The sequence below is a fragment of the Rhinopithecus roxellana genome, chromosome 9 (genome assembly GCF_007565055.1).
Source record: "Rhinopithecus roxellana isolate Shanxi Qingling chromosome 9, ASM756505v1, whole genome shotgun sequence".
NCBI lineage: Eukaryota > Metazoa > Chordata > Mammalia > Primates > Cercopithecidae > Rhinopithecus > Rhinopithecus roxellana.
The window spans coordinates 67,170,683-67,314,861 of NC_044557.1; the positions used below are offsets into that span (position 1 = coordinate 67,170,683).

At 42.3% G+C, this 144,179-nt stretch overlaps 1 protein-coding gene and 2 long non-coding RNA genes across 4 annotated transcripts; 1 reads left to right on the plus strand and 2 right to left on the minus strand.

The window, feature by feature from the left end:
* Positions 1-2,558: 2,558 nt before the first annotated feature.
* Positions 2,559-10,656, minus strand: LOC115899654. Its single transcript, XR_004059266.1, has 4 exons — positions 10,540-10,656; positions 9,558-9,668; positions 5,463-5,588; positions 2,559-2,680 (listed from the first exon to the last, which is right to left on the minus strand). It is a non-coding gene; the product is annotated as an uncharacterized LOC115899654 (long non-coding RNA).
* Positions 9,913-92,631, plus strand: BAALC (BAALC binder of MAP3K1 and KLF4). 2 transcript variants are annotated; one of them, XM_030937760.1, is made up of 3 exons: positions 9,913-10,342; positions 75,964-76,130; positions 90,316-92,631. In XM_030937760.1, the coding sequence occupies exons 1-3, from the start codon at positions 10,183-10,185 to the stop codon at positions 90,424-90,426; spliced, it is 438 nt and encodes a 145-aa protein (XP_030793620.1). In that variant the 5' UTR covers positions 9,913-10,182; the 3' UTR covers positions 90,427-92,631. The 2 variants fall into 2 exon arrangements, with proteins under 2 accessions (XP_030793620.1, XP_030793622.1); XM_030937762.1 differs by lacking the exon at positions 75,964-76,130.
* Positions 26,294-43,913, minus strand: LOC104655140. Its single transcript, XR_746929.1, has 3 exons — positions 43,708-43,913; positions 36,709-37,180; positions 26,294-26,341 (listed from the first exon to the last, which is right to left on the minus strand). It is a non-coding gene; the product is annotated as an uncharacterized LOC104655140 (long non-coding RNA).
* Positions 92,632-144,179: the final 51,548 nt, after the last annotated feature.

Sequence of the window (144,179 nt, forward strand, 5' to 3'; positions counted from 1 at the left end):
AATTTATTCCTCATTAAGTCTTCCTCACCTACCCAGATATACAAGCAGAAACTGGAAAGTCATCCTTGTTTTCTCCCTCTTCCTTACTTCTGACATTTAAAATATCAGCAAGCCTGCTTACCCTACCTCTGGAATGTGTCTTGAATCTATCCATTTTCTCCAACGTCACTGCCACTGTCTTAGTGTATAAATCACTATTATCTCTTTCCTTGACTATTATAACAATCTCCAAACTGATTTCCCTGCCTTTTCTCTGGGCTCCCCAAATAAGTTCTCCATACGAGTGATCTTTTTTTTTTTTTGAGACAGTCTCACTCTGTCGCCCAGGCTGCAGTGCAGTGGCATGATCTCAGCTCTCTGCAGCTTCCGCCTCCTGGGTTCAAGCAATTCTCCTGCCTCAGCCTCCCAGGTAACTGGGATTACAGGTGCGTGTCACCACACCTGATTTTATATTTATTTATTTATTTATTTATTTATTTTGTATTTTTAGTAGAGACAGGGTTTCACCATGTTAGCCAGACTGGTCTTGAACTCCTGACCTCAAGTGATCCACCCACCTCAGTCTCCCAAAGTGCTGGGTTTACAGGCATGAGTCACCACTCCCGGCCACAAGTGATCTTTCAAAAACAAAATATCAAATTATTCTCTCTGTTAATAAAAGTACTTTTCATTGCCCCTAAAACAAAATCCAAACTTGTTACCATGGTTTCGGCACCAGACTTGCTTTTCTCACTGGGGCGCCTTAATTCCTTGGGTGCTACCACTTCTGGGTACTAGTGTCCTACTAGGACGTGGAGCTATAGAGGTGCCAAAGCACATTTCTCTCCCACTTTTGTACATGTTGCATCTGGTAGAAGAGTGCCAAATGAGTGGAATCTATCCCTGAACATCAAAGAGCTTTGAGTGAAATTATTTTCCAAGTTTCACTTACAGCCTCCTCCTTTCTATAGGATTTGGCCACAGGTTCATGGAGGAAGGGAATTTGGGGAGCTGATGAATGCGCGGGGCAGAAAGCACATACGAACGTCCTGCACCAGGCTGCACTAAGAAGCTTCCCTCTGTTTGATGGCTAAGGCTTTGCTTTGTGAGCAAGCTTGCTGTCCCAAAACCTTCCCCCCGAAGGATTCTCAGTCTGTCAAGCAAATAGAGGCCACCCAAGCCTTTGTCCAGATATGTTTAGAAATATTTGAATAATTTAGCTTTAACCTGTTCCCCACGACTATCACCTACTTTTCTTTAATTCTGTAATCACCACTATCCCCCCCACCCCGCCCCTGGAATATCTGCATGCATTCCCGAGGTACATTGTTCTTTCTAATGTAGGGCTTTTTCAGCAGGGTGTGTGTATATATATATATTTAAAATCCTAAAATTCTGTTCTTTTTTTGAGATGCTTTGATAAGAGTGAAACTACTTGCTTTCTGGCCTCTGTGACAGCAGCAGTTCTCTGAGATTCATTAAGTTGCCTGTGGTAGCTGAGAACTTGAAATGCACATCAGTTAATTCAACCTTATGAAAGAATGTATCAGGAGACAAAATCAACAATGCAGATAATTCAAACATTCTACCAGCCCACACATCATTTTTACTAACTTATTTGTCCTCAGAGCTGTCAGGCTGAAACCCTGTGCAACATAGGTAATAAACAAATTTAAATCATCATTCTTATATTCATGGCCCGTTCCTGGATTTGGTCATATGACTGTTTATGAGGGAGTTCTCAACTGTGGAGGGAGTATTTTTTTACCCTATTTTCAGTAACTGTTCTATTTTTCTCGATTCTGAATAGGATTACTCACAGCATAGATGCTTCTTGGAATTGGAAAATTTTCCTCAAGGCCTTTAATCATTTCTGATTTTCCTCCCATGAACTGTAGGACAGCACGTGTGGCTTTCCTGCAATGGGATCATCCTTCAAGAGGACCTCAGAGGCTCTCCACCTGGATTGTGACATAAGCAGCTGCAGCAGCCTTGGATGTTTCTGGATAGCCAGCCCCATGAGAGCAGCTTTAAAATAGGAGACTGGCTTTGTGATCAAGAGTGTGGACTTTGCTGCCATGTAGACCTGGATTTAAATCCTGGCTTCAGTGTTTATGGATGACGTTGGACAAGTCATTTAACCTCCTTAAGTCTCAGAGTTCTCATTATGGAAATGGAGCTCTTAATAGTACCTACCCCCTAGTGTGGTTGCGAGGGTTAAGTGAGATCACCTATGTTCAAAGTGCTTATTATACGGAGACTGGGACATGTAAATGCTACATAAACGTTAGCTTTTATTAGTCGCTGGAGTGGAGGAGAGAGGACTGCTGCCTCCCTCTCAATGTCCCCAGCCTGGGAAGCCTGCCTATGTGCACCAAGGCCCATCTGACCCGCTGGATCAGAAAGGGTGCCCTTCTGGGGAGGGACGCCCACCCCCGCAAGCCCCTCAGTCAGTGTCCACACTTTTCTCTAGGTTCAAAATGCAGCTGCATCTGTTCAGAAACCAGGTGTTGCCTGTGAGTTCTGCCTCGTTGGCCAGAGGTGGAAGGAAGAAAGGGGTGGAAGGAAGGAGGAAAGGAGAGGGGTCTTCACACTTCCAGAGCCCCACTGGGGGTTACCTTTGCTCGCCCCCATTCTTTTTGTCTTGCTCTGAGGATGCCAGGACTTTAAGGACATTGTCGGTGAGCACGTAAGTTCACCCCTGCAAGGTCAAAGGCAGGACAGAAAGAAGACCCAAATGTCCCAGTTAGTCAAGGAAAAACAATCACAAGAATAAAACATTTTTAAAGATTAAAATAATAGCTGCCATCTGTTGGGCAGTTGCTATGTGTTAGGACTTGTGTGAAACATGTTCACACAGTGTCTCTGCTTCCTCACAATACTGTGAAGTAGGTATTATGCTTAATTGAACACAGGTTCAATGAAAATATCATTCTAATCCTTGATTTAATTACCCCAAATTCAGGCAGAAGATCAGCCCACCCTAATGGACAGTGTACCAGGAGCTTCTGCGTAGGGACAATTTTCACCTTCAAAATGCCCTGTGGGCTGCCTCAGCTTCCTTTCCACCAGCCCCTGGGCTCCCAGTTCTCTCAGGAGGCAGTGTTTTGCTGGGTAATTACAGTGAAAGACCGGATTGTCCTGCTCATGTTACCCCCTTCTCCGTATTTACTATAATCAGGAAGTCGTGTTTTTCATTTAGGATAAGGCAATTACTCCTTTGTTGACTGAAGTCCAGCAAAAAGCAAACTGAATCTCATTTCCACATTAATGTAATGGGAGCAGGATGGAGAGGCAGCCTGATTTCCTGGTGTCTCAGCTTCTCTCTTCTATATCTGTATCTCCTCTGACGGAAGCATCAGTCATAATAGCAACAACCAAGATGGCATTGAGAGAGTAAAGTATTATAGTCCCTTTCCCTCATCTTGGGAAATGATAAGTAAAAGTCACCATCTGCTCCCCTGAGCCTTGCTGCGGTGTGACCTAACTTTACATGCAAGTACAACGAACAACCTGCCCCATCCTAAGAAGCAGTAGAATAATATGAAAAGGACTTTTCTTTTTTTTTTCTGCTCTGCCTGGGTAGACAAGCAACTCTTTGCAAAGGGAAGGGAATAAGATGTATCACATCTCTTTAATTATTGAAGATCCAGGTTAACTGTGGTAGAATTAAGCAAAGAGCAAACAAAATGTTCTGAATATGTTTTCTTTTCTCTCAGAGAAAGAAACTCAGTCATCTGGACTGCTTTGTGCCATATAAAAATCTCTGAGAACCTTCAAGAGCCCAAGAAACAGTTCTCCATGCTCTATGCCATGATCAGCGGTTAAAGAGAACATTCTGTTCCATTCCTCCAGCTCTGCCTTAGAAACCCAAGTCATGCACTCCTAGGCTCCTGGCATTGTATACCAGCACCAGCAATTTTCTGCCAAAAGCCTCAGGCAAAATCTACTCTATCTATTTCAGTTCCTCTCTTTTCATCGGATTGTATTTTTACAGGTGACTTCTGATTCTCACACTGCTCTTCAGATTCATATACTGCTGTGGTCTGAATGTGTGTTTTCTCAAAATTCAAATTTAAAACTTAATCTTGAATGTGATAGTATCAAGAGCCAAGGCCTTTTGGAAAGTGAAGGTGGAGCCCTCGTGAGTGGGATTAGAGTTCTTATAAAAAAGATTGAAGGCAGCTACCTAGCCCTTCCATCTCTTCTGCCTTGTGAGGACACAGTGTTAATCCCTTTTGTCTTCCCACCATTTGCAGATGCAGAAAGAAGGTGCCATCTTGGAAACAAAGAGCAGCCCTCATCAGACACCAAGTCTGCTGGCACCTTGATCTTGGACTTCCCAGCCTCCAGGACTGTGAGAAATGAATTTCTGTTGCTTATAAATTACCCACTCTAAGGTATGCTGTTATAGTAGCAGGAATGGACTAAGACTCATGTTGTCAAAATCTTCTTGAGTTAAAGGTGAAGGTACAATCAGAACTGGTACATGGAATTGGAACCATAGGTCTTAGTAAACACTGTAAAAATGCGCTGTTCGAATCTATAGAAAATGCTCTCTCTCCAAGTTCAGAAAGAAGTTACAATCTGCTTTTCCTTTTTTTTCTGAAGGGAAGTAAAATTCCATGTTTCTGGACTAAGAGATCTATACCCCAATCTTTCTCTTTCTGACATTTATAGTAACCTTTGGCAAATTACTCAAGCTTTCTTTGTTCTGGTGAAAAGAAAGTGCACAGGACAGTATTACTAAGTGGCCTAAGCAACATTAGAGGTAGATAACCATGATTCCAAAGGCCTTTAAGAAGGTATAATGCTATGTGGATGTTTTTATCGAAACCTTCTCTGGGTTTTCAGAATTCTCTTTGGAATTAGTCCTGTGGGAATATGCCTTTTGGGATCTATTCTTACTTCTTATTCAGTCCCCTTTTCTTGTATTAAAATCTACAACTTGAAGTTATTCTGTCATTTAAAAATCAGGTCCATGACCTCATCATCACCGGGTTTTCCTCTCTAGGCCATTTCCAGTAGAATGTTGGTCATATTCCCATGTGAGAGAACAAGTCAGTCATTCATTACATCTGATCAATGAGCTAGTGCTATACCATAAGGAAGTGTGGTAAAACCAGAAACTGAGAAACACCAGAAAAAAATTTGCTTTGTCCTGTGTTTTAATTTGGGGTATGATGAAGTGCCACAGGACATTAATCCAGGGACTGAGATAGACTCTTAAGTTTGGCAATCAGTGAAAGAACTTGCTGAATCTCTCTAGAATTAACCTAAAGGAGCCAGCCTCTCTTCTCATGAGAATGATTTATTTTAAGGGTTAGTTGAGAATTAATTCTACAGTGTTTAATTCCACAAATAACTTCATTTTTATGTAAATGTTTTGTTGTAACATATTCAATTACTTCCTTTGGTTGTTTTTCTGCGACATTCCCTTTTTCACCTTTTCTAACTTCTTAAACCAAATAAAAAAAACTCACTTATCTTCTTGCTGTTGTAGTATTTGCTTTCATTTCTTATTTACACTCTGTGATGATGTTTACCCGATCTGCCCACATCACGTGGATTCCAGGTGTACCATTCATTCCCTGGGGAAAGCAGTCATCCTTCAAGGCAAGAGATGCAAGAATGAGCTCATGTCAAATGATATTTTCTGATTTTTTTTCTCCAGATGTGGGGAACCAAATCAGATCTTGTGCTTTTGGGTGCTAACTTTGAGTCCTCTTCCTTTACATCTAAATGACAATTTGTGGATCAAGGAGGATGTGTCAACTAGCAAGACTGAGGACCTAGAGGGATGCTCTGTGGAAACTGCTTTAAAATCCTTCAGAGGGAGGACACAGAGCTCTGGTTCTGGTATGTTCACTGAATCTGGAGCAGTGGGGAAACTTGCTGAGATTTGGCATTCAAGACCAAAGAGATTTACCTAGGGTCTGTGCCCCGTAGGCCAGAATTATTGCTACTGTTGTTCCTCATTTATGCTACTTTTTCACTTGGAAAAAGATGAAAACTTGTAAGGCAGTGAATCTATCTTTACTCCTTTTCAGATGACTGATTCTAAAGGCAGGGTGAGGTTCCTGCTGACCCTTCTGTTCCATCCTGATTGTCCGCCTTACTGAAGGTCTCTTTTCTACAGCTCACAATAGTCGGGTAGAGCCCAGTGATGCCGAGCCACAGAAATGAGGCCTTGGAGGGAGAAGCACTACAGGCCTCTGCTCCAGTTTCCATAGAAATGAGCCAGAGGTGGTACCAGTCACAGGGGTTCTTAAAGCCAAAGAGAATTTATTCTGAGAATTCCATCACCTAACAAATACCACTCTGCAGTAGTTTTTACAGGTATAATTTATTTCATTGCTCTGGATAGCTTTGGCTCAGGCTTTCCAATGCCCTGTTGCAGCCTTTCTTCTTAGAATTCTCTGTTTGTTGCTTTCAAACTTGATGGAAAAAGATAACCAATTCATGCCAGTCAAGCTACAGATTCTGAACAGAGGGTTTAAGATAATTTATTACATTTTACATATTTACATTTAATTTATAACATTTATTCCTAAAGGTTTAGGAGAAAATTCAATCCCAGCTAAAGACCTGTAATTAAAAGAGCACAGAACCAGCAGCCAGAGGCCCCGAGCTCTGGCTGAAACTTCAGCTCTGCCAGAGATGACATTTCCTGTGTGACCTTGGGCAATTCTGCAACTTTCTGAGCTATGATTTCCTAGTTGGTAAAATAGAAGGACTGGATTGGCTGCTCTTTAACTTTTTCTGGCTCCTGAATTTCTCTGAATCAATGGTGTTATGTAACGGCAAGAAAGAGATTTCATGAAAAAATACCACTGCTCTGTGGTAAAAATGGTGGTAAAAAAATTTATTTGTAGGAAGGTTGTTAGCAGTAACATCATAAGGGAAGGAAAAAGAAAGGAAAGAAAAGAAAAAACCTGCCTATTTACCAAACTTCTGCAGTGTGCTAAGCAAATTCACAAAAATTATCTCATGTGGAAAGACATAATAATTTCAGGGATTTCCCTCCTAAGGGAGAGAGATGACATTGTTGCTTGTTGCCCCAAAAGTGCTGTGATAGCAACATTCATGGAGTGTTTCTATGTGCCAGGCACTGTTTGAGGCCCTTTACACATACTGACACAATTCATTATTCCCATTTACAGATGCTGCAACCGAGGCTTAAAGAGGTTAAGTATCTTGCCCAAGACCATCCATTTAAGTAGCAGAGCCAAACTTTAAACTCAGAAAGTCAGACTCTTGAACTTGCACTTTTAACTGTATTCCCACCTTGCCTCTTGCCATTCATTCATTAAGCAAATATTTGGTGAGCACTGACTCTATGAAGGCATTAAATTAATCCCTTTTGAAGATTCCAAGCATGTCACCATGTCTTTGTCTTTAAGAAGCTTAAACTATACACAATAGATGATCAGGTATGTGTGTGAAATGAGTGACCACACTCAACCTTAGTCAGGCGGTACTTGATAACCATCTCTGTATTCTGCAAATGTTCATAATTCCATTCAAATAAGTAGACAGGGCCTGGCAAGAGGGGTCCCTGCTCTGAGCACCTGCTCCAGATGTCCCACTCTGGTTCTCCAGCCCTGGTCCTCTCTATGGCCAAGGAATCCCGGGGGCACAGAATGCACCTACCTGGAGCCTGAGTCTCAGTCCCTTCTAACCTCCCTGTTGGGTAGTTGAGTCCTTGCAACAGTCTTCTCCAAACCCCCTGAGTCTACTTCAAGGGCTTGTACTGGAAGCAAACCCCATGACGGCGGACCACGTCCCCTAGGCACATGCTCCTCAGCCAGGGGGATGGCCAAGGGCAGCTATTTGTGGGAGGGGAGTATGGACAGATCTTAAACCCATGGGCCCACAAGGACCTGTGTGTAGCAGGACTGAACTGAGAATAGAAAGAGGAGTGGGTGGGTCAATTCCACCCACAATCCCACTGCCATGTTCGGTGCAGAACTCCAGAGATTAAGAGAACGCTACATTAGAACCTGGTCTTTTAGGTTGTTATGAAGATAACTTGTCAAGGTAGGAGGATAGCACATGTTTCAATTAAACTTGCTCACTTGGTTTATAGCTTTTACAATGTAGACATATGGGCATACGGTTTCCATTTGGCCCCAGCATACCCCTCCACTTCATATCATGTTTACTCTGTTTCCTGTGCTCACCACGCTCCAGCTCTTTCAGTTTCTTTCATTTTCTAGAACTCTCCCAGGACAGTCTAACTTAGACACTGTTTCTGGCCTGTCTGCTCTTTGAGTGGTAACATCACGAAGTAGCTGGTTATGAAAGGAGCACTGTGCCATAGAACTGAGGAAAGCACAGGCTCTGCTAGAGATGTTAAGTATTCTCTCTCCTTGAAAGCTGGTTCTTCTGAAATCAAAATATTCAGGGGGGAAGCAAAAGGGGCACAGGGCATCTGAATTCCAAAAGGCTAGGGAAGCCACCACTTCCCGGATAACTGCACTCCCTCCACCTTACACCTAAAACAAGGTTGAAGAGGCCTGCCAGGGCCGTCTCAAAAGGAGAAGCAAAGCCTGCAGAGGAGGCCAGCCTGAGCCCTGGGGTGGGAATGGGTGCTGGACTCAGCATGAGGAGGAGGAGACCCTGGGGTCATTTCTATGAATCTTTGCTCCCTTCTGCATTATAGATTCTGGTTAGTGCCTGCCGGAGGGATGTCTGATGGCTCCACCCTCAACTGGATCACCTTTAGCCCAAATTGCAATAATTTAAGTGAATCAAATTACTATAAAAAGATACTTTATTATTCATTCACTGGACATTTACTGAGGGCCTACTATGTGCCAGGCAATGCTCTGAACTTGCCCTACCTACTGGATGTTACGTACTAAATGTTATAGACAATGTACTCTAGTATATTCTATAAATTATATAGTATATAATGAGTACTATATCTATATTCTCTATGCTTGACATGCTGTATTAAATATCACACCCTGTAGTCTACATACAGTGGATAATATACACAATATATTATATATGTATTATGTCTACTAGAACAGTCTTTTGCCACAATAGGAATATAGTAAATATACATTCATTGAATGAATGAATGAATATGATACTTACTTAATACCATATTCTAGCAGAGCTTGATCATTAAAGAGTTATTCTTCAAACCCTTCCCTTTCCTACCCGCTTCTTGAAGGCTAAGAAGATTTTCATCTTTCACCACCTGTTCTGGATTCTTGAAACAGGTAAATTCATTGGCCTACCCAAGTCTGAGCTCTAGGTCTCAACCCGCATGGACCTGAGGGTGCATCGGGAAAAGAAAGGCTGACAACTGGACCCCAGAAATGTCAAGGCCACCCTGGGCTTGGAGGGAGGAGCCATGCCTCCAAGCTCCACTCAGAGAGGAGGTTCAGGATGCTGGGTGGTTCCAGGTGATCTATTGCTTTCTGGAGTTTAAAGTTCAGAGGATAATGAAGTCCCACAGCTGGAAGGGGTGTTAGTGACACTGCCTAGCCCAACTCTCTTAAAAATCGTAGCCCTACTCCTGCCTCCCCAAATCAGATAAGACAGGCATAGGCTCTGACTGTTACCTTGAGTCTTAGCGGCAGTACTCTGGCCAGGTTTGCGGGGTTGCCTCCAGTTCCACTGCTTTTGTAACAGGTGGCCAGAAAGCTTGGGGTCCCATGATAAGCTTTTCAGTTCTTTCCAGGATGGATCGAAAGAAGGAAGGAAGGATGGATGAATGAATGAGTGGGTGAGGGGATGGATGGATGGATGGATGGATGGATGGATGGATGGGCCAGAGACTGGGAACGGTAATCGCGGCCTGACGGGTCCGAGCCCCTCGGGAGCCCCAGCCCTCCTCCGGCTGCGGGGCCGCGGCTCCTGCTCCCGGGCCGGCTCGGAGTCCTCAGGGAGGGGGCGGGCGAGCGGGGGCCCTGGGGTGGCCAGGGCGAGGAGAGGGAGGACTGGGCGGTGGGGACCGGAGGGGAGGGAGGGCCTTGGAGACGGAGAGGAGGGACGGGCGGGGAGAGGGCCCGGTGGAGGGGCGGCGGGCACCTCGGGAGCTCCGCGCGGCTGCAGCGCGGGCGGGAGCGGGGACGCAATGTCGCCGCCGCCGCCGCCTCCTCGCGGGCCGGAGCTGCGCCGCCGGGACTGAGCCGCCGCCAGAGCCTACAGCCGAGCAGCCGCCGGGCGCGCCCGCGGCGCAAGAGGATGGGCTGCGGCGGGAGCCGGGCGGATGCCATCGAGCCCCGCTACTACGAGAGCTGGACCCGGGAGACAGAATCCACCTGGCTCACCTACACCGACTCGGACGCGCCGCCCAGCGCCGCCGCCCCGGACAGCGGCCCCGAAGCGGGCGGCCTGCACGCGGGTAAGTGGCCCGGTGCCTGCAGACCCTCGCCCGCCCGCTTCCCAGGGCGTCTTGGCCCCGGGCACTGAGAGAGGAGCCGATTCCCCGAGGAATTGATGGCTCGGTGGGGGTGACTGGGAGGAAGCAGAGGCAGGACCTGCCCGCTGATCAGTGGACAGACGCAAGCCCAGGGAGCGGGGTCGACCAGATCCCCTTACCGAAGGCTGCGCCGACCCTCCAGCTTCGGGAAGCCCAACGCTGCTTGGCCTTGTTCAAGGCTTGCTCGCGGGTCGGGGGACCGGTGGGTGGGAAGACAGCCCACCTCCCCCGCACACCTATCCCTCAGCCACACACCCCGATCCGCCCAGGGCCGCCTCCGCCCCGTTTTGGCCCATCTGCCACCCCCGGCCACCTGCGTACCCAGCTGGGTGACTTCTCATCCATTGGCCACCTGGCGCCCCTCTCCCTGGATTTATACACAAGGCGCCTGCCTGGGTTCGCCTGGGTGGAGTCTTCCTTGTCGCTTCCCCTTTTCTCCCTCTAGGAAATGAACCCAGTCGTGGTCTTCAAAGACCAGAATCCTAGTTTAGGTCAAAATAAATGCATGCCCGCCCCATCGCTAGTTCTGCACTTTAGGTTACTTTGGAGCACTTGTTCCATAGCAAAGGACTTCTCTCTCTACCCCATGGTGTCCCAATGCTTTGTAGGAGGCAGGGCATGCACGTGGATTTTGACTATAAATTAAATACTCTTGCCTAGGTCTTTCCTCATCCAGCAGAAATCTGATAAAAGGAGATGCAAAGAACTGTCTGGTCAGGTTATAAGTCAAGATTTTTTTTCTTTTTCTTTTTCTTTCCCTTTCCTTTCTTTTTTTTTTCTTTTTTTTTTTTTTTTAGCAGAACAATTACAGTGCAGAGATGCAAACTGCTGCCACAGACTGACCTTTAACCATACACGTATTGGTGACATTAAAAGGAAAAAAATCTCACTACTTATTACATGGTTGTTGTCCAAAGCTATATCAATATCTGGATAAAAATGTTTTAAGTGTTTCTTCGCCCAGTGATGTTTTTGGCATTTTTGAATAATGAAATCTAAAATGGAAAATAGGGTTAATTTGAAGCATAATGTATATCATAGGAGGAGGAAGGAAATGCGAATTACTTTTAAAAGGTTAAGAATCTTAAATCCATGCCTACTAAATAAGAGCTGTCACTTTAATCGAGAATAGGTTTCTCCATTTTTAAGGACCAAAGCTGGCTCCTTTTCCACATTAACTTTGTGACTTGCTTGTATTTTAAAATTGAGGACTGTCTGTGAAAGCTGTACAATACAATACACACTATATTTGTCTCTAGTTTTTCTGACTCACAGTGGCAATCATAATGGTTATTTTGTATTGCCAGTGCTTTTAGCAAGTTACCAAATGGTGTGTTGGCTGAATTCAGTGTCAGCATGAGGATATGAGCCTTCTAGAGGGACCTGGCAAATGTTAGATGTGACAGAGTTTCCCAAGGAGGTGTGGTACTTCTCAGCAGAGTCAAAGGCCAGAGATGTACTCCAAAGAAATAAGGGTGAAAAGATCTAGCATGAAAAAAAATATAATAAACAACCAAAACCCCGTTAAGTACTGCTTTAAGAAATGGTTACCATGGTGACTGGGAGTCTACGGGGTGTGTGTGTCTCTGTGCGTATATGCATGTGTATGGGTATGAAAGTTATTATGGGCTGGCTCTATATGTACATGCATGTTCCTCACAACTTTTCTGACACTCCTTGATTTATTACTCTGCCATACTAATTCACATCCCATCCATCATGAGATCTGGTCCCTGCAACAGGTGGGACCTGGGACAGACACACTCATTCATGGTACCCTGCCAAACATGGGCCAGCCCTGCCAGACAGGTGGTCCTGAAGGCCTGCATCCTCCAGAGGAGGAGCTCCACTTCAGCCCCAGGACAGCACCCTGAAATTGGCAAGATGCTTGTATGGGCAGGGTCATTTTAATTCCCTAGGAATTTCTGTTAGCCTCAGGGGAGAAGGAAATTTCTGAAGACTAAGATTAAATCAAGGCCTTCCTTGGGGGTGTGCTGGCATTCCCTAGGGCCTTTGGAAATGACTTGACTCCTGCGGGCTTTTCAGACTGGGAGCTGGTCATCTTTAGTCAGAATGGGTCATCTGTGAAAGCTACAGATCTCCTGGGTTTCAGCCACCCTGGGAGATGGGCCAGGACTCTGTATTACTTTCATCCTCTTTGCCTCCTCACTCCCGCCTCACCCACCCCCTGCCAGCGCTTTACTCATGAATTTACCGCCAAGCTGCTGGGGGACACCTAATAGCCTCCAGTGGCTGTGTTGTGATAGGAGGCCAGAATGCCACTTTTTCCTGTTTACAGCATTTGTTTTCTGATGGGAGAGGTGGGTAGGAATGAATGAAAGAGTTAGATTCAGGAGAGTCCAGAGAATGAAAGAGTTAGATTCAGGAGAGTCCAGATTGTAAAATCAACAAAAATGGCTTCACTACTAGGGTTCTGCAGCTGGAGAAGGTCTCTGGAAGTCAGCCATGTGAGGCAAATGAGACTCTCAGGGGAACCATCCCCTGGCTGAACACTCCTTCAACCACTCACAGACTTTACCCTCAGTTCCCAAGAATCCTTTCTGGGACCTTAGTGATTCTCCTTTGGTGTCAAACTGAAGTCACCTTTTCTCCTGGCTACTTCAGGACTTTTGAGGGTTAGGGGTGAAGCTAATTCATCTTTGCATCTTCTGTACTGAGCACATCTGGGACTTTGTAAAAGTTTTCAGAATGAACGGATGCTCTGTGTAAACCTGTCCTCCATCCTGTCAGCTCTTCCTAGATCCCCTTCTGCCTCTTCTTTGCAGTCCTTGCTACTGAGGTTTTCCTACTCGAATCAGTTTAGCCTAAATTCTCCCAAGGGCCTTTCTGATCTCAACTTCTCTTTAAAAAGTTCTCCCCAACTTTACCCTACTCCTTTCAAACACCTGACCCAACCCAAAGATTCCATTTCTTCCGTAGCCTCCCTGAACCCACAACCTCAACTCCACAAACACATCTGTCCAAGAAAAGTCCCATTTCATCACATCTGCTTTTACATCTCACTTGTATTTCTCTTAGCCCAATCCAGATTGAGGGTGTGTCGCATGACAGGTGTCCAGCAAATATTTGTTGAATGAATTCTGAATTTCACTGCAGATAGGGAAGGGGCATGTTTTTCTGCCAGTTCCACAAAGAAGAGGGTTTCTTGCATCTTCTTCTTACGCAAAAAGTGATCCTGAGCCTGTGGTTCCTGTTTTTGGAGATCATCTCCACTACTCAGTGGAACTGAGTTAATTTTTTAGATTTGACTGTTAAGTAGGCTAGAATTTAAGACCTAGCTGAAGCCATGGCATGTGATATCCATTGCTTTCCTGTGTCACCAAAGTCTGTCCCTCTGTTACAGAAGAAAATCAAATTGGTCTGACATAATTTAAGCCTCATCAAATTAGTCTGCTGGATTGATTTTTAATTCCGTTGCCTGGTGGGGGTCTCCAAGGAGAAAGGAAGTCTCTGAGGTTGCCATGACCCAACCTAGCTCAGTCATTCCATACATTAATGACTTCCTAGCTTCACCTCAGTGTAATCACAAGCCCCATAAATTGCATCCTTAAGCACTCTTTTTTCTAATTTCTGCAGAGAAAACATTTCAAAACTTTCTAAAGAACTTCTCCTTTACATTTTTAAATTGCTAAATAATTATTTTAGTATAATAGAGGTTTGCAGAATTACAGACAGCAAAATGATTTACCTAAATAAACTGAAAGTCAAATAAAATGGAGAGTATTTAATATTATGATTACCCATCATTTATTAATGACTTACCAAGGGCCTGGTGCTTTATTGGGCACTTTGAATTTTCTCATTGAATCCTCACTGCAGAAATGAGGCAGGAACTATAACCACCCTCCTTTTACAAGTGAGGAAATGAGGCTTGAAGTCTGCAAGTAACTTTTCCCAGTACCAGCCTGGAATCTAGCTCTATCCAATTCCAAAGCCTGTACTCCTAAATACTGCCTTCCTGATTAATAAGGGATATGCTATGAAATTCTTGATTTTACAGTTCACGAAACTCAAAGTCAAGTCTGATCTTTTGATATTCTACTCTGATCTCAGACAGCACAACTGTCTTTTGCATCATCTCTAAAGGTTGGAATATCTTTTCCCTAAGGAAGGAGGCCTTCCCATACCTTTGTGGAGCAGTTCTCTTGTGAGACTCTTGCTGCTTCCTTGTAATTTCTACCCGGTGAGCTCCAGACCCGTGTGATCAAGTCTGGCACAGACAGCTCTTTCAATATTTGAAGATGGCTGTCACATCTCTTACCATGGATCTTCCAGGCCAAATACATGCAGTTCCTTCAATCACTTCTCACACCTCATGTAGGCCTGACCACATTCATAAATACACTACTCGGTTTGTCAAAGTCCCTCTTGGTACAAGGGACCTATGGCTAACTCCAAGCTACTGATGTCAGCTGAACGGCATAGGGCAATACGAGGTGTGTTACGATATGCTCATTGAACAGACCTCTCTTGGTTTGTTCAGGTTAGGATTTGTTTGTTTTTCTGCTGTTGTTTTTGCCATATTACCTTGATGACTCACATTAAGCTTATGATTAGTTAAAACCCTTAGATCTTTCTTTATACTCAAATTTAAGTTTTTTGACATCAAGGACATTGTCTGTATTTTCTCTGCTGTGTACCCAGCACCTGGTACAGTGACTAAAACATAGGTGGCGCTCAATAAATGTTTGTTGAATGAATGAATTTCTTTCCTTATGAATCCTGAATTGGTATGATGATTTCAGCACCCCAAATAAGGAATTTTTGCATTTATTTCTGTTAAATTTCATCTTATTGGTTTCAGTTTAGTGTTTAAATTTGCTGACCTTGATTCATTTTGATAGAGCTATGAAGACAATATTCTAGGTCTTTGTTTCCCTGTGTTGATAGAATATCATAAAAGACATGTCTTTTTTAGCTCTTTTGTTCACTGAATAGACATTTGCACAAAGATGACCTGAAGAAGTTACTATTATAGGGAAGACAGACATAAAACTGGACACCGTTCAGGTCAGCGTGGTCCATGGTCCATACTAGAAGGGCATGGAGAAAAGCATTAGAGGCATTCAGGAACTAAGCAGTTTGTTCTGCCTGGGGAGGGGTCAGTGTGTATACAGACCCCTGCAGGAGCCCAGCAGAGGAAGGGGACTGTCCCAGCCAACCTCCCACCCTGGAGAGGAACAGGAGGGCAGCCCAGCTGGCCTGACTACATCCCTGAGAGTGAGAGCACCTGTGGAGAGGACAGCCTGGGCTTCCTGGTGGATAAATCCCCTATCCCCACACCCCAGCTGCCTCGACTTACCTGTTACCACTTGTTCTATCTTTGAATAATTAGTGACTAACGTCTGCTCCCCTCAAGGATGACTGTTAGGTTTGGTAAGGCAAGGGGTCTGTTGGGTTAGATAAGGGGTCATTTCATGCACAGTCCTATCCCTGTGCCTAACGCTGTTCTGGTTACATTAGGACCCTGAGTAATTTCTCATAAATGAGTAAATCTAAAACTTCTGTTTGTCAATTTCTTCTTGTAGACCCCAGATATGGTGTTCTCTTTCCTTATCAGTTCCTCTGCTCAACTTTTTGTTGTTTGTCTGATGGACTGCATAGTAAGAAAACATCCCCACCTTCCTTACACCCCTTTTGCCAAACACAAGCCTCTTTGTTATAAGTTGTTTCTTAAAATCACTGCAAGAGACAGGTGGTAACAAACCTAGGCAGTTTGTAAAGATTTAGGAAGCCTCATTTTCCCATGGCCCTTGTCTCCTGGGCAGAGTGTCATGTTGTGCCATTGGCTCTCCAGACACTTTGAGAGTCTAGTGACGGTACCTGTCACACTGCATTGCCAGGGCTTGGTTATTCCTCTGTCTCTCTAGTTAGTCTGTGAGCTCTTCCAGGTTGGGGACCACATGATTGACATTTGCATGCCTGGCATCTTCCACACGCTTGTCGAATAACTGTGAAAATGAATAAATGAATGAATGATCTAGCTGTGCAAATGAAGCTTGGTCTGTCATTCTTATAACCTCTTTCCTGAGTCTCATCTTAGATGCTTTTGTCTTAGATATCAGTCCATTGAACCTTGCCTTTGTTGGACGTTAGATAAAACAATTCCAACCCTAACCAAAGATGAATTTAAGGTGACTCCACTGCAGGGTGTAGTAGCATCCTAAATGCATTCCAGAATTTCCTCCAGAATATGTAGAAAGAATGAGTAAGACCTACTATTTGATAGCACAATAGGATGACAATAGTCAATAATAACTGTATATTTTAAAATAATTTAAAGAGTGTAATTGGATTGTTTGTAACTCAAAGGATAAACGCAGATTTTTTTTTCTGCAAAAAACATTGCAGATTTTTTTTTTCTTCGATTTATAGACCCTGGTGGGAAGGGCCTTCTTCTTTGAGTCAGCAAGGGGTCTTTTCCTGGCTCATTCTGCACTCAGCAATCCCTCACGTTTGGACTCCTGGAGGTCCCACCTTCACCCTGGGATCTGTGCACCTGTGATCCACAACATCTTCTTGCTGATAAAGCCATTCTGCCCTTGTGAAGTTGGATGTCTGAACCTCTTCTTAGAAAATGATGCTGGGCCATTCATCCCAGGAGTCCTCCCATGTCAGGCCCACAGCCTTGAGACACTCTCAGCAGACCTTTGGCCTCTGCTGCAAAATCCTATCCCTGTGAAGACTCCTTCAGAGCCTCTCTGGCCAGTCTATATGCCACATTTACTCTCCTCTGCAGAGCAGAGGGGTTTACACTGAGCCCAATTGTGATATAGCTCCAGCTAGCTTGGCTAACGAACACTTGCTTCCTCACACGCCTAACTCCCATTCTGTCTCATGCCCAACCACAGCCAACTCTCTTGAGAATGTTGTTCTTTTAGAATGTTGTTATGGGCTGATTTGTGTCTCCTCCAATTTACATGTTGAAGCCCTAACTCCCCTCTATCCCAGTACCTCAGAATGTGACCTTATTTGGAAAGAGAATCTTTAAAGAGGTAATCAAGTTGAAATGAGTTCATTAGGGTGGGCCCTAATCCAGAATGACTAGTGTCCTTATGAAAAGGGGAAATTTGGAGACAGAGACAGACACACAGGGAGAACTCCATGTGGAGATGAAGGCAGAGACTGGTGATGCTGCCACCAGCCAAGGAGCACCAAAGTCCGCTGAAAACCACTGGAAGCTCAGAGAGAGGCAGGGGACAGATTTCTCCCTCAGGGCCTCCAGAAGGAACCAACCCTGCTGATAATGTTTTTTATTTTGTAATTTCTGTGGGTACATAGTAGGTGTACATATGTATGGAGCACATGAGATGTTCTGATACAGGCATGCAGTGTGAAATAAGCACCTCATGGAGAATGGGGTGTCCATCTCCTCAAACATTTATCTTCTGAGTTACAAACAATCCAGTTACACTTTGTTATTTTAAAATGTACAATTAAGTTATTATTGACTATAGTCACCTTATTGTGCTATCAAATAGTAGGTCTTATTCATTCTTTCTGCCTTTTTTTTTTTTTTTTTTTTTTTTTTTTGTAACTGGCCTGCTGATATCTTGGTCCTGGACTTCTGGCCTCCAGAACTGGGAAACAGCAGGTTTCTGTTGTTTAAGCCGTGTGGTGTGTGGCACTTTGTTGCGGCAGCACTAGCAAACCAATGCAAGTGTGTTTATGAGCACTAACACTGTGAACATTTGGAAATAATAAGTCGATGAATTTCCAGTGTTACTTCCTCATACTTTTTTCTGAGATTGGACTTGTTTCCTGGCTGTTTAGATTCAAATAGCATTTATTTGAATCTACTATTTGCATTTACTATATGTGATAATTTTTCTTTTTGACAGTAGTTTATATCACCCTCTGAAATAACCTCATAAACCATTGTTCTCGTCACTTGCCGGATGAGGAGCTGGGATTCAGTGAGATGAAGAGACTGAGCCAGGGCACCAGCTTGGAAGTGGGAGAGCTGGGATCAGAATTCAGGTCTCTTGTTTCTGAATCCAGGGCAGGGTACCTTGTGCTGTGCTGCTAAGCATGAATGTAGTACCCTCCCCCACCCCATCTGCCTAGGGTTTTTCTGAAAATATTAACCATTTAACGTGGGAGCCTCCTGGCAGCATTTACAAGGCTGAGTCCCACAGCTCTGCAGTGCTTACACTGTCCTCTCCCTGTGCTGAGTGCCCGTGCTGCTCCAGTCTCCATCTCCATAGAAAGGGTTGCAGGAGGTGCCCCAGGTATCCCAGTCACCTGATAGGCCCAGTCACCTGATAGGCCCATTAAACCAGAACAGTCTTTAGGCAGAATTGTATATTTTTTCTGGTTTCAAATGCAATCCATGCTCCTAATTAAACATTTAGAAAGTATAGAAAAAGCACGCAGAGGAAAATAATGCCTCTCTTAGCATTGAGGTTTCATCCGTCAGGTCCCATGAAGAGGATGCTGTATTTACATCTTACATGAAGGTGATGTTTAAAGTTCGGGATGGGGGGATGGGAAAAATTCCTCAAACTACTAGGAAGCTCAAAAACCAAGAAAAAATATTTTTTGTTCATTTTTGTATTTAGGAAACCATATAGAGGTAGTGGGAGCCCAAGTCTAGTTTGAATGGAGGAAGAGAAAGGGGGCAAGGTCATGGAGAAGTAAAGGGATTTTTCTTTTTTTCTTTCAATACTGAGCAAATATACTTGAATTCAGGCAAATTATATACCAGGGAAATGTACATGTGACTCCACTGTACGTAATTCCTCCATGTTTCCCTCTTACCACCCCCTCAAGCCCCCACAATAGGCTCAGGCTGAGTATGCTGTTCTATGTTGTTCCTCGCTGTTTTCTGGGATTTAGTCTTTTTATAGGTTGTATTAGTCCATTTTCATGTTGCTGATAAAGACATACCTGAGACTGGATAATTTATAAGGAAAAAGAGGTTTAATGGGCTCACAGTTCCATGTGGCTGGGGAGGCCTCACAATCATGGTGGAAGGTGAAAGGCACATCTCACATGGTGGCAGACAAGAGAAGAGAGCTTGTGCAGGGAAATTCCCCCTTATAAAGCCATCAGATCTCATGAGACTTATTCAGTATGTCGAGAACAGCATGGAAAAGACCCACCCCCACGATTCAATTACCTCCCACCAGGTCTCTCCCACAACATGTGGGAATTGTGGGAGCTACAATTCAAGATGAGATTTGGGTGGGGACACAGTCAAACCATATCATGTATATAGAAACATGGTTGTGTGTGTGTGTGTGTGTGTGTGTGTGTGTGTGTGTGTGTGTGTGTATGGCTGGGTGTGTCTGTGTGTGTGTGTGCAGGGACCAGCTTTCTGAGTCTCAAATGCCCATGAGGTCAGACGGGTTGGCTGCTCAGAGCTGTGACTGGTACCATTCCATGTGCTTCCAGCTCCAGGTCTTTGCATCAGATGGGATAGGCACCTAATGTCTGCCTACATCTCACCATGTGGCTTCTGTGTAATAAAGCAAAGCCAAAAGCCTGGGTAGGTTTTTCTTAATCTAACACAATCTGCTTTACAAATGATGCCAACTTCTCCTAGATTCTGGGATTAGGTTGTCTACCAGTCTTCACTTGTGGTGATGTTGTGAGTTTTGGTCTTTTTCTATGTCTTCATGGGCATTTTAGTGGGCAGTTAGGCAAAGCTGATGCCCTTTGGCCTGGAAATCCAACCCAGGGATTCTTGACCTTCTTCTCTAAGCCATCCTGAATTCTGATACAGCCACACCCACAGCATCACCTGGCTAGATCTGGTCTCTGTTTACAATTTCGTACACTACCTCCCCAACTAGTGAGCCAGCTTTTCGCGAGCATCATGACTTCAGGTCCCTGGACCTCAACCTGCTCTCTGCATCCTTCACTCTCCCTGTTACTTTGTTTGGAATAATATAATAGTTCAGTTCTTAAGGAATTTGATTTCTTTTTTTTTGAGATGGAGTCTCGCTCTGTTGCCCAGGCTGGAGTGCAGTGGCTTGATCTTAGCTCACTGCAACCTCCACCTCCCAGCTTCAAGCGATTCTCCTCCCTCAGCCTCCCGAGTAGCTGGGACTACATGCACATGCCACCACACCCGGTTAATTTTTTGTATTTTTAGTAGAGACGGGTTTCACCGTGCTAGCCAGGATGGTCTTAATCTCCTGATTCGTGATCCGCCTGCTTCGGCCTCCCAAAATGCTGGGATTACAGGCGTGAGCCATCTCTCATGGCCTAGGAATTTGATTTTAACAACAGGCATTTATCAGCTGTGTGACCCTGAGCAAGTTTCTTAGCCTCTCCGGGTTTCAGTTTCCACACTGTAGGACAGGACTTATTGAAGAATTATGCATTCACAAGTATGAAGGACCTAGTGTTTCAGTATTGTGCATTCTAGCAGCCAGGATCCCCTCACATCCTCAAGCTTGCACCAGGCTTGTCATGCCAATCTCAAACCTTGGGTCACCTTTCCCCTCTGTTCCTTACACACTTGTTTTGGAGCTGCCCAGCATTTCTGGAAAAAGTCATGAATGTTGTGATTGCCCCTATGAGCAATTCATGCTCTAAAACAATGATCTCACCACCCAGCAATTCTACTCATTCCTCATTAATATGTGGTAACAGACCCCATACAGTAGCCCCCGATGCTATCCTATACTTTCCCTCTGAATACCAAAAAAAATCACAGACTTTCTGTGAATTCTCCCATTTTTCCTTCCAGTGACCCAGCATACATCCTTCTTGCCATCTGAGGGTTTCTAAACATCTTTAGCCATCCTTTCCTCTTAGTCTGTCCATTTGAATTCTAAGTGCACTGACAAGGTTGCTCCTTGTTGTAATCATATACAGGAACCTCACAGGCAGCTCCATTTGTATGAAGGTCTACTCTGCATCTCCACGGGCCCTCCCCAAGCCAAGCCACATCTGTCTTCCACTTGAACATCTGCCATAGCCTGCTTCCATTCATACCCTTGACAATTCATTCTTCATGTCTTAGGCAGAACGATCTTTTAAAAACATATGTCAGGTCCTGTCACTCTCTTGTTTAATGCCTTCTGATAGCTTCCTGTTCTACTATGTGTAGAATAAAATCCCAGTCCCTTCCTTGGCCTCCAGGGGCCTGCATGACGAGGTCCCTGCTGCTTTTCCAGCATGATTTCATTGTTTACTCTGCTCTGTCTTTTGCTCAGCATGTTCCGGCCACGCTTGATTCCCCTCTGTTCTCTGAAAATACGGAGCCCCTTCCTGTCACAGGCCTTCACACTTGCTGGAATGTGCTTCCTCCCCACACCCGCCCCCCTCTGTGTGGTTAACTCCTCTTCGCCCTTTGGTTCTCAGTTCAGATGTCACCTCCTCAGAGAGACCAGCCTTCCCCAGTGGCCAGCTGGCCATTTCCTTCCTAACACCACAGCCTGTCATGGTCTTGTTCATTTACTGTTTAGTTTTTGACTCTCTTGCTCTGTGAGGTCAAGGGTCTGACAGACTCATCCACTGTTACAGTCCAAGCGCTTAGTGCAGTACCCAGCACAGAGCAGGCCCTTGGTGGATGTTTGCTGAATGAAGGGAACCCTCCTCACCTGTTGGACCAGTTAGGGAGTGCATCTGGCTGCCTGAACAGAAACCAACTCCAGGAATGGGATTTAGCCCATGGAAGGTCTGCACAGAGGTCTGGAGGTCAGCGGGCACACCCAGTCACGGACACTGTTGAGGAGCTGGGCTCCTTTGGGTTTGTTGTTCTGCCATCCTTAGTGTATGGATTTCATCCTCATGGCTTCAAGATGCTGCACCATCTTATTTCAAATGGGAAGAAGGAGAAGGGCAGAAAGGGGCATTCTGCCTGATCTATTTCTTATCTGTAAAATGACAGTTTTCCTAGAATCCAGTAAACTTTGCTTGGGTCTCATTGGTCAGAACTGTATGACGTAGGTATTCTGGGCTGCAGGATGTCTAGGAACTCAAGACTTTTATCTTTTTACCCTGTATTGACCAGGCATTGGATGTGGGCTTCCCCAGCAAGCGGACGTGATATTGTGTGAGGTCATTTCCTTCTACACAGGGAACTTTCAAGCTACCCTAGAAGTATCAGGGTCCTCCTGGCAAAGGAAAAATGGGAGAACAGATACTGGGCAGGCTGCCAGCAAAGTGGTCACATCTTTTATCCTAAAGCTGTGGTCAGAGAGGAGAGAAGATTTGCAAGAACAAGAGAGAAGGGGAAAAGGAATTAGGTAAGTGAGGAGGGAGAGAAGTTCTGCCAGAAACCAAGGTGACATGATTGCTAGTATTACAATTTTGCCATAACAACAATAATAATATATTATTTTTAGTTTCATGTTTCAAGTAAGTTCATAAGGTGAACATTTTCTGGAAAAACTACATGTGCTAATATTGAAATAATTTTTAAAAGAATGCTGAAATACCTTAAACTTATATCTTTTAGAATGGTCTTTTAACTTCAGACTGTGCTGTGTACATGAAATGCATGGTGGACATTCCCTTGTCTTCTTGCCTCATTTTCCTGCAAGATTAATGCCAGCCAGAAACTGATGTGCCAGCTAATATTCCACTGAACCAATTTCCAGTTAGTGAGAACATTTGTGGAAGTCTGTTGTACAGTGTCACACTGCTGCTCAGGCCGGGAGTTTCTGTTGGAGAAGCAGCTCACAGCCAACTGGCAAATTTAAAGAGATGACAGTGTTTTCTGTGGAAGTTCAAAAAACCCACCCTGCTGCTGTCTCTAGGGTTTGTGGACTTTAGGGCATGAAGAAACTGGAAAGGCTTGCAGAAAATAGCAGGGCAGTTTGGGAAACCGGTCGCCATAACAACAGCGCCAGGCAGCGGTTACAATGGAAGCAGAGATCTCCTGTGCACCCTTCCTAAGAGGAATGATTCAGGTTTAAGCACCTCAATAAACAACTGGCATGTTTGAAACCGAGGCCTTATTAAAAGATTACCTCCAAGAATCACTTTTCAAGGGCAGTCTTCATAGCAGTCAGGCTCATACTTTCTTGCTGGGGTGATAAGTGACGATGTACAAGCACAAACGAACACAGCTACGACCTCATGGTGTGGCTTCCATTAACTGGGTGCTCAGCATGTGCCAGGCTTTGCAGATTTATTACCTAACTATTATTTCCGTTTTACAGAAGGGGGTAGTCAGAGTGGTGGGATGGCTGTTCTAAGCGTACATGGGCTGTGAGCAGCGGGGTGGGGTTTGGAACTCAGGTCTGTCTCACTCTGAGCCCTGCGGTCTTTCCTGTACACCAGCCCCTTCACAGATTGCTAGCTTCTGTCCTCACCGCCTTTCACCTAGCATTTGCAACAACTTTTGGACTAGTCTCCCCACCCTCAGTCACTCCCACTCCAATCCCCTTTACATTACTGCCAGGTGAATACTCCTCAAGCACAGCTGGGATCATTATTGTGTTATTCTTCTACTCAAAGCCTTTCATGATTTCCCACTATCTACTGAATGCAAATGTCTTAGTGTGGAATTCAAGGCTTTCTCTCCAGCCTCTTCATACAGCCTTTGGGGTGACGGGTGGCGCAATGGGATCAGGTGCCTCAAAGGGCATCCTATCTGATCCCACAGCCTCACCCATCACCCCAAAGGCCTACTGCTCCTGCCCTTCTGCTTCAGTTGTGTGTTCCCTGATAGCACATGCCATTTAGGACACTTACTCCATTTTGAGTTTTCTTATTTATCATTGTGACTTATTTCTGCTATTATACTGTATACTCTTAAAGACAGAGCCCAGAAACAGACTCTGAGATAAACCCTTACTGGAGAGAGCTCTATATCTATCTCAAGATATATATATATATATTTTTATCTTGGATATATATATATATATATATATATATGGAGAACAGTATAATAAACCTCCATGTACCCATCATCAGCTTCAAAAATTATCAACATATTGCAAATCTTGTTTCATCTCTGCCTCTATTCCCCTTCACCAATTAGACATTTTTGAAGCAAATTCCACAAGTCATGTAACTTCATCCATGAATACTTCGGTATGAATCTCTGAGAAACTAGGACTCTTTAAAAAAGATATTAGATTGGACCATAAGAAACTGTTATTTTTGTAGGTTGAAATAGTATAATATCAGCAATTTCATATACTTCAAACTAATATATAACCACAATACCATCATCACACCTAAAAATTAATGAAAATTTCTTAATTCTGTAATGTAATAATAATTCAGTCAGCATCCCAGTTTCTCCAACAGGGTGAGGGGCACAGGCCAGGGCAGAGGGAGGAGTGGAATGGCTGTTGCAATAGGGGTTTCAGTCGATGCCCTGGGGAGCTCTGGAGCTAGGATGACCATTCAGCAATTGAGAAGACAGGGCCTTTTTACCCTGTATTGGCCAGGTGTTGGATGCAGGCTTCCCCCAGCAAGGAGATGTGACCTTGGGTAAGGTCATTTCCTTCCACAGGAGCAGTGCCTGGAGAGGCACTCAGCTGTGATCCTTTAGCAGCGAACTCTCCCAGCAGCTGGAGAATCTGGCGCAGCAGTCCCACAGGAAGACCTGGCAGGGGTGGGGGTGTAATCACCTTACTCATTTTTCTGCTTCCCTAGTGACTGCATATCAGATTCACCTGGGGAATCTCAAACAAAGGTCCCACCCCGGCACTTCTGATTTAGTAGTGCGGGTGAGGCTAGAAAACCTGCAGTGTCTCCATGTTCTCTAGGTTCCTGGAGAGTGGAGTTTTGTAGGTCTGGGGTGGACCTGAGATTCTGCGTGTTTGACAGGCTTCCAAGTGATGCTGATGTTGCTGGTCCAGAGGTCGTAGATCAGAGGTTGGCAAACTTTTTCTGTAAAGGGACAGAGGGTAAATATTTTAGGCTTTGTGGGCTATGTGATTTTTTTTGCAACTACTCAACTTCTCTGTTTTTAATGCCAAAGCAGCTATAGACAATACATAAATGAATGAGCGTGTCTGCGTTCCAATGCCCACTCCTGTCCTAGGTGATTCTGAAGCACAGCCAGATTTAAGAGCCGCTGTCTTTGATCCCCAAGGCAGTGTGGAAGAGAGAAAAAAAGTATAGGATTTGCAGTTACTAGTCCTAACCCTCAAATACACCTCTAAATAGCTCAGCACACGCTGAATACTCAAACAATGTTTCTAGAATGATGAACAGACAACGAATTAATGGAATCAAGCTCATTTCTTACCTTGGAAGCAGTTTTTAAAGTATCTCAGATAACATTTGCTTATCAAGGTATTAGAGATTTTATTATGCAAATCATGCTCTTGAGTTGGGTGGGATTCAGGAAGAATGTGGCATCATGCAGAGTAAGGTGGAGGGTGCTTGAAGATCAATTTCATCTTCTCAAGGAGTTCTCCTAGCCTTGGGCTCTGAGGAATGTTGGGACGCCTTTGTCCCTTCAGCACAGGTCACTGTTGATTTAGAGAGTTGGGTGCAGCTACCATGGCCTGAGTTGTTTTCTCAGCTGAATCGGATTCAGAAAGTGCTTCTTCTGAGAGGGTGGAATGCTCTTCTAAGAGGCGTGAGGAATAATCATCTCCCTGTGTCTCTCTGAGTTTCACTTTCCTTAACTCTCAGTTATTGCCGCAGGCTGTAATGCCAGAAATGAGGGTTTTTGGAAAGTCGCTGCATGTCTGCTTGGTTGTGAGTCTGGGCAGCTGATGAATGGGTTGCTGTTATGGTGTTTACTTTTCTGAATCAGGTGTTCCTCTGCAGAGGCGGGGGGCTTCCACCCATTATGTAAGCTTTCAGAAAATACCCAATGATCTTCTTAGAGAAAAAGCACCATTTAAATAGAAGCTACTAAAAATGTTAACACGGAGACCCAGAGAGAGTGTGCCCATGCCCTTTAGCCATGTTTGTCTCTTTTGAACATAAATTCAAAATTCAAACACTGACTATTCTTGGGATTCCAAAATCCTGTAGCAGTAAGCAAAAAATTAGTGTGGAATGTATATGATACACAAAAAAGTTATATGAAAAGGTGATTTGAATATGTGTATAGGTACACACACACACACACACCACAATAAATGGAGATTATTTCTTCAGTTGAGCATCAAACACCATCTGGTTGCAATTGCTCAAAACAATTATAGAACCCCTTAATTGTAGCCTTGGCATTTTTTAATATAACATTTCAAACATATATGAAAATTTGAAACTTTAAAACTATACACACATATTTCAAACTATATATATATATATTTGGAGAATAGTATAATAAACCCCCAAGTATCCATCACAGCTTCAACACATTGCAAATCTTGTTTCATCTCTGCCTCCGTTCCCCTTCATCAATTGGGTAATTTTGAAGCAAATTCTGGAAGTCATGTAACTTCATCTATAAATATTTTAGTATGAATCTTTAAGAAATTAGGACTCTTGGCCGGGCGCGGTGGCTCAAGCCTGTAATCCCAGCACTTTGGGAGGCCGAGACGGGCGGATCACGAGGTCAGGAGATCGAGACCATCCTGGTCTACACGGTGAAACCCCGTCTCTACTAAAAAATACAAAAAACTAGCCGGGCGAGATGGCGGGCGCCTGTAGTCCCAGCTACTCGGGAGGCTGAGGCAGGAGAATGGCGTGAACCCGGGAGGCGGAGGTTGCAGTGAGCTGAGATCCGGCCACTGCACTCCAGCCTGGGCGACAGAGCGAGACTCCGTCTCAAAAAAAAAAAAAAAAAAAAAAAAAAAAAAGAAAGATATTGGGGCTGGCATGGTGGCTCACACCAGTAATCCCAGCACATTGGGAAGCTGAGTCAGGAGGATCACTTGAGCCTATGAGTTTGGGACCAGCCTGGGCAATATAGTGAGGCCTCATCTCTACAATTTTTTTTTTTTTTTTTTAATTAGCCAAGCGTGGCCGGGCACAGTGGCTCACACCTGTAATCCCAGCACTTTGGGAGGCCGAGGTGGGCGAATCACGAGGTCAGGAGGTTGAGACCACCCTGGCTAACACGGTGAAACCCCGTCTCTACTAAAAATACAAAAAATTACCTGGGCATGGTGGCAGGTGCCTGTAGTCCCAGCTACTTGGGAGGCTGAAGCAGGAGAATAGCATGAGCCCAGGAGGTAGAGCCTGCAGTGAGCCGAGATCATGCCGCTGCACTCCAGCCTGGGCCGCAGAGTGAGGCTCCATCTCAGAAAAAAAAAAAAAAAAAAAAAAAAAAAAAAAAATTAGCCAAGTGTGGTGGTGCATGCCTACAGTCCCAGCTATTCTGGAGGCTGAGTGGGAAGATTGCTTGAGCCCGGGAGGCAGAGGTTACAGTGAGCTGAAATTACACCACTGCAATCCAGCCTGGGCAACAGAGCAAGACCCTGTTTCAAAAGAAAAATTTTAAAAAGTAAAAAGATATTGGATTGGACTATATGAAATTGTCATTTTTCATAGGTTGAAATGGTGTAGTATCAGCAATTCTGTATGCTTCAACCTAATATATAACCACAATACCATTATCACATCTCAAATTAATGAAAATTCCTTAATTCTTAATTATCTAATGTAATAAAAATTCAGCCAGTGTCCAAATTTTCCCAATGGTCTCATAAATGTTTTTCTTTTTCTTTTTCTTTTCTTTTTTTTTTTTTTTTTGTTGAGACGGAGTCTCGCTCTGTCGCCCAGGCTGGAGTGCAGTGGCCAGATCTCAGCTCACTGCAAGCTCCGCCTCCCGGGTTTACGCCATTCTCCTGCCTCAGCCTCCAGAGTAGCTGGGACTACAGGCGCCCGCCACCTCGCCCGGCTAGTTTTTTGTATTTTTAGTAGAGAGGGGGTTTCACCGTGTTAGCCAGGATGGTCTCGATCTCCTGACCTCGTGATCCGCCCGTCTCGGCCTCCCAAAGTGCTGGGATTACAGGCTTGAGCCACCGCGCCCGGCCTTTTTCTTTTCTTTTTTTTTTTTTGAGACGGAGTCTCGCTCTGTCGCGGGGGCTGGAGTGCAAGTGGCGGGATCTCAGCTCACTGCAAGCTCCGCCTCCCGGGTTCCCGCCATTCTCCTGCCTCAGCCTCCGGAGTAGCTGGGACTACAGGCACCCGCCACCTCGCCCGGCTAGATTTTTGTATTTTTTAGTAGAGACGGGGTTTCACCGTGTTAGCCAGGATGGTCTCGATCTGCTGACCTCATGATCCGCCCGTCTCGGCCTCCCAAAGTGCTGGGATTACAGGCTTGAGCCACCGCGCCCAGCCCGTAAATGTTTTTCTATAATTTTGTTTGAATTGAGATACAAACAACGTCTGTATATTGTCTTTGGTTTATATTTTTCTTGTTTCTTTCAGTTTATAGGTTTCCCATTTCCTCCCTTTCCCCTTCAATTTATTTGTTGAAGAAACTGGTTGTTTTGTCTTGCAGAGTTTCTAATTTTTTGGATTTTGCTGATTGCCTCCCTGTGGTGTTGTTTAAAATGTTGCTATATTCAGTTAGACAGGAGGAAAACCTTCAGGAAATCTATTGCGCAACATGGTGACTAGAGTTAATAACAATGTATTGTATAGAGTAGTTCCTCATCCATGGAGAATAAGTGCCAATACTTCCAGGGATGCCTGAAGCCACAGTTAGTACAAAACCCTATATATACTGTCCTTCCTTTCCTTACTAAATAGAGAACTTTCACACCTTCTTTTAAAGAAACGCTTTAGGGCTTCTCTTTGACATATCGGAATTGCCACCATCACTACTCTTGCTTTGGTGCCATTATTAAGTAAAAGAAGGGTGACTTGAATGCAAGCACTATGACACCTGGACAATTGATCTGATCACCAAGAGGGCCACAAAGTAACTAACAGGCCAACAGTGTCTACAGCACGGATACATAGGACAATACATATATACAATACATACAATGCATACATACACATCCCAGGCAAGACAGAGCAAGACAGCGAGACATTTCATCATGCTACTCAGAATGGTAAACAATTTAAAACTTGTGAATTGTTTATTTCTGGAATTTTCCATTTAATATTTTTGGACTTTGGTTGACCATAGGTAACTGAAACTGCAAAAATGAAAGCTGCAGGGAGGGAGGGACAACTGTATTTGAAAATTGCTTAAAAAGTAGATTTTAAATGATCTCACCACAAAGAAAGATATCTGAGATCATGAATATGTTAATTAGCTTGATTTAGTCATTCAAGAATATATACATATATGAAAACATCATATTGTACACCATATATAAAATTTTATTTGTCAATGTAAAAATTAATTAATTAATTGAAAAAAGTTTCTGTATTCTCTGTAAACTGATAGAACAATAGGCTTGATGGAATTCTGGTTTGATTTTTTAGTAAGAAACTTCATAGTTGAGGAGGTATTCTGCATCAGGAACCACACATCAGGTTATCTCTCGTTTTTTGTGATGTTAAGATTGGCTTAGGCCACCTGATCCATCCTTTATAAAGCTTCTCATCAGCTTTCTACCTAATGCTTTTAGCAGCTATTGATAATCATTGCCTACATCAATTATTTCATTAAGAATTACAAAGTGGTGATAGTCTAACATTTCTTCAACATTTATTACCTGAAATTCTTTTATAAAGAATAACTTCCCCACATCCCCTTTGACTTCCCTGAAAAGTCTGAGTTAATGCCAAATGTTTCCCTTTAATGATCAGTTCTCAGTTTCTCCCCTAGTATCCTCCGAAGGTGACCCAAAGAGTGTTTCTTAAAGCATCATGATGGATTCATGGCTCATTAGCGTATTGGATGGGTTTTAATTCATTGCACTTATTATCTTGTATGTGTGTGCTCGGGGTTTCCTATCTTTGGCTAGTGGGAGCCCCTGTTTGACTCTTGACTCCTTTCACACACCTGTAGTAGTCTTTGATAGTCCTGGGTTTCTGGTATGGTATGTTTTTCTAGGCTTATTATTATTTCTAGGCTTATTATGTTTTTCTAGGCTCATTCTTTTATTTTTCTGGGCTAGGACTTGGAATTATCGATTTCTCTAAGGAGCCCTGGTTCCTCTAACTGAAATATAATACTTAGAGCCTACAGCCTGAGCACCTAGGCTGCTTGTTGCTACTGGGTTGGTTGTTGTTTATATCCCTTTTCACTGGACAGAACCAGAAACTATTTTTAAAGAGACTATGTGTTTGTATTGATATTATCAATTCAGATTTTTCATCCTTTTAAAACTTTATTCTTTTTCAGATGCAAAAAATCTTGGTTCCTAACAACATTATAAGTAAGCAACTAAGGTTTCTTTGTCTTACATATGTAACAGTATTGTTAACGGTGGAGGGAGTCCAGTTTCTTGGCATCTTGAACACATAATTGGACAAAATGCACAAACAAAGCAAGGAAAGAATGAAGGGGGGCCGGGCGCGGTGGCTCAAGCCTGTAATCCCAGCACTTTGGGAGGCCGAGACGGGTGGATCACGAGGTCAGGAGATCGAGACCATCCTGGCTAACACGGCGAAACCCCGTCTCTACTAAAAATACAAAAAAAAAAAAAAAAAACTAGCCAGGCGAGGTGGCGGCGCCTGTAGTCCCAGCTACTCGGGAGGCTGAGGCAGGAGAATGGCGTGAACCCGGGAGGCGGAGCTTGCAGTGAGCTGAGATCTGGCCACTGCACTCCAGCCTGGGCGACAGAGCGAGACTCCGTCTCAAAAAAAAAAAAAAAAAAAAAAAAAAGAATGAAGGGGGATTTATTGAGAATGAAAGTACACTTCACAGTGTAAGAGCAGGCCTGAGCATAGGGGCTCAAAGGCCCCATTACAGAATTTTGGGGAGTTTAAATATCCCCTAGAGGATTCCACTGGTTACTTTGCGTACACCCTATGTAAATGGAGAGGATGAAGTAAAGTTACAAAGTCATTTACCACCTATGCCCTATGGAGAGGATGTTTCCTGTTATAGCTGAAGTGTGGATCACCCTTATGTTCCCTGCCTCCAGACTATTTTCCTCCCTCAACGTGATTACTGAAAATGTTTGTAAAGATTTTGTGGGAGATTTTGTCTTTAGGGTATATCCCAATAGGAACATATAGTTAGATTACTGTGTTTTAAAGTACATTGAAATAATTTCTTGCTGGGTGGTTGTATTAGGGTTCTCTAGAGGGACAGAACTAATAGGATATATATATATATATATGAGTTTAGTAAGTATTAACTTACATGATCACAAGGTCCCACACTAGGCTCTCTGCAAGCTAAGGAGCAAGGAGAGCCAGTTTGAGTCCCAAAACAAAGAATTTGGAGTCTGATGTTTGAAAGCAGGAAGCATCCAGCATGGGAGAAAGATGTAGGCTGGGAGGCTAGGCCAGTCTTGCCTTTTCACGTTTTCTGCCATACTTATATTCCCTGGCAGCTGATAAGATGGTGCCCACGCGGACTGAGGGTGGGTCTGCCTTTCCCAGTCCACTGACTCAAATGTTAATCTCCTTTGGCAACAACCTCACAGACACACCCAGGATCAATACTTTGCATCCTTCAATCCAATCAAGTTGACACTCAGTATTAACCATCACAGTGGTTAAGCCATCAACTTGCTAGATAGGTAGGTTCATTTGTTTCATTTTACTTTTGTATTTCAGGAAAAATTTCTATTTCTTTCATTTCAGTTTAATTTTGTTTTATATTGTTCAAACATTTACATGGTTCTAAAGACAAATCTATAAAATAAGCTACATATAGAAAGTTCGGCTTTCATCATCTCTGCCCCCTTTCCTCTGATTCCTTTGTCATCCTATAGATAACCATTTTATTAGTTTTTGGTTTATTTTTTTTTCAGATAAGCAAACATATGCACACATACACACAAATCTCTATATCTATATCTGTATCTATATATTTAGATGCTTTTCATTTTTAAGATAAAAGGCAGCATACTATACCTACTGTTCTGTCCCTTGGCTTTCACCAAAGACTATATCCCAGATATCACTTCAAAGCACTATATAAATTCCTCATTCCTTTTTATAGCTGCATAGTGCTCAATTGTGTGGATGTGTCCTAGTTTGGTAAACCAGTATCCTACTGATAGCCGTTAGGTCTGTTCCCAGTCTTTTACTGTAATAAATAATCTTGCCCAGGTATCTTTTCATTTTTTGCCAGTGTAGATTTAGGTAGATCCCTAAAAAGTGGTACGGCTGGGCCAAATGCTGAATGCAAATGTAATTTTGCTAGATATTGCCGAATTTCCCCCCAGAGGCCTTGTGCCATTTTGCATTCCCATCAGCAGCATATGAAAGTGCCTGTTTCCCTATAGCCTGCCAGCAGGGTATATTATCAAACTTAGGGATTTTTATCACGTTAGTAGGTATGGAATTGTAGCTCAGTTAGTTTTAGTGTGCATCTCTAAGAGTGAAGTTGCCATCTTTTTATATAATTCTGTAAAAACTGCCTTTTCTGCCCTATATACAATCTGTTCACATCTCTGGGCCTGTTCTTTGTTCTTTGTTTTTGTTTTTTTGAAACAGGGTTTTGCTCTGTCCCACAGGCTGAGGCATGGTGGTATGATCACGGTTCACTGCAGCCTTGATCTCCTGGTCTCAAGCAGTTTTTCTACCTCAGCCTCCCAACTAGCTGGGACCACAGGTGAGCTGCCATGCCCAGCTAATTAAAAAATTTTTTTTTCATAGAGATAGGGTTTTGCCATGTTGCCCATGCTGGTCTCCAACTCCTGGGCTGAAGCAATTCTCCCATCTTGGCCTCTGGAAGTGTTGGGATTACAGGAATGAGCCACCATGCCCAGCTTGGGCCTGTTCTTTTGACCACATTCACTAGTTGTAAATCTGCATCCTTTGAAGGTGACTGAGATATTTTGAAAAGTTAAAAGTCTAAAAGCAAAAAGTTGAAAAGCAAAAACCTAAAGTTATTTGTTGAATAAAATTCCTGGGGTTTTGCTGTCAGATGGAACAGCTGGGACTGGCTGGGCATCTCAGTAAAGTCCCAGGACTTCTCCATATGCTCTTTCTGCAAGGGCTAGTTTGGGCTTCCTCACAGCATGGTGGCCCAGGGCAGTCAGTATGTTTGCGTAACTGCTCAGAACTCCAGAGCAAGCCCCAGCTAGCAAGGTAGAAGCTGCTTTGCCTTTTGTGTCCTAGTCTTGGAAATTATACAGTGTTACTTCTCCTGTATTCTATTGGTTACAAATGAGTCACAAGCCTGCCCAGATTTAAAGGGAGGGGAATCAGACTCTACTTCTTAATGGAGGAATGGCAAGTTTCTAGAAGAGCATGGCAGTTTTAATAACTATGAAGGATTTTACCCTACAAGTTAGCCTGTCACAGTTTCTTGAAGACTGGTAAGACACAAAACTCCAGGATCAGAAACAAAGGACTTTACCACTGTGGCACAGTAAACCTTCTGAGCATTAGCATATTTGCATCAGTCCCTGTACCCCCAAGTCTCACTGGGGAGAAGCAGATGGGTCCAGATAGGTTCCTGCACATGTGTTACAGGAAATTTCCATTCCTATTAATCTACTGAAGCTCTTCTCACAGAGTACCAATTACCTTGTAAATGGAGAGTCAGTGTCCATGTCCCTTTCTGCAGCTTTCAGCACTACTGACCTGGCCAATCTCCTCTGCCTACCCTTCCTCCGCATTTTGGAAATGGACCTTCTCCCTCAGTTTCACTACACCACCATTTCCCTTCCACCTCTGATTACGTCTTCTCTGCCTCGTCCTCCTTTTTTAGTTCCTCTTTCCTAATTTGTCCCAGGCTCCACCCACGTCTCTTCATGCCCTTGCCCAGTTCTCTTCTCTCATCCAGCAGGCTCTCCCAGAGTACTCACCTGCTGCTAACGTTATCCTCCCAGTGGCTGCTTCCCGCCATATCTGCTCCTGATTCCAGACCACATTTCCAACTATCACAAGGCATCCAAATACTGTCAGTCAAGTTCCTCAAATTCAACTTGCCCCAAACCAAATTAACCTCTTCTCCCACACAACCGCCCACCCTATGGTGCCATCCCTGTCTGTTCATCAGAATCATCTCTGGTTGTTCAGGTGTAAGACTCTGGGGTTATTTTTGTTTCACTCCTATCTTTCTCTGCACATCTAATCAGGCACCAACTTCTACAGCCTGTCTCTGAAATGAATGGTTGCAGTGAATTGTTCCTTTCTTTCCAGGCCCGACTGCTGCCCTAGTTCCAACCCTCATTAATGCTCCCCTTCAAATCACCTACCACTGCCCTTCCTGGATGTGGGGCATCTTGGTGGCTAGGTAGTCATTCCCTTCCTCCCCTATTCCTCTGTGTGTGTCTCTTACAAAATCACAAGCTCAGTTGAATTTTGTGTATTTATCACACAGAAAATCCTTTCTTCCTTTCCTCCCTCCCTCCCTCCCTCCCTTCCTTCCTTCCCTACCACAAATATTCTTCAGAACCCACTCTGGAATGAGTGCTGTTTTAGATGCTGGGGCTCGAGCAGTGGACAAGACCAAGATTCTTCTCTCAGAGCTTACATTTGGGTTTGAGCTAATGGTGATGGGTAGAGAAAGAAATAACCAAGGCAATTTCAAACATTGGTAAGCACCGTGAAGAAAACCAAGATAATAAAATAGAGAATGACTGGATATGGGGAAGCAGATTGGGTGGTGAGGGAAGGGGTCTTTGAGGAAGGAGCTAACTTATGAGTGAAGAGCAGGAGCTGCCTTGTGAGCATTAGGGGATAGAGTGCTCCAGGAGAGCCCCCAGCAGTGCAAAGGCCCTGAGACAGGAATGAGCTTGATGTGTTTGAGGCCCAGAGTGAGGTGAAGGTAACTGGGGAAACTGGCGGTGGGGGGGATGTCGGGTAGGAGAGGACGTCTGTACGGATGTAGACTATTTAGGGCCTTGTGAGTGATGGGCAGGGGTTTGGGCTTTATTCCAGTGTCAGTGGAAGCAGAGAGAGGATTGTGTGTCCCTGCTGGAACCTCTAAACCTCTCATTTACTTCTGACTTTTCTTCAGTTCATTTTTCACATTCCTGCCAAAGAGTCTTTCTGGAGGATGGATGTGATTGTGTCACTCTTGTGCCCAATAATGTTTCATGACCGCTATTTCCTACTAGACAAATGATGGAATTCTTGGCATGGCATTCCAGGCCTTCAGCCATCAGGTCTGAGCCTTCTATTTCTGCCAATTCCACACTATTGAGTCCTTACTAGGCCTGCCCTTTCCTTCCTTCTCTGTGTCTTTAGTCTTGCAGCTTCTTCCGATGGAACATTTTACCCTCACTTACTCATTGTACAAATCTAACCCAAAAGCCACCCCCTCTGCAAAGCCTCCCTAGGCCCTCCCCAAGTGGAATGAATCTCTGTTTTCCCCATACGCCTTTTCTTCTCATCACTATTTCCACTGCTGTATGGTCAGCCTCGTGCACATGTGCACAGGTCTGCCCTTCCCCGGGAATGAGTGTTTCTTGGGGTCAGGAATTGGGTCTTGCTCATTACCCGTCCCCTAAAAAGGCTTGCCATTACTGTTTTCTGAGATTAACAAGCTAGGAACACACTTACTTTGATATCTGTCTTGCATTTGAAGAATGTGATAGGCTATTGCTTGGTTTCAAAACTGTGGGATTTGGGGCATGGATCCATGGACATCCAGCTGTGTGGTTGCATAGCTGCCTAATTGTGTGACTGTTTAGCTGCATGAGAATATGGAAGCAGAGCAGTCTGGCCACAGTTTGCATGGTTCCATGGCTGGGTAGCTCCACAACTTTGACAGAAAACCTTCCCTTTGCATTTCTGTGAGTTACATCATGATTTCTACCAGCATTCTGAAGCTGACTGTACTTTTCTACAGGAGAGCCATTCGCATCTTGGGTGGGACTGCAGCAAGCATTGCTGAACACTAAGCATCCTTTCACTCTCCTACCAAATGCAGTATGGCCCCCTTGTCATCAAGGCAACCCCAAATGCCCCTAGTCCTTTACAAACTCCCCCTCTCCCTACCTGTTAAGATCCCTAGATTATGAGCACAAGGGGAGTTAGGTGAAGAAAAAGCTACAAAGAAATTATGTTCTGTTCATCAGAAGAAGCTTGGAGCTGAAAAAGGATCCAAATAATCATTGAGTACAAACGCTGAGGATTTTAAGAGGCAATCAAGACCCAAGAGCTTCACCACCTTTCCTGAAGTCCCATAGTTTGTCAGCAACAGAACCAAAACTAGAATGCATTTTCTTATCTGTAAGATGGAGATTTACAACTTGTTTTTGCATAACAAATACTTGTATATTTTACTTCTTCAGCCTGCCACTGTTCTAATTGTAAAATAAAACTAATTGAATACTTGTGGCAACCCCATGGGGTCAGACAACCCCTGCTTTGCAGATGAGCCACACAGTTAGTAAGACACTTACCCTCTTTGTGCCACAGTTCTCCTATAAAATACACCCCCAGAACATTGAGGTGCACATTGAATTCTGTAATGTAATGTATGCTGAGGACTCAGCCAGTGCTTGATACATGTTAGCCATTATTTATTACAGCTGTGACTGTCTCTCCCCATGTGACTGGGGCTCCTCCCAGGGGACTCTGCTGCATCGAGTTGTATAAGTGCAACTCCTTTCAGTTGTCCCAGGTCTAAGTATCATCCAAGAAGATTCTCCATTATTTGCTTTTCCTGAAATGGACACACACAGTCAACGCGGGATGAGGACATGTCCTTGGGAGAGGAGGTCATCTTTGCATCATGTCTTTTAGGGACTCAGAATTTAATTTTCTGCCATTCCATGTCTTGCTTGATTCTTAGAGTCACTCGCTTCTGTAACCTTTGTTCCTGCCAGTGTCTGCTCTTGGAATGCCGCAGGCCCGCCTGCTGGTTGTTTTGTTCTAGAGAGTGGGAGAACCAAGAGGGAAGAGATACAGATAAAGAGAAGGAGAAGCTAAATTTCCATCACTGAAAAAGAGCCAGAGAGCCCTGCTTCCTCACACTCTTTTTCTTTTCTTTTTTTTTTTAAGCCTCAGGAATATTTTCTTTGTTTCCAGGGACCTCCTGGAATCCAGGCTTGAAGTGGAGCAGATGTGTGGGTGGGTAGGGGAGACGAAGGGCCTGAGGGCAGAAACCGTTTTTGTTTTTTTGTTTTTGGAATGGACAGTGACACTGGCAAGGAGATTCTCCCACAGTCAGCATGCTGGGGAAAGAAAGATAGTGATTTTACTGTTGTCTTGAAAGATCTGATTTTATTTTTTTGAAAACCTCCAGAATGCTTAAATAAATATATTGGAATGCATCTCTGGGTTGTTGAATTTGTTGGAACCCAATGAACACATTAACTATTAATGAGGTGCTTGTGCTTCTTTGAAAACCTGATAATAATCCTCTTAAAAGAAAATTGTACCTATTTAATATCTTTCTTTGTGTATAATGCTAAATACGGCATCTAAATTGGATTTATAATCCACAATGCCCAAAGTGACTTCACTTGGCACAGTCAAAGGATACTTTAAGATGCTTTAAATCTATATGGACTCTGAAAATACACATCTTCCAGGTTAATGCTAATTGGTTTGTAGGACAAATGGGGAACCTATTTCTAAGAATGATACCTGAGGTGAAATGGAACCCTTTGCCTACATGAGTCTCTAAAGTCCACTATTATGACCTAAATGGTCCCATGAGTATTTATTTTGCTACCTAAATTTTAATTTTCTTTGATGTGGATTTTGCCATTGGGATTATATACAAATAGACATTATTGAAAGGCTTAAGATACGAAGATAGACCAAATATAAATGTCCTTTCAGACAGGGCAGTGGCCTTACCCTAAATGGAAGAATAAATTTATTTATTCAACAATTATTTAGGGTGCACTTTCAAAGTGCTAGACATAGTCCTAGGCACTCAGGCTAGATCTAGGAGGAGCCCTTGTGGAGTCTGCAGTCTAGAGCAGTGCTATCCAGAGACTCAGTGTTCTTTGCATTGTCCAATACAGCCTTGTGACTATGGATCACTGGAAATGGGGCTAGTGCTGCTGAAGAACTGAATTTTTCACATGATTTCATGTTAATTTAAATTTGCATAGCCCGGTGGAGCTGGCAGCTACCATATTGGACAGCACAGGTGGAAGAGGTAGATAGCAAATGAACTCACACAATTATTATTGTTGCAAGTGCTACAAGAGAAGTCAGATGCGATGAAAAGTTGGTATGGGGAACATTTCTAGCAAAAGGAACAGCATGTGCAAAGGCCTTGAGGCAGGAAGAGTTTGGCACTTTCCAGCTATTGGAGGACAGCAATGTTATTGGAACATCATGCAAGCCATGAGTGAGGGGAGGCAGTGCTGGGAGCAGGAAAGGCTGGATCACATGGGAGCCTGTAGGCCACATTGAGGAGCTTGGACTTTATCCTAACAGTGATGAGAAGCCTTGGATGGGTTTTGAGCAGGAAAGTCCCTTGATCCAATTGCATTACATTTTAAAAAAGATATTCATCAAATACAGCTTCTGTTTTTAGCACAGATGCCAATATCTCAGAAATCTTAGCTGACCCTTAGATTATGTGACATTTCCCAGTTTTATTTTTTCATAGTGCCTGACTTCTCTTTCAGAGCACTTACATTTATAATTAACTAGTTGTGTAAATTAGTTTGTTATTTATTTCTCCTTCTACCTGTGCCGTCCAGTGTGGTAACCACTGGCTTTACTGGGCTATACACCGCATGCGTAAAATTTAGACAGAGTTCTAAAAGGCTTGCTATGAAAATCAGCCCTGTTATGCATCCCAGTTTATCAGTTCTCATGGAGTAACCACTATCAATTTTTTAAGTTTGCTCTCTTGTTTTATTTCCTTGTCTCTAAATAATTGACAAGTCATACTCTTTTTTTATTATTATACTTTAAGTTCTAGGGTACATGTGCACAATGTGCAGGTTTGTTACATATGTATACATATGCCATGTTGGTGTGCTGCACCCGCTAACTTGTCATTTACATTAGGTATGTCTCCTAATGCTATCCCTCCCCCCCCACCCCCCACCCCACGACAGGCCCCGGTGTGTGGTGTTCTCCACCCTGTGTCCAAGTGTTCTCGTTGTTCAATTCCCACCTATGAGTGAGAACATGTGGTGTTTGGTTTTCTGTCCTTGTGATAGTTTGCTCAGAATGATGGTTTCCAGCTTCATCCATGTACCTACAAAGGACATGAAGTCATCCTTTTTAATGGCGGCATAGTATTCCATGGTGTATATGTGCCACATTTTCTTAATCCAGTCTATCATTGACGGACGTTCAGGTTGGTTCCAAGTCCTTGCTATTGTGAATAGTGCCACAATAAACATACATGTGCATGTGTCTTTACAGCAGCATGATTTATAATCCTTTGGGTATCTACCTAGTAATGGGATGGCTGGGTCAAATGGTATTTCTAGTTCTAGATCCTTGAGGAATTGCCACACTGTTTTCCACAATGGCTAAACTAGTTTACAGTCCTACCAAGTGTAAAAGTTCCTATTTCTCCACATCCTCTCCAGCACCTGTTTTTTCCTGACTTTTTAATGATAGTCATTCTAACTGGTGTGAGATGGTATCTCATTATGGTTTTGATTTGCATTTCTCTGATGGCCAGTGATGATGAGCATTTTTCATGTGTCTGTTGGCTGCATAAATGTCTTCTTTTGAGAAATGTCTGTCCATATCCTTTGCCCACTTTTTGATGGGAGTCATACTCTTTCTTAGTGTTTCAGTCTAAGGCCTGATCTACTGATTACCCACATGAAAGGTGAGGATTTCAGTCTTTCACCTCCATCCCACCACTGCCAATACATTGTAGCATAATTCGGTTAGATCAGTGTTCATTGTTGGTATTTTGTTAACACTTTCGCAGCTAAACCAGATTAGGATTACTTTTCCTTTCACAGATGATATTTTATTTTTGCTGCATTAAAAAATTTTTTTTAATGTGAACTCATCACTAATTCACATCAAACCTTCCTCTGGTTGTGTAAATCTCCTTTCAATAAGTTTGAACACATTAGGAATTCTATCACTTTTTTTTTTTTTTAATTGCCCTTGGAGCTTTCTGACCTGTTCCAATCTGGGCTGGCTGCTGTCCAGGCTGGCTGCATACCTCTTGGCCCAGACTCTTTCTTTGACATTAACCTGAGGATTTCCTTGGCCTCTCTCCTGTGTGTTGAATTGATCTCATAGTTCCTGTATTCTGTGTCTTTCTCTTCCTTGGTTTGTTCTCTTGTTTGGGCAAGAACATCCTTAAGTAGCTTTCTACGTGAGAAGTGACATCTGTTTGAGACTTTGCTTTTCAAAACATTTTTTATGCCTTGTACATTTAATTGATAGTTTGGCAGGGTGTGAAATCACATTTCCTTAGGGTTTTGAAGGTGTTGACAAGTCTGATGTCATTCTGATCCTCAATCCTTTGTATGAGATTTGTCCTTTGCTCCTGCCCCCATCCCTCTGTGTGCCTTTAAAAAAAAATCTCGTAGCCTTCAATTATGAAAACATTTTCTCAAGTTATTATTGTTATTCCTTTTTGCCCTAGGCTGGTCCTCTAATTTTCTTATCTTTCCCCTCATATCTTCCATCCTACTTTTTTCGAGAGTTCTTCCATATTGTCTTCCAAATTTTCTTTTGAATTTTTTATTCCCTCTACCTTATTTTTAATTTCTAAGAACTCTTTTTTGGTTCTCTGAATGTTCCTTTTCATGGCATCTCGTTCTCAGTTTTTTAGATGCGATATCTTTCTGATGATAACATTAATGAGGTTTTCTCCCCTTATAGAGTTGGTTTATTCAAGTTTATGTCCCCTCTTTCTGTTTTGTTGGCCTTCCTCCTGTTTGGAGGCTTTCCTCTAATGTCTGCTGGCCCTAAACTGTTGACTCATATTTAAGGAGAGGTCACTCCGATGCTGGTTGGAAGCTCCATTTATGAAGTTGGGCTTAAGGTCTGCTGTCTTCACTGTAGAGTATCTGGCTGGATCATTCCTTTCAGGAACTTTTGATGTCTGTATTTTCAGGCCTTTTTGAGGGAAAGGGATTGATCAGATTCCACTGAGCAGACTCTCCCAATTTCCTACCTGGAGGGCGCATGCCTGACTGAGTAGGGGAAGAAGCCTGGAGTCCCAGTGCTTCATATTTTCAACACAATAGCCCCGACCTCAATTGTTCTAAGTGATCCTCTGGCCAAAAGGTTTCACCAGGAAGTTTTTTACTAGAAAGTAAAACAACAACTTCTTTCAGGGTGAAGGAGGGGCAGTCATTCAGATTTGGTATTTTGGGGAGAGGTCCTTGGGTTCTAACTGCTTCTTAAGCCAGTTTTCCACAAATCCTTTCTCTTCCCCTTCCAAAGATATCTAGCATCTTCAATTCCTGAGTTCCTTGGGGATAGAGGGATAAAAACCACGTTGTACTCAAGTTTTCTTTTTCTTTTTTTTTTTCCTTAGCATTCAGATTTCTTGAACTGCTAAGATAGTAAGCACTTGCTTATCTCCTTTCCAGCTTCCAAAATTTTGTAGTACATCTACTCTCTGCTCTTTTTCCTATGAGTTTATGCCTCTAAACGTTCTCTTATGTTTGTTTTAGTGGGATTTGGGAGTGGGACAGAGCTCATTGCATTTACAATGACAGAATTTGCCATTTAAAAACTGGAATTCAACGAGCCTTTTTTTTTTTTTTAAAGTCCCTTGGTTATATTGTAGAAAATGGACTTCATGGTTCTGTTAGTTTTGTATTGGATGGTATAGAGAGTAGAATTGTATCCCCCAGAAAGACATGTTGAAGTCCTAACTCCCAGTACCTGTGTGTGGCCTTATTTGGAAATAGGGTCTTTACAGATGTAATCAAGGTAAGATGAGATTATACGATATTAAGGTGAACCTTAATCCAATGGCTAGTGTTCTTGTAAGAAAAAGGAAATTTGGACACAGACACAGAGAGAGAGGAGAATGCCATGTGCAGTGAAGGCAGAGATTGAAGTGATGCATCTACAAACCAAGGGACACTACAGACTGTCTGCAGCCACTGCAAGCTAGAAGAAGGCGTGGAACTGATTCTCAGGTCCTCCAGAAGGAACCAACCCTGCCAACACTTTTATTTCAGACTTCTAGCTCCCAGAACTGTGAGACAATACATTTCTACTGTTTTCAATCACCCATTTTTGGGTTCTTTGTTGCAGCAGTCCCGTGAAACTAATACAGATAGGTATTAAGTTACGTGATTTAGTATTCTTAGAAATGGGTGCCCTTTGAGAAACTTTCAATATTCTTAGAAATGGAAGATGCCTTGAGAAATGGAGGGTGATTTTCCCTGAAGCAGCAATTTATTCTCTATATAATTTGTTATCTGGCAGTTTCATTGAGTAAATGTCTTAATTATTCTTCAACACTGTAAAATTGTCATGGTATAGAACACATCTGATGTGTCTTCTTCTTCTGGCTAACTTTTAAAATGCCAATCTGATTTATTTGGAAAACTATCAAGCCAAACAGAACCAGCTGAACATTGAGAAAGCTAATCAGAAGAAAGAAAAAGGAAAAAAGAGAGAGAGAGAGGAGAGAAGGGAAGGGAAGGGAAGAGAGAAAGAAAGGAAAGGAAGGGAGGGAGGGAGGAAGGAAAGAGAGAGAGAAAGAAGGAAGGAAAGAGAGAAAGAGAGAAAGAAAGGAAGGAAGAAAGGAAAGAAGGGAAGAAAGAAGAAAGAAGGGAAGAAAGAAAGAAAGAAGGGGATGGGGAAGGGGAAGGGATGGAAGGAAGGAAACGAAGGAAGGAAGTAGGGGAGGGAGGAGGAAAGAGTAAGAGAAAGAGAGAAAGAAAGAAGAAGGAAGGAGAAGAGAAGAAGAAAAGAAAAGAAAGGAAGGAAGGAAGGAAGGAAGGAAGGAAGGAAGGAAGGAAGGAAGGAAGGAAGGAAGGAAGGAAGGAAGGAAGGAAGGAAGGAAGGAAGGAAGGGAGAGAAAGAGGGAGTCCAAATATATCTTCATTCATTTTGACCTAAACTCTGGAAAATCTTCCAGCAGTATGAACCCAATATCCAGATTCTAGTCCCTCCACACAGATTCTTCTAAGGACTTTCTGTTTTTGCAGTTGCCCTGGGGTTGTAGCTTTTCCCAAAGAGCTAGAAAACACTAGTTCTAAAGGACACATTAATAAATGCAGGTGACCACAAGGACCTGTGGAGAACAAAGAGAAATAATGAGAAGAGCCCCAGGAAAGACCTCACTAGCAGATTTTCTGTCCCCTTTGCATCTGTTTACCTCTCATGTCAGAGTGAGGACCTAGCTGGATGCAGGAAACCCAGGCAAAATCTACTTCCCAGCAGAGTTCACTATTGGTGAAGAAATAGCCCAAAAATTAGATTTCACACACTTCAAAAGCCAATTCGCACAAAATGAATTTGCCGCTTAGTGAACCCACTTGAATACCTAAGGTCTTTCCCAAGGTTTTGATTCTGTCTCAGCTGTTGCCGCAGCTGCCTTGGGTTGGAATTGTTAGTCCAGGAATTCTTCTAAGTGTGAATGATGGGCCTTTCCTTTAAATCCATTTTTGTGGTTTTATTTCCCCTAAACTTTCTCTTTGGGCTTCTGCTCTGCTCCTGTTCCTGCCCCTGCCTGTATCTACTTCTATATCCATGGGGCAGTGTTTGAGAAATTGGAACCCTGGGTTCTTTCTTTACCCCTTTTCAATGAAAAGAACATTTGACTAGCTCTTGGCTAGTATTTTTGGACTTTCAGTGAAATGGTTGTTGGTGAATTACAACTTGATAAAATGACCCAGAGGACAGATGTCCTATCCAAGAAAGCATCTTTTGCTTTAGGAAGGCAATAGAAGGTCATTAGGATTAGGTAGCCTGAATTCTGTTCTGGCTTGCTTGTTTTGTGTGTGTGTGTGTGTTTTTTTTTTTTTTTTTTTTTTTTTTTTTTTTTTTGAGACAGAGTCTCGCTCTATTGCCCAGGCTGGAGTACAGTATAGTGGTGTGATCTCAGCTCACTGCAACCTCGGCCTCCCGGGTTCAAGCAATTCTCCTGCCTCAGCCTCCTGAGTGGCTGGGATTACAGGCACCCACCACCATGCCTGGCTAATTTTTGGTAGGGACAGGGTTTCCACCATGTTGGCCAGGCTGGTCCCGAACTCCTGACCTCAGGTGATCCCCCTGCCTCAGCCTCCTAAAGTGCTGGGATTACAGACATATGCCACCATGCCTAGCCTCTGGCTTGCTTTTCACTCATCGAGGTAGAGCTCTGCATCCCCAAGCTCCAGTTTCCCCGTAAAATGGAGATAATATTGCCAACTTCACAGATGTAAGGATTAAATGACCCTGGGGATAGCTTGAATGCTTTTTTTAAAATTACGATTTACTTAAAAATGTGCATATTAAATCAGGTAAAGTTACTCCTTATAGCTTATAAACAATTATAAAACAAAAACATGATTTACAAAGGAGAGAGGTGCAAACGAGGCCAGTGACATTCTGAATAACAGCATTAATCTAATATAACAAGTAGTTTTGTTTTATGGAAACTGAATCACAAATATTACTTTCAGTGATAGAAAGATACATTTGCTTATTTTCCATTTCACTTTTGCCCACTGGATCCTTTTGATTTTTGAGGAACGAGGGGCCATCATTTGAATCGTTACCACTATCACAGTTATTTTTCATTTTAACGGTGGTGCCAGCTTTAGCCATCCACTGCACTTACTATAAGTTGGTGCCTCTAAGGATGGGAACTGTGTGACACAGATGTGGATGCCACTGTTTCCATCACAGGGCTCCTGCACAGGTGAAGATTCAATTCTCTCACCTTCTTCTATATTTAAATGACTCAGAAGCTTTCATCCATGATGCCCTTTTGCTGTCATGAAGTATAGAGATCTCATTTATATCTTCCTTTCTTCATACTTCAAGACTATTGAAGAAGTTGAGCCATTTCAGCCTTTAAAACAATACATATGACAGCACCAAATCATGGAATTCTATTAAGTTGAGATCATTTGGATGATTCCAAATTTGCTAATAATAGTTTTTGTTTTTGTTTTTTTCACAATTACTGTAAAACAGAAGAATGATAGTATATCCTCAGATCCCCCCAGGAATTTGCTGACTGTCACATTTTTAGGCAAATTGGCCAAAATATAGGAAAGTGTCTGGCATGTAGTAGGTACCTGGTAAGGAAAAGTTTTTATGAAATTCATGCCAAAACCATCCAGTAAGGCCAGAGACTTCCAAACTTTAAAGTTCCATAACTGGACTTCAATGATTCTATGTCTCAAAAAAAAAATTAAAAAACATTAGGGAAAACATTACTCAACTTAAACTTTGACAAAGTTGAATTGGAATATTAAGTAACTAGCAACACTGGTGCCAGAAGTGAGTAAAGTTGTTTGCAGAGTGCAAACAAAGTTAGTCATGGTCCTTGCCCACAGACTTGTAGTCTACATAAGAACCAAAAGGGCCTGAAGAAATTACTGTAAAACCTGTCACATTAAGGAGCAAGAGGCTATGGAAAGGATACCCATTCTCACGATGAACAAGGTTGTCTTGTAGAGAAACTGAAGGCCTTCATCCATAGACAATCCAGAGCATGAAAATTACAGGGCCAGGATACAGAGCCGATTTCGGAAGATTCAAACCCCAGAAGCTGATAGCTGCTCAGACTGTGAAAGGGGGTCCTGAATCCATTCTGCTGGCCTCCCCCATCAAGATGGAGTTCTCACAGGAAAGGACAAATGCACAAATTCCAATGTGGTTGTCAGGGAACCCTCTGGCAAAGCACCAAAAAAAAAAAAAAAAAAAAAGAGTGCCAGTGAGTGTGCCCTAGGAATAAAGAAGAAAGTCATTTGTGTGTTTGTTGGGAAGCAATTGTGGTGAGACTGGATCTTCTCACATTGGGCACAGTTAGCACCTGATGGCAAAGGAAACTGCATGCCACGCTCCAGGAAGGGCTTTCCTCACAGACTCACAGCATGGCCTGCTACTCTTCCAGCCGTGACATTGGGACTCTGCTGCAAGGATGCCAGCTAGCTGATTTTCTGGGCTCAACTTGTGAACTGCAAAGATGCAGGCAAGGGGCAGAGAAAACCCTGGATGAATGCATTTGGAAATAGATCATGGGCAAAGGGTAATTCATAGATGTTTGGACCTGGAAGAGACCTGAGGATAGAGAAAGTCACTTTTTTAGACTCACTCCAAGAAGGCACCTTGGCCATGTTTCATGGTTTGACAAGCTTGGGAAATGCTCCATATCCTGAACTCCTCTTAGAGAGACAGTGTACATTCCCATAGTAATAGTTGGAACTATGTCACATGACCACATCTAGCTGGAAGGGAAGCTGGGAAATGTCTTTTAGCTGAGCAGCAACAGATCAAGCTAAAAGCCAAGATTCTGTTACAATAGCAAAAGCAAAGGCCTCATATTGAAAGGCAACTAGCAGTCTGACAACAGTCCCCCAACTTTTGGGGCATCATTTTGAAAAAATGGTAACCACTGCTAAAGGGGGCTTTTCACTTCCATTTCCATTGCATGGAATTATACCAGTTGATCTCCACCCAGGATAACTCCAGGACAGAGCCTGTCAGCCTGTGGCGGAACTTCCTTACCCCCGGAAGTTACTCACCTCTCTGCCCTCCCTGCCCTAAATAGTTGAAAGCCCAGAGAGCTTTTTCTCAGGCCTCCTCATTTTGACTCAGCTCTGTCTTTCTCAGGGCTAAGCACCAGAGACTTCATCTCTGCTTCACTTTCTTTCTCTCTACACAACCCCAAGTTTACTCACTTTCCTTTATTAACACAATCCTCTAATAGTGTGAACTACAACAAAAGGCAATATTGTGTGCTTTCATGAAAGCAAAAACATAAACAATTGAAAATGTGTGCAATTCAAATAGCTCAGAAATGATTTGTGTTTCTTTGCTTACTTATGTTGTAATTTCAGGACTGTTTTGTCATCATTTCTGAATGATATCCTTCTGTGAGGTTCCTGACATGATTCCTCTCTTTCTTAGTTAAATGGGGAAAGGAACTCATGTGTAAATCTATTAATTTGGGAGAATCTCAGAAGTCACCACCCACAAGCGAATAGGCTTACTTCAGCAATTTGGAAGTGGTACCTTAAAATCTTTGATTTCAATGTTCACATTTATAGCAAGGTAGTTGAATTTGAAGCAGGACTGAATTAAGGATAACTCCACTGAATGCCAGGAAACTGCCTTTGGGTGGCATTTGACTGGGCATGACCTCAGTTGTGGGCAGTCTCACTGGAGCAAAGAGCCCAAACCCCAAGGAGGCTTTTGAGACAAGGCCTGGGTGGAGAGGTCCTGCCTTGCCCACAGTGGAGCCACACTGGGAGTGTCATCTATTTATACCACTAATCCTATTCTGGACCACGTCCCTGCTTGACATAGTATCCTCTCAATTAATTTGTAGAACAGCCTCCTGAGGTTAGCATCACTATTCCCACTTTGTAGATGAAGAAATTGAGGCTTCGAGATATAAAAGAAGCTACCCAAAGTCACACAGTTGAAAGTGCCAGACTCAAGCCAAGCTTTGCTTTACTCTAAAACCCTTTTTTGAGACCACTGAGTCCCAGACTTTTGGAATTCATTGGCCAGTAAAAAGGAAAAAAGAAATGTGTACGTTTAAAAGAAAAAAAGATGTGAGTGTGTGTGCATGCTGATCGAGGTGCTAACGTTTTATTTAGGGGGGCATGAAAAAGACCTGTCATTTATTACTTCTACCATTTCATAAGAAAGGCTATCTTATGCATACCCATGCACACATGCACATGCACACACACTGCAGAAAGCACTGCTAAATCAATTCAGAAAGTATGTACTAGCACTTATGATGTGCTAGGCACTGTTCTAGTCGTTGCAGAATATAATAGTGACCAAAAAAAAATTCCTGCCCTCATGCTTAAAGCCTAGGTACAGGGTAATAGATTTAAAACAAAGAAGAAGGAAAGGACATAGTATTAATACGTAGAAGTAAGTGCTATAAGAAAAAAAAGAGAGGAGAGGGATAGATAGGTATGTGAGGAAGGAAGCCCTTCCTGAAGAAGGGACAGAAACACACCAATCTTGCTAAGAAAGGGAGTGAGCGATCCTAGCGCCCACACTAACCCACCGCACTATCTCATTTTTCTCATTGTACCATGTGCCAGGGAAATTGTCTCTGTGACCCGCCTTTTGGAAACCTCTGCCCTGTGCTGTCCTAGCTCCACAGAAGTTGAAATGGGAGGGACCTGCATGAAGGGTTCAGACTCTGCTTCTAGTTCATGTCCTCTCAGGCTTCGTTGGCTGCAGTCTTACCTTGCCTCTGACGTGATCAGGGAAATTTTTCATTTTGCCCCAGCGTGAATCAATAGTTTGAAGGAAGAACTGTGAATAAACACTTCTGCTTTCTGAGGGCAAAGGCTGCAGGGCTTCGTGTGCCTTCCTGCTGTGCTACTTCCCCTTTGCTGGACTTGCTGAATTAGTTTGAGCTGGTGGATACTTGTTTCATCTCCCCATGTGTTTCTAGCCTCTTGTGGGAAGAAAATTTAGACAAAATATGCTTGTGCTCATTTTATGAAGGTTTTCCTCTGGGTTTTTGTTGTTGAAGTTGTTAAAAGGGATATTTCTCAAACTTTATGAAGATGAAGAGCATATATAGATCTCAAAATTTCCTCTTGCTCTCTCTGTGTGTGGGTTTTTTTTTTTTTTTTTTTTTTTTTTTTTTTTTTTTTTTTGAGACAGAATCTCATTCTATTGCCCAGGCTGGAGTGCAGTGACATGATCTTGGCTCACTGTAGCTTCAAACTCCTGGGCCCAAGTGATCCTCCCGCCTCAGCCTCCCAAGTAGCTGAGACTGCTGGTGTGCACCATCACTCCCAGCTAACTTTTGTATTTTTTGTAGAGATGGGGTCTTACTATGTTGCCCGGGCTGGTCTCAAACTCCTGGCCTTGAGTGATGCTCCCACCTTGGCCTCCCAAAGCACTGGGAGTTTATAGGCATAAGCCACTGTACCTGGCCTTCTCCTTCTCTAGATAGCCACCTATCCCATGCAGAATTCCCCACTATCTTCGCAGTCTGTATTCTCCTAGAACCGCAGTTTCTGGTTTTTGCTCTGAGTACAGCATTCCAATTTCTCACAAAATTTCAATTTCTCACGGTAAATAGGGCAAGGTGGTGCTTGGAATCACAGAGACTAGAGTTCTAATTGTTGCTCTACCTCTTACTAGGCTGAGACCTTGGGAAAATTACTTGAACTTTCTCAATCCTAGTTTTCTTATCTGTTGCGTTCCAGTAACAAGAGTCGTTACCTCATAGGATTGATGTGGATATTAAATGAAAGAACGTACCATAAAATTTATTGAAATTTATTATGTGCAATGCACTATTCTAAGTGCTTTGTGTATATTAACTAGTTGAATCCTCCACAAATTCCTTAAAATCAGAGATACTATTTTAGAGAAGAAGGAACTAAATCATGTAGAAATTAGGCTGCTTGCTCAAGGTCACTGTGTGTTCCTAACATGTAGAGTGATGGTTTTCATTAATATAATCTTGGTGGGGAAATTAGGAACCATCTGGTCTTGTCATTGGAGCTCAGCTATCGAGTTGCTACTTAACAGGTAGTTTCATTAAAAAGCAAAGGAATATATCAAAGTGTATTTCTCAAAATGTTAAAAACTTAATTATCATACAAATAAATAGTGAGCAGGTATCACTATCTTTTTAACTCATTTATGAGGGTCACAGCTGGATGATAAAGTCAGCTCAAAAGAGAATATGAGGATGTGATTATTACAAGGGCAACATGAAGAACCCTTGTGGTGATGGAGCTGTTCTGTATCTTGGTTGCAGTGGTGGATACGTGAAAGTGCACATGTAATAAAATTGTATAGGATTAAATACAAATATACAAATGAGTACAAATTAACACCAGGGAAATCTAAATAGGACTGGTGGATTGTACCAATGTCAGTACCCTGGATAGAATCTCGTACTACAATTTTCTGTAAGATGTTACCATTGGGGGAAATTAGAAGGAGAATGGAGATCACTCTGTATGATTTCTTACAACTTCATGTGAATCTATAGATGATTTTGAATTGAAAAGTTTAATTTAGGCTGGGTGCAGTGGCTCATGCCTGTAATCCCAGCACTTTGGGATGCTTAGGTGGGTGGATCACAAGGTCAGAAATTCAAGACCAGCCTGGCCAACATGGTGAAACCCTGTCTCTACTAAAAATACAATAATTAACTGGACATGGTGGCATGTGCCTGTAATCCCAGCTACTTGGGAGGCTGAGGCAGGAGAATTGCTTGAATGGGGACCCAGGAGACAGAGGTTGCAGTGAGCCGAGATTGTGCCACTGCATTCCAGCCTGGGATACAAAGTGAGACCCTCTCTCCAAAAAAAAAAAAAAAAAAAAAAAAAAAAGTTTAAATTAAAAACAAAATAAATAAATGGCTCAAAAAAAAAAAAAAAAGGGAATATGAGAAACTTTTAAAAATAGCCAGTGGAAAGAAGGAAAGCTGAGATAAGATTGCTAAATTAAATATGAAACTAGTTACATCCTAAAGGACAAAACAAAACAAAAACAAAAAAATCCCACAAAACCCAAACCTATAGTCTTTGGGGTTCTCTTCTCTATCAGACAGAAAAGAAACTCATCACACATGATCAGTTCTCAGAATTGTAAACTGTTTGGCCCTAATCAAATGCACAAACCAAGTTGCATGCTCTAGGCCAGGATCTCTCAATGCCACCAGCACTATTGAAATTTGGGGCCCAAATAATTCTTTGTTAGGGGTGCTGTCATGGGCATGTAGGATGTTTAGTAGTATGTGTGGCCTCTACAGCTGAAATGTCTCCACATGTCCACTGGGGATAAAGTCATGCTGGGTAGGAACCCCAGAACACCTTTAGGCGAGCTTGTTGGGAAGTGCTCCTAGCATAATGTTAATCATCTTTTCTGCATTATCCCAAACTCTAGATAATTGTTCTTCACAAATAAAACTGCCAGTTGCAGGGTCACTGTGCTGAATAGAAGCACAGTGTGCTCTAGGAGGAGTCACAGACTTTTAGCAGAACAAGATCCTTAGAGATTTGCTAGGCCTGCTTCACCCTCCTCGTTTCCCAGCTGAGGAATACCAGTGGAGACAGCTCCCCTACAGGCACACAGCTAGTTCATGTAGGTGTGTCCAATTCAATCCTGTCTTCTTTCAAAATGGATGTGAAGCAGTCATTACAAAGTCATTAAAACTTTGTAGGTGCCAATTATGTGCCATGCTCTGTGCTGGGCTCACAGCCAGGTGATGGCTAACAAAAGGTCCTGCTCTTGAGGCACTGATGGTCTTCCTGGGGAGATAAGGATGTAGGCAAATAATTACTGTGGGAGGGATATTCAGTAGTGCAGGCTGAGGATGAAGGCTGTGATGGCCTTAGAGTCTCAGGGATAAGCCCTAAGGGAGTCTGAGGAGGACCAGAATTCCCAGCGCCATGATCACAAAGAGGTGGTTGTATTCATTGCAGAGGAAAGTTGTTGTTCCTGGCTCAGAGGAAATGTGAGGCCTGAAAGCGAATCTGCCCACAGTGTAGCCCTGGGCCAGGTTCTGGGATTACTGGGAGGCCCAGAAGGCAATGATAAGCGGGGGCGGGGGAGTGAAGAAATGGGGAGCTGTGAAGAAAAAGTGGAAGAAAGGAACAGATTTATAGCCAAGAGATCAGGCCAAAGATAGGACAGGGTGGGTGAGTGGGAGGAATGCAATTCAGAGATGGAGAAATTAAGACAACTAGAGTTCCAGGAAGAAGAGAACAACTGGGTAAAACCACAGCAGTGTTTAGAGCACGGTGGTGCCCGTGGTTTACTATTAGTAGTCACTATGGTTTCCAGAAATCTAAGTGCATGAATGACACCCAAGATCTGAATCTGGGACTTTCTGGCTGGCTGCACCCTGCCAGGCTCATGTGCTTGGCCTCGGAGAGGAAAGGGACTGGAACTGGGACTCAGAACAAAAACTTGGCAGAGCATGAATCCAGGCCTGGCTGGCACAGGAGCTGCTTCCAAGATATTTTACATCCAAAGCACCAACCTCACATGTTGTGGCAGTTACAGGAAGGAGGCTTCCAACTTTAGCATCCTTCAAGCCGTTGCCTCGTTCCTCATGATTCACCAGGGAAAGAGAAACTGGAAAACGAACCAGAAGGATGTAGGGAGAGGATTAGACAAAATAAGGGCCAGAGCAAGGTGCAAAGTGGGGATGCTGCCCGACAGTTCTTTGGGATTCAGCAGGCAAGCCTTCCTTGGGGAAACACTTTCAGGCAAGGAGGGGAACAAGTTGAGATATAAAGCAATGATCCTGTGAAAATAGATAGGATTGAAAATGAACCAAGACAATCTTTTTATCTGCCCAGCTTCTTGAATTCAGGTGACTCTGGATGACGAAACATCTATGTAATAGCTTTTCTGTTATTCTTTCCTTTCTGGACAATTGGATTAGAAAACTCGAGTAAACCTCAGTTATAGCATCCCTGAAAACACAGCTCAAAAGGGGAAAAGTTGAAGAGAGCTGGCTTTCCTTTCTCTGGGATATAAGATGTAGAGTTTAGGTTTGGTGTTGAGGTTTTGAGGCCTTTTGGAATATTAAAAGGAAGAGAGAGGATTCTCAGGAAAGGATGGAAGTGCTGTAGGAACTGACTATCCTACAAGTGTTCCTCCCTGCCACTCCCTGGAGGTGAGTGGTTGTGCTCTGGAGGTGGAAGGGGAGGGAATTAGCAATTTTGGAGTGCTCATCTTTGCAAAAGTTCCCTGGGTGAGTCAGTCTGTGAGCAGGGAGGTGCAGGAATATCTTTTTTTTTTTAAACAGAGTCTTGCTCTGTCACCCAGGCTGGAGTGCAGTGGTGCAATCTTGGTTCACTGCAAGCTCCAACTTCTGGATTCACACCATTCTCCTGCCTCAGCCTCCCAAGTAGCTGGGACTACAGGCACCCGCCACCACACCTGGCTAATTTTTTGTATTTTTAGTAGAAATGGGTTTTCAGCATGTTAGCCAGGATGGTCTGGATCTCCTGACCTCATGACCCGCTCGCCTCAGCCTCCCAAAGTGCTGGGATTATAGGCGTGAGCCACCACACACAGCCAGGAATATCTTTAGGTAACCCCATGCCACTAATAAAATTCCCCATGTGCTGTAGCTAAATAGTTTCTGTCTTAGTGTACATTGATTTCCTTGGGACCTAGGGCCGTAGCTACAGGGGATTTGGACCTAATAGCCATAACAAAATAAATGAGAATTTGGTTAATAGTAGCTAATATTAAAGCTAATATTTGTTAGCAGTTTCTATGGGTCAAATGTGCTGCATACTGGTGGTGGCACCCACTTAGGTAGCAGGTGAAAAGTTGGCTTCTTTTAACCTGGGATTTGCAACCAAAGTTAAAAACTCCAAATTTAGAGTTTTTATATTATAGAGCACACCTTATGCTGTTCATTGAACATAAAAAATGTATTCATGTATATAACTATACTTTATCTACTGGATAGATTTTGCAATGTCATTCTGGGGCTGACTCCAGATCCCTCTCCATGAGGATTTTGGGTGAAGCACCTAGCCGGGCATGAGACATGAAATTTCCTGTCTGCTTCATCCAGAGCCTTTTCTTCCTTTGTCTTTCTCATTCTGCATCCTTTGCTGTTTCACATCCCACCCTGGTTTGCCACAGAATTAATTAGCCTCCAAGGAACCCCCATTTCTTCATCTGCGGGTATGCAACATCTCGACTGTAACTACATTTTCTGAGGCTCTAGCCGGCTCCCTTCCCAGTATTTTACTGTTTAAATCCGCACAAGGCTAGGGCTTTGGGCTTTTGAACATTTACTCCCCTTTGATGTGACTTCTGCAAAGTGCCTGCTTCAGCTGCTCTTTCGCTCAAATGGCTTTTGTTGCCTTCTCCCTCATTCTGCAGTGTTGAGAAGAGGGACAGAAAGGCTTAACATGTGGTTATATATGGAACACCTGGGCTTTTAAGAGAACAAATTTTCCGTCTGACAATCAATGATCTCTAGTGAGACTTAAGTGTGGATTTAACATGAAGTAAGTGACAAGACTCACACCATCTTCATGACTTCTGGAATCCAGAGGTAGGAGCAGGTAGGAAGAGGTTTCCATCCTCACAGCCTTTGACTGTGAAGTCCTCATAGTAGATGATTTGCTTTCCAGGAAACTGATTTGCTTTCCAGGCTCACCAGGGTGAGTATTAAAGGACCAGCGAGTCCTTTTTGCTAGGAGCAAAACTACAAATTTATTTTTTTGGTCACTTAGCTTCAGGGAAGAAGGTGTGGAGGGTGAGGTCTGTCAGCCTCCGGCAAAGGAGGCCGAGAGAGTCACCTGGTGGAGCTCTTGGGCGGAGCTCCTGCAGTCCCAACAGGAGTGGGGGCTCAGGAAGTGAGTGCAGCACGACCCCCCCCCCCCCCCCCCCCGCCAGAGCCGCTTTTATGTTCTGGGCCTGGGAGTGGGAGGGCAGTGGGCGGGACATAGGCGGGTCCGGGGCCAGGTGGTTGGCGTGGCTAGGCGGGTTCTGTCGGAGGTCGGGTTGCACCTGTGCAGTCGACCTGTGTCTTTCCCGGCGCGGGAAAGTTGACGGTGAAGAACCCGGAACTGCGCCATCTTGCGTCTGTTCGTCCAAACAGTAGAGACCCTGTGTTGTTGATTATTACTGTGTTGTCCACTTGGTCCATACATCTCCATTAAGAGGGCACTAACTGACCAGGAATTCCTGAAGTCTGCCTAATCCCAAGATGCTTATCCGTGAGAGAGCTTTCAGCTACAAGTGACAGAATGACCTACCAGGCTGCTAAGTAGCAAGGAATTTGTTATCCCCACAGCAAGAAACTCAGAGGCAGGGAGGCTCCAGGTTGAGCTAACTCCATAGCACAGGGAAGCCAGGCTTCCAGGTCTTCTTTCCCATGAGGTCAGGTCTTCATTCACTCTCAAGCAACACAATTCAGAGGCAGGAAAGGAAGTTTCCTCCATTATCTTTTTCCCAGAAGCCCCACAGAAGATGACCTTGACATATCATGGGGCAGAATTAAATCACATTCTCACCATAGAACACATCACTGGAAAATGAGAGGATTTAACCATAACTATCTCAAACCAGTCATACTTTATTCCCTGGGACTGGGGGAAGTGCTCCTGGGGAGCTGGGAGAGCCAAGATTGCCATTTCAGCCTTTGTCACAGGAAATTAGGTCTGCTAAGAAGAGTGAAAATGGCTGTTGGGTGGGCACCAGCAAGATGGACAAGAGTCCTTTGTCAGAATGCCAAAGGTGATAGGAAGTGGAGAAGAACATGAAATGTCTTATTCCCTTTTGAGTCCTAACCACTTCCACTGTTCTTATTTTCCTGGTTTTGCCCATTAGCCCATTACCCTCTTGCCTTTGCACTTGCCTGGAGAGACAACAGTTTAGGGGCTCTGCTGGTTCAAGAAGGACTGTGCAGGTAGCATGGCCACACACCATGTATAGGTAAGAGAGGAGATGGCAGGGGTGGGGGAACCAGATCTGGGGAGATGGGTATGGGACAACCCTGCAAAACCAGGTAATTTATAGCTCGGGAGAGCCTCTCAGGCTCAGACATCACGAGGGATGTTTTCTGGCAGTGGGTGGACACTCAGGCTTCAGTATGACTGCCATGGAATTGCTAGCAGTGGTCAGTTCTTTTCCAACAAAGTTGTAGTGAGTAGCTATCCATCCTTACCACCTCTGCTCCATATCTGCTCATGAACCTAGGCATATAATTACTGAAGCTAGTTGCAGGCACAGAAGTTATGGTTGTGTCACTGGAATACCCAAGTTTACAGAGCACCATTAGGTATTAACTGAATTCCTGGGCATGGTCCTTGAAAACAGAATGGGAAACTCCCATGACGTCAATTGTGTTTGTTTCCATTGCTACTGCAACAAACGACTACAACTTTAGTGGCTTGAACAATACAAATGTATTATCTTCCAGCCCCATGGGTTAGAAGCCTGATATGGTCTCCCTGGGCTAAGTTGTCAGCAGAGCTGCATTCCCTACTGGAGACTCCTTGGGATAATCCATTTTCTTTACTTTTTCAGCTTCTAGAGGCAGCCTGCATGCCTTTGTTCATGGCCCCTTCCTTCATTTTCAAAACTAGCAACATTGTGTCTCTCTGTGCCTTTTAAAAACAGTGGTATCTCCTTTGAGTCTCTCTCTTCTGGCTCCCTCTTTTACTTTTAAGGACTTTGGTGATTACATTGGGCCCACCAGGGTATTTCAGGATAATCTATTTTAAGACCAACAGATTATCAACCTTAATTCCACCTACAACCTGAATTCCCTTTTGCTGTGGAACCTCATATATTCACAGGTTCCGGTGCTTAGGAGTGGACATCTTTGGGACCAAGGGTTATTCTGCCTTCACACCATGTCACCAGAGTTGTGCTAATACACAGAGAGCTGCAGGGGATGAGATCTGCCATTCATTGAGCACCTTCTGTGTGCCAGACAGTGTTAGGTACTTTATAAATGATTTCACTGCATCCCCCAACATTCAATCCTTAATTTGCAAGTGAGACAATGGTGGCTCAGAGAGGCTTAGTGACTTGCCCAAAGTCATATAGCTGGTGACGACAGAACTCAGTCCATCTGTCCTCCAGTCCATGCTGCCTTGTGTTACCCTTTGCTCCCACCCAGATAGTTCCAGAGGCTTCAGCATGTGCATGAGCACATGTGAGTGTATACGGGAGGGAGGACAAAAACATAGTAAAAAGTCACCTTCTGAATTTGAAGCTAAAGAGGTTCAACTTAAAATAGATGAGTGTAGCAACCAGATGTGATGACTCACCCAGGACAGAACTGGTGACTGTTCAGCTGCTGACAGCCAGGATGCAGGCTCAAGAGACCCATGTGGACTAAACCACAGAGAGCTGTCATTTATTCTGTTGATTTATGACTTGCCCAAGTGTGGGAAATGGGTAATAAGAATGTCTCAGTGTTTATCCAGTCCTCAGTAAAGGAGAGATCTATGTCCTTGGGCATGGTGGCACGATGGGCAGTGGAACGGTGTTCCTGTACCCGGCTTCACCACTCCCTAGCTTCCGAAGAGTAGCCTCAACACCTAATTCTCTGTGCACTGATTCTGTACATACAAGGCAGCTTTCTGCCTGATTTGGTATCTTTATAGCTGATTGCCTCTGTTGCAAAAGCGTAATTGAAGTCTCAGCCAGGCCCTGGTTGCTGCAAGATGATTACTTAACTCAATCTAGATGGTCTCTCCTTATTTCTGTCTTTAACCATTCTGAACTCGCCCGACTCCCAGCATGGCCCCACCCTCTCCAGGGAGCACCACACTTTCTGCTCATGCAGAGAAATGGGCCCATGAAATTCTTCAAATTGTCTCCTCCTACTTTCCTATTTTTTCCTCTGTGTTTTCATCTTCTTTAGGATTGTTCCTCATTTCTTATGTTTTTCCCCATACTAGTTTGGAGTCCTTGCATTCTCTTTCTATTTTCATGGTTATCCTAAAGTTTATACACACACAATTTATCAAAGTATAAAGATATCAATATCATTCCCTGTTCCTATATCAATTTAATTTCTTGCTATAACAAAGGCATCAGTGCTTCAGAATAACATACAGAGCTCTGCCCTAGGCTTTAAAATTGACTCCACAGAGACTGAGACCAATGACACCTCACTGAGCTATCTGTGGACACTAGAGGGACTGGGATTGTAAACTGGATTCTCTGTGACACTGTGTTTGTTTCTTTCCTCCCCAAAATGGCACCATTTTTCATTTGAGAAAGGATTATCATCTAGCACTGGGGGCGAACAGTAACCAAATCATTAATTAAATAGTCATTAATGAAGTCCAAAGTGTACAAAGGATTTTGAACTTGAAATACAAGTTACTGTGGCCACAGGCCTTGTGGGGACCTTGGGTTACTTGTTCATCTCCTTAACTGCTTAGTACATTGTGCTTTATATGGATAAAAACAGCACAAATACGATCAAAAGCTGAAATACTAAAGCTCTCTTGAGATCTTTCTTCTTCCAGGATTAGCAGAGACAGTTGAGCAAAGGGAGAGATTTTGGTCCCGAGGGAATAGACAGCCCAGCTGGGGAGAGAAAACCTGGACACTTGGAATAAGCAAGGGATCATTTAGAGTTAAGCTGTGTGACACTGACTGCAGATGGCAGGCATCAGCAAGCAAGGCACTGATCAGAGGTCACCCCCTCATCAGACTGGAAAGGTGAAGGAGGGAAGAAAGCATTCCAGGTGGGGGATCATCTGGAGCAATAACACCCAGGTGGGCATGAGCCTGGCCTTTCTGAGGAGCCTAGGGATACCCGCCTGACCGGAACCAAGCTTGATGATTACCATGAGCCCATAAGATGGAGCTCTTGCAAGCCAGGCAGAGGTATTTGGACCAGATGCAGTGGGGCAATACGGTGTGAGGGAGAAAGACATGCTGAGGGAAGATCTGTCTTCCTGTCGTGATTAGGATGTGCTGGACAGTGGGGAGGAAACTGGGGTCAAGGAGGCCAGCTGGAGGTTACTGCAGCAATTTAGAGGTGAGATGAGGTGAGCTGGACCTTTCCAGTGGAACCATAGAGAACAAAGGAGATACACAGGGATTAGTGTCAGACGTGATTAGAGGGAATGAAGGAGAAGGGAAGGGGAGTGATAGCTCACCAGTTTTTAAGGTCAGAGGTTAAAAAATTGGTGGCATGTCTGACAGAAATGGCAGAGTCAGGAAGGGGAACTGGCTTGAAGGTAACGTAATAAATGCAGTTTGTACGTATTTCGAGAAACCTCCATGTGGGAGAGTTAGACTTGCAGCTGGTTCTGCAGGGCTGTGAACATCACTTCCTGAATCGCTCCCTCACATCTCTCTAAATATCTATCAAATTCATCCTGTTCAACTCCGCCCCATTGTTTGAGTGGAGGCTCTCATCACCTCTTGCTTCCTATTACTACCACGGTAATAGGTCTAGCCAATTTTCCTTCCTCCAGTCTCACCCCCTTTCATCCATTCTCCTCCATGTCTTTGAACTTTTCTCTCATGTTTTCATTAAGGCTATATTTCTGTTTTCTTGACTATTCAGCAATTATCTAGGGATATTATAAAGTGTTGCAATGGAGTATGAATGAGACTTTCTTTGCTTTTCTTTGAAAAAAGCAAGTAAAGAATTTAGATTACTTTCCAATAACTTATGAGTATTGAACATTATTTCCTTTAATCTAACGGCACTCCGGGACTAGACCACAAGGATGACATGATTTATAAGGACTTCACTGATATCCATATTCAACTCCTGCCCTAGATCTGAGTGCCTGCAGGATAAAGATGGCAGTTTATGCCTCTGTGAGTCCCCAGAGCCTGGTGAAATGGCTGGCATGTATAGTCAGCAAATCCCAGTTGAGATGAACTGATGGGAGCAGAGAGTTGGGTATCAGATGTGAGTTAAATTAGTTGGAAACAGGCTGGGCACAGTGACTAACACCTGTAATCCTAGCATTTTGGGAGGCTGAGGCGGGTGGATTGCCTGAGCTCAGCAGTTTGAGACCATACTGGACAACATGGTGAAACCCCGTCTCTACTGATAAAATACAAGAAACTAGCTGGGCATGGTGGCACATGCCTGTAGTCCCAGCTACCTGGAAGGCTGAGGCAGGAGAATCGCCTGAACCCGGGAGGCAGAGGTTGCAGCGAGCCGAGATTGCACCACTATACTCCAGCCTGGGTGACAAGAGTGAGACTGTCTAAAAAAAAAAAAAAATTGAAAACAGATATGGTTTCTGAGAGAGGAATATCTTAGAACAAAGAGTGGAGAACTACTTCTTAGGGTGACCACCTTCTTGGTGACACATGAGCTATGTGTGCTGATTTCTAGGACAGAAACTGCCAAGCCTAGGGTCAGTAGTGTAGAGTCTGGATAAGCCAGTCCCAATTCTGCCCTAAGTCCCTGCATGACCTTGAGTTCATGAGTTTTTCCGTAGGTATTCTTGTATATCCCTGAAGGGTGATCCAGATATTTTGAATGGGAAACAAAGAAATATCAGTTTTGCTGTTGTTTTACACTGAAGAAAAAATACGGTACAGGAAAATCCCTAGAAGGGATTTCAATTTTTCTGTCTTCACATGCCTTGGTTCTAGTGTGCCGAACCAAGCAGAACTTCTGGTTCAAAATGGAATCCATACATCCAGAGTGGGGTCAGATCACACAAGCAGGTTATGGACTTTACGGATGAGGATGTTCAAACTGTTCCATCAGAAAAGCCAGCCCCCTACATAAATATCAAGAACAGGGCCGGGCGCGGTGGCTCAAGCCTGTAATCCCAGCACTTTGGGAGGCCGAGATGGGCGGATCACGAGGTCAGGAAATCGAGACCATCCTGGCTAACACGGTGAAACCCCGTCTCTACTAAAAATACAAAAAAAAAACTAGCCGGGCGAGGTGGCGGGCGCCTGTAGTCCCAGCTACTCCGGAGGCTGAGGCAGGAGAATGGCGTAAACCCGGGAGGCGGAGCTTGCAGTGAGCTGAGATCCGGCCACTGCACTCCAGACTGGGCGACAGAGCGAGACTCCGTCTCAACAACAACAACAACAACAACAACAAAAAATATCAAGAACAGGAATATGATTTAAGGCAAATCCAACTGCATCTACTCCCAGAACTTTGCAGGCACTTGTCAAAAGGGGGAGCTCAAATTAGATTTCTCACAAGAAAAAAGTAAGCTTAAACTTGCTTTTGAAGCTACCCACGGAAAGCTACAGAGACAGGAATGGTAGTTTAAGAGCCAATTGCCTGCATTTCAGAAATACAAAATCAAATCAACCCACTTGGAGTTTTTGTTTTACACTTTCAGTAGAAAACCCACAGCATCAGTGTCTTGTGTGACTGCCAAAACAGAGAGTTTGGGTGTCAACAACTACTTTATTATTATTATTATTATTGTTGTTGTTGTTGTTATTATTATTATTTGAGATGGAGTTTTGCTCTTGTTGCCCAGGCTGGAGTATAGTGGTGGGATCTCAGCTTACCGCAACCTCCACCTCCCAGGTTCAGGTGATTCTCCTGTCTCAGCCTCCTGAGTAGCTGGGATTACAGGCATGTGTCATCATGCCCAGCTAATTTTTGTATTTTTAGTAGAGATGGGGTTTCATCATATTGGTCAGGCTGGTCTCGAACTCCTGACCTCAGGCAACCCGCCTGCCTCAGCCTCCCAAAGTGCTGGGATTGCAGGCATGAGCCACTGCGCCCGGCCAACTACTTAATTATTAATAGTGAGCTATGTAGTGAGTAGGTTGTCAAACATCATCCTGTTCATCCTGACTGTGTCCTTTCTAAATTGTTACTGAAATCCTTCTTATTTAGATTGTGGCTATAGATACGTGATCATCCTTATTAATTCACCATTGTTTTGCTTTTCCCCCTTTCTTTCTAAACAGTCAGTTGCACTTATCAGGTGAGTTTTTCGGCAAAAGCCATAAATTCTGAAGTGGCACAATTCCCAGTTACAGCCTTCTGAGAGGGATTTCCAATTCAGTGAGTCCAGCTGGGAAGATAATACATTCAGATGGCCAAGGGAAACTCTAAAAGGAGGCAGCACCCCCAAGGTGACTCCCTTGGCTGGACTCCCTACTTCCAGACTTGAGCCCTTCTAATGGATCCTCCACACGGTTCCTGGGCTGCCGTTGCCATGGGACAGCATCCACTCCTTAGCAAGATACATATGACCATGCATGACTTGGCCTGTGCCTCTCTGTGGCCTCTTCTGTGCTTTGCCACCAGCAATACCTCTTAAGACTTCTCTCTTACCAGCATCCCAGATATCACCACCAGGGGGCAAGGACTGAGCCTCTCTCCTTCCCCTCTGCACCCCCAGCCCTAGAGCAGAGCGCTCGCAGCTCATCAGAGAGGTGCAGTATTTGGTGTAGAACTCCATGATCTGCAACCCCGTGGTCTGTTTTTCTATGGCTCTGTCCACTTCTATTCAGCATGACCAAGTTTCAGTAGCTAGCCAAGTCCCCAATTATCTGTCCTTCTAAAGAGCTTGTGAAAGAGCTTGTGAACATTATGTTTTATGGCTTGCCCCTGTCACAGGCATCACTTATCAGGCCTTAATATGCATGCGGTAAACAGACCCTGATAGAGCAGCAGTCTGCTCTGTAAATCTGGGTTTCCTGCTTCAGCTCAACCTCTGACCTCCTGGTTAGCCTCCTGGGGCCCTTTAGTATTTGGATTTTAGTTCCTTTAGGAGTCGCTACATCCTGGCCAACTTGGCAAAGTTTTTGGTTTTTTTTTTTTTAAATAAAAATTTTTTATTCCAAATAACAACATAGGCCAAGTCATTTTTATGTTGTCTACAACTACATTATGTATGAATATTTGAGTTTCTTTTCTTTTTTTTTTATTACACTTTAAGTTCTAGGGTATATGTGCACAACATACAGGTTTGTTACATATGTATACATGTGCCATGTTGGTGTGCTGCACCCATTAACTCGTCATTTACATTAGGTTTATTTCCTAATGCTATCCCTCCCCTGTCCCCCCACTCCACGACAGGCCCCAGTGTGTGATGTTCCCCTTCCTGTGTCCAACTGTTATCATTGTTCAATTCCCACCTATGAGTGAGAACATGCGGTATTTGTTTTTCTTGTCCTTGCAATAGTTTGCTCAGAATGATGGTTTCCAGCTGCATCCATGTCCCTACAAAGGACACGAACTCATCCTTTTTTATGGCTGCATAGTATTCCATGGTGTATATGTACCACATTTTCTTTGTCCAGTCTATCACTAAGGGGTATTTAGGTTGATTCCATGTCTTTACTATTGTGAATAGTGCTGCAATGAACATGCACAGCATGTGTCTTTATACTACAATGAGATACCATCTAACACCAGTTAGAACGGTTATTAAAGTGTCAAAAAATAACAGATGCTGGTGAGGTTGTGGAGAAAAAGGGCACTTATATACTGTTGGTGGGAATGTAAATTGGTTCAGCCATTCTGGAAGATAGTGTGGCAAATCCTCAAAGACCAAAAGACAGAAATACCATTCAGCCCAGCAATCCTATTACTAGGTATATACCCAAAGGAATATCATCTAATTTCTAATATCTACCTCAGAGAAAAATTTAGTGCCAACTACAGTTGATGTGGAAATAGCCTAATGAAAGACTAGTTGTACTAAGGTCAGAAAATGTCAAGGAGTAAAAAACAAACAAAAACAACCAGGAAAACAGCTGCCACTTCCTTAAAAGGTTAACCACCCCCCAAAATAATTTAACCAAGGAGTAAAAGACAACAGGGAATATCTTACTCTGTTCTGGTTTAGACTGAAATACCTATACTGAGTAATTTATAAGCAACAGAAAATTATTTCTCACAGTTCTAGAGGCTGAGAAGTTCAAGATCAAGGTACCAAAAGATTCAGTGTCTGATGAAGGCTTGCTCTTTGCTTCAAAGATGGCACCTCTTGCTGTGTTCTCACGTGGTGGAAGGGTCAATGAGCTCCCTTCAGCCTCTTTTATAAGGGCACCAATCTCATTCCTGAAGACAGAACTGTCATGGCAATTGCTTTCTAAAGGTCATACCTCTTAATACTATTGCATTGGGGGTTAGATTTATGTATATGAATTTTTGGGGGACACTAACATTCAGACCATAGCAGGGAGGAAGATTGCATTAGAATACTTTTTTGCCAAAGAAAAATTCCAGTGACTAAGAAAAAGAGTCTAAAGTGAAGGTCATCAGGCACCCTATGGTATTAGGTACCTTTGGAGCAGTTTAAGGGAGTCACTTCCAGGACCTTTTAAAATCTCCAACTGATTAGATCTGCTGACTTTGTGGAAAAACGTCAGGCTACAAGCAGGGAATATTGTCTGGATATGTAAGGAAATGAAATAAGAATAAAAGATCAAAGTAGGTCTCTGTATTCAAACAGAAATGAGGCCATGATGGGCAGGGCCTTGGCCAAGGAAAGTCAGCAGCTCTTCCTAAGTAAACCAGCCACCAGAGGGGCAGTATGATTCTGAGGACCACCCCTCATAGGCAACCCCTGAGACTTTGTTCCCAGGCATCTGTTGGTCACCCTAGGGGAGCATTCCATGGTAAGGGTGCTGCTTGTTGGGACTGTACAGGTAAACAATTCCCTGGAGAGATCATCTGAGCCTGAGTAAGAAGGTGAGACCTATACTATGTCATATGCAAGAGGAAGCGGGAGTTAGACATGTGGATGGATAAGACGTATTGCCTTCTAAATGTTCTCCACTTTACCTTGTTCTCCCTCTCTTAAGGAGAATTGTGTTAATGCCCATTCAAATTCTTCTCTTTCTTCTCCCTCCAATGAGAATTCAGTCTTTGCCATCTATGCCCTGTATCCTCTCCGGTGTAGAATTGAGGAACTAGGCAGAGACAGGGAGAAGCAGCAAGGAAAGGAAGGTGGTTGGAGACAGGATTTAGCTGAGAGACTGCAACCTACTGCTAAACTAGAAGCCTCAGATGTGACCCCAGCACACAGCATAGTGCCTGGCACATAGTAGGTACCAAATAAATAGTTTTCAAATAATTAACTGATTGAAAGACAAGTGACAAAGGAAAGAATACATCATCTATGATGAGGAGGAAGCAGATGAAGGAAGAATGAAACAGAAAAGAAGTGTTGGCAGATAAAGGTGGAAAATGGAATTGTATTACTGTATAGTCTCAATTTTTAGAATCTATGCATGTCTATGCACTGAATGAAGTTTTGGGACACAGTAGGCAAAATGTCAATAATAGTTATTTCTGGTAGATAAGATTATGGGTAATTCTGTTAACTTTTTTCTTACCAATATAGTACAGATTTCTACATGAAACACCTATTTCTTATGTAAGAAAATAATAAATGTTATTTTATAAAAAGAAATGCAAGGTAATATGGGCTGAGCTGTGTACCCCTAAAATTCACGACTTGAAGACCTTTCCCCAGCACCTCAGAATGTGATTATAATTGAAGATAGGGCCTTTAAAGAGGTAATTAAGGTAAGATGAGGTCGTTTGGGTAGGCAGAAATCCAATATCACTAGTGTCATAAGAAGAGATTAGGATACAGACACTCAGACACTCAGAGGGAAGACCATGTGAAGACAGAGGGAGAAGACATCCATCTACAAGCCAAAGAGATAGGCCTCAGGAGAAACCAACCAGCTGACACCTTAATCTTGGACCTCCAGCCTACAGGACTATAAGAAAATAAATATCTCTTGGTTAAGCCATCAGTCTGTGGTACTTTGTTATGGCAGCCGGAGCAGACTAATACAGAAGGTATACATTTAAAAAGTGTCAGAGAACTATTCAAGGAAACACAAAGAGGAAAGAGAAGAGCATAAGAGAAGTGTTTTGAGCAATTTTGGAGGAAGGCTCTGGTAAAATATAGAGTATTGTTACAATCCTAGCAATACTGCATACTTTAGAATAGTAAGATATAAACACATTTGGTGGGAGAGAGAACTGAATTTCATGAACAAGTTGGGAAACCCCACGGTAATTAACACAAAGATATGGCAGTACCTGCCTTGAAGAATCTGGTCTGTGGTGCTCTTGCAGCAGAGGTGAAGAAATTTCAAGGAAGGCAGGCACCTCTGAGAGGAGCAAAGGGAGAGAGGAAAGTAAGTACACCCTCAGAAAAGACTGGCAGGTCCAAAGTGTAGCGCTAGAGAGAATGCAAGTGAGATTTTAACTTTTCCTTTTGGCTGCCTTCCAGTTCATTAGCTTGTCTATTGTCTCCTGGGCATCTCTTTGGGAAGAGAAGAATTCAGGTCCATTTCACCAAAGACAAACAGGACTCTCCTTGCTTCTGCCTCCTATCCTGTCAATTCCAGCTGTCACTCTCAACAGGCTCCTGCCTTGCATGCTGCTGGGTACCATGGGGAAGCCATTTCCCCGACCAAACCCTATGGCCAATGGCAGATGTGACAGGCTGGTGGTTCATCTCAGGGAACAGTGGTCTTCCAATATCTTCCTGTCAGGACCCATGTCCTTTGGGGACTGTTGCTAGTCCTTAAGGACTATACAAGTCCATTAGTCAATTTCTCTCCTTGATCATTGCTGTTCAAATCCAAATATGCTTCTATATTTTCTTTAGTCAATAAACATTCCAAAATGTATTACTCACCATTTGAAAAAATGACAGCTTTGCTGAGGTATAATTCACATACCATACAATTGACCCATTTAAAGCATACAATTAAATGATTTTTAAAAATTCTTGGTGTCGTGCACAATTTTAGAACATTTTCATTGCCTCAAAAAGAAACCCTGAACCTATTAACAGTCACTCTCATTGCCTCCCAAACCCCCAGCCCTACGCAACTACTATTTTTCTATCTATAGAATTGCCTATTTCTGAACATTTCGTATAAATGGAATTATATAATATGTGGCCTTCTGTAACTGGCTCCTTTCACGTAGCATAATGTTTTCAAGGTTCATCAATGTCGTAGTATATATCAGAACTTCATTTTTTGTCAAACTGCCAAATAATATTCCATTTTATATACATACTATATTTTATTTATCCATCAATTGATGGATATTTGGGTTGTTTCTACTTTTTGGCTATTATAAATAAGATTGCTAAGAACACTCATGAACGAGATTTTGTGTGGAATCAGGCTTTCGTTTCTCTTGGGTGTATACCCTAGAGGAATTTCTGGGTTATGGTACCACTATGTTCAACCTTTTACGGAATTGCAGACTGAAAGCAGCTGTATCATTTTGTCTTCCCACCAGCAGTGTATGAGATTTCCAAATTCTGTACATTTCTGAGAACACTTATTCTCTATCTTTTTTTATTATAGCCCCATCCTAGTGGGTGTGAAATGGTATCTCCTTGTGGTTTTTGATATGCATTTTTTGGATAGCTAATGATGCTGAGTATCTTTTCATATGTTTATTGGCCATTTGCATATCTTCTATAATGAAATGTCTACTCAGGTCCTTTGCTGATGTTTTATTTGGATTATTTATCTTTTTTATTATTGAGTTGTAGGAGTTCTTTGAGAGTTAGTTCCTTACCAAATATATAATTTGTAAAATTTTTCTCCTGTGGATTGTCTTTTCACTTTCTTCATGGTGTCCTTTGAATCACAAAAATTTTCAGTTTTGATAATGCTCATTATATCTATTTTTCATGGTTGTTGCTTGTGCTTTTGGGGTCATTTCTAACAAACAATTGGATAATCCAAGGTCATGAAGACTTAACACCTATATTTTCCTTTCAGTGTTTTATGATTTTAGCCCTTACATTTAGATCTTTGATCCTTTTGACTTGGTTTTTGTATATGGTGTGAGGTAGGGGGTGCACTTCATTCTTTTGTATGTAGATATTAAGTTGTCATAGCACATGTGGTGAAAAATTATTCTTTACCCATTGAAGTGTCTTGGCACCACTGTCCAGAAAAAAAAGACCATAAATGTAAGGGTTGCTCAATATCTTCTAAGAATGTGTTTGTAATAGCCATGCAAAAAGTCATATATTATAGTATTATACATAGAATGTGGCCAACAATTTCTCATCAGATTGAAGAAATGACACTGTCCCACTCTAGTTCATTTTAAAGATGAAACAAATTCTTAGTAAGTGGCTGAGCAATCACAGCTTGTTTAACTTATACCTCAGTTTAGACAAAATTATTATCAGCCATGTGTTCAGGACCTGAGAGCCCAGACAGTGTTTGATGAACCAGAGTTTCACTGGCTGTGACTTTAGGAGATTCTTTCCATATTGATTGCCAATGTCTTATACTTTGGTTTTCTGTCACTGAGGAAAATGACTTGCAGGTTGTTTCTGATGATTTTGGACCTACTCTCTGTGACCACCTTCACCAAGGAAAGCCAGGTGCTCAAGCTAAGGAGAAATTACCCCTTGACCTGCTCTCCACATGGCTTCCAGCTACCATTTTTTAATTTCTGTACTTTTCCCTCCTGCCCAGCTCCATTTCCAAAAGAGCAAGAAGCTTTGGCAAGGAATCACTGGGGTTGCAATTTATCAGCAAGCTGTGGATACAGCTATTTCCCATCTTTTGGCAAAGTCAGTGGTTTGGCTTGTCTCCTGCATGGAATGAAAATTTTGTAAAGGGTGTCAAAAAAGACATACTCTAGGGGCACACAAATGTCTGTTAATTTACTGGTACAGACTTCACTATGGAAAAAACATAGATGAGTACTTTGCGACCTTCAAAACTAACATGAGTGTGGATCTCTATATCAGATAGATAGATAGAAAGATAGATGATTGATAGATAGATAGATAGATAGATCTGTATATATTTATAATATAGATGAGCCTCTGCAGTCTTTAGAATCCCCTGCCTCAGAATCCCTGGGGGTGGGATAGAGGGAACTTGTTAAGATGTATATTCCTGGGCCTCTACTGAATCAGAAGTTCTGGGGGAATGAATGTAGAGATCTGCATTTTAACAGACACCCCAGGTGAGTTCCATGTAGTTTCACGCATTAAAATTTGAGAACTGCCTACTTGGGAGTTTTTGCTGATACTACAAGCTTTGCAAACATACAGAACCTGGGTTAAACTTCAATTTCTTCTTCTGTAAAATAAGGGGAATTCTCCTGTCTCCTCAGCATGAGAGGAGTGGTGTGGAGCAGACATGCAAATAGAGCCCAGGGTTTAGTACAATGCAACTTTCACAACAGTGTCCCCACTCGGGGGCATTTGATGAGTATTTTGCATAACCCCAATAGGATTGCCAGATAAAATTCAAGATACCCAGTTAAATGTTTATCTCAGATAAATAATAAGTTTTGAATATAAGTGTGGCAGCAGTGCTGAGGGCAATTTCCAGAGTCTAGGGTTGGTGGAAAGATTTAGGAAGTTGTCCCTTGAGAGCCTCCATGCCTCAAACTCCAGCCTTCCCAGAAACGCTGTGAGCTCCCAGATTATTTTAATAAATCCTTTTTTAAAGCCTTAATTCTCCAATCAATTTCTGTTGCTTACAGCTGAGAACCCTGACTGATACAGCATCTGTAACTCTCTACTCAACAACTGGCCATCTTTATTCTGTTCTCCTCACTTCCCTGAGCTCTCCCTGAAGTCATCAGGGAGACTTAACTGAACAATCTCTCAGGCTTTTCTTGCTTACACCCTTTTCTGGTGGAGAAGTATGTAGAGGACATGGTCCACTCACAACAACCTGCAAGGAAGGAGCTAGGGAAATAAAAACCTGACCTCAATGTGCCACCGCAGACCCTTCCCCTCTAAAGCTAGTGCCTCTTATTGGTCAAACTTCACTAGAAGCCAGTGGACAAGAGAGCCTGTTGACATGCATTCAGGTCAGTCTCCTGGGACAGAAAGCAGGGTAGAGAGAAAGGGAGAGTGAGACTGGAGAGGCAGAAGAAATATATCCAATAAGCAGGGTATGTATATTGTTTTGGGTTTGGTTCCCTAGAAACAGAGCCTGAGATGGAGATTTTGTGCAAGTGACTCCTAGGGGCATTCCTGGGAGGAGAGTATGAAGGAGGAAGGGAGAGAAGCAGAATGGGGCAGGAAAAGGAGCTGAGCAAAGATGTAGTTTCAGGATTAGTCTAGCCTCAGCCTGATCCTACGGGTCACTTTGAAGTGAAAGGACAGAAATTGCTTAGAAGTATCTCCCCATCAACAGATACTTTTAGTTGGTCATTAGCATGGACTGCCACTGACATTAATATAACCAGCAAGGCTTCTCATGGTAAGGGGGCTCCCTTCAGCCAAGGGCAAGCCTTAGGAGAAGAAGCCAGAGGTGAGCTGTTAGCCACCAACATCCACCATACCTGGGGATGGGTGCAGGGTCAGGTGTGTGGATCTGGGCAGGCACAAATAGCATCTGTTGGAAGGACATACAGCTCTGTTGACAGGTCCAGGGGAGGAAAAAATAACTTTCTTTCCACTCTCAGTTATTAGCTGTGATTAATCCTGTAATGAAAGACAGATTAATAAGAGAAAAGCAAATAGAAGCTCATTAACATGTATATTTTACATATACATGGGAGATATCTAAGCAATTACTAAATCTCAAAGAAGTGGCTTGGAATTCCAGCATATGTAGCATCTTCAACAAAAACCAGTAAATTTTTAGAGAAGTGAAAAGAAAAAGGAAAAAGACTTTGAGTCTCTAGGGGTGAAAAATTATGGGAAGGCAGACAGACAGTAGATAATGGCTACTTAGTAAAGCTTGTTAATGTAGATTCCTCTGGTGCCCTCTCCAGGCTGACAAGGGTCTAAAGTCTTCAGTGATCAACCTTTGTCTTTCCTGGTAGAGAGGGCAAGAAGCCTTTCCTCTTGTTTAGTGACCAGTGAAAAGTAAATTTATGTCCTACTTTTAGGCAAATGGCAGGGGGAGGGGGCGGGTGGGAGGCAGTGGCAGAGAACTTTTTGTAACTACTTCTCCATTACCTTCAGCTTAAAATAATCCTTAGGCCAAAGTGGCATTTTTTTGGAGTGGCATATTCTGGTCTCCTACACAGGACATATCGCTGAGTGAGGAGGTAAAAAAATCATTTTTCCTTTGTGTTTTTCTGAATTCTAAAAGTTTTCTAACATTGAATCTATTTTTCATAACCAGAAAATATGAGTTAAATTAAATCCATGCAGCAAAATCACCTGGTTTGTTACAGATAGAAGTAACAGAAAATGACCTTATATTCCTAACCCCTTGGGGTGTCCTCTTGACCACACTGGGCAGATGATCCCTGCTCATTGTTTGGCAGATGCCAATCCCCCAAGCTGGCCCTGCTTGGCACAGAGCTTCTCTGTTTCATCATACTCAGTAAGCCAGTGGCTTAGCACTTAGCTGGTTGTGTGACTCATAAGTCAGGAATGCAACCAGTGTGGCTAATGGAGAAGGGCCAGAGGCGGGGATAGGCTGTGTTACCAATAATCAGTGCAATATATGTGCAGGCACTGTTAGAACCTTTAGATATGGTCTCACTTAATCTTTACAATCACCCCATGAAGGTGGCAGTATTATCTCCGTTTAATAGATGAGGAAGTCTCTAGACTGGGGGGTTAAAAAACCGAAGTTGTAATTTTTGTTTGGCGAAAAATGAAAACTTCAGACCAAATGATGGATTTTTAAATCGTGTTTCTAGCAGCACTTAGGCTTAGCAAAGATGCCAGGGATAGGAGCTGCTGAGAGAGAAGGACTGGCCATTGGCACCTCAGTTATGGCAGCTCTGCCTTGGTCTGTTTTATGGGTTGGCAGGGATGGCTTCATGAATGTGCAGCCAGTGCAGCCTCACAGGGCCTGCTGTGCTCACAAGGGGCCCTGTGCGTAGGATCTAATGCTCTGCAGGCACCATCTTGAAATCCCTCACACTTTTGTCTTTTAATGTGTGTTTTGTAAGTAAATCCAATGGACAAGGGAGCGTGTCCCCGGGCTTGGAGCTCTAAATCATACTTGGCCCCATTTGCTGTTGCCTTTCTGCCTCCCTGGGATATGTTCCCTGCTGCCTGCTCTTGATCCTGGTGCGCTAGGTCTCTCCTTGCTTCCCTGCTGCCCTCCTTGGGTGTCAGCAACTGGATTGCATTGGGGGAAGGGAGAAGGGAGCTGTGTTTCATGTCCTTCAAACCCCAGAGGGACCTGGCCATAGGCATGGGGAGGATTGGGGTCAGGTGTGCCCCTTGAAGTGTCTCAGGTATGACAAGAGAGTGGCCATCCCCATCCAGGCTGGCAGCATCATGGTGCATTCAGTGGATGGCTCCGTAGGGGCCTCTCACTCACCTTTGACCCGGGTACCAAGTCATGATGCACATAGAAAATGGCAACATCTGGAGGTTGGGTGTGGGGGCTCACACCTGTAATCCCAGCACTTTGGGAGGCCAAGGTGGGTGGATCACTTGAGGCCAGGAGTTTGAGACCAGCCTAGCCAACATGGTAAGACTCCATCTCCACTTAAAACACAAAAATTAGCTGGGTGTGTTAGCGCATGCCTGTAGTCCCAGCTACTCAGGAGGCTGAGGCAGTTCAGTTGCTTGAACCCAGGAGGCAGAAGCTGCAGTGAGCTGAGATCATGCCACTGCACTCCACCCTGGGCGACAGAGCAAGACTCCGTCTCAAAAAAACAAGGCAACATCTGTATGGCACACTGGAGGAAACAGCAAGCAAAGGGAGCCCTGGCCAGCCTTGACTCCCACTCAGTAGCCCTAAGGGTTGAAGGCAGTCCTACCCTAGGCTTCGGAAATGGAGTCTCTACCTTGGTCTTGTGCTTCAGACACCCCTTGCCCCTTTCACCCCATCAGCCCCACCCTTCCCACAGGGTGAGTTATCCAGAGGCCAAGGGGACATATCTACCAAAGCCTCAGCCCTCCTTCAGAATTCATTGCTTTTATTCCCCCAGTCCATCACAGACAAATATGTGGTTCTACTGTTTGTGATTAATACACAACTCACCCTACTTATGACTCACCACCTGAGTTTAAAAACACTCAACCTAGTTTGCACCCAGTAAGTTCAATCAGGCAAGTCTGCCTTTGGATGTTCTAGCAATGTCAAGTTGCTATAGAAATTTGTAAATGCTTGCACTCAGTTCTTATATGTATCCCACAGCAGACAGTAGCAACAGTTTGGTCCCTGGAGAACACTACATAGCACTATTCTAGACTCTTCTGTGGGTTGTGGGACCCTAGAATCTAGTCTGAATCACACCAAAACCAAATCCACACCAAGCCTGCTTCCAGGGTCTTCATGGGTCTGTTTTCCTGATCTCTCCTGCAGGTGTACACTGCCCTAGCCCCAGGCTGTTTGCAGGGAGGAGTGGGCAGAGATGAGACATGTGTGCTGTGGTATTCATACACATGCATCTCAGGTCCCTTTAGGTACAGGATAGAGAACAGGTGGGAATGGGAAGAGACAGCGGCAGGCTGTAACTGGTGGAGGAAGGAAGCCATAAGGATTTGGGGCAAGCCCAGCTGCAGGAATCCATTTATCTGTTCACCTTGAATCCATCACAGCACCCCAATGTGCTGAGGCCTGCCAGTGAGGGAGCTCTGGACCAGATATTTTCCACTGTGACTTTCAATGTTTTGAATTCTGATTTCTATCCCATGGTCACAGTTGAAAGCTCATTAGCATTTGGCAGAACAAGTGGGTGACACACGGATAGGTGTCCTGTGGACACTGCCATCTCACTGTGTGGGAACTGCAGTCTTAGCAGGTCTGCCACTCAACACCCTCCCGCCCTTGATATACAAAAATACACTGTGTTTCTGATGCCTGCCCTATGGCAAATAATTTCTCAACACCCAGGGAAAGCATTTTGTTTGTTTTTCTTTACGTTTGATTAAAAGCAAGCCCAGGCAAATACCCCAAAGGAAAGAGAAACAAATGACTTTACAATTAAAATAAAAACCTACACAATTAGTCATTAGGCATACAAATAATATAACATCTTTAGTAAATCAAGAAGCATTAATCCAAGCAATGAGATACTTTATTTTACCTCTTAAATTGACAAAGATGAAAACCAGAAAAGAAAACATTCAGTATTTGTCAGGATTTAGGGAATATTGCTGTCTTATATACTATTGACAGATGGTCAAGAGAAGAAAGACTTGTAGAGGTAAATTTGAAAATATATTGCAAAAGACTTAAAAGTGTGTATATCCTTTGAAATCTTGAAAACATCATTTCATAGTCTTCTTATGAAACGATGTTTTCATAAGATGAATGAAAAGTTGATGTCAGTCTCACTCTTGAGTTTTTTTTTTTTTCCTCTTCTGAAGCCGTTCTTGACATAATTGATGTTCTGAAACTTCACTAAGGTCTGTCTTAGGTTGGGCTTCTCTTTTTACTTATCTTGCCAAGTATTTGGTAGCCTACTTCAAATTGAGGTTTCACATCTTTCTTTGGTTCTAAGAAGTCTTTATCTATCATTTCTGTGGATATTGCTTCCCCTCAATCTTCTCTAGCCTCTCATCTAAAACTCTTATTAGATCAAGGTTTAATTTACTGGATTTCTATCCTGCATTTCCTCATAACGTTCAGCCCTCTGTCCTACCACAGAGGATTCCTTGGCCTGCCCTTTCAGCTCACTAAATTGCTCTTTCTGTCTATCGTGTTGTTCAGCTTCTCTATTGAGGGTTTTTTCTTTCAACATTTAAGATTATTATTTCAAATATCTCTGAACCTTCTTGGGTGACTCTTATCCTCATTTTGTGGTTATATTATCTTCATTTTTCTGAGCAGATTGACTACACTTATTGAAAATTCTTTTCTGAATACCATATTAACTCCATTTCTTTTGGGGATCTCCATTGCAGAGTTAGTTGTCTCTTTTTTATGGTGTTGACCTTCCTCAAATGTTTGCTCATTCTTGTTTTTGTATGATTTTTGTAACTGAAGTTTCCTGCTAGAATGTCATCTGTATCTATTTGAGAGACCCATTTGGAGAGCAAGGATGGGAACTACTATTGGCCTAACTCTTGGCAGTATTTTCAAAATACCAGTCTTCTTAACCAGGGTTTTTGTTTCTCTCAGGTGTCTCCAGCTCCTGAGAGCACTGCCATTCTCTCTAGTCCTTGCCCCTCACAGACTCCTCTATTGTTGCTGACTGGCCTCAGCAGGTGGAGGAGTAGAAAGCCCGGGCTACCTGGCTGCTCCTTGCCTCCCTGTAACTACAGCAGAGACTCTGTCAGCTTCTGGCATCATACTTGGCATTCCCTGTCATGCTTCCTGGGCCACCTTTTCTCTTTCCAATAAGATTATTTTCATCCTTTATTAATTCCTCAGTGTAGTCCTCTCCCTTTTCAGTGAGGCTATTTATTTAAACTTCTTTCTATCATTTCTTGGCATTTGTTGTAAAAGGCACACATACTCAGTCCAACACTTTGAGATGGAGCTATTTAAAAAATTTATGTATTGGCCAAGCATGTTGTCTCATGCCTGTAATCTCAGCACTTTAGAAGACCAACGTGGGAGGATTGCTCAAGGCCAGGAGTTCAAGACCAGCCTGGGCAACATAGTGAGACCCTGTCTCTACAAAAAATATACAAAAATTAGCTGGGCATGGTGACACATGCCTTTAGTCCCAGCTATTTGGAAAGCTGAGGTGAGAGGATCGCTTGAGCCCAGGAGTTTGAGACTGGAGCAAGCGATGATCATGCCACTATACTCCAGCCTAGACAACAGAGCGAGACCCTCTATCTAAAAAAACAAAACAGAACAAAAACCCAACATTTACATAACCTTCAAGCCAGTAATTCCACTTCTAGGAATTTATCCCAAGGAAGTAATTTAAAATAAAGCTTTAACCACAAGGCGTTTCATCACAGTAAGATTTATTAGGAAAATGTGGAAACAAATATCCAAGCAGAGGGGATTAGGTAAATAAATGATGACATAGACATGCGAAAAATAATATGGCAGAATATTTAATGGTATAGAAAAAAGTCATCAAGGTATCATTAAGTAAAAATTTCAGGTTACAAAATTGTTTTAAAATCTCCTTTTTGTAAAAAGCATACATGTTGTTATAGAAAAGCATAGCTCTGCATGGTGGGATTTCTGCCAACTTTTGTTTTTTCATTTTGACTATCTTTTTCTCCTCCATTTTGGGATTGTTTGCAACATCTGCCATGTGCAACCTTCTGCTTCCATCCTCTGCTTACCTCCCCCAGGCGTGCTGGAAGATGGACTGTCCTCCAATGGTGTGCCCCGATCTACAGTCCCAGGTGGAATACCCAATCCAGAGAAGAAGACGAACTGTGAGACCCAGTGCCCAAATCCCCAGAGCCTCAGCTCAGGCCCTCTGACCCAGAAACAGAATGGCCTTCCGACCACAGAGGTAGGGTTACAGCCACAGAATCAACTGGGGACTGGAGAATGGGGGCAGGGCTTGCTTCAGGGCAGAGCCACGCAGCAGCTGTGTCCAGGGAGGGACCAGGGATGGCTCACCTTGGCAATAAAAAGTCTCTACCCCACCCATGTAAAAATTGCTGCAAATCCCACCCCAAAACCCTGCCTTGAGGGTTGTTGCTTTTTGTTTCCATGTGTATGTTTGCTTAGGTACAACTTTATTCAAGGATATTGTTTTCTGTGGCCACTGTCACCATGTTGATGGTGAGGACTGTGCTGGTTAGAGGCACCAGTCTTAGGCCAGGCAGCTGGCCAGTCTCAGGGGTTGGCAGGTTGGAGAGTGGGCAGAGGAAGGAAAGAAAAGACCAGAGTTGTTGGAAACAAGCCTGACATTTTACTCAGGTCCTCCAACCAGGTGGGCAGTGGAAGGGCCCCCAAGGGTGGCTCTCATAGCAGAATGTGGTGACAATATCATCCCCAGACTGTTGGAAGAGGCAGGGCAGTGATTTCCCTGGACGTGGCTGGCATCCTTTCTTTTCTCCAAGAGCTATTTTTGGGAAGTTTCTCTTATGGGTACAGGAGAGGCAGCCCAGAATGAACACTCTTAGTAGGCTGGGCTCAGGCATCTGCAGTCTCTTCCTCTTCCATCCAGTTCCTCCTTCTGACTTCCTTGTCTTCCCTATGCCCCACCCCCTTCAAAATCCACTGCTTACCCTATGCTCCATACCCATTTTCTCCTATCCTTCTGTCACAATGATACTGAACCAGGCTCATTCTGTCTGTTCACAGCAAACCAATCACTGTAACAATGGGTTTTGCAAAAGAGAAACTTTATTCATGAGGCAGCCAAGTGAGAAGGCAGAAGAACAGATCCCAAATCTGCCTCCACAAAGATAGGGTTTAGGGCTATCTATGGGATAAAGAAGCTGGGTAGTCTAAGGCATGGAGAAAGATGATTGGCAGTGGGGGAAAGTGAGATAATCAATAGTCTGTGCTTGCATAGTCATGGTTCATGGCTGTTCACAGGACTCATGTTGAGAAAATGGCTGTGTTTGCATGATCTTCAGAAAGAGTTTTGGTCTTCTGACTTCAAAAGGTCACCTCTTGGGCATTTCTACAAACCCAGTTGAAGGGTCAATGATCTCAACTGGCTTTAACTGGACAAGAGCTAACCCCAAGTTCCTGAAAAACAACTTTAAGCAACTGTTACAGTGGTGATCTATATGTCAGATATGTAGTCTGTAACAAAGCTAGTGGATTGGTTAGCTATGGGACTTTTAGCTATATAGGTTTTAAGATTAACTAGAAGTAAGTGATTAAAAGCAAGCAATGCAGGTTAAGTTTGATAGGCTTAATCAGGTTAGCCCCCAGTTCCAAAAACTTACTGTTCCTGTCCCTTCAGGTCAATGTCACCTGTTTTCTGAGAGTGCAACTCATTATCTAATGATGGAATTCTTGCTCATATCAGTGAGTTTGCCTCTCTAAGTTTTGGTCAGAAAACCTGTTGCAAATTCATCTCTAAAGCTCATTAACTAAGGGCCTTTCAGAAATCACTAAGCTCTCAGAATCTCAGGTTCATTATCCACACAATGGAAATAATACCAAAACGAGTGAACAGATGGGCCTGCTCTTATAAACTGGGATATAGATAAGAATGGCAGTTACGATTAATGGGACAGTTAGGCACACAGCGCCATAACCCACTTAAATGAAACACTAATGGGGGCGCTGCAGACACTGGAGAAGGTGATAGGGGGTGTAGATTTCAGGGTTGTGGTGTTCTTCTTAGAGTTCTGTATTGTCTACTTTGTCTATGCATAAGCTGGCCTTCTAGAGACCTAATCATCATTGCCATCTCTCAAGACAGTCTGGACCCTGTGGTGACTGCTCTACCACAGGCCCAGATATTTTTCTTCTAGTCTCCTCCCCACATTTGTGCCCTCACCCTCTGAACCAGGATGAGCCATGGTCAAGAGGAAGCAGCTTTGCCTGGTGGATGGCATGATCCGTGCACTTGTTTCCTCACCTCATTTTCTGCCCGCCTCATTCATCACTTTAAAATTGTGTTTTGCCAATGAGATCACTTGGACTCGGGAAGGTGAACATCACGCACTGGGGCCTATCATGGGGAGGGGGGAGGGGGGAGGAGGGAGGGCTTGCATTGGGGAGTTATACAAGATATAAATGATGAATTGATGGGTGCTGACGAGTTGATGGGTGCAGCACACCAACATGGCATAAGTATACATATGTAACAAACCTGCACGTTATGCACATGTACCCTAGAACTTAAAGTATAATAAAAAAAAAATAAAATAAATAAAATAAAATAAAAGTTTGTTAAAAAAATAAAATAAAATAAAATAAAATAAAATTGTGTTTTGCAGTATACAAGGTGCTTTTAAGTGTACTGGCTCCTTAAGTTCCCCTAAGAGCATTGTGAAGTAAGCATTATCCCCATTTTATAGATAAGGAAACTGAGGTTCCTTTGATTGTGTTACATGAATAAGGCCATATAAGTGCTGTGGAAGGATGTTGGTAACTTTAAATTGGAAAAGGTTTCTATTAAGAAGATAGAACATAAGAACTGCAAGTACATTTTAAAAATGAATAGTGTATTAGTCAGTTGTTGCCTCAATAATGCTGCATAACAAAACACAGCAACATTCAGTTGCTTGAGACAACACCTCCCCCCACCCCCACCACTGCCACCATGGTCAGCTATAACTTAAATAGGCTCAGCCTGACTTTTCAAGGGCTGGCTCGGTCTGTTCCATATATATCATTCTGGAAACCAGGCCAAGAAAGCAGCAGCTTTCTGGGATATATTCTTATGACTATGGCAGAAACATGAGGGGGCAAAACCAAACTACTTGAACACATTTCATGTCTCTGCTCACATCATACCGACTAATATCCCATTGGCCAAAGCAAGTCAAATGGACAAGCCCAACTTCAAGCAGGGAAACACTCTGTCCAAAGTGGAGAGAGAGCAAAGAATTAGGGGCAATAATGCAGGCTACCACATGCCGCATACATACACAAAGAAATGCAACTCATAACTTCAGTGAATTCTTATAAGGTGGCACATCCATGTAACCATCATGCGGATGAAGATATAGAACATTATCACCAGCCCAGAAATCCACAATGTCACCATTCTTCTCACTCCTAGTATTATAGATCAGTTTGGTTTATTTTTGAGACTTTTATAAATAGAATCATAGAAGTGTGAACTTTTTCATGTCTGGCTTCTTTTGCTCAACATTATCCTTGTGAAAATCACCCATGTTGTTCTGAGTTGCAATAATTTTCTCATTTTCATTGTTATGTATATTTCTTTATATGAACACGTTGCAATTTAACCATTTTACTTGATAAACATTTGGGTTGTTTCCAGTTTGGGGCTATTGTGAACAATACAGCTTTTAATGTTTGTGTGCATGTCCTTTGGTGGACAGCACTTCTTTTGGGAATATACTTGGGAGTGGAATTGCTGGGTCATAAGACAGGGGTATATTTGACTTTCATAGACACTGACAAATAGTTTTCCAAAGTGGTTATGCTGCTTTATACTCTAACTAGCAGTGGTCGAATTTCAGTTATGGAACAAAAGAATTAAAAATCAGTAAGTTGTGCTTAGTCTTCTTCCTTGTGGTAGCAACTACTTATTCTTTTATTATTTATTTACTTATTTTTAGACCAGGTCTCACTCGATTACCCAGGCTGGAGTGCAGTGGTTCGGTCACTGCTCTCTGCAGCCTCCAATGCCTGGGCTCAAGTGCAGCCTCTCAACTAACTGGGACCATAGGCACACACCACCATGCCCAGCCAGTTTGTTAATTATTTGCAGAGAGGAGATCTCACTATGTTGCCCAGGCTGGTCTCAAACTCCTGAGCTCAAGCAATCCTTCTGCCTCAGCCTCCCAAAGTGCTAGGTTTATAGGTGTGAGCCACGGCACCCAGCCAGTAGCAAATATTTATTCATGTGTGGTCTAGGTACGACATAGGGTACTAAGCACTTTGTTATATTATCTCTTAATCCTCACAATAACTCTAAAATGTTGACATTGTTATCTCCAATTTACAGGTGGGAATTGGTACTCAGATATAGCTAGGGAAAGTAGGTCCCCATGCCATGCCCCCCCACACACACATACACACACACTCACACACATATACATACACACACGCACACACATACGCACACACGCACACACACATCTACACACATACACATACGCGCACACACACACACACGCACATACAGCATGCACACATGCACGCACACATGCACATACACACACCCACACACATACATGCACACACACATGCACACACACGCGCACATGCAGCGTGCACACACGCATGCACACACATGCACATACACACACGCACACACACATGCACACACAAACATGCGTGCACACATGCACATACACGCACATACACATGCACACTGTGCACACACACACTCATACACTCACACGCGCACACACCCACATACGCTCACACATGCACATACACACGCACGCGCAGACACGCACATACACACGCACATACACATGCGCACCACGCACACACATATGGACGCGCACACACACTCACATGCACACACACGCACATACACATGCACACACTCACACATACACATGCACGTGCAGACGCACATACACACCCATGCGCACACACATGCTGCACGTGTGCACACACACACGCACACACACACACGCACACACATACATGCACACACATGCATGCACACACGCGCACACACATACACGCACACACACAAATATATGCACACACATGCATACACGTATGTGCACACACATACACGCACACACATACACACACACTCACACATACACACACGCACACACATACACGCACATACACAGACGCATACACACACATACACACACACACAGCCAGACGCATACACACACATACACACACATTTTGGGAGCTCTTGGGGCTTTAAAATGGGGCTGGCAGAGTCAGCCCCCATAGGGCTTCAACAGCAGTGGAAACTATCACAGAGGAGTGATGACCACACACACCTGCCCAACGCAGCACCCTTGGGCAGATGATGCATATCGATGAGCAGCCTGTGCAGCTTTTGTTTTCATAATTAAGTGAACGTGGCTGTGTTGTAACTATTTTCAAAATAAGATCAGGGAGCTGATAACTTCAGTTTTAAGGGTTTACATTTAAAAGATAATCAGTGGTCTTCACATCCTGAGACCTCACCAGTCACTGGCCATTCTGAGTCCCTCAAAGACCAAGGCAAAGGTTTTCTGTCTAAGATGTTAGTTTAGAAGCTAAATTTACCTGTGATTGATGCTTCTGTCAGCAGTGCTATCTCATACCAACACTCAGGCAGGCTCTCAACTGCCTACTATCTGCCCAAAGAAAATACTTTTCTTCCTATTCCCTCCTGGGCCTTTGATATACTGTTTTTTCCTAGTGTGTCTCTTAGACTCTGGGCCAAAGCTTTGTGCATTTTCAGTATCTGGCTCAGTCAGTATCCACTTGCCCCTTCCAGTCTTCCATCACACCCCTATATGAGCTATTAGCATTTCACAGCACTCCCCTTAGGTGCCATCAGGCCACCTGGTTGGTGGTTCTTTGGCAATTTTTTTTAAAGCTTTCCTTCTCCAGAAGACCCCTTTCATGAAGCATGTGTCCTCATCCACAGACCTACTGCAGTGCTGCCATTCAGATTTACAAAACAAATTTGTATGTGAAAGGCAATCCTTGCTAGGCCTGGAAAATTTTTCATCACTTCCTATAACTACTCTTAGGATTCATTCATCAAATGTTCATTGAGTGCTGTCTAGGTGCCAGGCACTGTTCTAGTGCCAAGGATCCAGGGGTAGAAAAGACAGACACAGCTTTTGCTCTGAAGCAGCTGCTAGTTTTAATGGAGCTGGGTTGGGAGCCAAATAATATAGAATAAATTAAGCATTTATAGACTCTGAATGGTGCTATGAAGGAATTAGAAGGTCACTAGTCAGGGGTAGCAGCTACTCTATTTAATGCAGATGACACCTCACATTTAAGCTGCTTTCCGAAGGGTGATGGGGCAACTAATGCTGCTCATGGCTGTCAGCAACTGCACCTTGTGTTTGGAGCCCTTTTCCACTTCCTGTCCCATCAAACAAACCATATCTTCCTTTTTGTCAATTCCCTCCAGTCCCCCTGCCTTCTGATGCCTGGTGTTAATAGGTGTTAACTGGCAAGAAGATTGTGGCAAAAATGATCTTTCACAAATTGGAACTGACCGTCTCGGTGGGGAGCTCTTTCTTTTTCTCTGTTGCACCTTGATTTCCCCAGTCATTTGGAGACTTACTGACTCCACAGTGTCTGATAAATCATTGGTTTGGTCTCCTTCATCCAGCTCCCTACCTGAGCTCAACAAACAACATGAGAGGCAGCGCTGTAGTTGCTTGTCTTCTCCCGCTAATTAGTTGTTCAGGAACTTTGAGCTGCCTCCAAACATTTACTCTCTAACCTAAATGTGCCATTTCCTTGGGCTTAGGACTCTTGTTCCCCACCTCCCCCCATCCCACCCACCCCGCTTAAAATACCTCCTCAAGTATTCAGCTACAGTAGAAATGTACATGTGACCATAGCTCAAGTGGAAAAGGCTCTGACATGTGGCTGGCCTTCCAGGGAACCCTCCTGTCTTCAGAAGCTACATATTTTTCAAGTTGCTTTATTATTATTGGCAAAGTGACTGGACCATGCTAAAGGAATTAGCAGGGGGACTGATTCTCAGCTAAGGAGTTTTCGCCTCCTCCTGCCCCCTCCCCCAGTGTCTGGTCAACATCATTGGCAAGGCCTGGCCCAGTCTAGGAGAGACAGGTGAAGGTCCACAGAGCTAGGAGACCTGATCAAGAAAGGAGATTAGGACCAGCCCAGGATTTCTCCTGGATAAGGAAGAGTTTGGAAAGTAAATATGAGTCTCTCCTAGAAAAACAAAAACAGGACATTATAAGGAGGGAGAGAATAACAGAAACCTGTGGGAAAACCAAAGGGAGGGAAAGCTATTAGAAGGGCACTTTGGTGTCCTCTCTAGTGCAAGCCTGGGGAAAAAGGAAGGAATTTAGCAATACAGAGATGTGCACCTACCTACTGGCTGCTACCTCTTGTAGAGATTTGCAAGACTCGGTGTTCATCTAAGGGTCTGCAGTCAAACCAGTTCAACTAGAAGGCTCTCAGGGCAGAGACTGCCTTATTTTTCTTTATATTCTTCCCTTAACTCCTGAGCCTACTTCAGGGTTATGAACCTAACAGGTACTCGCTACCTACGTGTTGATTAAATGAGACAGCCTAGTCATCACTCAGATTAGAAAAGGTTCCCATAGCTTCGACCCCACCCATCCCGGCTCTGCATCACCGTCCTGTGATGACTGTTCTGTGGGTGCCCAGTTGCTTTCCTAAAGCAGGTTCTGCTGCCTTCCTAATGTCTGTTCTTCTATCTGAGGTTCAAGTTGAAAAGCAACAACTGCTTTTGGCACTTGATACAAACTCCCAGGGTGAGTAAGTCTAAGTGTAGATGGGGAAGGGGGCTGTGGTCTGCATAGAATGTGCTCCAGGTTTGGAGGATTCTTGAGAGTTTTACCTGCAGCATGGTCTGACCCCTGCCTTCCAAGGCTAGCAGCTGGCCCTTGGTGGAGTTGCTAAGATCAAATATCCCCTGACTGACCTTGCATTAATGCCGCACAGATTCACAAAGCAGCAGCAAATAAATTCACAGAATTTGAGAACAACTAGGGTGTGTTATTGTGTATCTTCCTTTCATGAGACCTGTCTGAAAAGAAGTCAAACATCTGGAGTTGCAGCTGTCAAACTCTAGTCTTTAATCTTTTGGGAAGGAAAAGAGGATAAAACTAATATTTCGACGTGCCTGCAACGTGCCAGACACACTATGACATCATTTTTAACCCTTACAGCTCTAAAAGGTAAGCAGCATCATTTCCTACCTGGGAAAACAGAGGCTCAGAAACTAGATATCTGGTCAACATGGCCCAAGGAGTCATGATTTGACTGTGTTCAAATTCAAACCCAGATCTCTCTCCATCTAAGCCCCATGTTCTTCCTTCCCATTATCTGAAACTTAGTGGTGGAGAATTTAGAGTGAGCCTTGGCAGAGTTGTGAGACGTGGGATACGAAACCTGGGGTCACCATCTTTAGTTTGACTCATCACCAATATTGACATTGGCCTTGAGTTAAGTGCATTTGCCTGAGTGGTTTCAGCTGCCTCATTGGGAAAATGAATACAGTAACATTCCCACCTGTCTCTCAGGAATGCAAGGAATGATTAATCAGGGATGTAATTGAAATCTTGTAGGAAAGTTCTGGGACACTGAGGCAGGGCAGTGCACACAGTTTCTGTTCCCAGGGATTTTCCTTTTCTTTTCTTTCTGAAGATTTATCTTCACACATTTGTTCATGGTCAAGTTGTTTATTGAGTGTCTATTATGCGACAGACACTAAATTAGAGTCTGGCGATACTATAATGAACAAAATAGACTAGGTTCCTACTGTCTTGAAGTTTACAATATGAGAAGAAAGTAAAAAATAAGTTAAAAAATAAATGCAAAATTTAAACTGTGGTTAAAGGCCAGGAAGGAAGTAAAGAATATAGGGAAAGAGAATAATAGAGCCCTATGCTTGTATAGGCCTAGAAAATCCCTGCAACATTCTGTAAGAAATTATTAGTCATAATTATCTCTAGGGAAGGCACTAGAAGCCCTTCTTTACTCGTTGAATTTCTTTTTGCCATAATTATGTCTTCCTTTTATAATTAAAAATACTACTTATACAGAAAAATTGGTATCTCACACATCATAATCTCAGAAGCCATGCTTTTCTTTGTTTGTAAAGAACTATGAAAAGGTTTGTATAATCCCATATTAGGTACAGATATATTTGTGAAGTTCAAGCAAAGCTGAGAACATCTCTATTTCCATCTGTGGGGAAAGTGAGAAAAGGCTGAACAAAGGTAGCTGCAGTCTTGAATCCAGGTCTCCAGGAGCAGCCAAGCTGTCCCAACCTCCACAGGAAACAGGCTAATTATTGACATCTGAACCCCAAGATAAACAAGTCCGTCTGGGTCAGAGACTGGCAAGAGGTTATCACGGCCAATCTGGTTACCCTTGAGAAATGGCAGACTACTCTTAATTAAAGAGGCAGTATCAAGAAGACTAAAATCTATGATTCATGGGTACTAAAGCTGCAGAAATTAAAATGAGGTAAGGAAAGAGTTGAAAAGCTGTAAAACTGGGTGAGAAACCAGAGGTGGCCCATTAACAAGAGTCAATGGTGATAAAACTCACAAAACAAGAATGTTAGAAGTAGAGGAAGGATTGGCACGGCTGCATGAGAAAAAGTTGCCAATTAGGCTCCTCTCATTATGGAATTGGGGGCCATACATTTTTTTTTTTAAGCCAGTAATTGCAATAGAAACACATTTTCTTTTCCTGTCATTAAAAAGGGACGGGGGCGTGATGTTAAATAAAAAGGTTTGGCTGGCTGAAAACTACATCAGAGGGAAAAATATGTTGTATAAAGCATCACAGGCACTGAGGGGCAAAATGGTGTGGTAGTTTCTTGTATTTATGTTGCTCTTCTCGGCGGAGGGCAAAACAACTCACTTCTCCAAACTTCTAGATAAAATATCTGGCATTATAGTTCTTTTTCTCATCTTCTTTCTGTCTTGTTTGGCCTTGAAATCTAAGGTTTTTGGGTTGTAACTAGATTGTGTTGATGAAAACAAACTCTGTAAAATATTTGAAGAGATTTATTCTGAACCAAATATGAGTGACCATGGCCCATGACACAGCCCTCAGGAGATCCTGAGAATATGTGCACAAGGTGGTTGGGGCACAGCTTGGTTTTGTATATTTTAGGGAGGCATAAGACATCAATCAAATATGTTTAAGAAATACATTGGTTTGGTTTAAAAAGGCGGGACAACTCAAAGCAGAGTGGGCGGGCAGGAGGTGGGGGCTTCCAGGCTATAGGTAAATTTAAACATTTTCTGGTCGACAGTTGGTTGAGTTTGTCTAAAGACCTGGCATCCATAGAAAGGAATGTTTAGGTTAAGAAAAAGGATTGTGGAGACCAAGTTTTATTGTGTAGAGGAAGCTCTTAGATGGCAGACTTTAGAGAGAGCAGGTTGTAAATTTTTTACAGACTTAAAGGGGTGGCTGGCTCTTAGATGATTACCTCCTGGATCTGGGAAGGAAGGAAGGAAAACAAAGGGGAAAAAGGATTCTCTATAGAATGTGGATTTTCCACAAGAGACTCTGTGGGGCAATTTCAAGATATGGCAAGGAAATATATTTTGGGGTAAAACATTTTGATTTTCTTCCTTGTTATGCCAGAGTCAGATCGGAAAGTAAGTCACGATATACAGGGTTAAATAAAACCCATCTGACGAGAATTTATGGTTTGTAGGATATGACTCTCCAGACCCCCTAGGAATTTGGGCAAGATTTAAAAAAATCAGAGCTTAGTCCTCACTACTCTTTTTTTTTTTTCTTTTTTTTTGAGACGGAGTCTCGCTCTGTCACCCAGGCTGGAGTGCAGTGGCTGGATCTTGGCTCACTGCAAGCGCCGCCTCCCGGGTTTACACCATTCTCCTGCCTCAGCCTCCCCAGTAGCTGGGACTACAGGCACCTGCCACCTCGTCTGGCTAGTTTTTTTGTATTTTTTTTAGTAGAGACGGGGTTTCACCGTGTTAGCCAGGATGGTCTCGATCTCCTGACCTTGTGATCCACCCGTCTCGGCCTCCCAAAGTGCTGGGATTACAGGCTTAAGCCACCGCGCCCGGCCAGTCCTCACTACTCTTAGAAAGAATGATTTAAAGGACAGGAGGAGTTACAGACAAATAACAAGAAATGCTTAGTTTCAAGGTTGTGTGATTTTATCAGTTCTCTGCTTTTGGGGAAAAATAAGCCCATAAAAGTCTTTGCTAGCCCTGGTGCCAGTTCAGGCTCAGAAAACCTGAGTGTAAGACTGAACCCTAAACAGTATTGCCTACTGGTTGTTAAAGCAAAGGTACACTGACAAGTGTAGTGCATTTATTCATTCATTCATTCACTTATTCGAACAAAGTTAAACTGAGAGCTTATGATGTCTCAGAACTGTGCTAGGCACTAGGAACACACAGAGGAAAGCAGTGACATCCTATCTCATGAAATCAATAGATAAGACTAAAATTATGTAGAGTCAAAATTATCCTTAAATGTTTCTCAAATCACCCATAAAGTGTTATCTTTGGTTAGGTTCCCTAGAAGCAGAACCTGAGATAAGGATGCAAGTAATTGAAAGGATGCAAGTAATTGAAAAAGTACTCTCAGGTGAAACCTGCATGGTAGTGGAAGAAGCAGGGCAGGGCAGAGGATCAGATTCAGCAAATGTGTGAGTTCAGTCAGCTGAACAGCTATAGTCTAGCCTCAGCCTGACTACAAGGAGCCGTGGGGCACACAAAGCACCATGGATTTGTACCCCCAAAAGACAAAAAGGGCAGCCTTTTGTATCCTAGCAATCAGGCATGGGATAGGGGCCTCTCTAGGACATGGGCCTATTTGGCATTCCTGGAGGAGGTGGCTCCAATCGGATGTGGGCAGTTCTCAAAAGAAGAGTGTGCTGTGAGCAGTTAGCAGCCAACAGTCACAGCAGCTGGGAGAGATGCTCTGGCAGAGTAAAGGGAATCTGGAGAGGGATGTCGCCATCAGCTACACAAGGACACAGGATTTATGTGACATGTTAGAAACATACATATCATTTGTTAATAAATACAACAGAACAATAGATTTTTCTCCATCAGTGCAATAGTTCACCATTTATTTGGATGCACTACAGAGGAAGTAGTTTGCTTGTGTTCAGGGGCCATGTTGTATGAAAAATGCACATCTCTCAACACCCAGCACAAGGAGATGCTCATGCCTGGAGGGGTGTTCCCACAGGATCTGAGGCAGACTATGTTCCCAGGAGGCAGACCCAGATGTCATTACACAGGATGTTAGGAAGTGTCCTTGAGGCCAACACCTGTGGAAAGGGGCGATGGAAGCAGGAGTGAGTTAAGGGAGAAGTCCAGCCACCCCTGTCCTGTGCAGCTAAATGGCTTGTGGGAGCTGACCTGTTTAGGGCCCAAATGGTCAGACCTTCATGCCCTTCCATTTACCTGCACATTGGGCCAACTTGGGAAGGGCGTGAACTTGAGTGAGGTGGCTCTCTGCAGCTGATGCTGTCCCCTAAAGGGACTACTGGCGGCTACTCGCTGACTGTTCTCCCTGCAGCGAGGCAGCAGGTCCTTTCTGGAATGGGGCTGGGCAGCAAATAACTGTGTCCATCCACTAGTGGAGGCAACTCACAGGCTCACTCGTGTTCACCCCCAGCACACAATCACAAGAATAGGCACAAGACTGCCCCTCACCAAAGTTGTTTTCTCATTGAGGGGGATGGAAAGTCAGGAACTAGACATACATACTTAAAGAACCTACAATTTAATTAATGCTTTAATGTTTAATATTAATTCAGAACTTTTGTCATTGGTTTATCCTTAGTTAGAAGTGGATGGTCTATCCTACTTTTTAAGGTTATTTTTTTCCCATTTTCATTTAGTGACAGGCATTGTACTAAGAACCTTACATGCATTACCTTATTTAATCCATACAAAAATCTTATGAGAGAGATAATATTATTATTCTCCATTTTATAGACAAGGGTTAGAGAGGTTAGAAAAAACTTGCCCATAGTGAAATCATATAGCCAGTATTTGAACCAAAGTCTCTCTGACTCCAGAGCTCAAACTCTTAATTACTCTACTAAAGCCAACTATGAAAACTTTCACATTACCCTTTGATGGACCGTAGCTCATTCACTCATTCACTCAGCAATGGTTCTTTTTTTTTTTTTTTTTTTTTTTGAGACAGAGTCTTGCTCTGTTGCCCAGGCTGGAGTGCAGTGGTGCAATCTCGGCTCACTGCAAGCTCCACCTCCTGGGTTCATATAATTCTTCTGCCTCAGCCTCCGAGTAGCTGGGACTATAGGCACCCGCCACCATGCCCGGTTAATTTTTGTATTTTTAGTAGAGACAGGGTTTCACCATATTAGTTAGGATGGTCTCGATCTCCTGACCTCGTGATCCACCTGCCTCAGCCTCCCAGAGTGCTGAGATTACAGGCGTGAGCCACCACGCCCGGCCACTCAACAATGTTTTAATGAACATGCCCTATTCCAGGCTCTGTGCTGTGTTGGTATTAAAGATTCAACAAAGAAACCTCTGATAGGAAGCATATGTGCATGCGTCCTTGTGGGTCATCCTTCTTGACTCTGTGTGTGTGTGTGTGTGTGTGTGTGTATTTGTGATAATCTCAAGAGATTAATGCAAATTGTGAGGACCTTCGCATATTTCTGTGAAAGGAAAATTAAAATCTCAGGACTCCAAACTCACTATGCCAAAGGGAAAAGTTAAGCTTAGCATTAAGTCACCCAAAACTGCTTTCCATTTTGTTTCTAAATAGATAACTGCAAAGACAGAAGGCCACATACCTTTCTGGGGGACTCCCTCACAATTTCTCACAAAGAAATTCCTTGTGGGCCCTAAGATCTTTACCCTAAAACAGATTTCTGTTGGATTTCACCCCATGTAAATTAACAGCTTATCTTCGCAGGTGTGGGACAAAGACAGGACTAGGAGTCATCCTTCTGCTTACTTGAGACAAATGCACATTTTACTCATTAACTATTCTATGTTTCTTTTACCTTATGTAAAAATGCAAGTTCATTGAGCATGAGACGAATGCATATTTGACTGTTTATCTATTCCCTCCTCTCACATATAAAATGTAGATTCAGTGAATGCTCATCAAAGCCTCAAAAGAATGTAACTGTTTGCCCCTTTTCTCTACCCTCTCTTTTCCTTTCCTCTTTCCCCTACTGCCCACTCTTTCCCCCTTAAATATTGAAGTCCTCAAACCCTCTTTGGGAGTTTTCGCACAGATCACAAATGTTCCTGTGATTTGTGTTCCTTTTTCCCAGGCACACTCTCAACTGGGGCAAAATAAACCTCTAAATTGATTGAGACTTGCCTCAGTCATTTACTTTGGTTTACATTTCCTAGTAACTCAATTCACTGTTTTCAACTTAACAGGCTAAAAGAGATGCTAAGAGAATGTCTGCAAAAGAAGTCACCATTAATGTAACAGACAGCATCCAACAGATGGACAGAAGTCGAAGAATCACAAAGAACTGTGTCAACTAGCAGAGAGTCCAAGCAGAAGGGTAGATGGACTTCTGTGTCCTTCAAGGCACTGGATACCATCAAAGAACCTTGAAGAAGTGGCTGCCCCTTGCTGGACCTGAATGCTACTGAGTCCCTGGCAAGACTGGTCTTACCTGGCAGCAAACTGCTGCCTGGTTTTGTTGGGACCCTTCTGAGCCTTCTACTTATCATGTAAATGTCTTGGCATAGTGCTTACATATGTTAATAAACTGCAAATGTGCAGTTCAGTTTGTCTCTTTGCAACTCCTGTAATAGGGTCTGGTGTAAAAGTAGTGAGTTAAAGCTACAGGTCAGTTTATGAAACAGAAAAGTAGGAATGCATTTCCTGGGTGAAAGAGTCACACCTTAGTACCAAACTCTCCTGCCCATTATAGTGTGTTCTGTTTCAGGCAAGCTTATTCTTTCCTTCTTTCATTTTAAATATTATCATTACAAATCTTACCAGGGTCACTTAAAAGCTGGCTTCCATCCAACTCTAAACCCACATATTGAAAAAATCAAGGCAGAGAAAAATTCCTTGTTATCCTTGTTTCCTTAGCTTGGTATGAGACAGATCAGATCCAGTTTCCCATGGATCAACCCACTGCCCATAGCATGTCTTTGGGAGGTGTCTGTGAAGCAGTCATATCTGCTCCTCATCTGCCTGGAAAGTCCTCCTATTCTGATGTCCACATTGGCCTCCAGTCCTTAATGTCACCATGCTTGTGGCCAATGCATCCAAATAAGGATACCCCTCAGGGCTCAGCCAGACATTGCAATTTTGCATAGCTTTCCAGTTCCCTTTGCTTGTCTTCTTAACTGTCTTCCCTCTCTATTGGGGTCATTTGCAATTGTTAATCAAAGATTGAACACTACGTAGGAGAAGGAGATGATCCAGAGACATGTGGCAGCATGCATGGCTTCACCTTGATCTCTCTGTTTACCACCCAGGACTGTCATTTTGGCATCTGCAAAGGAATCACTTTAGAAAGCCAGCACCTGGTTGATGTGTGTTCACACTGACATTAGATTGATGTGCACTGCATTAGAAATGAGGTAACTGACACAGAAAAAGGATGTTTTGATAGGAATAATTTTCTAGTATGTCTTGAAACATGTTCATCTGGATGTATTTTCCTCCAAACTATTGTAGCAGGATTTTTCAAGGATTGTTAACATGCCTGGGATTGGGAAAGATAGGACTAAAGTTGTACCGAACTATACCAATAAATTCCATGTTTAGCAGAAATAGGCAGCCTAATGATGTTATGTTTATATAACATAGTCCAGAGAACTGACATGCAGGTCAAAAGTCAGATACACAACCTCCTCATCTGCTAACTCTGTTATTCTTCAAACACAAGTGGGTAGTGTCATTTTTCCTTCCTTCTGTCCATTGGCAGATTGCATATTTATTCACTAAACATTAAATGTCCATCCTGTGCCAGGTACTATGCAGATGTTGAGGGATTTGGAGACTAGTTAGTCATTACTGTCTATCCTGAATCTAGCAGTGACTTCATAACTAGGAGACTGAATTAGACCCTTAAGGTATAGTGTGTGTTGCAAATCACTCAGCAATGGAATCTTTTATATTCAGGGTAGGTTTATATCTTAAACTAGGTGTTCTAATCACTGTACAAGACTTTACCATACACAAAACTATAGTTTTTCTAAACCTTTATCATTTTGTGATTCTTTGAGAAAGGGCTTTTAGGAATTTTATGTTCTAAAAAAATGTTCTTAATAATAATAAAATAAAAGCAAAACCTGTGACTCATATGTCCCCACTGACATTACTCAGCAGGAGCCCCCAGCTGCCAAAGGTTGGCAGTGATCCTGCGAGTTCAAGGGCTCTTTCTCCCTGGGGATGTGCTTTGTGGCTTCTCTTTACAGCTTTGTTTCTGCATCAGTTCACTGCTGCATGTTGTTTGGAATTTATCACCATAAGAAAGTGTCTCTGTTTTATATAGAAACACTTTCTCACTTCCAGGGGAGAAGGAAATGCACGGCATATGATCTGGCCCTCCCCAGAACAATCTGGATTTCACGGAGACAGCAACCAGAAGTTAAACCATGTGACTAAAAATGCATCTGGCTACTTTTTCATGTGTGTATGAGACAGAAACTAATCCTTACTATCCTTTTAGGTTAACACTTTTCATGGCAAAGTTTGTGTCAATAAAGTCATTAATTTTAAACATATTTGGGCAGTTACAGAGAATCTTTACCGGAACCTTAAATTTGTATGCAGAGCTATTTAGACTTTTTTTTTTTTTTTAAACGAAGACCTTTTACATAAGTGATCCCTGTGAATCCTCCAAAAAGCCTTGTGAAGTGGGTAAGGAGAATGCTGTTAGCACCAATTTACACCTATAGAAATATTTATAGTCTAGTCAACTAGTAAGTTTTGGTGCAGAGATTCAAGTGGGGGAAGACTGTCTGCAAATTCAGTTCTTTTCCTACCACCACATGGTGCCACCATGTCTAGAAGGTCTGGTGTAACCGGGAGATGAGGCCATTTAGGGGGGAATTGTCATGGAGCCTCGGGCTGGGCTGAGCCCAAGTCTAAGAGGACAATTTGGGTGATTGGAGGGGGCTAGAGAGAGAGGATTGAAGAGGGCTGTTAGTGAAGGCAGTGATTGGAAAGGGCCAGTGAGTTATCAGGGAGTTTGGGTCTGGTCCAGGCTCACTTATCCCTCCAGAGAGGGTGACCTTGACCTGGTGTGAGAGGTCAGAATACTGAGAGGGACTTTATAGTTCAGAGAAGACAGAAATTGCACTCCTTCGAATAACTGCTTAGACCTAAAGGTAAGGGAAGCCAGGGACTGCCCATGCTGCTGCCAATGCCCTGAGCACAGCTTGGATGTACAGGTAACAGACAGTAGCCCTTCAGACTTTATTCACAGCCCACCTTCACAGTGCTTTCCACAACCCACCACCACCTCCTAGGGTACCTGAACACACTCCTGTTTGCACTGCCTGAGTCCTGCTAACCTGCATCTGTTTTTGATCCTCACCAGCCAGACTTGCAGGCTGCCCCATGTGACACTGAAATGCTTCCCATTCACATTTGCTGCTCTAAGCAGGGTTTACAACACTGGCAGCTCCTCTGCTGAAATCAGGTAACAGAGCTGCTGTGTTTAGCTGTCATGGTGTCAAAACTTAGGAATTTCACATAAATAGCCAGCTCTGGCAGAGACTCCTACTTTAGAACTCCAGTATCCATCCTTCCCTTCTTCCTTAGTTGAGCACATGTTCCCTTAGAACAAACATTACACTTTCCAGCCTCCCTTGCAGCTAGAAGTTGCTGCACAATTAAGTTCTAGACAATGAAATGAAATAAAAATGAGGCATAGAAGTTTCCAGGAAGTCAGGCTCGCTCTTTCCCCTTTTGCTTCCTGGTGTGCAGAATGAGGAGGTAATGGCTGGAGCTACCTCAGTCCACTGGGCCATAAAGTAACTTCAAGAATGAAAACTGTGCCAAGATGAGCAACAAGTTAGAAGGAGCATGAGTCCCTAATTCCTTTGAGCTTCATGAGTCTTTGACTATATACCTCAAACCTCTTTTTGTGGGGAAGAAATATACTTTACTTCATTTAAGTTGCTGTTTCAAATGATTACTCACAGCCAAAACTAATTCCTTTTCTTTTCAAGTCTGAGAAATTGAACAAAACTATTCTAATTTGTATGCATATACTTCCATCTTTCAAAAAATTGGAAGATCGCTCACCCTTGGGCCCTTGGCTGCTTGGCCACACCTGGCTGGAGTTGATGAGTCTGCATTGGCTATAGCTGGGGGGTCTCAGATTGTGATGGTCCCTACCACTCATTGTGGCTTACACATGGTAACCTCCCCATTTCTGTTACCTGCCAGAACCCAGAGACGTTTGAGGTTGTAACTCCTGCTCCACTTTATGTTCCCAAGCATGTTGTCTTTACACTCTTTTCAGGAGTCATTAGGATACACAAGGTCATATTCTCCTGTTTCACCAGTCTGGGAAGTGGCCAATCTCAGGAGAATTTTCTGAGCAAATTATGAATATTACCTAATATTTAAAATCATGCATTCACTTACTCATTTATTTAATCCAAATGTATTTACTGAGACTCTTCAATGTGCCAGAAGTTGAGATGTGGTGAGAGATACAACAGATATGGTCCCTACCCTCATGAGATGGCAAAATAGCAGAGGAAACAGACAATAACAATGTAAAGAAATAAGTTATTACAGTAACTTAAGATGGGGATAAATGCTGAAAAGAATGTTAACAGGAGAATGAGCTGGACGGAAGCAGGAATGGAAGCAGGAGACCGTTTAGGAGGCTATAGCTATAACCCTGGGAAGAGATGTCAGTGCAAGGAATAGGGTAATGGTTGCAAAGATGGATGAAAATGATGGATGCTGAGAACATTTTGTAAATAGAAACATTAGGACTTGCTGATGGACTGGGTGTAGAAAGTGAAGTCAAGGGAGAAATCAGGGTGATTCCTAAGTTTTTTGATTTGAGCAACAGGATTCTTGGCAAGATAGGTGAAAATGGGGTGGGAAAAGTTTTTTTGGGGAGGCAGTGAAAATCAAAAAGAACCATTTTAGACCCATTAAGTATGAAATAACCAAAGGGAGGTGTCCAGCAGGGAACTGGATGTACGAGTCTAAAGTTCAAGGAATTGGTCAAAAGTGGAGCTGTGCATTTGGGGGTCATCAACACGTGGAAGATATTAAATGGCACAGGAGTTAGTTCACCTGATGAGAAGCTAGTGAGGGAAGTCCAGGGCTGTGCCGAGAGACACTCCAACATTCAGAGAGTTGGTGGTGGAGGAAGAGTCAGCAAAGGGTACTGAGAAGTGCTGAGGCTGTTAGGAAGAAAACGGGGAGCTCATTTACTGAAGCCAACATTAAAAAAAAAAGTTTCATGAAGGGAGAAATGGAGAAATGGTCAGTCATGGTGAATGCTGCCAAAAGGTGAAATCACGTGAGAACAGAGATGTGACTCCAACTAGCACCATGAAGGTGACTGGTGATCTTAACAAGAACAATTCCAGCAGAGAGGTGGTCATAGAGCTAGACTACAGAGGTTGATGACTGGAGGGGTGGTGAGGAAGTGGAGAGAATGGAAAAAAACAAACTGTCTTTTGAGAAATGTTGCTATGAAACAAAGCAAAAAGAGGCCCGCAATTGGAGAAAGGGACAGTTCAGGGAGAAGTCATAAAAAGTGTAACAAACTAGAGTATGTTTCTCAACAATTGCAAGGATTCCTTAGGGTGAGGTTGAAGCTGGAACGGTGGGGGCGTTATCCATGGAGTATAAAAGTCCTTGAGGAATTGAGAAGAGAACAGATCCAGGGTGCAGCTGACCACATTGAAATTTAAAACTTCTGTATGATAAACATCCACATAAAGATGAATGATAGTCTATTAGAAGGTATCTACAGCCCATGTGTCACAGAGTTAGTATAGTGATATACATTTAAACAAATGAGAATTTCATAAGCAAAAGACAAATGACCAAGAGAAAATAACATGAACAGGCAGGAGGAAAGTTGAATGGCCAATAAAAACATAAAAAGATCCTCAGTGTCATCAGTAATTAGGCATATGTGGGTTTAAAAAAAAAAGGTGCCAGCTTGGGCAACACAACAAGACCCCATCTCTACAAAAAGAAAGAAAGAAGAAAGAAAGAGAGAGAGAAAGAAAGAAAGAGAGAGAGAGAGAGAGAGAGAGAGAAAGAAAGAAACAAAGAAAGGAAGGAAGGAAGGAAGGAAGGAAGGAAGGAAGGAAGGAAGGAAGGAAGGAAGGAAGGAAGGAAGGAAGGAAGGAGGGAAGGAAGGAAGGAAGGAGGGAAGGAAGGAAGGAGGGAAGGAAGGAAGCAAAAAGAAAGAGAGAGAAAGAAGGAAAGAAAGAAAGGAAGGAAGGAAAGAAGGAAAGAAAGAAAGAAAAAGAAAGAAAGAAAGAAAGAAAAGAAAAGAAAAGAAAAGAAAAGAAAAGAAAAGAAAAGAAAAGAAAAGAAGAGAGAGAGAAAGGCATGGCGGTATGCATCCATAGTCCCAGCTCCTTGGGAGGCTTAGGCAGGTGGATCACTTGAGCCCAGGAGATCAAGGCTGCAGTGAGCCAAGGTCATGCCACTGCACTCCAGCCTGGGTAACAGAGTGAGACTTTGTTTGAAAAAAAAAAAGTTTTGTTTGCACCCGCTTTTTAAAAGTGCTTTTAGCTCAAAATAACCCTTATGTCAAAATGGCAAATTCTGGAGAGGCATATTCTGCCACTCTTCAATGTCAATTTAGCCAACTTATTCAAATTTAAAATGTGTATATTATTTGGAAAAACAATTCCATTTTTAAATATATACCTGTAAAGGGTTGAACTGTGTCCCCCCCAAATTCAAATTCATATGTTGAAATCCTAACCCCCCATACCTGAGAATGTGACTGACTGTATTTTTATATAGTGTCTTTCAGGAGGTTAAGGAGGGTAAAATAAGGTCATGTGGATGGGCCATAATTCAATATCACTGGTGTTCTTACAAGATTAGGAGATTAGGACAGGCACACACAGAGGAAAGACCCTATGAAGACAAAAGAGAAAACGGTCACCTACAAACCAAGGAGAGAGGCTTCAGAAGAAACCAACCTTGCCTCAGACTTCTAGCCTCTAGGACTATGAGAAAATAAATTTTTGTTTTTTAAGCCCACCGGTCTGCAATATTTGTTATGGCAACCCTAGCGATCTAATACAATACCCTAGAAAAATATCTGCACATTTTTATGAGACAGGTATTTGTGGGACAGGACTCAGACTTGTAGAACTTGATTCAAAGGAATCAGAATGGCAGAGGACAAAAGAGCACAGGACTACAGCAGACAACACTGGCTCTACCTTTCCTTCAACCCCTTTACTGCACCCATGCACCCATGCTGACTTCCAACTATGGCACCTGCTCTCTGTGGCCTGAAGTCTTTATCTCACCACTCCCATTGGCAGGAGTTGCCAGGACTTTGGCGCTATTGATGCTTATTCATTCCTATCCCCATCCCAGCACCTGTCAATCAGTCAATGACTGCTGAGAGCTCCCACAAGCTTGGGTGGGGTAATGCTGAGATAGGTATTTTGCACAAGCTCCTAGAGTTTTCCCAGCTGTATTAAGTTCCAGTTACTCAGCAGGTAGCTGGTTTAATAACACATTCCTTTACTGGATGCTTCCTTGATCAATCTCCAGGGTAGAGTCATTGTAGTTGCAGGCTTCTATATAAACAGCATCCTCTCTCTTGTGTTTCTTTTTTATTATCATAGTCAAACATCATCTTTTTCACAACTTGGTTTCCACCAGTAGATAGTCCTCCACTTCCTCCCTAGCATGAGATATACATCTCACTGCCACTGGTCTATAAATGTTCTGTTTATGTATATTGTACCACAATAAAAGATGTTAAGAACAATAAGTAAGTAAATAAGTGTTCTGTTTTGCTTCAGAGGCAATCTCTGATTTATCCTAGATATAAGAAGTAACTTGGAAAAGAGCCCCAAGAGATACCTTAACAGAAGTCACAAACTACATGCTTTCAGGGGACAGGCATGTGATATAAATGGATGCTATAGGGCATTGTGAGTAGTGGGAGCTGGGATGAGAAGGAAAATGCATGCAAACTTAAGAGCTCCACACAGTGAGCCTGTCACTCTCCCTGATGAAGAAAGACATTTGCAATAACTGACTCAACTAAAAACTGTTAAGATGGCACTTCAAGAAATACGGTGCCCAGCACAGATTTACTGACTAATTGAGGTTTCATAGTCAGTAGTTGCTTGGGATGCCAGAAAAGTCTTCCATTGTCAGTGAGCCCTCTGCTCCATAGCTCCACTTCATCACTTTGCATTTCTTTCTCAGGCCTCTACCATCTCATTTCTGATTCCACCACTCCAACTGAAACTACACTCTAGGGTCACAAATACTCTAATTGCCAAAGTCAATGACACCATCTAAGTCCTCATCCTGCTGGACGTCTCTGCATCTGTTAAAATAAATTTCGTTTTTAAAGCCCACTGGTCTGTGGTATTTTGTTATGGCAGCCCTAGGATGGCTTTCCTCAAAGTTTTGTCAACTTTTAATGCTACCCTGCTTTTGGGCACCCCTGTCTTTCTGATTCTACTCTTTGTCAGTCTCTTTTGCCGATTCCTCTTCCTCTGCTTGTCCCTTAGTTTCTGGTATTCCTCAAGGTTCCTTTTTCAACCTTTCCTCTGCAGACTCTACCCAATTTTCTTAACAAGTTCATCTGATCCCATGGCCTCAACAATTTAGATGCTATTTCCACTCTATCCCAAGCTCCTATGCCACATTTCCAAATGACCATTGCACACCTCCACTTGATGGCCTGTGTGGCAGGGATTTTGTACCTATTCTGTAAAACCCATTCTCTTCCTTCCTAGGAACCCAGCTTGGCTATATTTCCCAAGTTCCCTTAAAGTGAGCTCCCAAATTATTTCAACAATATTTCATTCTTCTTAAATTACTTCAAAATGTACCACAATTTGAATTTTTATGGTCTGTCATGGGAAACCATAAAAGCCAGCGCCAGAAAAAATTTATGCTTAATTCTCTTGGGAATGTGGATATGATGTGATTAGACAATGGCTCACCCAGGTTTTTTTATTTTTTATTTTTTATTTTTTATTTTTATTTTTTTTTTTGTAGTTTAGCATAGAGCTAAGGCTAGGAGTACGTAAGCCAGAGGGAGCTTTGCAATTTCAGTTTCTTAGATGGGTGTTCTCCAGGTAGAGCTCCACCTTAAAAGGAAAAGGAGTAAGTGATAGTGCCCTTTCTGGGCCAAATAGCCTTTTTCATAACATTGTCATGTGCTTGGAAGATAACTGAAAATTTGTTTGCCTTTTAAATTTGATTCCATTATCCAGACACTCTCTCCCTCTGTTCTAATAGATACATCAGCTATGGGATGGCCTGTGAAGCAAGGTGTGGCAGCCAGCCTTCACAGGCTTTGGATACAGAAGACCAACCCTAACTGGACGTCTCACGGCTGTGTGCCTTGGGGCAAATTGTGGAGCCTCTCAGGGCTCACCTCCATCAATGAAAATAACAGCATCTTTTTGAGGGTGTATTGTGAAGATAAAGGGAGATAACAAATGTGTATAACATGGCATCTGCCACATGATCATAATTATCGCCATGCGTCAGATACTGTACTGGATGCTTCGCACATATCTCATCAATCATACAGTCCTGCCAGGTGAGCCTTATCAGCCCCCGCTTTACAGATGAGGAAATGGAGACTTACAGGCCCAAGGCCGACCAGGCACGGTGGCTCACGCCTGTAATCCCAGCACTTTGGGAGGCCCAGGAGGGCAGATCTCCTGATGTCAGGAGTTCAAGACCAGCGTGGACAACATGGTGAAACTCCCATCTCTACTAAAAATACAAAAATTAGCCAGGCGTGGTGGCACAGGCCTGTAATCTCAGCTACTTGGGAGGCTGAGGCACAAGAATCACTTGAACCCGGGAAGTGGAAGTTGTGGTGAGCCGAGATGGCACAACTGCACTCCAGCCAGGGCAACAGAGCAAGACCCTGTCTTAAAAAATAAAAACAAACAAAACCAAAAAACCACAGCTAGTAAATGGCAGAGTTGGGATTTGCACGCATGTCTGCCTGTCTATAAAAACCCATGTTCTGTCCACTAAACCATGAGTAAGTGCTCAATAAAAGTTCATTTACTTTCTGTCACTATGCAAGTAACTTCACAGCCCTTTGTAGAGCATCACATCTCGGCACTTCCAAGTTGTCAGTGCCACTCTAGGATCAATTATAGCACCCTAGATACGAATCTGCAAAATTCAGCTTTGTTTCTTTCTTTTCTTAACAGCAATAAAGCAGTAGCAGTTTTTCCAGTTGTGCCACAATAATAAAAATCATTTGAAGATAATACTAATAAATTCATTTTTTTTCTAAAACACATTACAAATCTAAGCATTATCTAGGTACCACCGTAATCACTTTTTCCTCTTCCTTCTTTAATAGGAAAGTGAAGGCCTGAGCTAGCTGGTCCCCAAAGAGAAAGGAAATGCAAATATAAGGGGTATACAATGTCTTGTACTCATTGGCCTCTTGACTATTCCTTGTGGAAAGGAACAAATATAATTATTTTCTAGTTTTAAAAAATAACAGGTGGAGGCTGGATGCAGTGGCTCATACCTATAATCTCAGCACTTTGGGAAGCCGAGGTGGGTGGATCACCTGAGGTCAGGAGTTTGAGACCAGCCTGACCAATATGGTAAAACCCTATCTCTATTAAAAATATAAAAATTAGCCAGGCATGGTGGTGTGCACCTGTAGTCCCAGCTACTCAGGCGGCTGAGACAGGAGAATTGCTTGAATCTGGGAGGCAGAGGTTGCAGTGAGCCGATATCATATCACTGCATTCTATCCTGGACAAGAAAGCGAGACTCCGTCTCAAAAAATAATAATACAATTAAAAAAATAACAAGCGGAAAGAATTACGATTGTATAGCACACTGATTGGCAATATGGCTGCACACTGGAATCACCTAAGGAGATTTAAAAACTATTGCTGCCTGGGTCCCACCCCCTAGAGATTCTGGCTTAACTGGTCTAGGGTACAACCTAGAATCAAGATGTTTAAAAATTCCCCAGATGGTCCTGACGTACAGCCAGGGTTGAGAATCACTGGCTCAGCAGATCACAGATGGAACTCATGTCTCAAAACCTCCATGAGGCAGCCTTAAGTCAGACTTCCTGGATTGAATGCCAGCTTCACCACCTACTAGGTTTGTAACGTTGGCAAGTCATTTCAGTTCCCCATATTCCCTTTTGCCCATTTGGAAAATGGGACTCAAAATATCTCATGATATTGGGAGGATTTAGTAAGGACATATTGATAAAGCACTTAGCATAGTGTCTAGCATAGGAAGGTAAACACAAGGTTAATATTGTTGAACTGTGATTCAGCCCTGAAATTTTCAGGACATGAGCAAGCCTAGCATAGAAAATTCAGCTCTCAAGGGTAAATGTACCAGAAGGCTGGCCCTTTATTTAAGTACTTTGTTCTCATCTACCACAAAATGAATCTTTTTTCAAAATAAGCACTTCTTATCTAACACAAAATGGACCTTAGACATCCCTGGGGTAAGGAAAGTAATATCTTCAAGAAACCATCCTGAGGAGCATGTACTTGTTGGTGCTGGGAAGAAGCACTGACTCCAGATAATGTAGAGGAAGAAATCTCTTTAGTTGGTTTGGGCTCTAGGAACTTTATGATGTTCCTTTAAACTTGACATCTTTCATTTGCAGACTCTTTGGCAGGTAGTTTTCCCCAAACTGGTAACTGGCAAGTGAGACATGATTTCGGATGTAAAGATGTGATTCATTAGGAGTTATAGGGCAGTGAATTTGGGGCTTTCACATCTTTCCTTTGTACAGATAAACGCCTAGAAGTTAGCATCAAATGTGCAATGTTGTTCTCCAGGCAGACAGAATACTCATATCCACCAGTGTGACAAGGTCAGCAACACTCCCTGTAGATCCATGAAAGACCTAAGTAAATATGTATATTCCAATACATCAATTGAGTGGGCAAAGAAAGTTAAATTAAATCCCTTTAAAGAAGAGATGATTCTAAAACAGTTTATTATTATTATTATTATTATTATTATTATTATACTTTAAGTTCTAGGGTACATGTGCATAACATGCAGGTTTGTTACATATGTATACTTGTGCCATGTTTGTGTGCTGCACCCATCAACTCGTCAGCACCCATCAATTCGTCATTTATATCAAGTATAACTCCCAATGCAATCCCTCCCCCCTCCCCGCTCCCCATGATAGGCCCTGATGTGTGATGTTCCCCTTCCCGAGTCCAAGTGATCTCATTGTTCAGTTCCCACCTATGAGTGAGAACATGCAGTGTTTGGTTTTCTCTTCTTGTGATAGTTTGCTAAGAATGATGGTTTCCAGCTGCATCCATGTCCCTACAAAGGACGCAAACTCGTCCTTTTTTATGGCTGCATAATATTCCATGGTGTATATGTGCCACATTTTCTTAATCCAGTCTGTCACAGATGGACATTTGCGTTGATTCCAAGTCTTTGCTATTGTGAATAGTGCTGCAATAAACATACGTGTGCATGTGTCTTTATAGCAGCATGATTTATAATCCTTTGGGTATATACCCAGTAGTGGGATGGCTGGGTCATATGGTACATCTAGTTCTAGATCCTTGAGGAATTGCCATACTGTTTTCCATAATGGTTGAACTAGTTTACAATCCCACCAACAGTGTAAAAGTGTTCCTATTTCTGCACATCCTCTCCAGCACCTGTTGTTTCCTGACTTTTGAGTGATTGCCATTATAACTGGTGTGAGATGGTATCTCATTGTGGTTTTGATTTGCATTTCTCTGATGGCGAGTGATGATGAGCATTTTTTCATGTGTCTGTTGGCTGTATGAATGTCTTCTTTTGAGAAATGTCTCTTCATATCCTTTGCCCACTTTTTGATGGGGTTCTTTGTTTTTTTCTTGTAAATTTGTCTGAGTTCTTTGTAGATTCTGGATATTAGCCCTTTGTCAGATGAGTAGGTTGCAAAAATTTTCTCCCATTCTGTAGGTTGCCTGTTCACTCTGATGGTAGTTTCTTTTGCTGTGCAGAAGCTCTTTAGTTTAATTAGATCCCATTTGTCTATTTTGGCTTTTGTTGCCATTGCTTTTGGTGTTTTAGACATGAAGTCCTTGCCCATGCCTATGTCCTGAATGGTACTACCTAGGTTTTCTTCTAGGGTTTTTATGGTATTAGGTCTAACATTTAAGTCTCTAATCCATCTTGAATTAATTTTCGTATAAGGAGTAAGGAAAGGATCCAGTTTCAGCTTTCTACTAATGGCTAGCCAATTTTCCCAGCACCATTTATTAAATAGGGAATCCTTTCCCCATTTCTTGTTTCTCTCAGGTTTGTCAAAGATCAGATGGCTGTAGATGTGTGGTATTATTTCTGAGGACTCTGTTCTGTTCCATTGGTCTATATCTCTGTTTTGGTACCAGTACCATGCTGTTTTGGTTACTGTAGCCTTGTAGTATAGTTTGAAGTCAGGTAGCGTGATGCCTCCAGCTTTGTTCTTTTGACTTAGGATTGTCTTGGCAATGCGGGCTCTTTTTTGGCTCCATATGAACTTTAAAGCAGTTTTTTCCAATTCTGTGAAGAAACTCACTGGTAGCTTGATGGGGATGGCATTGAATCTATAAATAACCTTGGGCAGTATGGCCATTTTCATGATATTGATTCTTCCTATCCATGAGCATGGTATGTTCTTCCATTTGTTTGTGTCCTCTTTGATTTCACTGAGCAGTGGTTTGTAGTTCTCCTTGAAGAGGTCCTTTACATCCCTTGTAAGTTGGATTCCTGGGTATTTTATTCTCTTTGAAGCAATTGTGAATGGAATTTCATTCCTGATTTGGCTCTCTGTTTGTCTGTTACTGGTGTATAAGAATGCTTGTGCTTTTTGCACATTAATTTTGTATCCTGAGACTTTGCTGAAGTTGCTTATCAGCTTAAGGAGATTTTGGGCTGAGACAATGGGGTTTTCTAAATATACAATCATGTCATCTGCAAACAGGGACAATTTGACTTCTTCTTTTCCTAACTGAATACCCTTGATTTCTTTCTCTTGCCTGATTGCCCTAGCCAGAACTTCCAACACTATGTTGAATAGGAGTGGTGAGAGAGGGCATCCCTGTCTTGTGCCAGATTTCAAAGGGAATTTTTCCAGTTTTTGCCCATTCAGTATGATATTGGCTGTGGGTTTGTCATAAATAGCTCTTATTATTTTGAGGTACGTTCCATCAATACCGAATTTATTGAGCGTTTTTAGCATGAAGGGCTGTTGAATTTTGTCAAAAGCCTTTTCTGCATCTATTGAGATAATCATGTGGTTCTTGTCTTTGGTTCTGTTTATATGCTGGATTACGTTTATTGATTTGCGAATGTTGAACCAGCCTTGCATCCCAGGGATGAAGCCCACTTGATCATGGTGGATAAGCTTTTTGATGTGCTGCTGAATCCGGTTTGCCAGTATTTTATTGAGGATTTTTGCATGGATGTTCATCAGGGATATTGGTCTAAAATTTTCTTTTTTTGTTGTGTCTCTGCCAGGCTTTGGTATCAGGATGATGTTGGCCTCATAAAATGAGTTAGGGAGGATTCCCTCTTTTTCTATTGATTGGAATAGTTTCAGAAGGAATGGTACCAGCTCCTCCTTGTACCTCTGGTAGAATTCAGCTGTGAATCCATCTGGTCCTGGACTTTTTCTGGTTGGTAGGCTATTAATTATTGCCTCAATTTCAGAGCCTGCTATTTGTCTATTCAGGGATTCAACTTCTTCCTGGTTTAGCCTTGGAAGAGTGTAAGTGTCCAGGAAATTATCCATTTCTTCTAGATTTTCTAGCTTATTTGCATAGAGGTGTTTATAGTATTCTCTGATGGTAGTTTGTATTTCTGTGGGGTCGGTGGTGATATCCCCTTTATCATTTTTTATTGGGTCTATTTGATTCTTCTCTCTTTTTTTCTTTATTAGTCTTGCTAGCAGTCTGTCAATTTTGTTGATCTTTTCAAAAAACCAACTCCTGGATTCATTGATTTTTTGGAGGGTTTTTTGTGTCTTTATCTCCTTCAGTTCTGCTCTGATCTTAGTTATTTCTTGCCTTCTGCTAGCTTTTGAATGTGTTTGTTCTTGCTTCTCCAGTTCTTTTAATTGTGATGTTAGAGTGTCAATTTTAGATCTTTCCAGCTTTCTCTTGTGCGCATTTAGTGCTATAAATTTCCCTCTACACACTGCTTTAAATGTGTCCCAGAGATGCTGGTATGTTGTATCTTTGTTCTCATTGGTTTCAAAGAACATCTTTATTTCTGCCTTCATTTCGTTATGTACCCAGTAGTCATTCAGGAGCAGGTTGTTCAGTTTCCATGTAGTTGAGCGGTTTTGACTGAGTTTCTTAGTCCTGAGTTCTAGTTTGATTGCACTGTGGTCTGAGAGACAGTTTGTTATAATTTCTGTTCTTTTACATTTGCTGAGGAGTGCTTTACTTCCAATTATGGGGTCAATTTTGGAATAAGTGCGATGTGGTGCTGAGAAGAAGGTATATTCTGTTGATTTGGGGTACAGAGTTCTATAGATGTCTATTAGGTCCGCTTGCTGCAGAGATGAGTTCAATTCCTGGATATCCTTGTTAACTTTCTGTCTCGTTGATCTGTCTAATGTTGACAGTGGAGTGTTGAAGTCTCCCATTATTATTGTATGGGAGTCTAAGTCTCTTTGTAAGTCTCTAAGGACTTGCTTTATGAATTTGGGTGCTCCTATATTGGGTGCATATATATTTAGGATAGTTAGCTCTTCCTGTTGAATTGATCCCTTTACCATTATGTAATGGCCTTCTTTGTCTCTTTTGATCTTTGATGGTTTAAAGTCTGTTTTATCAGAGACTAGGATTGCAACCCCTGCTTTTTTTTGTTCTCCATTTGCTTGGTAGATCTTCCTCCATCCCTTTATTTTGAGCCTATGTATGTCTCTGCATGTGAGATGGGTCTCCTGAATACAGCAGACTGATGGGTCTTGACTCTTTATCCAGTTTGCCAGTCTGTGTCTTTTAATTGGAGCATTTAGTCCATTTACCTTTAAGGTTAATATTGTTATGTGTGAACTTGATCCTGCCATTATGATATTAACTGGTTATTTTGCTCGTTAGTTGATGCAGTTTCTTCCTAGCCTCGATGGTCTTTCCATTTTGGCATGTTTTTGCAATGGCTGGTACTGGTTGTTCCTTTCCATGTTTAGGGCTTCCTTCAGGGTCTCTTGTAAGGCAGGCCTGGTGGTGACAAAATCTCTAAGCATTTGCTTATCTGTAAAGGATTTTATTTCTCCTTCACTTATGAAACTTAGTTTGGCTGGATATGAAATTCTGGGTTTAAAATTCTTTTCTTTAAGAATGTTGAATATTGGCCCCCACTCTCTTCTGGCTTGTAGAGTTTCTGCCGAGAGGTCTGCTGTTAGTCTGATGGGCTTCCCTTTGTGGGTAACCCGACCTTTCTCTCTGGCTGCCCTTAAGATTTTTTCCTTCATTTCAACTTTGGTGAATCTGGCAATTATGTATCTTGGAGTTGCTCTTCTCGAGGAGTATCTTTGTGGCATTCTCTGTATTTCCTGAATTTGAATGTTGGCCTGCCCTACTAGGTTGGAGAAGTTCTCCTGGATGATATCCTGCAGAGTGTTTTCCAACTTGGTTCCATTTTCCCCCTCACTTTCAGGCACCCCAATCAGACGCAGATTTGGTCTTTTTACATAATCCCATACTTCTTGCAGGCTTTGTTCATTTCTTTTTCTTCTTTTTTCTTTTGGTTTCTCTTCTCGCTTCATTCCATTCATTTGATCCTCAATCGCTGATACTCTTTCTTCCAGTTGATTGAGTCGGTTACTGAAGCTTGTGGATTTGTCACGTATTTCTCGTGTCATGGTTTTCATCTCTGTCATTTCGTTTATGACCTTCTCTGCATTAATTATTCTAGCTATCAATTCTTCCACTCTTTTTCCAAGATTTTTAGTTTCTTTGCGCTGGGTATGTAATTCCTCCTTTAGCTCTGAGAAGTTTGACGGACTGAAGCCTTCTTCTCTCATCTCATCAGTCATTCTCTGACCAGCTTCGATCAGTTGCTGGCTATGAGCTGCGCTCCTTTGCAGGGGAAGATGCGCTCTTATTTTTTGAATTTCCAGCTTTTCTGCCCTGCTTTTTCCCCATCTTTGTGGTTTTATCTGCCTCTGGTCTTTGATGATGGTGACGTACTGGTGGGGTTTTGGTATAGGTGTTCTTCCTGTTTGATAGTTTTCCTTCTAATAGTCAGGACCCTCAGCTGTAGGTCTGTTGGAGATTGCTTGAGGTCCACTCCAGACCCTGTTTGCCTGGGTATCAGCAGCAGAGGTTGCAGAAGATAGAATATTGCTGAACAGCAAGTGTACCTGTCTGATTCTTATTTTGGAAGCTTCCTCTCAGGGGTTGTACTCTACCCTGTGAGGTGTGGGGTGTCAGACTGCCCCTAGTGGGGGATGTCTCCCAGTTAGGCTACTCAGGGATCAGGGACCCACTTGAGCAGGCAGTCTGTCTGTTCTCAGATCTCAACCTCCGTGTTGGGAGATCCACTGCTCTCTTCAAAGCTGTCAGACAGAGTCGTTTGCGTCTGCACAGGTTTCTGCTGCTTTTGTTGTTGTTGTTCTTTAGCTGTGCCCTGTCCCCAGAGGTGGATTCTACAGAGACAGGCAGGTTTCCTTGAGCTGCTGTGAGCTCCACCCAGTTCGAGCTTCCCAGAGGCTTTGTTTACCTACTTAAGCCTCAGCAATGGCGGCCGCCCCTCCCCCAGCCTCACTGCTGCCTTGCAGTTAGATCACAGACTGCTGTGCTAGCAATGAGGGAGGCTCCGTGGCCGTGGGACCCTTCCGGCCAGGTGTGGGTATAATTTCCTGGTGTGCCCGTTTGCTTAAAGCGCAGTATTGGGGTGGGAGTTACCCGATTTTCCAGATGTTGTGTGTCTCAGTTCCCCTGGCTAGGAAAAGGGATTCCCTTCCCCCTTGCGCTTCCCAGGTGAGGCGATGCCTCACCCTGCTTCAGCTCTTGCTGGTCGGGCTGCAGCAGCTGACCAGCACCGATTGTCCGGCACTCCCTAGTGAGATGACCCCAGTACCTCAGTTGAAAATGCAGAAATCACCAGTCTTCTTTGTCGCTCGCGCTGGGAGTTGGAGACTGGAGCTCTTCCTATTCGGCCATCTTGCTCCGCCCCCCCAAAACAGTTTTTTATTTGAGATCTTTGAAAGAGGAAGAATAGGAGTTAGAGTTTTTATTTTTATTTTTATTTTTATTTTTTGCATTTATTTATTTATTTTTGAGATGGAATTCTGCTCTTGTTGCCCAGGCTGGAGTGCAATGGCATGATCTCGTCTCACCACAACCTCCACCTCCTGGGTTCAAGTGATTCTCCTGCCTCAGCCTCCTGAGTAGCTGGGATTATAGGCATGCACCTCCATGCCTGGATAATTTTGTATTTTTAGTAGAGATGAGCTTTCTCCATGTTGGCCAGGCTGTTCTTGAATGCCCAACCTCAGGTGATCCACCCGCCTCGGCCTCCCAAAGTGCTGGGATTACAGGCATAAGCCACTGCGCCTGGCCGAGTTTTTATTTTTAAAGGATCCCTCTGGGTACTGTTAGCAGAAGTAGATGGATTTGGGACACATTTTAGAGGTTGAACTGACAGAACTTGCTGTTTTGGCCTGGAATTGGTACAGAGAGCAGATGAGAAAATCAAAGAGGATTCCTAGATATTTGGTTGATGTCATTTTGTGGGAAGTAGAAGGTATGGGGAAGAATAGGTTTGGGAAAGAAAATCAAGAGTTCTCTTTGGGCCTGGGCACAGTGGTTCATGCCTATAATACCAACACTTTGGGAGGCTGAGGCAGATGGCTCGAGACCAGCCTGGGCAACATGGTGAAACTCTGTCTCTACAAAATCAGAAAAGGAAAAATTAGCTGGGTGTGGTGGCATGAACCTATAGTCCCAGTTCCTTGAGAGGCTGAGGTAGGAGGATCACCTGAGCCCAGGAATTTGAGGCTGCAGTGAGCCATGATCATGCCACTGCACTCCAGCCTAGGTGATAGAGTGAGACCCTATCTCAAAAAACAAACAAAAAGAGTTCTGTTTGGTCATGAAAGTGTTTAATGTTTATTAGACATTTGGGTGGAGATGTCGAGTAAGCTGTTGGAAATTCAAGTCTGTAGCTTAGGGATGAGAGCAGGTGGTCTCTCAGCAGTCATTGGCAATACATGATTCGTGGGACTGCAGGAGCTCATCTCGGGAGAGAATATAAAGAAGACCTTTCCCCTCATTCTATAGATGAGGGAACTATGCTTAGAATGTATCTGTTTTCATAGTGAATCAGCAGTAGAATCAGGATTAAAATCCAAACCTAATCCCACTGAGGGATTCCAGTGTGGAGGACTTGCAGTGCTAAAACCATGGAAGTTCCAGGCAGCCAAGGAGGGTTGATCACCCTATTCCTAGGCCAGTGATTATATCATCTAACCATTTTCTCCTTTGGTGACCTGGAAGTGATTGATTGCTGTGACCGCTTTGTTTATTCTTGTTTTCAAGGGAAGATTTTCATTCTTTTCTAATGTCAATGAAATATTATGTTCATTTGAAATAAGACTTAGCTTTCCCCAAGAGGAAATTACAAAGTGGTAATTACCATGTTTTCTTGCTCCTCCTGGAATAATCAGAACAAGAAAGACAATATTTTTGATGGTGGCACATGATTAACTCTCAAGACAAAGCTGAAATCTCAGCTGGAGGGAGAGGGGCAGGATAGAATAAAGTGCCTCAAACTGAGCTCAGCATCTCCCTGAATTCAGCCACTCCTCCTGACTCTTTTGCTTACATTGCTATCACATATTTTCTCTCCTCTTTATCTCTCCCTTCCTGATACCACTCCAGTTTCCTAGCTCTATAAATTTGTCCTCATCAACGTGCCTTGCATCTGACATTCAATGACCCACTATACACAAAATTGCTCAAAACAGAAACTCTGGAGTCACCCTTGACCCTCCTTTCTCCCTCTCTGATGGAATCTTTTCTCACACACTTCCCAAATACCTCTTATATCTGTCTTTTCCTCTCATGTCTCACAACCACCACCTTAGCACAGGCCACTAAAACCCCCGGATTTCTGTAGAAGTCTACTGCATTCTTTATCTCCCACTTTGCCTCTAATCCAGGCTCCACACTGATGACAAAATTATATTTTTAAAATGCAAATCTGATTATAGCACTTGCTGCCTTCAGCATTTATGCTTTTTAATTTTTAAATTTTTTTATTGATATATAATAGTTGTACGTATTTTGGGAATGCCGGGGCTATTTTGATTGCTGTCTACAATGTGTAATGATCAAATCAGGGTCATTGGAATATCCATCACCTCAAACATTGATCTTTTCTTTGTGTTGGGAACATTGCAATTCTTCTCTTCCAGCAATTCTGAAATACACAATAAATTATTGTTAACTATAATATCCCTACTGTACTATCAAATACTAGGATTTATGCCTTTTATCTAACTGTATCTTTGTACCCCTTAAGATTTAGACTTTACTAAGACTGGCTTCCTCCATATTTACTTCAAAATCTGGCTCCTTCCATCACTTCCAGTCAGTTTCTATATTCAAATCAGATCTTTCTGGATCCTCTCATTGGGAAGATGGGAGATCATCTTACATTTGAGGTTGCTTTGCTTGTGGCAGTGATTCAGTGCCTGAATGTAAAGGAAACATATCTCCTTCCTCTTAGCTGAGATCCCTACCTTCAGTCACCCTCACTGCAGTTCAGCCTATCCTGCTGCACAGTGAGAGGAGTGGCTGTGGTGTGCTGGGAGTATTGATCTTGGAGTCAAGGGACCCCAGTAGAATTCTAGCTCTGTCGCTTTCAATCCGTCTGACTTTGGGCAAGTCATTTAACTTGTCTGAACTTCATTTGCCTAATCTGTAAAATGAAGGCACTCCATAAATGTTAATTAAAACTGAAGCTTCCTTGCTCTAAATTTTTAGTAACTCTCATTGCCGGACTTACCCAATTTCTCAGTCTGGCTGGTTTTCAAAACCCTCCCTCTGTCTGCAGCTTTAACCAACTTGCACATACTTTGTGCTACCCACCAGTCTACTTGCAGGCCTCTGGACACCCATCACACTGTGCCTTAGACATAAATGTCCACTGGAACATCCCTGTCGTCACTGTTGTCACACTCATTCACCTTCTGAGGTTCAGTTCCATTGCTACCTCATTCTACAATGAAACTTTTCTTAATCCCTCAACCAAATGTAATCTCTCCCTCTGCTAAATACCACATCTTTCTATGTATAGTTTATGGTACCAATCTATTCATGTTATAGAAGTTCTTGTGCTTGTCTAGTAAGTGATTAGGATCCTCCACTTTATTGTAAGGACCTTAGCATCATAGGACACATTATGTTGAGCATTCTATGTCCTCAACAATTATTTATTAAATTTAAAGTACTTATGGGACAAGGGCATTAGCAAAATCCATCATCTAAATGCCTAATTAGGAATCTATTAATTCATTTGTGCACTTATCAAGCATTCACTGATGTTTTTGAAGATTTACAGAGAATTTTAGACAGAGTTCCAACCTTGAATGATCTCATAACATAATCAGACAGCTAAAATATAATGTGATAAATACATAACAGGAAATCAGCAGATAAATAAACACGATTACAAATACTTAATTTTATTGATTATAGTGAAATGCCTCAAAAGATTCCATTTTAGTCTTTGTAAAGTCCCACAGTTTAGATACACAAACCCATCCATGTCTGCTTAGGCAGAAGGAGCAGGGAATTATTATTTGTTTAATCCCTATTAGGTGCTGTTTTAGTTCTTGTACTGCTATAAAGAAATACCTGAGGCTGGGCAATTTATAAAGAAAAGCAGTTTAACTGGCTCATAGTTCCACAGGCTGTACAGGAAGCATGGCAGGGGAGGCCTCAGGAAACTGACAAATATGGCAGAAGGTGAAGAGGAAGCAGGCACATTGTACATGGCTGGAGCAGCATGAAAAGTGGGGTGGGGAGGTGCCACACAATTTTAAACAACCAGATCTCAAGAGAACTCTATCATGAGAACAGCTCTAGGGAGATGGTAATAAACTATTAGAAACCACCCCCATGATTCAGTCACCTCCTACCAGGTCCCACCTCCAACATTACGGATGACATTTCAACGTGAGATTTGGGTGGGGATACAGATCCAAACCATATCCAGTGCCAAGCAATATATACACATTATTTCATTGTCAGAGGTATTATGGGATATTGTTATAATCCCCACTTTATAGCTGAGGAAACTTAGTTTAAGAATTTTGTGTAAGGCCTTACAATCAGAAGTTCTGAGTCAGTTTTTCAACCCAAGACTCTTCGATCTCAACTGGCCTGTGATATCAACTTTTTAGACGACAACCAGACAGCAACCTGAGGGCCTGCGGATAGTCTGTCCCAGGAACTTGAGCTACTGATTTGGAACTGCAGGAATTTGCTTCTTGGCCAGAAGACTTAGATATCAAAGGGACCAGGGATATTTGGCCAAGTTAAGGTAAGATTTAGAGGAGTCATTCAACCAGGAAATATGGTAAGATAATCCAGGTGACAACTCGGGAAAGAATTGCCACTTTGAAGCCGGAACACAAAACCCTCTCCCTGAAGTTCTATCTTTGAAAATTTCACCTCTTTTGAAGCACCCTCCAAGGGAAAGGAGCCAAGGGCTGCTCCTGTTCTAAGTTTTATTTGCTAACCTCAGCTTCCACTCAGTCACCTCATTAGAACAATGGAATGCAGTGAAACTGTAAGCACAGAATGATGCAAGTGGGAGTGGCATCAGGAGGAACACCATGCTGTGATTTCCAGGAATGTAGAAAAAGAAGCTAATATTCTCAAGCCTTTGTGGAAAGATTAAGGAAACAACTTTCTAGGGGGAAAAAAATGCAATAATTCCTCTAACAGATGTGTTTGCCACAAAACAGATAGAAACAAATTGTTTAATGTGAAAATACTTTCAAATATGTGTACAAAAAAAGTGAGGTGGTAAAGAACAGACTTTGTTATTTTTCTGTCTTTGCTCAAAGATCTCTAAATTCCACTAAAATTATGTTTTCCATTGCAGAGGGCAGAGCTATGGCCAGACAGGGCTCCTTCTGCATTCAAATCAAAAAGCGTTGAGAACTGTGCTTATTTCTGCAGACGGTGCTAACATAAGTCCATAGACTTAGGTGTTCAAGAAATGCAAAAATCTGTTTGAGTTCTATAACTCAAAATCTACCATAGTCTTCATTCTTCCAGGTGAAAGAAACTTATTTCAGCCTATTTAGTGTTTCCTCTTTTCCTAAGAGTTACATCCTTGTACTAGGAATACCAAAAGACTGGGACAGGGGTGCACACGAGAGACAGTATTCGGACATCTGTCCCAGTCCACCCACACTGCCATCCACTGAGGTGGACTTTGGTCTGCATGATGACTCATTCCAGTCTGCAAGGTCCTTTCCTACCCAGTGGTTTTCTTACACTCTTGTGAGCGCACAGGAAACATTTTGTGGCTTCCAAGCCACACTGGGTTCAGGAAAGCAACCCCATGCTTCTAAGACCCTATCTGCTTCCCTGCAGTTTGGGGACCGATGAAGTTATTCCGCTGCCCTGTGCTATGCAGGGCTGCGATAGCCTCTGCTGTTCAGGCCCTTTAGCCAGGACCAACCACACTGCCCCTTATCCATGGATATTTTCCCTCCCTTCTGGGGACTCACTTGGGAAAGCACCTCTAGTATCCCCACTGTCTGACCTCAATCCTCCAAATCTATCTTGAGATTCTCTTGCCCTCCTCTCTCTCTCAGGACCACACCTTTAAAACTCCAAAACCAGGTGGATACTCTGTGACTGGAAGGAGAGAGGGAGGTCACGGGGTAGCAGAAAGTATGAGGGGGAAGGACCAATTGGTCTTGCCTCAAAATGACACTCACAGTTTTCTGTTTTGTTGTTGAGTCTAAATGATCCTCTCTTCCCAAAACAAACAAACAAAAAACATGTTTTTTAAAATTTAAAGACATATTTCAAACTGTTTATAGCCCAATTCATTTAGCTTTGATGATCTCTCCTATTTCTGACAGTTACAAATGCAAATGTTCTCTTTGGGAAATCAAATGTTACCTTGAGTCCCTGGGATGTTTTTGCAGAGCTATTAGAGAGGGAGGTAATTTATGACATGGGAACACACAAACTTAGCCAGGGGTAGGGGGCACATTTTCCTCTCACTCTAAGACAGGGCTAATAGCTATAATTTCACTTGCATTCCTGGATATCAGCCCTTTCTCACCTCAGGCTCTAGCATGATGCCTCTGAAGATAAGGGAAGAAAGCAGCCACTCTAATCTGATAAAAGACCTGGCTACACAAGAAAGGAAAGTAGGTCATCCTAGTTAAGTGATTTGAGGGCAATTACCTTCCATTTGAGGATGCCGCCTGCTCCAGGCAGCTTCTTCACCCTGTGGGCTCTCCCCTTTCTCTGGGGAAAATTTTTCATCAACGTTATTTGTTTTAGAAAGCATAGATTTGAAGACTCTGCCTTGACTCTATACAGACAGAAAGCCTTTCCAGACGCCTTCTGATTCCTCCTGGCACCTGCAGACTGCAGGGCAACCAAAGGAACTGGGATGATTGCAGAATTCTCTATTCATTCACAGAGTCTTCCCATCTCTTTTCTCTCTTCCCCACAGCAAGTCTTCTTCTGAACCCTCATCACCAAATATCTGCATGCTGTTATGGAGCTGTCTTAGCACAGGGTCTTTGATGTCTGTATCCTCACACCCTTACAAGATCCTGAGAAAGAAAGATGACATGTGAGAAACTTCAGTGTCTTCCTGCTATGAGCAATGTCTTTCTGCAATCAGCCTCCAACTCTATGCATCCAAAGGTGGTAGAATTTGTTAGCTCTTTTTTCCTTCTCAGTGAATTTAAGTTACAAGCCAGAGCATAATTTTCTTAGTTTTTATGAAGTCCTTCAGAACTATAGGTGTTGAAACAAAGTTCTGAAGATATTTTTCATTTTTCACTGGAAAACAATTTCTAACCTACTCCAGTTTCAAGAGGAGCCCCAGGAAATACACAAAAGACTGAAAATTCCCTTATTCTTCTGCCAAGTTCTCCATTTACTATGGAGGTAACCTGAGTCTTTGTGCTCAGTTCCTATTCAGAATTCAAGTTGGAGAGAACAATGTTGATTACATTTCTAACAGCAGCAAATACAATGGGAAGTAAAGCTCTTTTGGTATGTGTCGGGGTAATTTTTATCATAAACAATTGGATTGTCACAGATTAGTCATACATAAGTATTAGATCCATAGTAATGTGTTCATTCTCCAATTTTGACATTTAACATTAAGTTTAGTATAGAGATTTTTCAAACATAGCTGCACATTAGAATAATCTGGGGATTTTAAAAGCAATAGTTAAGCCATACACAATCTGAGATTCTGACTTAATTGCTTTGGGGTGAAAGTCAAGGTGTCAGCATTGCATTAAAATCTCCACAGGTGATTCTAATCTGTAGCTGGGGTGTGGAACCACGAGTAGAGAGAACATAATGCAGGCTTTGGAGTTGGACAGACTTTGGTTCAAATCCCTGCTCTACCACTTATTGGTTGTGTGATTTGGGGGGAATTACTTAATGATTTTAAACCTAAATTTCCTCCTCTGTCAAAAGGAAGATGGAGTAGTCAGATAGTTTGAATATATGTCCCCATCAAATCTCATGTTGAAATGCAATCCCTAACCTGGGAGGTGGGCCTGGTGGGAGATGTTCGGGTCATGGAACTGGATTCCTCATGGCCCAGTGCTGTCCTTGAGCTAGTGAGTGAATTCTCTCAAGAGCTGGTTATTTAAAAGTGTGGCACCTCCCGCAATCACTGCTGCTCCTACTTCATCTTCTGCCATAAGTAAAAGCTCCGTGAGGCCTCCCCAGAAGTGGAGCAGATGCCAGCAACATGCTTGTACAGCTTGCAGAACCATGAACCAACTGAACCTCTGTTCTTTATAAGTTACCCAGTCTCAGATATTTCTTTATAGCAACACAAGAACAGCTTAATACAGGTAGTGTTTAAGGGCTGTATTAAAGATTAAATGAGGTAACTGGCATATGTAAAACATGAATTGCCAGGTACAGAATAGGTATGCTATAAATATCGGTGCTCATCCTCCCCTTTTATACTTTCATACTTGATCTTTTTTTTTTTTTTTTTTTTTTTTTTTTTTTTTTTTTTGAGATGGAGTCTTGTTCTGTTGCCCAGGCTGGAGTGCAGTGGCATGATCTCCGCTCACTGCAAGCTCTGCCTCCCGGGTTCACGCCATTCTCCTGCCTCAGCCTCCCGAGTAGCTGGGACTACAGGTGCCTGCCACCACGCCCTGCTAATTTTTTGTATTTTTAGTAGAGATGGGGTTTCACTGTATTAGCCAGGATGGTCTCAATCTCCTGACCTTGTGATCCACCCGCCTTGACCTCCCAAAATGCTGGGATTACAGGCTTGAGCCACTGCACCCAGCCATACTTGATCATTTTTAAGATTCAAGTGCTAATCCTTGAGGGAAAGAGGGGAACCCCTATGGGCCTAGGGCTTGGAATTGAAGTGAAGGCAGATTTGGTGTTGATCAGAGTAGAGAATAAGGAGGATGAGGTCAAATCTCAATTTTCTCTATGATGAATAATCATACAAGGGCTGCAAATCACAGATCCATAATCACAGCTCCCAGAACATTCTGGTACAGTTTCCTTTTTGAAAATTAAACCTTCTGGTACCATACCGTAGAATCTATATTTTAAATTTAATATTCAATAAAGTTTTTCTGAGGTGTTTTTAGATATGACACATCACTTGGATATTCTGTTCCATGCACTTTATTTATTCTCTAATATTGGCTATCAGTAGGAAATTTACAACTTTACAGTTGTATTTACAACATTCACAAAAGATAATTTATTGAAGATACTCCACATGTTCCTTCTAAACTCCTATTTTGCCCCCATGTTGTGCTGACATTAACCTCAACAGAGAAGCCTCCATGTTCAAGAGGCCAAACAAGAGACCCTGAGCCAGGACACGAGACATGGGGTTTTATTAGGGGCTCACAAACAGCAGAGAGAGCGCAGTGGCGGCGGGCTGGGCAACGTATCCACCTTCCTGCAGTCCAGTGACAGTGGGCTGGACAGGAAAACTGCAATGGCTTGCAAATATCCAGTGTATATAGCATTTTCACTTAACACCCTCCCCTTAACAACCTCCACTTGGCAACCTTCATATAACCCAAAACCCAGGGCCTCAATCTCCTGTACGGCTTATGTTCCACAGGATGAGACAGGGGCTCAGATGTTCTTCATAGACAAGGAGTGAATCTCAGGGTTGGCCACTCCCAGATTCTATAGCTTGAAACACACATTCAGGTGTGTCTGCCCTATAGGGTCATGATCAGAGTATGCTTACATTATTGCTATCAGGTACATTTCCTTTATACCACCTGCCAAGAAACAGCCCTGAGATTGCTCTCTAAATGTCTTAAAATAAAAGCTATGAAGAAAGACGATGCTATCCAGGCCATCAGCAAATAACAAAAACCTTGTGAGCAAGAACATGACTCATGCTCTGTGCTATATCTTTGAGGGCTCAAGGTGATCTTCTCTGGTAAAAAGCTCGAGATGCCAGAAAAACCCCTGAGCAGGCTGAGGGTAATTGGAACAAGGAATTCAAAAGAACAGAAGAGTGAGGGAGAGCAGGTTTGGGGAGAGTGGGAAGAAAGACATGCTCCAATGCTTGAGGTAAACCGTGTAATGTGGAACTGAGTCCATCTGATAACTTTGTTGGAAACCAGTTGAGCCAAGAGTCTAAGAATTTGGTAATTCTGGGTCAGATCCTTTTCCTCTTAGCACTAACAAATTAGGAGCTAGCCTAGCACAGGGAATGACTCAGTGTTGTATTGCTTTCTTTCCTCATCTCCCCTCTCCTTTTTTAAAAAATGGGGACAGGGTCTTGCTTTGTTGCCCAGGCTGGTCTTGAACTCCTGGGCGCAGGCGATCCTTCTGCCTCAGCCTCCCAAAGTGCTGGGAGTACAGGCATGAGCCACCACACCCTGCCTCTTCCCTCTTTTTAAGGATATGGATATTAGATACTAATTTTTTAAATTAAATAGCTAGAAGGGAACCTGGGTCATTTCATCTAGACTGTCTTCAGCAGAGCAATGCTCAACTTATAAATAAATTTCCAGTTCATACACACACACACACACACACACACACACAAAATGGGGTAAAATTTCCTTATAAAAGTTATAATATAAATATATTTTATGTCATATAGTATAGACTAAGAGCTTTGGCTCAGGAGTAGCACAAATGTGTATGCTAATCCTGGCTTCCGAATTACTAGCCATGTCACTATCTTGCTAAGCCTCAGTTTCCTCATCTTTGGAATGAGAATAATAATAGCATCTACCTCATAGATTTGATGTGAGGATGAAGTGCTACTGCTGGACACAAAACGACCACTCCAAGTAGTGAGCTATTGATGTTAAAAATATGGGGAAAATTACATATTTGTAATTGATGACATATGGTATGGAAAGCACGTAAAACAGTGTCTGGCACATGGTAGGTACTGATTAAACCTTAGCTGTTATCATTGATGTCATCACCCTCTTCTTCCTCGTCATCACCATACTAGACTGCATTTCATTTCCTAGATGATATTTAGTCCAAGTTACTTTTGTGATACCTTTCTTTCCCCTCTAATTGCCAATGCACTTCTCCTAATATGAGTGATGTGTATCTCAATATTTCCCAAAATGACTTAAAAAAGTATTAAATCACCTCCACATAGCCATGAGATAATATTGGATATATAAATAATATATATTTGTAATTGGTATTTCAAAATGTTATTTCCATATACAGTTATTGTATTTTGTAACCCAAAAGTCAGGATACAACATTATATCCACAGTCTGACAAGGGGACAGAACACTTAGAATTGAGCCTTCCCCACATCAGCTTGACTACATTCAATGACAGAAATGTATTAGACTTGACCAAGCTTTGTCCTCAAAATTGCTTCCTAATCAAATTCTGGCCTAGGAACTCCATGGCATACCTCCATGCAAAGATGGAATGGGTCTCTTCTTAAGGATAGTACTGTTGGGTTCCACCCTGGTGCAATAGGATGCCAGCCTTCCTCTTTATTGTCTGGTTTCTAGGACATCTGCTGTCAAACAGGGTGTCTATCTACCAGTATTCCAGAGCCTTGCAAGAGAGAGTAGCATCAAACAGTCTGGTCTGCTTCTACCAAAAGCCTCCCCAATAAAAAAGATATATACTTGTTATTGGCTGAAGAATATACAGTTTTTCACCTTTCCAGGTACTCTAAATGATAGACTTGTATCACATTGAATCCAAGGCTGCCTATACATGTTAACAACTGATGTTTATTGAGAGCTAGGCATTATATAAGCACTTTACTTTCATTATCTCACTTAACCCCCTCTCTCTTTATGTATATATAAAGCAGAAATACAGAAAGAGCCTGGACCCAGAAAACATCCATGAACAGCTGCATTGGCCATGGATGGCCCACCCTTGTGCTACTCCTGAGCCGAAGCTCTTAGTCTATACTATATGACCTAAAACATATTTATATTATAACTTTTATAAGGAAATTATATCCCGTTTTTTTGTGTGTGTGTGTATACATATATATGTCACCTGGGCTGTCACCTAGGCTGGAGTGTAGTAGTGTGATCATGGCTCACTGCAGCCTCCACCTCCTGTGCTCGAGCAATCTTCCCTCCTCAGCCTCCCAAGTAGTTGGGACTACAGGTGCATGCTACCACACCTGACTAATTTTTAAAAATTGTTTTGTAGAGACAGGGTCCCACTATGTTGTCCAGGATGTCAAAATTAGTCTTTGAGTGACAGTCTTTTATTATCCTCCTATGGCTGATGCTTTGTATTGGCTACTCATAAACAATGTACATTTCTATCCTCCTTCATGACTGAAATGTTGATGTGAGAATGAAGGTGCCACAGCCATTTTGCAACCATAAGGCAACAAGCATGAAGACAGAGGCCTCCATGCTAAGAACATCAAAGCAGAAACACAGAAAGAGGCTGGACCCAGAAAACATTCATGAATAGCTGCATTGGCCATAGACGGCCCAACCCTGGACTTATTATATCAGAAAAATAACCCCCTAAGTAATTCTGATAGATTCTTTTGTTCTTGGAGCCAAACACGTTTCGAATTGATGCACTTCATCTTATGAATGAGAAAACTAAAGCTCAGTGAGTTTGGGTAATTTCTCCAAACTCCTGTGGCCAGTAGGTGCTAGAAACAGGATTTGTACCCACATCTGCCCAGCACCAACCCACATGCTCTTACACACAAGAGCACTGCAGTGCCCTCCCATCACCGTATCTGCATCAGTTCACCACGTCTCATCCTTCCCAAACCATGTGTCACAGAACTCAGATATTCATAGACATGCCTCAGCAGAAAGGTTTCTGTGGTAAGTTAAGTTCTAAGAACACGGAGTTGTGTATTCCCTTTTTGTAGAGAACCACAATGCACAGCAAAACGTCAGTTTCAAAAAAAAAAATCTATTATTAAGAAACCTGGTTGACTTTGATTAATTCAGTGGTTCCCTAACTTATTTGAGTATGGAACACATTTTTTTTAAATGACATTCCTGTAAATATCTTCCAGAACATTGTTCCCTTGAACACCAAATTGGGAGATCACTCACTGAATTTTAAGCATTATTTCCTCAGCTTTGGTTTACAGTAAAAGGAAAGTGAGTCACAATTTTGTCCATTCTGCACCTCTGGGTCCCCTATGAAGTCCCAAAGGGTAAATTTCTTTGAGAATCTGGTGCCAGGGGAAAATATGTACCTCGCGAGGAAGTTGTTTGCTTCCTTTTTAAAAATAAAACTATGTGACTTACAGAGCTTCTCCTTTTGTTTTGGCTTTCTGGAGGCTGAGACAAATGGGAAGCAATTATCAGCTCAGGTCCCTGGGTTTTATGTATTTGTTGGTTTTTGTTTTTTTAATCTGATCTTGATTTTCCTTGTCCTAATTCTGTATTTGAGTTTTATTTGGCATGATTGTATATGTTCTTGTGAGTGACATTATGTTTGTGGAGTAGAGTGGAGTACAAATTCATTAAATAAAAATCAAGACTGACCTGAGGCTAGGTGCAGTGGCTCATGCCTATAATCCCAGCACTTTGGAGGCCAATGTGGTCAGACCACAAGGTCAGGAGTTCGAGAACAGCCTGGCCAATATGGTTAAATCTCGTCTCTACTAAAAATACAAAAATTAGCCGGGTGTGGTAGCGGGTGCCTGTAGTCCCAGCTACTTGGGAGGCTGAGGCAGGAGAATTGCTTGAACCCAGGAGGCGGAGGTTGCAGTGAGCCAAGATCATGCTACGACACTCCAGCCTGGGTGACAGAACGAGACTCTGTCTCAAAAAAAAAAAAAAAAAAAAAAAAAAAGACTGACCTGCAAAATACAAGTCATAGGGCCTGTTTGTCAATATGATTGTACCGACAGTATCTGATCAAAGAATCAGTGTAGTTTTTAATAGTTGATACTATAAAACTTGAAATTATGGCTCATGAATATCAGAGAGGAAAGGAATAGATTTTCAAGTGGGGATATATTCTTGGAGATAGAACATAAATGCCTTTGCTGAATTTTTATTGAAATTAATTGTAGTTATCTAGATTGCCAAGCTAAATCAATATCTATACCATCAAATTCAGTAATCAAATTAATCACAACCTTGCAAAAATAAAATAAAATTAAGAAAGACATGCCCTGTGATACATACCTATTTCAGGAAACCTAATTAACTATGGTTGAATAGCTATCACTTCCTTAAGAAGGAATACAATTTGCTACAACTGTCAACACAGAGAAGCAGTAAGTTATTTATGAAGTTGGTGACTTGTTCCATTTATTGAAAAGTCAACCCGACAAGCCCCAGATCAATAAACAAATGTTAACTAAGGGGCATACTGTGAAATACAGTAGGCGATACAAAGAAATATGATCCTACAGCTGCTATGAGAGAACACTCAAGTATTAAGAAGGTGCTAGGAGAAGCAGCTAAGAATGTTATTTGTAACTTTTGTTTTAAAACAAACTCCTACAGTGCTGCTTTCAGATATCATCAATTGTATTGATAATCTTTCATTTTTCTATATGGCTTCTCTTGGATCTTTAAAACCCTAAAGTTCAGATTTTAATCCGAGACATGGTGACTGCTTAGATAAATTTCATGTGTGAGGATAGAACATTTTAAAATATTAGCATTTGTTTCTTTCTCTCTAATTTTTCAGATAGCAAAAAGATGTCCTCTTGGTGGCTTTCAGAAAAGGGTTCTTGCAATATAAATGCAAAGAAACAAAAGGGATCCGATTTTATCTTTTGAGTTTCAATGTCAATCTTTGGACCCATGGCTGAAAAACAGCTTGAGAGAAAAGAGTTTTCAAGAATGAAAGCCAAATCCCTCTTAGAGTTAGTTAGCCTGCATAAAACAGAAAATGGAAAAGCTTGAATACAGTTTATTTCTCTTTCTTGAAGAAGAAGTCTGGTAGATAGGCTAGAGTTGGTGTGGTTATCAGAGATTCAGACTCCATCTGTATTTCAGTTACCTCCTAGTACTAGCTTGCAGCCTCAAGATTACCTCCTGGTACAAGATGGTTGCTAGAGCTCCAACCATTATAACTACGTATGAGGCAATAGGAACTAGGGAAAGGCAAAGAGCAGCCCTTCCTGCTGAGTCAGATCACTTATGCAGCCATCTCAGAAGTATCACACAACTCTTATGCTTATATTTCATTTGTCTGGTTGTAGTTACATGACCATACTGGGCTTCAAGGGAGGCTGGAAAACATAATCTTTTAGCAGGGCACACAGCTGATTCAAACAAAACCAGCACTTGTTGCTGAAGCAGAAAGGGAGAATGGATGTCGGGTTGCAAATAATAGTCCCTGCCACATCCCTAAAGAACCCAAGGGGTAAAGTTGATACCATAAGTATAAGTTGAGAATAATTCTTGATTATGCAGGTGCAAATTTTCTAACCCCAGACAAGATAAACATTCTTTGGACTGGAGGATGAGCAAAGTAACAGAAAGGAAGTGAAAAGAAAATAGATATTGTGCATCCCCACGCAGGTCCCTGTGCCTGCTCTAAGATTCATCATCAGATCCTCCAGAGGGGGCACCAGAAACCTCAGATAGACTGGCAGATCCAGAAGCAGAGAAGTCCTGTGCCTTGCACCTGATAGAGGCCTGGTAGGTAACAAGCTTCATGGCATTTCCCCTGACCTGCCTGGTGAGATATCCATACTGGAAATGGCAGCCTGGCGTGTCTAGGCAGCAAAGCCTGCGACAACTCTATGAGATCATGTGTGATCCTACAGTAGTTTGGAAGAGCACTCAAAATGTCCCAAGGTCTTCACACTTCATTATGAGGGGCTCAAAAGTAGTTGAGAGGGGCCAGCAGGTTTGAAGACTAAGTCAGAGATGGGCAGGATATGGGGTAACCTTCCTGGACCAACTACCAGAAACCAGATGGTGAACCCAGATGTCCTAGAAATTTCCTTTGGGGATGATATACAACTCCACAGAAGCCAGCAGGGACAGATGCCTCTCCCTCCCTCAACACGTGGCTCTGTGAAAACGTCTCAGAATTTAGACATGATCTAGGGAACAGAGGATGGTGAAAACCTTGAACTGACTGGGGTGGGGGGTGGAATGCAGATCTGAGAGTGAACATTCTGATTTGACTGTGTTTTCTTTAAAATGGCCAGGGTTAAATTATCCTACCAGGCAGAATGGAGATTTAAAATTAAAATTCAGTTATAGAAAAAATTATTTTGTACAACTGAGTGTATGACTTGTGAAAATTCATCTGCAAAACATGCTTTCTCAGTTTGTCAATTCTCACTTCTAAAAGTCACTTTTGAAAGCTCAGAATTTTGGCACATTCTTCACTGATGTATGAAAATTTGTAACAAATGAGTATGTTGCTGTTCTGTCATTACTTCAGTAACATTGTACCTCATACTCATGACTCACAAATACCCTTTTTAGCCCTTGCCAACAAGTCAGGCATTGTTGTAGTTGTACAACAGATACAAATAATATTTGTATTTCCCAACACTTTAGCTGCATCTAAGGTGCCCAATTTGTCCTAACTTGTTCAGGACTTTACTGGTTTTAGCAATATAGCCCAGTATCCCAGAAATCCTTCCAACAATCCCAGACAAACCAGGATGGTTGGTTACCCTCTCTGCATCAGAATCACCTGGAGGACTTGTTAAAGCACAGATTCCTGGGCTGCACCCCTAGAGCTTTTAGTTCAATAGGAGTGGGGTGGGGGCTCAAGATCTTTTATTTGTAACAAGCTCCCAGGCTACAAATCTAGGGACCTTGTTGCACCGACCTTGTTGCACAGGTCACAGTTTTTTCCCCAACATTAACATAATAAAGCCATTCTGTTGATCCATAACCAACATAACAATGACAAATCAATGATGGATTCTTAGCAAAAGCTTTGACCAAGGTCTCAAGTTTTTCTCCTTTTCTTTTGTAGCAGTTCCCTGAACAGGGCAGCTCTGTGGAGCTGTACCAGAGTTCATTTGTGGGAGGTTACGCTTAGAACCCTTCCAGAGGTTCATTAAGCATCTAATTTTTCAAATTAAATCCCTTTCTGCTAAAACCAACAAGAGTGTTCTGTTATCTGTAACTAATCTTGATGGACACATCATGGGACACTGGGCCATAGGGTTTGATGAGTGGTAGAGGAAGGGGGAAAGAAGTTTGTGCACATTTCAGGGACACGAGGAAAAGGAAAAGCAGAGATTTCCTGTGAGTGCAAAGGCCTGTCTAGGCAAAGACACCCCTGCCCACCTTGGGCCATTTACAAGGAAAACACTTACAAAACCAGCAGTAGAAAACCATATCAATACATTCCTGAACAATTACTACAGTCAGCAGAGATGACATCATTCTCCTTCCCATCAGAACAATAAGCCTGGCTCTAACTCTATAAACAATAAAAGCAAAATGTGTTTCTCTAACAGATGGAAATGAATAGGTTTGAAGTTGATAGTGATCTTTCTGTGGTCTAAAAGGCCTCGCCCAATACAAATATCTTACCCTAGACAATTACAAATGTAAACACAACCAAATACAGTGAAACCCCCTGAGCCAAGTGAAGGCTGCCAGAACCAGAGACCCAGGTGCTGGCATACTCAGGCATTTAAGGCCAATCTAGCAGAAAGGAGTCCCTACATTTTCTCACATCTCCAAAGAAATCAACTTCAGAGCCATTCCTTTTGAATGTTTATTTAAGCCTTAAAAATTAATTCACCATGTAAGGTGAGAGGCAAAAAGATACGACAGATATACTCTCCACACCCAGGTCACTAATCTGCTAAATCAAGCATGGCAGGGAAGCAAGTAACCATGAAATCTCAATGTAGACAACCCTTGATTTTAACTGAAACATGCCAATTAAATCCTTGAAATTGGATTATGCCTATGTAAGGAACCAGTGTTAGATGTTAAAGTTAATATTTCTCCTGATGAAGCATTACCTTTGCTAGGACTTAGTGAGTTGGTAAGCATGCACTGACAACCCCGTCCTACAGCAGAGGCGTCCACACACTCAGGGAAGTACCACACATCACTATAGTCTGATTCTCTTACAGTGTTGTGGGCAACTTACACCATCTCTGATTCACTTAAAAAATTCTCAGCTGACTTGCAAAATAATTGCAACAGACTCTCTTTGTGTAAACTTGATTACTATTCTGTAAGGTCCCGTTTTCATAAGGCCAAGGAATCCGTGAAATCCATTTTTTTTCCTTCTTTTAAAACCTGAATTTTTATCCCAATAGATACTTTTTACCCATAGAACTTAATACAAGGTATAAAATTGTCATATGTTATGGTTTTTACATTTTTATTTCTGCTTTTCTTTCCTGCTGCACTTGCAATGAACTTACTGTAATAACTGTATCCATTCATTAGAAGGCACTTTACATCCAACAAATCTTCAAGTCACGGGGTTTGTAAGAGGAAAAAAATGGTTAAGAATATAATGACTAGTAGGCCGGGCGCGGTGGCTCAAGCCTGTAATCCCAGCACTTTGGGAGGCCGAGACGGGCAGATCACGAGGTCAGGAGATTGAGACCATCCTGGCGAACACGGTGAAACCCCGTCTCTACTAAAAAAATACAAAAAACTAGCCGGGCGAGGTGGCAGGCGCCTGTAGTCCCAGCTACTCGGGAGGCTGAGGCAGGAGAATGGTGTCAACCCGGGAGGCGGAGCTTGAAGTGAGCTGAGATCCAGCCACTGCACTCCAGCCTGGGCGACAGAGTGAGACTCCGTCTCAAAAAAAAAAAAAAAAAAAGAGTATAATGACTAGTTTCTACTCTTAAATATTTCCAAACTTTCCTCAACACAGCAGCAGGCCCTTTGTGAGATTTAAACACAGACATGGCTCTCCCTGCTTAAAATCACTCAATGGTTTCCCATTACATTCAGAATAAACACGAGCCCCTTTACAAGGCCTACAATAACAGGCTGCTCATCTGGGGCATCATGTGAGTTAATAAATGTAAAATTCTTAGAACTGTGCCTGGCATACAGCAAGTGCCCAGTGAATTCTAGCTGTCGTTCTCCTTCCTTCTCTCCCTCTCCCTCTTCTTCCATGCTTTCCTGGCAAGGCTTCCCATGACCTCTCCCTTGCCTCACTCTGCTGTCAGCCACTTTCTTCCTCCTGCAGTATGCTGCATTCACTCTGGTCGTCCTCCAGATTCTTGAACACATCAAGCTTTTGCCTATTTCAGAATCCTCCCCTAAGCGGTTCCTTCCCTGTCGTCCAGGTGGCCCCTTTTCATCTTTTACGCCTAAATGGCTCCTCCTCAGAAGAACTTCCTTTTCTGTCTAATCTAAATTGTCCCCCCTATTATTTTCCCACAGACTAAGTTCTTTTCTTTTAGTGTCCTAATTACAATCTGTAATTGATACTTGTTTGTTTTAAATGTTCAGTGTCATTCTTTCCCGTCAGCCCTTATACTCTGTTAGGAAAGAGGACAGATGTTTTGTTTATTAGTTACACTCAGTGTTTAACACTGTGTTTGCCATCTGGAGGAAACTCAATTAGTAAGGAAGGAGAAAAAAATAATTATTTAAAAGTAAATTCAATATTTATTAAATGTTTACTATGTGGCTAGGCATTCTACTAAATACTTAGCATATACCAGCTCCTCTAATCTTTCAAATATCTATGAGCTATGTTATTATCTCTTTTTCACATTGGTAAAAAGTGGAACTCAAAGAATTCATGTAAGCCATACCGGGACTAAGTGTCAGAGCTGAGATTTGAACTGAGGTCTTTGCAGCTCCAAATCATTTGCTTTTCCTCTCATACCAAGTTGCTTTCAGTAACAAGGGAAAGGAAGTATGTGAAATTACACAATATGACAAATAGCTGCTTCTGCTTCATTTATGGCATGTAAAATCTCCCTGAGTAAGTGGTTCAGTTGTCCTTCTGGAATTGAAACATCAATGAGACAATTTTGCTGCCATGTAATGAGCTTTTCCCTGGGCGTGTGCTATATATTTTATCAGCCCCAGTAATACTTCAGGGCTTGTGTACACACTATGTATTAATTGTATGACTTTGAAATACCGAGTAGTGCTCCCTCAAGGGCATGCTCCCTCAAGGGCTGTGTTTTCTATCAGGTGCCATCGTGGACCTGGGTTTGTTAAATGAGAAAGTGACCCATATCCAGAGCAACCAGAAGAATACTCTGCAGAGTGCCTTCAATGGAAAGAAAGCAATCAAGTGTTAAGGGATAAGGGGAAATAATGGCAAGAAGTAGGGGGTGGGGGCTGGAGAGATCTATTGGTTCCAAATCAGATGCTCTCAGTCTTAAAATCAGTAACATCTCATGTTATACCAATGATTACTCCCAGACTAAAGGTTCCTTGACTCCCATTACATTTCCCAAATAGTGAGATGTTCTTGAATACCAAATTGAAAATTAGAGAGCCAAGAAAACAAGAGACAAATAATAATATTTAACATTTACTATGCTAGGTCTTTTACATGAATTAACTTATTTTATCCTCAAAAACCCTCATGGTAGACACTAATATTACTCCTAATAAACAGATAAGTAAGCTGAGGCACAGAAAGGTAAAATAAGTTGCAGTGTGGTCTTACTAAAAATTGTATTGGATGATGAAATCAGCAAGAATGATGGAATAAGAATCATTGAATATCATCTCGTCTACAAAAGCAACAAAAACACTAGAAAAAAATATATAAACTTCTTCAGAATCCTGGATATTAACCAAAAGCTCGCAACAATTCAGGAAGCATTAATTCAAGAAAAATGACTGAATCTTAACAATTTTTTTTTGACATTTTAACTTGCTTTGTTTCTATGCCTCTCTCCCAGCTCTGTGGTAGCCTTGAAAACCAATAGCCCACTATCACAAGAACAGAAAACCAAACACCTCATGTTCTCACTCATAGGTGGGAACTGAACAATGAGATCACTTGGACTCGGGAAGGGGAACATCACACACTGGGGCCTATCATGGGGAGGGGGGAGGGGGGAGGGATTGCATTGGGAATTATACATGATATAAATGATGAATTGATGGGTGCTGACGAGTTGATGGGTGCAGCACACCAACATGGCACAAGTATACATATGTAACAAACCTGCACATTATGCACATGTACCCTAGAACTTAAAGTATAATAAAAAATAAAAAAATAAAATAAATAAATAAATAAAGAAAACCAGAAGCTTCTGGGGGACACACAATGGGGCCGGAGTTCTTTCAAAGCCTCATTTTCAGAGAATTGTCATTGCTTGACCTGTCTGCGAATTCCCTGGAAAATCCACTTGCAGAGTTTGTCTTCGCTGACCTACTAGAGCTTGCCCAGTGACAACATTTTCCCCAAGAGTGTTTATTGAAAACAATCAGTGGCAGTTATATACAATGAAACTGCTGTATGAAGCAGCAATAACAATTTGGGTAAGCAAAAAATCAGACCAAAAAACTTAGAAAAATCTGGGGAATGACATTCCACAGGGGGCTTGACGAATTCCAAAATATTCCTGGAAATCTAGAAGTCCATGCATGTGTATAGAGCTGTGTACAGGCCCAGGAAATACTTAAGAAAGTCCTAAGCTCATTTCTCTGGCTGACCCTGAGGCTCTGCACAAGCAAGAAGTAGAAATTTGGCTGGGTATAGTGGCTCACGCCTAGAATCCCAGCACTTTGGGAAGTTGAGGCAGGAGCATTGCTTGAAGCCAGGAGTTCAAGACCAGTCTGGGCAACATAGAGAGGCCTCATCTCTCCAAAAAATGTAAAAAATATCCAGGTATGGTGGTGCACACCTGTAGTCCCAGCTACTTGGAAGCTGAGGCTGGAGAATCTGTGAGCCCAGGAGTTGAGGCTGCAGTGAGCTATGATTATGCCACTGCACTCCAGCCTGGGTGATACAGCAAGACCCCATTTCTAAAAATAAAATAGGATGGGCACAGTGGCTCACGCTTATAATCCCAGCACTTTGGGAGGCCGAGATGGGCGGATCACCTGAAGTCGGGAGTTCCAGACCAGCCTGACCAACATAGAGAAACCCTGTCTCTACTAAAAATACAAAATTAGCCAGACGTGGTGGCGCATGCCTATAATCCCAGCTACTCGGGAAGCTGAGGCAGGAGAACCACTTGAACCCAGGAGGCTGAGGTTGCAGTGAGATGAGATCACACCATTGAACTCTAGTCTGGGCAACAAGACAGAAACTCCGTCTCAAGAAAAATAAAAAATAAAAAGAGATTGAGGTTGTAAATGGTGTGCCTAAGCATTGATGGTATGTCTCAATATGTATGCAAAACCTCTTAGCAAAGGCTAGAAGACTTACTGGTTTCAGGTATTTAAGGATATCTATGTCCAATTATTAGCTGACCACAAAGCCGACTGAGCAGATTTCCATGGCTATACACTACAATGAATATAGACCTTGCAGAATAAGTTTAGCAATGTCATTAAACAAACAACAAGTAAAAACAGAAATAACAACAATCCTGGGGAAGGAGGAAGAATCAGATTTTCAAAGTCACTATATTTTATAATTTAAAATGTCTAATTTTCAACAAAATAAGGGGGATATTTAAAAAATCAAGAAAGTATGGCCCATACACAGAGGGAAATAAAAGTAGTCATTATAAATATTCATTGAGGAAGCCCAGATGTTGGACTTAACAGCCAAAGACTTTAAAATACCTATTTAAATATTTTCAACTAACTAAAGAAATATTATGTCTAAAGAATTAAAAGAATATATGAGAACAATTTCTCACCAAATACAGAATATCAATAAGGAGATGGAACATATCAAAAAGAATTAATAAAAATTCTATAGTTGGAAGGTAGAACAACTGAAATTTAAAAGTTATCTAGAGGGATTCAACAGCAAATTTGAGCTAGCAGTAGAAAGAATAATCACATCTAAAGATAGGCCAATTGACATTATCCAGTTTGAAGATTAGAGAGAGAAGAAAAACAAATGAAGAAAAATAAACAGAGGCTTAGACATCTGTGAGACACATTAAGCATGTCAACATACTCATAATGAGAGTGCCAGAAAAGGAGAAAAGAAACAAGAGCAGAAAGAATATTTGCAGACATAATGACTGAAAACTTCCCAAATTTGATGAAAAACATTAATTTACAATCCAAGAAGTCTCTACAAGCTCCAGGTAGAATAAAACTCAAAGAGATCCACCCATAGACGCATTATTGTTAAATTGTCAAAAGACAAAGATATAATTTTGAAAGCAACAAGAGGGAAGTGATTCATCACATACAAGTGATCTTCAATAAGATTAACAGATAATTTATCATCAGAAATTGGAGATCAGAAAGCAGAGGGACGGGGTGGGGGGGGGGCATCCTGTCAACCAAGAATTTTATATCCAGCAGAACTAACCTTCGAAAATAAAGGAGAAATTAAGATAAAAACTGAAAGAATTTGTCACTAGCAGACTTGTACTACAAGAAACACTAAAGGGTGTGTTTCAGGCTGAAATGAATAAAAACCAGATAGTAAGTCAAATACAAATGAAGAGATAAAGAGTACTGGTAGGGCTAAGTGGCTCACACCTGTAATCCCAACAGTTTGGGAGACCAAGGCAGGAAGATCACTTGAGGCCGGAAGTTCAAGGCCGGCGTGGGCAACATAGCAAGACACTGTCTCTACAAAAAAATTTAAAAATTAGCCAGGTGTGGTGGCATGCACCTATAGTGCATACTTGGGAGGCTGAGGCGGGAGGATTCCTTGATCCCAGGAGTCTGAGGCTGTAGTGAACTATGATGGCAACTGCACTCCAGCCTGGGCAACAGGGCAGTACCCTGTCTCTGGAAAAAAAAATAAAAGAGTGCTGGCAAAAGTAACTACATTGGCGGATACAAAGGTAGTATAAATCTTATGTTTGTAACTCTTTTTTTCTTCCTATCTGATTTAAAATGCAATTATATAAAGTACTAATGTAAATCTGTGTTGTTGGGCAGAGACGTAATCTGTATGACAACAATAGGACAAAGAAGTGGTGGGACAGAACTATATAGGATAAAATGGGTGTATACTACTGAAATTAAGTTGGTACTAATCCTAACTAGATTGTTATAAATCAAGATATTAATTGTGGCTGGAAGTGTTAACCTCCTGAGTAGCTGTAAACCAGCTACTCAGGAGGCTGAGGTGAGAGGATTGCTTGAGGACAGGAGTTTGAGACCAGCCTGAGCAACATAGCAAGACACTATTTTTAAAATTTTTTAAATTTAATTGACTTAAAAAATATTAATTATAATTCCCAGGACAACTACTATGAATATAACTAAAAATATGTATAGTAAAAGAAATAACATGGGAATTAAGATTATATACCAGAAAATATTTATCACAAAAAAGGCAATAATGGATGAATGAAGGAGTAAAACATAAAAGATGAATGGAAAACAAATAGAAAAATGACTGACGTAAATCTTACCTTAACAGTAATTACATTGAATGTAAATAAATTGAACATTTTAATTAAAAGACAGAACTACATTTTGTAAAAAAAATCAAAAACAAAAACAAAACATGATCCAACTTTATGCTAGGTACAAGAGACTCCTTTAGATTAAAAGACACAAATAGGCTGAAAGTTAAAATATGGGGAAAATATACCATGTAAACAGTAACCAAAAGAGAGATGAAGTGGCTATACTAATATCAGACAAAATAGACTGTAAAATATGATGGTAAAAGACTCAATCCAGCAAAAAGATATAACAGTATACATACATATGCACCTAACAACATGAAGCAAAACTGACAGACTGGAAAGGAAATGAAACTAATTCAACAATAATAGTTGGAGACTTCAATATCCCACTTTTAATAACAGAACAGACAAAAAATCAACAAGAAAACTGAATACTTGAACAACATTATAAACCAACTAGACCTAACAGACATGGATGAACCTTGAAAACACTATGCTACACTTTTTCACACAACAAGTCACTTATTGTGTGATTCCATTTATATAGATTGTTTAGAACACAAAATAGAGAGAATAGATTAGTGATTTCTGGGAGTTGCGGGGAGGAGAAAAAGGGAAGTGACTAATAATAAGGTTTTGTTTTGTTTTGTTTTGTTTTGTTTTGTTTTGTTTTGTTTTGTTTTGTTTGAGATGGACTCTCTCACTCTGTCTCCAGGCTGGAGTGTGCAGTGGCGTGATCTCAGCTCACTGCATCCTCTGACTCCCTGGTTCAAGCAATTCTTCTGCCTCAGCCTCCTGAGTAACTGGGATTACAGGCACTTGCCACCATGCCCAGCTAATTTTTGTATTTTTAGTAGAGATGGGGTTTCATCATGTTGGCCAGGATGGTCTCCATCTCCTGACCTCGTGATCTGCCTGCCTCAGCCTCCCAAAGTGCTGGGATTACAGGTGTGAGCCACCACACCCGGCCATAAGATTTCTTTTGAGGGTGATAAAAATGTTCTGGAATTTGATAGTGGTGATGTTTGCACAACAGTCTGAATATACTAAACGCAACTAAACTGTAAGCTTTAAAAGGGTAAAATTTTATGGTATGTGAATTAAATCTCAATAAAAATTATATGAAGTTGGGAGTTAGTTGTGTCTTAACACACCTTCAGCTATTTTCACTTGTGACTTATCTAGAAATATACCATATATTATTCAAGACTTCTGAGGTTGCTCCATTACCAGTTCATTACTTTATATTAGATGTTGCTGTCCCAGAGTTCTCTTTTAAAACATATATCAATTGCCTTAAGGGTAATTGCCATATGAAGTCTCTAACTCCCTCATGTGAGTGGATTTTTAGTCCCCAGAGAATGGGCAAAGAATGGAACACCAGTTTTTTCAGGCTCATGACTCTGTTTAGCCCGGAGGGGAGGAGAAAGAAACATTCCTATCTCCAATTACCAGATAACTCTGTGTCCTTAGAAATGAGTTTTAACCTTTCCAAGCATTTCCTTGTATTTTGCTAAGTGAAACTAATATTAATTGCCATTCATGTGTCACTGGATTTTTGCTAAGATTTATGAGATATTAAGCCTGAGTTAACCAAGCTGGGAAGGGCAGTAATGGGGCCCAGCAGGGAGGGATGAGGAATGGAAAAGAAAGACAGAAGAACAACCACTTTCTCTTTGTCCACAAAATAACACTTGTTTGGCCCACATCATAGGGCTATTGCAAGGATCAAATGATGTTGTGTCTCTGTAAGTGCTTTGCATCCACAGTACGCCACCCAAATGAGAGGAATCATTCCTGTTTAATGAGCTAGAGAAGCAGTTCACTACATTATTAGTGGTCTGAGTTACTGTTCAGTTCTCATGTGTAGGACCTTGCCCACATTTTCCATAGAAGAAAATGGTCTTTAAAAGATTGGTGTGTTACAAATATGAAATAATAGCACTGTCATTAATGATTATAAATTGTTCAGCAACTATGACTGAATGACATATCAACAAAAGTCTAAAGTACATAATCAAACATTCTCAATATGTTGACAGAATTTGAAACAGAATCAAGACAAAGATTTAAAAGCACTTTGTTAATGGGAAGATGTCAAATAAATGCCAGTTATTATTATGAATTGAGCTAAGAAACTTTTACTCATTTTAATTTTTAAGCTCATGTTGAAAAATATTAACCAATTTCTAATGCAGTCCCATGACAGTATTTACTGGTGCCATCTGCTGGAAGTTTCTGAAAAATTGATGAGGTGAAGATGAACAAAATGATAAATAGCACAGCACATTGTATTGTAAGTACACATAATCCTATTCTTCACATATTAAAATTAATGTAGGTAAAGTTCCTGGCATGCATTTCTTGGATTAATATTTGCTATGTAAAACATTTTAATGCTGAATAAATGAATGTGTGTCTTGAATGACAGCATCAAAATTCACTCACTCATGTTTGAATGTTTTGAGCTCTTGCTGTCTCTGCCAGGCCCTGTGCTAAGAACCAAGCATGCCAGGAGGTATAAGTCACTGTCCCTGCTCACATGGCACCTAGGGCCTCCATTTGGTGGGGGAGAAGATGGATTCACAAACAACTAATGTAACACACTGGAAAACAAAAGCTCCCCATGGGGGAAACTGAGGAGGGGCCTCTCAAATCCAGGGGGTGGTAGTTTTTTTCCACAAAATATTGAAATTCGCTATCTTTGCATAATTGGGGGAAAGAGGGAACAATTACTGAAGAAAAATCAAACTAAGGAAACGAAGCCACCAGGCAAGTAGAAAATAAAGGTATAAAGAAAACAAAACTTTCTCCAAGCCTGTGAAATGTCACAGGTGTCAAGCAGTCTCCATGATCATCAGATTAGATTTAAATTAGTCTAGCCTTCTGCCTATTAAATGCACCATAGATTTCAATATAGAATATATAAACTCTGCAGACAAATATATTTATGATGAAACACCAGCATAATTTGCCCTACAATGAATTCAGACATAAGACTACTGTGATGAACTTTCATCTTACCCAGCAGGGTCATCCCAATCAGTTTGCCAACCCCACACAAATGCAATCCTGCATTTTACATGACTGAAATTTTTGGGACCCCACCTAGGGAGCTTTAGTGGGGACTTACAGGTATGTGTAATAAAAGTTATCTTTAGACCAGTGGTTCACAAACTTTAATGTGCATGAAAATCACCTGGAGAGCTTCTTAAAATGCCAATTGCTGTCCCCTTCACCCCCAACCCCGAGAGTTTCTCATTCAGAAGGTCCTAGGCACCATTTGAGAATTTGCATTTCTAACAAGTTCCCAGGTAATGTTGATGTTGCTGGTCCAGAGACCACATTTGAGAACTACTGCCTCAGACTATGCTAAGAAGAAACAAAGACAAAATATTCATCAGCTTTATAAGCATTTTAAAATAACTTATGATGGTTTGTTCTGATTTTAAAAGAAATACAGGGTATATTGAAAAAACTGAAAAATAGAGACAATTACAAAGAAGAAAAGGAAAATCACTTAAAATTTCAACACCCAGAAATAACCACTATAAACATTTAGTATCTTTTGCTCCATATTTCTTTTGATGTGTGTACGTCCACACTTATACATAATTGAACTCATTCGGTGTATACAATTTTGGCATCTGATTTTTTCTTTGGGTATCATATTTTGAGCATATTCCATATTATCTAAAAATTAGCCAACAGAGAGTACATCAATGATCAGGAAATTGTCTTGAGCAGCTAGGGTTTAAAATCATGGGACCTCTGGAAAACGGGTAGAACACACCACAGACTCGACCCATTCAAGGGGCAAAGAAGCTGGGGAATTTATCTTATATTTTTTCTTTGTCATCAGTTGAGGGCCAGTGCTTCCAAGACTATTAACTTTTCAATACTGCTGGCCTTCCAATGCTTGGCCAAGAGAAAGCCCTAAGAAAGTCACAGGTGCTTCCAATAGCATGCCACTGATATATAAAGGAACGATGAGTAAGTATGGATAGGCTAGGGCGGGTAATCAATAACAGCTACTACAGGCGACAAATCTAGAGTGAGGATGAAGCCTCCCACAGAGATGACTTTGAGCAGCACATCCATCTAGTCTTCTATTACGTTCATTTGTTTTTTTAAAATATCAGTCCTATTATGAAACAGTTACATCTTGCATTCTTTCTATTGAAGCAGTTTTTATAGAGATTGTCTTTCTGGAGATGTTCTTATGAACTAAGCCTGATAGCCTGCTGTACTCATGGCTTGGAAATGAAGGGCCCTCCACCAGCTTGCTCTGACACCTTACCTGCCAGCACTCCTTCATGCTGAATTATTGTCTGTAGTAGTTCAGCATATCTTAGACTGCCTGTGGTTGTCTCCATTTTAGCTCTCTTTCTACAGGTGGTAGAGTTTTCTGAGATTAATGTATTCCATTTTTCTCCAAATCATTTAAGCTGTCTTCCAGTCAGTACCACCTTACTATAGGTAGGCCAGCTCCAAGCTGTTTCCATGTTTATCTTCTTAGTGTGATTTTAGGGATGCTGAAAATCTTGCCCGCCCCAAATTCTGGCCTGGTAGAGACAGCCTGTAGGAGAGCTCTTGGGAATAGTTACATCTAGGGGCCAATTATTCTACAGCAATTCCCTTTTGGAGTCCCTGAGCTGTCAAGAAAGTCTTAGCTGAGCTATGGGAAGTTAAAAGGAGAATCCATGCATGTGGGAAAAGAGAGTCAGAGTTCCCTGGGGGCATTGTGGTGGTGACAGCTGTGATGAATGTGAGATTCCTAAGGGAAAGGAAGATCTCAGAGGACAGGAGATAGGGCTCTAACATCAGCTGCCTTTCAGTGTCAATTTCCCACCCACTGATAACTTTAGAGGATGATAGTGTGGTTTTATTGAGAAAGATGATAGTTTCTTATATGTGTACTGAACATCATAGGTACATGAACTTACAATGGATGGTAAATGAATCTCCAAAAGCAAGAGATGAGTTCCCTTGCTCAAGGAAGTGATACTGGACCAGCCCTAGCCACCTTTAAAGGAGCACTAGAGAATGGTAGAAGAGCAGTAATAGACCACTCAGGCATTGAGGATAGAAAGGGTTATACTTGTTTGAGTTCAAACCACTTTGAGATCCTCAATAATAACTGTGTCTCTTATATAAGGCTCAGCAGTACTCTTCTATGAAAAATAAACAAGTCACATAAACCCTCTGAAGCCAAGGCTACCTCATACATAAAATGGATTTTGGGATTATACTAGGCCCTATAAATGGCATCCATATTTCCCATTCAAGTTCAAAACAAATCATAAGATAGCCAAAGAGGTCAGGTAGCTGGAAACTACAATGCCAACTTTATTAATAAAAGAGCTGATACTAGAAAACCTGGGCTTAGGTGCACAGCAAGAGTGGGCTTCCTAATACTGCATACTAGAATTGAACAGGCATATTCATCCAGTCACTGGCTCAGATGGACAGCAGAGACCTCTTCATTCTTTCCTTGAGGCATGGAAAGGCAGGAGTAAAGGCATACTAGTTGCTGGTGGGCAGATTTGACAGAGAAAAAGACAGAAATGGGAGAGAAATAGGAGATAAATGGATCAACCGTGCTTGTAAAGATCTTCCAAACTCTTCCTGTAGGGAATAGAAAGTTACTGGGTGTATTGTACTAATGAAAGCTTCTCTGCCTGGAGACAGGCAGAGTAATAGGAATAAGCAATCATCCTTTCCAATAAGGATAATCCTACTTATTTGGCAGAGTTGCTGCAAGGCTTAAATGAGGTAAAATCACATTCATGGTTCGTCACATGGGCTTAAGCTTCTGACAGCTCTGAGTTTGGAACCATGCTCTGTAACTATTAGCTGGCCTTGGCAGAATACTAAACTCTTTAGCCTCGGTTTCCTAATACATAAAATGAACATAATAATTGTTTATTTCAGAAGTTTGTCTTAAGAATCAACAAAGAGCATTTAGCACAGAGCTGGGCACATGATAAGAACTCAATACCTACTAGATACTTAATCATATTAAAGCATGTAACACAATATCTAATACATGGACTTAGTAAATAGCAGTGGTGGTGGTAATTATTGTTGTTGTTATTTTTATTGGCCTAGAATTGTCCCTAGGCCTCTTAAAATGCTATTATTTTCTAGGAAAGGAGTTCTTTTCAGTACTGTTGTTAAGACTACTTTCATTGGTTTTGACTTCTAACTTCAGCACAGCCCTCTTTGCAAGGAGTCTACAGAAACTATCAACTGAGTCAGGACCATTTTCTGAGCCTTTCCCAACACCTCTGCTATTTAGAGGTCAGATGTCAGCAGAAATTCAAGAAAAAGATGCCCATATTAGGAGAACTCTCAGATCCCCACGGAGCTACATTGCCCAACACCATCTGTGTTGGTTTCATGCCGTAACATTCATCACTTCCCAATTGACAGCAGCACTGGTTCTATTCCAGTAATTGTGACAAAGAAGACAATACTCAGAAACTCCAGGGGCAAAGAGATAGATGTGTTCACTTAGTGTGGATAAGGGATTTTTACTCTCTAACTACCAGAGATCTAATAAACATTCCTTGAACCTGTGATACACCATCCTATATCCAACTTTCTCATGATCTCTTACTTTTGTTAAAACAGCTTTACTAAAATATAATTCACGTACCATACAATTCACCCATTTAATTGTTTTAGTAGAAACACAAGGTGTTTAGTAGAAACACCTTGTGTTTCTACTAAACCATCATCACAATCTAATTTTAGAATATTTTTATCTCCCCTGAAAGAAACCCAGTGTCCATCAGCAGTAATCTCCATTCCCCCATTAGGCCCTCTCTAGCCCCACACAAATGCTAATATATTTTCTGTCATTATACATTTTCTTATTCTGAACATTCTATATAAATGGCCACATACAAAATGTGGTCTTTTGGCTCCTTTCACCTAGCATAATGTTTTCAAGGCCCATCTATGTTGCAGCATGTATTAGAACTTCATGCCTTTTTATGGTCAAATCATATTCCATTGTGTGAGTATTCTACATGTTATTCATCCATTCATCAGTTGATGAAAATTTGGGTTGTTCCTACTTTTTTTGGCTGTTCTGAATAATGTTACTCTGAACATTTGAGTACAACTTTTTGTGTAGACATAGGTTTTTATTTCTGTTGGATATATACCTTAGAGTAAAGTTTCTGGGTCATTTGATAACCTTAAGTTTAATTTTTTAAAGAATTGTCAAATTGTTATAGAAAGCAATTGCTACATTTTACATTCCTACCAGCAAAAATGAGCGTTCCAATGATGTAGTTTGGCTCTGTGTTCCCACCCAAATCTCACGCTGAATTGTGCTCCAGTGTTGAAGGAGGGGTCTGGTGGGAGGTGATTGAATCATGGTGGGGGGATTTCCCCTGTGCTGTTCTCATGATAGTGAGTTCTCACAGAATCTTGTTGTTTAAAAGTGTGTAGCACCTACCTGCTTTACTCTCTTCCCCTTTCTCTAACCGTGTGGGACGTGTCTGCTTCTCCTTCACCTTCTGCCATGATTCTAAGTTTCCTGAGGCCTCCCCGGCCAGGCTACCTGTACAACGTGTGGAACCGTGAGCCTATTAAACCTCTATAAATTATCCCATTTCGAGAAGTTCTTTTTAGCAATGTAAGAACGGACTAATATGAAAAATTGGCAACAGAGAAGTGAGTCATTGCTACGCAGATACCTGAAGATGCAAAAGCAATTTTGGAACTGGGTAACAGGCAGAGGTTGAAACAGTTTGGAGGGGTCAGAAGAAGAAAGGAAGATAAAGGAAAGTTTGGAACTTTCTAGAGACTTGTTAAATTGTTGTGACCAAAATGCTGATAGTGAAATGGACAATGAAGTCCAGGCTGAAGTCGTATCAGATGGAGATGAGGAACTTACTGGGAACTGGAGCAAAGGTCACCTTTGCTATGCTTTAGCAAAGAGACTGGTGGCACTGTTCCTGTGCTCTAGGGATCTTTGGAACTTTGAACTTGAGAGTGATGAGTTAGGGTATATGGCAGAAGAAATTTTTAAGCAACAAACCATTCAAAAAGTGACCTGGCTGCTTTTAATGTGGTCGTATGCATGAGCAAAGACATGATCTACTTGTATTTTAAGGGAAGCCAAGCATAAAATTTACAAAATTTGCAGCCTGACCATGTGATGGAAAAGAAAAATTCATTTTCTGGAGAGGAATTCAATCCAGCTGCAGAAATCTGCATAAGTAAAGAGGAGCCAAATGTTAACAGCCACGGTAATGGGGAAAAGAACTGGAAGGCATTTCAGACTTTCACAGCAGCCTCCCTCCCATACAGGCCCAGAGGCCTAGGAGGGAAGAGTAGTTTCAGAAGTCACGCCTGGGGCCCTGCTTCCCTGTGCAACCTCAGGACATTTCTCCCTGTGTCCTAGACACTTCAGCTCCAGCCTTGGCTTAAAGGGCTCCAGATACATCTCAGGCCACTGCTCCAGAGGGTGTAAGCCATAAACTTTGTGGTATTAAGGGCTTCCATGTGGTATTAAGCCTGCAGGTGTGCAGAGGGCACAAGTTGAGGCTTGGGAGCCTTCATCTGGATTTCAGAAGATGTATGGAAACACCTGGATGTCCAGGCAGAAGTCTGCTGTGGGGGTAGAGCCCTCATAGATAACCTCTTCTAGGGAAGCGTGGAGGGGAAATGTGGGGTTATAGTTCCCACACAGAGTCCCCACTGGGGCACTGCCTAATGGAGCTGTGAGGAGAAGGCCACAAACCTCCAGACCCCAGAATGGTAGATCCACTGACAACCTGCATCATGTGTCTGGAAAAGCCACAGACACTCAACACCAGTCCATGAAAGCAGCCCTGGGGACTGTACCCCACAGTGGCACAGGGGTGGAGGTGCCTGAGGCCTTGGGAGCCCACCCCTTGCATCAGTGTGGCCTGGATGTGAGACATGAAGTCAAAGGAGATGATTTTGGAGCTTTGAGATTTAATGACTGCTCTACTGGATTTCAACTTGCATGGGCCTGGTAGCCCCTTTGTTTTAGACTATTTTTCTCCCTTTTGGAATGGGAGCATTTTCCCAATGTCTGTGCCCCCATTGTATCTTGGAAGTAACTGACTTGTTTTGATTTTACAGGCTCATAGGCAGAAGGGACTTGCCTTGTCTCAGATGAGACTCTGGACTTGGGCTTTTGAGTTAATGCTGGAATGAGTTAAGACTCTGGGGGACTGTTGAGAAGTCATGATTATGTTCCAAAATGTGAGAAAAACATGAGATTTGGGAGGGGCTGGGGGCAGAAAGATATGATTTAGCTCTGTGTCCCCACCCAAATCGCAAGTCAAATTGTAATCTCCAGTGTTGGAGGAGCAGCCTGGTGGGAGGTGATTGGATCATTGGGACAGATTTCCTCTTTGCTCTTCTCATGATAGTGAGTGAGATCTCATGAGATCTGGTTGTTTAAAAGTATCTAGCACCTCCTCCTTTACTCTCTTCCTCCTGCTCCAGTCATGTAGGACATGTCTGTTTCCCCTTCACCTTCTGCCATGATTGTAAGTTTCCTGAGGCCTCTCCAGTTACGCTTCCTGTACAGTCTGTGAAACCATGAGCCAACTAAACCTCTTTTCTTTATAAATTACCTTGTCTCAGGTAGTTCTTTAGAGCAATATGAGAGCAGGCTAATATACACATTTTCTCCACTTCCTCACCAACATTTGTTACTGTCTTTCTTTTTTATTCTCATAACTATACTAGCATGTGTGAAGTGGAATCTCTTTGCAGTTTTTATTTCCATTTTCTCAATGATGTTGAATATCTTTTCATGTGTTTATTGGCCATTTATGTATCTTCTTGGGAGAAATTACTATTCAAGTACTTTCCTCATTTTTTACCAGGTTATCTGTTTTATTGTTGAGTTGTAAAAGTTTTCCATATGTTCTTGATACAATACCCTTATTAGACATGATTTCCAGATTTCTCCCATTCTGTCAGTTGTTTTTCATTGTCTTCATAGTTTCCTTGAAGCACAAAAAAGGTTTAATTTTTCTGTAGTCCAATTTATTTGTTTTTCTTTGGCTTTTTGTGCATTAGGTGCTATATCTAGGAAACCACTGCCTAACCCAAGTTCATAAAGATTTACTCCTATGCTTTCTTCTAAGAGTTTTATAGCTTTAACTCTTACATTTAGGTCTTTGATGCATTTTGAGTTAATTTTTGTGTATGGTGTGAATAAAGGTCTAAATCCATTCTTCTGCATGTGGATATCCTTTGCAGAAAAGACTATTCTTTCCCCTATTGATGTCAAAACTAAACTCACAAGGGATGTATGAGTTTATTTCTGGACTCTCCATTCTGTTCCATTGACCTATATGTCTATCCTTATGCCTATAACACACAATCTTGATTACTTGAAGTTTGTGGTAAGTTTTGGAATCGGGAGTGTGAGTACTCCAAATTTGTCCTTTTCTTGTCATTATTATTTTGGCCATTCTAGATATCTTTCATTTCCATATGAATTTTAGGATCAGGTTTTCCATGAGGTGTATACCATAAGTTTTCATATGTTATATTTTGTTTTCATTCATCTTGAATATTTTCTGATTTTCCATGTGATTTTTTTCTTCAAACCATGGTTAATAACATGTTTAATTTTTACATATTTGTGAGTTTCCCACATATCTGTTATTGATTTCTAATCTAATTCCACTATGATTGGAAAATATACTTGGTATTATTTCATTCTCCTTAAATTTATTGAGGTTTGTTTTGTGGCCTACAATATATTCTATAAAACGTTCCATGTTCACTTGGGCAAAATGTGTATTCTGCTGCAAATGTGTATTCTTGAGCAAAATGTTGATGGAATGTGTCCTATAGATCTCTGTTAGGTCAGGTTGGTTTATGGGCCCCATTCAACTCTTTCATCTCCTTATTGATCTTCTGCCTCATTTTTCTATCCATTATTGAAACTGGAGTATTGAAATCTCCAACTATTATTGGGAATTCGGGGGGAGGTTTTATTGTCGTTATTATTGTTTTGAGACAGGATCTCACTGTGTTGCCCAGGCTGTAGTGCAGTGACCATTATAGTTCACTGCAGTCTTGAACTCCTCGGCCCAAGTGATCCTCCTGCCTCAGTCTCCCAAGTGGCTGGAAGTATAAATGCACACCACCATGCCCAGTTTTATTGTTTTTTGTAGAGACAGGGTCTTGCTATGTTGTCCAGGCTAGTCCTGAAACCCTGGCTTCGAATGATCCTTCCACTTCAGCCTCCCAAAGTGGTAGGCTTACAGGTATTAGCTACGACATCTGGCCTCAACTATTATTGTTGTATTGTCTATTTCATGCTTTTTTTTTTTTTTTTTTTTTTTGAGACAGAGTCTTGCTCTGTTGCCAAGGCTGGAGTGCAGTGGAGTAATCTCAGCTCACTGCAACCTCTGCCTCCCAAGTTCAAGCGATTCTCCATCCTCAGCCTCCAGAGTAGCTGGGATTACAGGTGCCTGCCACCATGCCTGGTTAATTTTTTGCATTTTTAGTAGAGATGGGTTTTTGCCATGTTGGCCAGGCTGGTTTAGAACTCCTGACCTCAAGTGATCCACCCACTTTGGCCTCCCAAAATGGTATTTCATACTTTAATTTTGCCAGTTTTTGCTTCATGTATTTTGATATTCTGTTGTTAGGTACACATATGTTAGTAATTGTTGTATCTTCTTAATAGATTGACCCTTTTATCATTACATAATGTCTCCCTTTGTCTCTAGTAATGCTTTTTGTTTTGAAGTCAGTTTTATCTACTAGTATAGCCATTTCAGGTTTCTTATGGCTGTTGTTTTTATGTATTTTTTTATCCTTATACTTTCAGCTATTTGTATCTTTGAATCTAATATGTCTCCTGTAGATATAATACAGCTGAATTTTGTTTTGTATTCACTAGACCAAGTTCTGCTTTTTGCCTTTGGGTTGGATTGTTGAA

Excerpts from the sequence above, each read along its gene's own strand:
- BAALC (XM_030937760.1), top strand. The coding sequence starts at position 10,183 with ATGGGCTGCGGCGGGAGCCGGGCGGATGCCATCGAGCCCCGCTACTAC. Across the intron at positions 10,343-75,963 it reads AGCGGGCGGCCTGCACGCGG|GCGTGCTGGAAGATGGACTG; the intron begins GTAAGTGGCCCG and ends TACCTCCCCCAG. Across the intron at positions 76,131-90,315 it reads ATGGCCTTCCGACCACAGAG|GCTAAAAGAGATGCTAAGAG; the intron begins GTAGGGTTACAG and ends TCAACTTAACAG.